Source organism: Anomaloglossus baeobatrachus, chromosome 9 (assembly GCF_048569485.1).
Source record: "Anomaloglossus baeobatrachus isolate aAnoBae1 chromosome 9, aAnoBae1.hap1, whole genome shotgun sequence".
Lineage (NCBI taxonomy): Eukaryota > Metazoa > Chordata > Amphibia > Anura > Aromobatidae > Anomaloglossus > Anomaloglossus baeobatrachus.
Window position 1 is genome coordinate 23,349,076 of NC_134361.1, and position 144,179 is coordinate 23,493,254.

General features: G+C 46.9%; 2 protein-coding genes and 1 long non-coding RNA gene across 3 annotated transcripts; all 3 read left to right on the forward strand.

Annotated features, from left to right (window-relative positions):
* Positions 1 to 4,997: 4,997 nt before the first annotated feature.
* Positions 4,998 to 6,706, forward strand: LOC142250318 (uncharacterized). The gene is made up of 3 exons (XR_012725171.1): positions 4,998 to 5,060; positions 5,320 to 5,509; positions 6,483 to 6,706. It is a non-coding gene; the product is annotated as an uncharacterized LOC142250318 (long non-coding RNA).
* Positions 6,707 to 12,169: 5,463 nt separating this feature from the next.
* Positions 12,170 to 66,054, forward strand: LOC142250319 (complement factor B-like). The gene is made up of 18 exons (XM_075322462.1): positions 12,170 to 12,203; positions 16,420 to 16,623; positions 17,645 to 17,830; positions 18,967 to 19,140; positions 28,436 to 28,531; positions 34,436 to 34,569; positions 36,893 to 37,031; positions 40,919 to 41,050; positions 41,908 to 42,003; positions 43,163 to 43,300; positions 45,909 to 46,012; positions 47,144 to 47,261; positions 47,406 to 47,550; positions 51,949 to 52,028; positions 53,767 to 53,870; positions 63,060 to 63,192; positions 64,353 to 64,402; positions 65,586 to 66,054. The coding sequence occupies exons 1-18, from the start codon at positions 12,170 to 12,172 to the stop codon at positions 65,742 to 65,744; spliced, it is 2,226 nt and encodes a 741-aa protein (XP_075178577.1). The 3' UTR covers positions 65,745 to 66,054.
* Positions 66,055 to 99,566: 33,512 nt separating this feature from the next.
* Positions 99,567 to 134,918, forward strand: LOC142250320 (complement factor B-like). Its single transcript, XM_075322463.1, has 18 exons — positions 99,567 to 99,625; positions 103,142 to 103,345; positions 104,046 to 104,231; positions 106,593 to 106,766; positions 113,146 to 113,241; positions 115,960 to 116,093; positions 118,005 to 118,143; positions 119,208 to 119,339; positions 121,327 to 121,422; positions 122,645 to 122,782; positions 123,839 to 123,942; positions 124,911 to 125,028; positions 125,162 to 125,306; positions 125,487 to 125,566; positions 128,216 to 128,319; positions 132,563 to 132,695; positions 134,257 to 134,306; positions 134,589 to 134,918. The coding sequence occupies exons 1-18, from the start codon at positions 99,592 to 99,594 to the stop codon at positions 134,745 to 134,747; spliced, it is 2,226 nt and encodes a 741-aa protein (XP_075178578.1). The 5' UTR covers positions 99,567 to 99,591; the 3' UTR covers positions 134,748 to 134,918.
* The last annotated feature ends 9,261 nt before the right edge of the window (positions 134,919 to 144,179 follow it).

The window sequence follows — 144,179 nt, forward strand, 5'->3', positions numbered from 1 at the left end:
ACATTTTTCAGCGGTTTTTCTTTCTTTTTTTTTTTGTACATCTTTATCTAATCTCTGCATCACACTATGCACTGGAGAATGGAAGATTACTGCACATGGGAGCCTGACTGCACTGCATGTGGGGGGCTCTGCATTACACTGTATATGGGGGGGTCTAGATTATACTGTATAAAGAGACCCCCCCTTTATGCAGTGTGATCTAGAGACTCCCCCATCATCACTAGTTAGGCTAGTTTCACACTTGCATTGGACGGGATCCGTAGCATTGCGTTGTGTGAAGGATGCTACGGATCGTACAAAATAACGCAATCCGTTATAGGTTTTTTCCTTGACTTTACACATCTGAGCATGCGCAGTTGTGTAAAGACGGATGCGTTAACGGAATCCGTCAAATGACGCATTCTAACAGAATCCGCCACCATAGGCGTCCATTATAAAAACAATGGACGTCAAACGGATTCCTGCAGGTTGCGTTTTTTTGACACTCCGCCAAGCGCAGAAAAACGCTACATGCAGCGTTCCATCCGCCCGACGCAGCGTCAAAATAACGACGCTGCGTCGTCCAGCGGATGCAACGCAGACCCTTGCGCTACAGTGCGTCGTCCATATAAGTCTATGGAGAATAGCGCAGTGCGTTAACGGACTGCGCTATTCTCCATAGTGACGGAATGCGCTGAACACAAGTGTGAAACTAGCCTTACCAGTACTGAGCACCCGAGCATGGTAGTGCCCACTCATCACTAGTTACCAGTACTGAGCACCCGAGCATGGTAGTGCCCGCTCATCACTAGTTACCAGTACTGAGCACCCGAGCATGGTAGTGCCCGCTCATCACTAGTTACCAGTACTGAGCACCCGAGCATGGTAGTGCCCACTCATCACTAGTTACCAGTACTGAGCACCCGAGCATGGTAGTGCCCACTCATCACTAGTTACCAGTACTGAGCACCTGAGCATGGTAGTGCCCGCTCATCACTAGTTACCAGTACTGAGCACCCGAGCATGGTAGTACCCGCTCATCACTAGTTACCAGTACTGAGCACCCGAGCATGGTAGTGCCCACTCATCACTAGTTACCAGTACTGAGCCCCTGAGCATGGTAGTGCCCGCTCATCACTAGTTACCAGTACTGAGCTCCCGAGCATGGTAGTGCCCGCTCATCACTAGTTACCAGTACAGAGCACCCGAGCATGGTAGTGCCCGCTCATCACTAGTTACCAGTACTGAGCACCCGAGCATGGTAGTGCCCGCTCATCACTAGTTACCAGTACTGAGCACCCGAGCATGGTAGTGCTCGCTCATCACTAGTTACCAGTACCGAGCACCCGAGCATGGTAGTGTCCGCTCATTACTAGTTACCAGTACCGAGCACCCGAGCATGGTAGTGCCCGCTCATCACTAGTTACCAGTACTGAGCACCTGAGCATGGTAGTGCTCGCTCATCACTAGTTACCAGTACTGAGCCCCTGAGCATGGTAGTGCCCGCTCATCACTAGTTACCAGTACTGAGCTCCCGAGCATGGTAGTGCCCGCTCATCACTAGTTACCAGTACTGAGCACCCGAGCATGGTAGTGCCCGCTCATCACTAGTTACCAGTACTGAGCTCCCGAGCATGGTAGTGCCCGCTCATCACTAGTTACCAGTACTGAGCACCTGAGCATGGTAGTGCCCGCTCATCACTAGTTACCAGTACTGAGCACCCGAGCATGGTAGTGCCCGCTCATCACTAGTTACTAGTACAGAGCACCCGAGCATGGTAGTGCCCACTCATCACTAGTTACGAGTACCGAGCACTCGAGCATGACCCCTTACCACTGAGCCCCTTGTACCAGCCCAGCCAAAAATATATGCATTGTTATAATATTCTTTTATTTTTTCTACATTTTTATTACTTTTTTTTCACTATCCCTAACCCTAGACCTATTTCTAACTTTAATCCTAACCTTGGGCCTATTTCTAACTTTAACCCTAACCCTAGGCCTATTTCTAACTTTAATCCTAACCCTGGGCCTATTTCTAACTTTAATCCTAACCTTGGGCCTATTTCTAACTTTAATCCTAACCCTGGGCCTAACCATACTTTGGGTTAAAAAAAGTGTTACGTATGAAGACAATATTAAGCCATGTTCACAGATGAATCAACATTGCCGGTAAACCTTTACTATGGACTGCAGCACACTGCGAGATGACAAAAGATTACTTCATTATATCTGGAATTTTGTCTTCTAGATTGCTGACTATGCAGAGCGCAGCAGCCGATGACAAATTCCTCTCCACTGCTGCGCTCTGCATATTCAGCTTCGGGGAGGAAATTCGCTGCAAATCTCTAGGACATGGTGCTTGCCAGAACCGCTCATTCCACAGTGAGGGGTGTAAGGGGGTGACACTTTGCCCCTCTCCATGCTTCGCCACTGAAAGCAATCACAGAACATTATCCGGCCAGTATCAGGCTGTAAGTCTCTGCAGATAAAAGCGCTGTCTGGTTTAGTAACCCCTTTCCACATGTAGTTCTTATAAAAAAAGACAATTCACAGAGAATCTCACTGGAAATATTTTGTTTTTCATCATCCCCATTATAAAAATATCCAAAAACACTTCACATCATTTCTGTCCTTATCTCTTGTATATATTTTTTTTTTTTACAGAACACAGAGATGAGCAGGGAGCGAATATTCGGGGCGCTCTTCATGAAGGTTACAAAATTTTGCAGGAGGAATCTGTGAAAGATCCTCAAAAGTTCAAGGAAAATAGAAATGTCGTCCTACTGATGACGGAAGGCAAGTGGTGGCTCAGCCAGTCCTATGATGGCTTTTTGGAAAATTACCCCATGCTCTATCCTTGTACCATCTCAGTTGTACCCCGTGCTCTATCCTTGTACCATCTCAGCCTACCCCATGCTCTATCCTTGTACCATCTCAGCCTTACCCCGTGCTCCATCCTTGTACCACCTCAGCCTACCCCATGCTCTATCCTTGTACCATCTCAGCCTTACCCCATGCTCCATCCTTGTACCATCTCAGTTGTACCCCGTGCTCCATCCTTGTACCATCTCAGTTGTACCCCGTGCTCCATCCTTGTACCATCTCAGTTGTACCCCATGCTCCATCCTTGTACCATCTCAGTTGTACCCTGTGCTCCATCCTTGTACCACCTCAGTTGTACCCCATGCTCTATCCTTGTACCATCTCAGTTGTACCCCATGTTCTATCCTTGTACCATCTCAGTTGTACCCCGTGCTTCATCCTTGTACCATCTCAGTTGTACCCTGTGCTCCATCCTTGTACCATCTCAGTTGTACCCCGTGCTCCATCCTTGTACCATCTCAGTTGTACCCCATGCTCCATCCTTGTACCATCTCAGTTGTACCCTGTGCTCCATCCTTGTACCATCTCAGTTGTACCCCGTGCTCCATCCTTGTACCACCTCAGTTATACCCCATGCTCTATCCTTGTACCATCTCAGTTGTACCCCGTGCTTCATCCTTGTACCATCTCAGTTGTACCCCGTGCTCCATCCTTGTACCATCTCAGTTGTACCCCGTGCTCCATCCTTGTACCATCTCAGTTGTACCCCATGCTCCATCCTTGTACCATCTCAGCCTTACCCCGTGCTCCATCCTTGTACCATCTCAGCCTTACCCCGTGCTCCATCCTTGTACCATCTCAGCCTTACCCCATGCTCTATCCTTGTACCATCTCAGTTGTACCCCGTGCTCCATCCTTGTACCATCTCAGTTGTACCCCGTGCTCCATCCTTGTACCATCTCAGTTGTACCCCGTGCTCCATCCTTGTACCATCTCAGCCTTACCCCGTGCTCCATCCTTGTACCATCTCAGTTGTACCCCGTGCTCCATCCTTGTACCATCTCAGTTGTACCCCGTGCTCCATCCTTGTACCATCTCAGTTGTACCCCGTGCTCCATCCTTGTACCATCTCAGTTGTACCCCGTGCTTCATCCTTGTACCATCTCAGCCTTACCCCGTGCTCCATCCTTGTACCATCTCAGCCTTACCCCGTGCTCCATCCTTGTACCATCTCAGTTGTACCCCGTGCTCCATCCTTGTACCATCTCAGTTGTACCCCGTGCTCCATCCTTGTACCATCTCAGTTGTACCCCGTGCTCCATCCTTGTACCATCTCAGCCTTACCCCATGCTCCATCCTTGTACCATCTCAGTTGTACCCCGTGCTCCATCCTTGTACCATCTCAGTTGTACCCCGTGCTCCATCCTTGTACCATCTCAGTTGTACCCCGTGCTCCATCCTTGTACCATCTCAGTTGTACCCCGTGCTTCATCCTTGTACCATCTCAGTTGTACCCCGTGCTTCATCCTTGTACCATCTCAGCCTTACCCCGTGCTCCATCCTTGTATCATCTCAGTTGTACCCCGTGCTCCATCCTTGTACCATCTCAGTTGTACCCTGTGCTTCATCCTTGTACCATCTCAGTTGTACCCCGTGCTCCATCCTTGTATCATCTCAGTTGTACCCCTTGCTCTATCCTTGTACCATTTCTAGTCGCACCCCAATCTTTATTTTTTTTTTAACTTTCTCAGTTGTACCCAGTACTCCATCCTTGTACCATCCTGGTCAAAATCAGTACTCTATCTCCCTCCATATCTTCTGTGCTAGGGCTGAACTGGTCTTAAAGGGGCTGCTCATTAGTTCATTATTGATGATCTATCCAGAGCATGGTTCATCAATATCAGATTGGGGGGGGGGGGGTCTGAAACCTGTTACCCCCACCAACTCTGGCAAAAGTTGAATGTAAGCATTGTACATAATGTGAGATGAGCCGTGGTACTGTGGAAGGGCCACTACATGGACTATGGAGCTGGCTGTTCTGGCCACTGATTGCATCCGGTGGCTACAGCTGGTAACAGCCGATCATGGAAAGTCCATGTAAATCCACGCCTGGGCTCTGGGACTATAGTTATTAATCCATTTCACAAGAATTGTCTTTTATCATTTAGGGAAACATAATATCGGGGAAGAAGATGCAATCCTGGAGCTGAAGAACATCCGAGAGACTCTGAACCAGCACTGGGACAATGTTCTGGGTATGGAGTATACATGGTGTATACCTGCTGCTCCCTGTCCTAGACTTATAATAAAAAAGCACTGAATGACTACCAAGGTTGTTACTGAGGTTGCCGCTGCCTTATTATTCTCTATGTATAGTGGAAGATTTCTTTGTAACCTTGGGAAAAAGCAGCTGTATTTCCCACTGCCCTGAGATATTTCTCTCTCTCTTTATCTATCTATCTATCTCCCCTTGTCGTCCTCTCCATCTCCATCTCTGGACCTGGCTTCCTGAAGGGCCGTCGATTTGATTCACGTTCCTCCTAAGGAACCAGAGGTGGAAGGTTGCAAGATGCTACAGCCACGATCAGTAGAGCGTGCAACGAGAGACTGGGAACCAAAGTGAGGAAACACAAAATATGTGCACAAGTGGAAACAGGCTATGTGCAAACAAGGGTAGCCTCCTACAAACAGAAGATGGGTGCAGGTTAGTGCAAGAAAAAAAAAAACATTGTGCAAACACGAACTCAGCGCTGTCAACAAGTTAATCCCTGGAGGCAGAGCTGGTACTCCTGAAGTGTAATCCACTTAGTAATAAATATAACCAGCAGCGAACGGCTTGAATAGGAGAGCATAAATAGCCCCACCCGGGATGTGATTGGACAGATAAAAAGAGCAATAGTAGCCCCACCCGACATGTGATTGGACAGAGAAACTGAGCAATAGTAGCCCCACCCGGAATGTGATTGGACAGAAACTGAGCAATAGTAGCCCCACCTGGAATGTGATTGGACAGAGAAACTGATCAATAGTAGCGCCACCCAGTATGTGATTGGACAAATAAAAAAAGAGCAATAGTAGCCCCAACTGAGATGTGATTGGACAGATAAAAAGAGCAATAGTAGCAACCCAGGATGTGATTGGACAGATAAAATAAACATTCGTATCCCCACCCGGGGAGAGAAAATGATCAATAGTAGCCCCACCCAGGATGTTATTGGACTGAGAAAATGAGCAAGAGTAGCCCCACCCAGGATGTTATTGGACTGAGAAAATGAGCAAGAGTAGCCCCACCTAGGATGTGATTGGACAGATAAAATGAGCATTAGTAGCCCCACCGGGATGTGACTGGACAGAGAAAATGAGCAAGAGTAGCCCCACCATGAATGTGATTGGACAGAGATAATGAGTAAAAGAAAACAGGTAATGACCACAATCCATGGGAAGAGAAACTATAGTAAAGATAAAAGTAAATAGACCATCAGCACTTTGACAGGGTCTGATCTGTCTGTGGTTCAGCAAGGAAGGAAACCGACCACTACAGCCCCCTGCTGCTCTGATGTTCTCCATTAGGGCAAGAAGAGATGATGTCCCAAACACCTGACCCTGCAACCAATCAGTAGTCTTGTGACTGGTTTTCTTTACGATTTGTACTGACTTTCCTTCTTGTTCACTTTTAGGTGGGCGTTATAAGCTGGGGGACGGTCAGCAGCTGTACTGGACCTAGAAGAAATCCTGGGCCGGTGCCGGAGCTGTCTCGTGACTTTCATACTAATCTCTTTAAGATGATGGATTGACTAAAGGAAGAGTTAAAGGATGATTTGGAATTCCTAAACTAGAGTCTTGTTATGAAGACGCTACACATATAATTATTGGGGTCACCTAATGACCCAATCAATAGTTTCAGGCAGCAATAAAAATAAAGTAAAATAAAGAATATTGGAAAAGTTATCCTCATTTGTAATAACGGGTGCACACTGTAGGGGGCGATGTTATCTGCTTTTGTCATTTTCCAGCGTAGAGGTGAAAGCTATAATCCCATTTGTTCCTATGGGTAACCCCCCGCTTAGTGTTTGCGCCCTTTTTTTATATGAGTTTCTGATGAGAATTTGTTTTACTCGATTTATCAAGTGTTTATTGCATTTTTTACTTTTTTAAAAGGATGTTTCCTATTAATCTGTAGAAAACTGAACTTTTTTTTTTAATTTGCTGTACCAAACAATACAAGGCTTTGTTCATACTGATGTTAACAGATTTCATTACTGTACCCATTACACATGAAAGGCGCTATCAATGCTGAGCATTATATAGAGGTGTTATAACCAGAGATAGGAGGACTCACAGATATCTGGGGGCGCTGGGTCAAATTGGGTTAAAAAAACCAAACGGTTCTGACCAATAATTGATCCCAGGTATCTGGCAAGATAAAAATAGTAGAAGGCGGGGCCGGCTCCAGGTTTTTGAAGGCCCCGGACGAAAGTCTCAGTGGGCCCCATCCACAAGCAGACACGCACATACACAGATACATACACATACAGGCATACATACACATACATAAATAAAGAGAAATTCGCAAACATACATCTAAGACATAAATCCACACACAGTCATATACACGGACATACATAGATATACATCATGCTTGCATACAGACACATTAGAGATAATTTTAATATGGGGAAGCCGGCAGCAGCCTCACTCACCTCCCCCGCTTATCGCCCATCCAGCTCCTCACAAGAATGTGGCTGTGCCGCACTTATTGATGGCCATGACTAACAGACATGGCCGTGCACAGTGCACACTGACACTGCTGTATATACATCACAGGAGAGGCTGGGGATGTACAGCAATAGAGAGACATACAGCTCTGGGGGTATACAGCACTGGGGTGGGTGACATACAGCTCAGGGGGTATACACTATACAGCACTGGGGTGGAGTGTAAATACAGCTCTGGGGTATACAGCACTGGGGTGGAGGCTAAATACAGCTCTGGGGGTATACAGCACTGGGGTGGAGGGTAAATACAGCTCTGGGGGTATACAGCACTGCAGTGGGGGGAAAAACAGCTCTGAGGGGTATACAGCACTGGGGTGGGGGAGACATACAGTTGAGGGTATAAAGCATTGTGGTAGGGGCACATAATTCTGATTGTACACAGCACTGTGGATGGGGGACAGACCGTTCTGGGGGGTACACAGCACTGTGGTGGGGGCGCACAGTTCTGGGGGTATACAGCACTGGGGTCAGGGGACAGACAGTTGTGGGGGTATACAGCATTGTGGTGGGGAGCAGACAGTTCTGGGGGTTATACAGCACTCGGGTAAGGGGACAGACAGTTCTGGTTCTTATACAGCACTGCGGGGGGGAAAGACAGTTTTGGAAGGGTATACAGCATTGGGGGTCAGGAGACACACAGGTCTGGAGGGTATACAACACTGTGGTGGTGGTGGCGGCACACAGTTCTGGGAGTATACTGCACTGGGGTCAGAGGACACAGGTCTGGAGGGGGAGCATGGTGTGCAGAGGCAGAGGGAAGGGAAAAGAAACTCTGTGTCTAGGGAAAGGGGAGATGGTGACCCCTGACCAAACCTACCGCTGGTACATGGGGTCCCTCACCACCCTAGATAGGTTTCGCACTTATGTGCCCAGCCGGATACCTGACCCTAGGTATCCCTAGTGCTGGAACAGATGGCATAAGCTCTTCGTAAACCCCACTGAACGCTAAAGGAAGAAACAAGGGGGACACACGGGGAAAATGCATGAACTACTTATACCACAAAGGAGTACAAGCCACCTGCTTGCACCCAGGGCATGAATAAACTGAATAATATCACCAGCACCAGTCCAAGGAAGGAAAGGGTATATAAGCACCAAAATAATGCTGATGATTTGAAGCTGGGTGGAAGGCAATCTCATGCTGGGTCCTAAAGGTGAGAGATGAATCCAGCAGTAAAGCTACCTATACCAATGAATACTGACAGCAGGAACAATGTAAAGTCAGGGAGCATGCTGTGCAGCCAAACGCTGTGACCTTCTATGGCCAGAAACCACATGACTGTCTGTCACTCATGACAGTAACTCCACTAATTCTGGAACAGTTTTTCTTTTTTCCTCTGTGACACCCATTCTAAATCTGTGCGTGCCCCCCCCTGACTCTTCCTGCCACCATTGGAGGTAAACTATGAGACCACTGGAGGATCTAACGGTACTTAGGGGGGCCAGTGCTGCCCTATGCATAGTGGTCATGTGACTATATCCTCCAATCACCTGTCAGGCCTACCATTTGCAGTGGTCACATGAGGCCTGTACAGAGCAGAATAGGCCAAGTACTGAGACAGACTGGTTGCTAGGGACAAGCTGCCTAACAACCACATAGATAAGACTATGGCTGCCGGGCAGATTATTCATAGTAAGTAAAATATCAGATATTAGACACCATTGTTGGCTTTTTAAGACCTCCCAGCTGTTCTCATATCTAGAGCCAGGCAAATACTCCACCATGGTACACACTGCCGGGGTTTCACAAGGTCATTTCTGCAGTAAAACCTTTCTGTGGAAATTCTGTAGAAATTCTCCTTTTTTTTGGCTGAGGCGACATCACAAAGGCCAGCGAGACAGCGATGTGGGCCTCACATTAAGGGTGGGGGGACATCACTGGGGAATATAGTGAAATAACACGACATCCATGTGCCAGAATGAAGCATACAAAATGGTGGCTGACCCCTGTAATCATTACCATGACAGATTTTGAGCTCTCCCATCACAGTGACGCCATTTTACCACACACGTTTGTAAGCGTTACATTTATATGAAATATTACTATAGATTACATACAGATAAAATACACTATATGCTCTGTACTGATCGTCATACAGTGACAAGCAAAAGGGTAACAATGATTTGAGCTTTTAACTTTTAGGCTTCATATCCCCTCATCCACTACAGCTCTGAGCAGGAGACGACCTTCATTTTATAGACAATCATTTCTATTGCATACATAAATGTGACTTGCAGCTATTTAGCATATGATCACTTATACAGATCCTTCTTATATCACTGCATTGTTACTGTTTTACTCCTTTTTCTTCCTGTATACTAGAAATACTAAATTGATTCACAAGTGAAAGGTCACTGGTTCGAGTCGAGGAGCCGCCATGAAGAAGATTTCCCAAGAATGAGAAACCGCATCATCCAGCTCATTGATAGTGGACTCTCGGCCAAGAAAATTGTCAAACTGCATTATGTGCGGCCATGACAGTTGTAAGAATATGAAATTAAGCACATCCATCAATGATAAGTGCACCTGCTCGCCACTGCTCAATACTTGATCGGGGTATTCGGGCATGCTTATTACTCGATCGAGTATCCCGAGTACTCAAGGACCATGCTCGAGTACCCACCTCACATGTTTTGCGGCTATTAGACAACCAATCAACATAAAGGGATTGCTAGCCATACACGGTAATGCCGTAGCCGTTGGCTACTGGCATTATTGTGGTTGGCCAGCCGGATCACATCATCAGGTCTTATAAGACCCAGAGGGTGCGATGCTCTGCACATTCTCCTCTAGAAGCAGTTTGGGGAGAGTTGATGTAGGAGGGAAAGCTTAGAATACAGCAGGGGTGTACACTTGCACCCTTTAGTGGCTTTCATGTGGCACTAAAAGGGGTTTAAAAATGCATGGGGATCTCCCCTATTTTTGATAACCAGCCCAGTTAAAGCAGACAGCTGGGGGCTGGTATTATCAGGCTTGGAAGGTCCATGGTTATTTTATCCTTCCCAGTCTAAAAATAGCAGCTCGCAGTCACCCCAAAAGTGGTGCATCACATTAGATGCTCCAATTCTGGCACTTCACCCCCGGCTTTTCCCAATTGCCCTGGTGTAGTGGCAATTAGGGTAATTTTTTTGGGGGGGTTGATGTCAGCTGTGTAAGGTTAGCTGGCATCAACCCAGGGGTTAGTAATGGAGGGGTGTATATTCATTATTTTGAAAAATCCACGAAGCTTCGACATAATCCAATGGTGAATAAAGACTTCCCCACATTATGCCTAGTTCACCTATTTATTATTTTTAAGAAATCCCCAAAGCTCTGAGATACTCCATGCAGTACTGGTCCTACGACGTAACCAAAATCGGTATTCCAACCTATGGAACCTTGTTCAGAAAACAAGGCTCAATAGGTCACTGCCGGTCAGCACCAAACCCGTAATTTCTCACACGCGGTGACGTCATTGAGTAACTGATGTCCCCGCGTGTGAGAAATTACGGGTCTGGTGCTGACTTGGAGTGACTTATGAAGACTCATTCTCTGAACGAGGCTCCATAGGTTGGCGTACCGATTTGGGGGATGTCGTGGGACCAGTGCACTATGGATTGCGTCTGAACTTTGTGGATTTGTTTAAAATAATAAATTGATGAATGATTTATAGTGTGGGAAAAAACAATCATAACATAAAATAAATCTGTCATGGGGAAAAAAAAATGCTATTACCCTGCAGCTATGAAGTTAATCTGCAGGTTAATAGCGTTTTGAACCTGCCTGGTGTCTGCACTTAGAGCCCTGCTCCTGGGAGGATATGAACATGACTCCTCCTGGCAGCGCTCCGCTTCCTTTCCTAGGGGTGGCTCCGGCGCTGGCTCAGTCACCGCTCAACGGCAGCTGTAACTACACCTCTGGCAATGAATGACAGCCGGCTCTAATATAATACTATGTAGACCTTAAAACGATAAGTCAGTCAATCACTTTCAATCACATAGTGCTTCCTTACCAGTAAGAAATCACGTTCTGAAAGTCTAGAAGTGCACTGGGGTGTGGCGATGCACTTACAGCTTCTTAGCCTATTGTATTCTTGCGCTAGCATCACCCTCCCCTGGCTGATTTACAGGTCAGTGGCCAGTCTACTAGAGGATATGACTTGTCAATCAGCCAGGGGAGGGTGATACTAGCGCAGGAATACAGCAAAGGCTAAGAAGCTGTAAGTGCGTCCTCACGCCCAATTGCACTTCTAGAAAACGCGGTTTCACACTGCTAAAGAAGTACTTTGGGGGTCATAATGGGATTAAATGACTTATCTCTTAAAGTGCTATAGTCATATTAATGGTTTGAGAGTATAACATATACAGACAGGTTCTCTTTAAATATCTCTAAACCTCTAAGTTAATGCCCCCATTTTCCTGAGTCTTGTGAACTGGGTAATATCCCTCTGTTCTTCTGATCTGCAATCACCTATTGTGAAACCAAACTGTTTATTTTATCATTTAGCAGAGTTCACAGGTCCTCACCCCCTGCTATATACATAGCACCAAACCCTCAGCGAGGCTCAGATCCCAGTAGGAGACAGGCGCAGAGAGACGACTGGGACAAGATGTTACCGCTATTGCTCCTCATCCAAATAGCACGTAAGTACCTGAGATCCCGGGACATTTAATGAGATTAACAGATGGAGCAGGTTTTATTGTAGCGAGTGATATTGCAGAGATGGAGCAGAGTTTCTGGGTCACAATTCATCCTGTATCCAGAAGTGTCAGTCTGTATTCAGGTGTGGACATATAACTAAAGCTCTCCTATAGGAACGCTCCACCTGCAGATCTACAGACTGTCACATATTAGAACAGTGCACAAAATCCAGCAGATACTTTATAGCAACACTAGCTGTACTCCCCGGCTTCGCCCGGGTTAATAACTGCTGTTAACAAAATAGAATGTATTAACAAAAATGTATTCTGCACACAAACACCACAAAACAAATAGATAGAAATGTAATTATTAAACTGTTGCCTATATTAACCAATCAGAGCTCAGATTAATTAACTGTAGCAAAATAGAAGCTAAGCTGTGATTGGTTGCTATTGGCAGCCTGATAAATCTCCAGGCAACAGAAAGCCCTCCCCCTGACAGTATATATTAGCTCACACATACACATATAGACAGGTCATGTGACTGACAGCTGCCGTATTTCCTATGTGGTGCATTTGTTGTTCTTGTAGTTTGGCTGCTTATTAATCAGATTTTTATTTGTGAAGGATAATCCCAGACTTGTGTGTGTTTAGGGCGATTATGTGGTGAGGTTGGTGTATGTGTGGTGAGATGTGTGCTGAGGGTGGTATATGTGCTCAAGTACGTGGTAGTGTGTGGCGCATTGTGTGTGTGTTCATATCCCCGAGTGTGGTGAGTATCCCATGTCGGGGCCCCACCTTAGCAGCTGTACGGTATATACTCTTTGGCGCCATCGCCTCATTCTTTAAGTGCCCCTTGTTCACATCTGGCAGCTGTCAATTTGCCCCCAACACTTTTCGTTTCACTTTGTCCCCATTATGTAGATAGGGGCAAAATTGATTGGTAAATTGGAACGCGCAGGGTTAAAATTTCGCCTCACAACATAGCACCCGGCGCTGCCCGGGACAGTAACAGTCTCTCTGTTTCTCTCCCATTCTCTGTCTGTCTCCCCCTCTGTATATATCTCTCTGTCTCTCTCTCTCTTTGTCTTTCTGTCTCTTTCCCTGTCTATCTCTATCTCTTTCTTCGTCTGTCTCAATCTCTTTCCCTGCCTGTCACTCTCCCTCACTTTCCCTGTCTGTCACTTTCCCTGTCTGTCACTTTCCCTGTCTGTCACTTTCCCTCTCTTTCCCTGTCTGTCTCTTTCCCTGTCAGTCTGTCTCTTTGTCTGTGTCTGTCTCTTACCCTGTCTATGTCTGTTTCTTACTCTGTCTGTGTCTGTCTCTTTCCCTGTCAGTCTGTCTCTTTGTCTGTGTCTGTCTCTTTGTGTCTGTCTCTTACCCTGTGTATGTCTATTTCTTTCCCTGTCTGTGTCTGCCTCTTTCCCTGTCTGTGTCTGCCTCTTTCCCTGGCTGCATTGTGACACTCCAACATTCCATATAAGGGCGTGGCTGCACATTCTTCTGAAGTTCTGGCTGCACTGTGGCTCCCAGCTCCATTCGCTTTAATGGAGGCAGTTTTTTTGCCGAATAACTGTAAAGTGCGGGGTTAAACTTTCCCCTCGAAACATAGCCTATGACGCTCTCGGGGTCCATATGTGCGAGTGTGCAAAATTGTGTGCCTGTAGCTGCGACGGTGCGGATGCCAATCCCGGACATACACACACACATTCAGCTTTATATATTAGATTTTACTATGAGGTTGTTTTTCTTTGCAAAGGATTTTCTGCATGATGATGATATTTTGCAAAATGCCATCATATGGAATACACATGTGTATGACCCTTGTGAACATACCCTAAACTAAAAGTATAGCCTGTAGGGGAGATCGTCACTATAAAAATTGTGTGTGATTTGTATCTTGTGTTACTTCTTATAATAACTGTCAGAGTTGCACTCACTATTCTGTGCAGTCAATTTCTAGAAACATTACTTATCCTGAACCTATGCTGAGCTACACCTAGCATTATACTCCAGAGCTGCACTCACTATTCTGCTGGTTCAGTCACTATCTATAAACATTACTTATCCTGTACCCATACTGAGTTACATTACTTATCCTGTACTGATCCTGAGTTACTTCATGTATTATACTCCAGAGCTGCACTCACTATTCTGCTGGTGCAGTCACTGTGTACATACATTACATTACTTATCCTGTACTGATCTTGAGTTACATCCTGTACTATGCTGCAGAGCTAAACTCACTATTCTGCTGGTGCAGTCACTGTGTACATACATTACATTACTGATCCTGAGTTACCTCCTGTATTATACTCCAGAGCTGTCCTCACTATTCTGCTGGTGCAGTCACTGTACACATACATTACTTATCTTGTACTGATCCTGAGTTACATCCTGTATTATACTGCAGAGCTGTCCTCACTATTCTGCTGGTGCAGTCACTGTACATATACATTACTTATCCTGTACTGATCCTGAGTTACCTCCTGTATTATACTGCAGAGCTGCACTCACTATTCTGCTGGTGCAATCATGGTATACATACAGTACATTACTTATCCTGTACTGATCCTGAGTTACATCCTGTAAACGGAAGAGTAAGGAGTGTGGCCTTAGTCGTCGGTGAAAAGGTGGCCAAGTCCAAAGGCACCTGGGTGTGAGATTGGCCGTTGTGTGAAGGTGACCCGAAACAGTCTTCAAACTGCCCCTTGTTGTTCTTGTTGCACCAACACATACAGGACTGTTCAGCGTTCCATGGTGCGCGGATCAGGAGACTCAGCTCCCCGAAATTGGCCCAGAGTGGCCAAAGTTTTTGTTCTTCCATCTCCCAGTTCTTATGTGCAAGTTGTGCCCCCCTCTGAGGACATTGCATACTACCCTGTCGCCCGATTTACATTGTCTCTTTCCCCGTGGACTCCACTGTTATCTGATGCTCCTGGGCAATGTAGCATAACAATGGACTGGCAACCGCAGACAGAGGAGGGAGAGGAAGGAAACGGCGGACCATGTAGAGTGGGTCCAGGACTGTTGTGCGCCCTGCCAGGAGGGTAGGCGCATTGACAATGCTGCCTACGGCAGGAAAAGACTGTTGCCTATGGGTGATGGCTTTTTTTTAAAGATGAACCCTCATCGGTGTCTGGACGAAAACTCTGGCCTGTGGCCGTAACTCATGTGAACTCTAAAGGAAATGTTTTTATTAGTTCAGGATTCTATGTATGTGGAAATTAAAGTTTTTTGGCCGGTGACGACCATGTTTAAATGGGGAGGTGTGTAGGAGGTGAACTTGACCCTGTACTGGTTATGCTATGTATTCTACAGTATGTGTTACACCAATTATATTGTATATTGTATATTAATATATAAAACTGCTAGCAAGATGCAGGTTCCAGATGTAATAGAGCGGGACTTTTGCCAACAAGTGCCACCTAGTCGTTGGGCTAAGATAACAGCTGAATGGAAAAGATAGGATCAAGGGGGAAGTGACAGATGCGGAAAGGAGGACAGTCGAGAGTTATTGAGAAGGGACAGTAGAAAATAGGGTTCAAGTGAGAGAACACGTGCCCTCAGTGCTAGGGCTGGTCAGTCACCCCTGAGGTAACCCCAAGAGCTCTGGTGCCTACAGCTCACCTTGGTGGGCTTTAAGAGCCATCAGGGCCTAGCATCGAAGGCAGGCGAAGAAAAGGGAGAACGAAGACACTGATTCCTGGGCATGAGAATGAGGTCAAAGATATCAGGGAGACAGGTTGAGGAACAGTACCGCTCACTGAACGAAAGAAAAAGAAAGAAGGTCATGACTGTTATAACGATGTGCAGAATAAAAGTGAGCGATTCTGGTTGGCCAAGTGAACTCCAGTGTTCCATGTTTTACTGTCTACGACGATGACTGCCAGCAAGGTGGGGTGTCACAACCATTTATGGGGTCTCCTTGGCAAAGGAGTGCGGCACTCGAGTGGCCCGGATCCCCCCTCCTTCAACCCAGTAGTGACCTGTGTAAAGACAACACTTCTGGGAACACAATCAAGCTCTACACAGACACTGAGACATGATAAGTGCAGAATGGTGAGTGCAGCTCTGAAGTGTAACACTGGCTGTGAGATTGGAATATGTGTTATTGTTATCAGGTAAATTGTGAAAAATATGTCTGCCCCATGATATAATTATTTGGTTCTCTGCCCATTGTTTCTTCTTCATTCACACTGTCGCATTTTGGTTTTAGTGGCCATTGCTGCCTCTGTCCCTGGATGTGATCTTGGTAAAATACCCATTGATGGTGGTAATTACACTGTGAGTGATGGAGGAAATGTTGGCAGTACGGTGGAGTACAGCTGCCCTCCAGGAATGTACCCGCACCCATCCTTCTCCCGGGATTGTCTCTACACCGGTCACTGGACGGATGAGGACGTGAAGGCGCAATGTAGAGGTAACTGACCACACATCTGCTATAGACATAGACAAAAGAAAACTAATCCCGCACTGCACCATGGACATATGGATTTCTGCCTTGGATTTTCATCAGATCTGCCTTTCATTTCTTTTTAATCAATCACCATTTATGTTTGGCTAAAAAACACATCCACAACTGGGATCTACTAACATTTTGGGCATCATTTAGCTTCTACAATCTCTGTACATAGCAGACTGCAGAATGAGTCTACAGAGAATCGGTCAGTGAGCTGCTCCTGACAGCAGAGTGTACCACTTTATCATTCTGAACTCTTCTAAACCGATTTAATCCCTCTGCTTCCTGGAGAGGTTGCTGGTTATTCTATTCAGTTAGGAGCTAGCCAGGGAGCACTGAGTTTACAGTGAATTGGTCCGTAAGTTGCTTCTGACAGCAGAGTGTACCACATTATCATTCTGAACTCTTCTAAACCGATTTAATCCCTCTGCTTCCTGGAGAGGTTGCTGGTTATTCTATTCAGTTAGGAGCTAGCCAGGGAGCACTGAGTTTACAGTGAATTGGTCCGTAAGTTGCTTCTGACAGCAGAGTGTACCACTTTATCATTCTGAACTCTTCTAAACCGATTTAATCCCTCTGCTTCCTGGAGAGGTTGCTGGTTATTCTATTCAGTTAGAAGCTAGCCAGGGAGCAGAGAGGACGTGTTTTTACTGCTGCTGCTATCTGTGGTGATTGTTGTAATTTATTTATTCTACCCCCTTTCGTTTGTACCCTTACCCGTACACCTTTGGTTATCCCCTAGTACAGGTTTTAGACATAGATCAACTCAGGAAACTCCAAGAAAGCTGCCACAACAACCTGCATAAGCCACTGTTAACTCATTCTGCAACCGGCTATGTCCAGAGATACATAGAGGCTATAGAAGCCAAAAATGTGAATGAGACCCAATAGTAAAAATTATATTTTCACTTAAGGACGATCCACTATTGCCCATATGCATTATATTATTTTTACGCGCTGTTTGGTCCCGTTCCCCTCGCAGCTGTGCGGTGCCCAAGACCGGAAATGTTTGAAAATGGAGATTTTTATCCGCGGAAAGGGAAATACTTTGTGGGAGACGTCCTTAGTTTCAAGTGTTGGGGAGAATTTCAAGCCTTTGCACACGGAAACCGCACCTGTCAGGCAAATGGAAAATGGAGCGGAGAAGAAGCGAAGTGTGATGATCAAGGTACAAATATGTCATAAAAATAAAAATAAAATTGTATATAAAAATTAATATTGGGCGACTCGTTATCAAAATTTCAGATGGTCCTTGTCAAGAACTCCGATGGGTCGCTTCATCCCAGAAACCTATTTGGTCCCAATTAGCGAACATTGCATAGAAACGTTGTCCCCCCCGATCCCCCAAAAAAGAACAAAAAAGAACCCCCCAAAAACCAGAAATGTTTAAGTTTTTTAATGTTTATATACTTCAGTTTCAGGTTTGACATTCTGAGATCCAAAACACATTTTTATTCTGTCAATGTTTCTGTATTAAAGGGGAATCTGTCAACGTTTTTTTGTTTTCTCAGCATGATGTAAAGACAAGGATTCCGATTCCAGCGATGTGTCACTTACTGAGCTGCCTGCTGTCATTTCAATAAAATCCCTGTTTTCACTGTTCTCTGAGTGCTAAGCTTTGTATAACCCCACCCACACCACTGATTGGCAGCTTTCTGCCTATGCACAGAAATCTACCAATCAGTGGTGGGGGCGGGATTATGCTGCATATCTATCTGTTCTCTGAGTGCTGAGCTCTGTGTAACTCCACCCACACCACTGATTGGCAGCTTTCTCCCTATGCACAGAAAGCTACCAATCAGTGGTGGGGGTGGGGTTATGCTGCAGAGCTCTCTGTTCTCTGAGAGCTGAGCTCTGTATAACCCCACCCACACCACTGATTGGCAGCTTTCTGCCTATGCACAGAAAGCTACCAATCAGTGGGGGGGTGGGGTTATGCTGCAGAGCTATCTGTTCTCTGAGTGCTGAGCTCTGTGTAACTCCACCCACACCACTGATTGGCAGCTTTCTCCCTATGCACAGAAAGCTACCAATCAGTGGTGGAGGTGGGGTTACACAGAGCTCAGCACTCAGAGAACAGATAGATAGAGCTGAGGAATCTATGACATCAGGTCCTCTATTGCTAACCTCCTGCTGATAAAACAATGATTTTACCAAAACTACATCAGGCAGCCCAGTACAGCATGCATCACAGGAAGCCGGGTCTCTGCCCCTACATCATGTTGCTGTCAGATTAGGTGGAAGATTCCCTGACAGATTTTACCTTTTTCTGTTTACATCTTTTCTCATACATTCACCCCATAGAGGGCGACTGTCCAAATCCAGGAGTTCCTATCGGGGCTACAAAACTAGGTTCTTCCTACAAGTTTGGAGACAAAGTGACGTATGGATGCCAGATGGGGCTGCAGATGTTTGGCTCTAAGGAGAGAGAATGTATGGAGAGCAGGCTCTGGTCCGGAGCAGAACCGTCCTGCAGATGTAAGGCCATTAGTCTTTATGGCATAAGCTTCCATACTCACCATTGTGTAAACTTTCATTATTCCCCTTTTTTCATTGTCTGATCCTACAGCTACCGGGTTGTAATTTGATATAGTTGTCTGAGATTAAATGTATGGTTAATCCACGTATTAATATATTTGGCACCAAACATACAGTATTTAGGGGTAATTTATTGCTTAAAAAATAATAGTTTTCATTTGATTCCTGATCAGCCTTTGCAACATTATTAAGCTTCGTAACATACTCCATTACCCTATTTCACTTCCATCTCGTCCAAACAGAATGCTGTTTTAACTGCCTATTTCATACCCTTTTAGAAGCTGCTTTGAACTGCTGCTCGAACAAGAATTTATACTCTGCCTTTTTTACAAACACTCTCTGTGTGAGCCTCTCTGCTCCCCTCCATGACGAGACAGTGAGAAAGTTTGTAAATAGTGTTTTAGGCCTCTGCCACACTCACGTGAAATTCACGCACGTGCCGAGAGACACCTATTTCCCCTGCGTGTTGCGTGCAGGTAAGTACGTGTCTCCGGTACGTGCGGGACACGTGTGTTCTACGTGTGCTATCCGCGATAGCACACGTAGAACCGGTAATTAACATACTCACCTGGTCCTTCCTGCTGTCCGCGCTGCTGTCCGTGGTGCTGATCTTCGGCTCCAGCCCTCCCGTCTCCCCGCTGCTGCTGTTGCCAGGCAATGAAGTGAATATTCTATGAGATTAATGAGCGGCGGTCAGCAGCAAGAGGCAGCAGCGGCAGAGACATGAGGGCTGGAGAAGGTAAGTAAATGTTTTGTTTTTTTTTTCTCTGACACGTGTGTTTTCTCCGGCGCGTGTCACACGGGACCGCATCCACACTACACCCGTGTGGTACAGGTGCGGGCCGTGTGACACCCGTGCTGCCGGAGAAAAAATGGACATGTCAGCGCTTTGAAAAACGCACACACGTACAAACGCACACGGACACACGTTCCGTGTGGTTTTACGTGTGTGTGCCTGCTACAATAGGGTAGCATTGCTGAACGTGTCTCCGTGCTGCCGGTACGTGTAAAAAATGACAAACACGTGCCGGCGGCACGGATGTGTGTCCCAGGCCTTAAAGTAGATTCTTACTAAAACAGCAGTTCAAAGCAGCTTTAAAAGAGCATGAGCTAGACTGCTAAAACAACAGTGTGGATTTTAAGAGAGATAGAAGCAAAATAAGGACATAGAGCATGTTACAAAGATTTATAACTTTGCAAAGGCTAATACATAATTGCATTTAGATAAAAAAATACGGTAGTTACTAAAAAAACAACATTTTTTTCTATGTGTCTAAATGGTTACAGACTTTACAGAAACCCTGAGTAATGTCATCCTATAGTCACATATTACTTCACTACCTATTCCTTCTCACCTACTGCCTGTAGAGGGGGGTAACACATGACTACACAAGGTGTGTTTGTAGTCTGTGATCATGGAGACACATAGGTCAGCATAGGAGCTGTATACACACAATGGTAGGATCTAATTATTTCATGCACACTGAAGACTTTCAATATAGAATATTGTAGATGTGTGCTTGTTTGCAAATTTTAATATTGCAGGTTGTTATCGCTGTATGTAGTGTGACAGGGTGACGCACTCATTGTGCTGTTTCGGGTAGCACACAGGAACACTTTCATGTAAAAAGTCCAACAGGTTTATTCACAGCACAAATAAACACATAGGAACATAACAAACACAGTTTTCAGTCCACAGAAGTATCAAAGTAGAGCAATCTCAGCCTCCACGCACTGACTCCGGTCAGTATACACACCCCTCTCAGGAGGTACCATGCGGAGGTTTCACAAACCTCCATACACTGATCCCGGGTCAGAAGAAGTGAACCCTCTCTTTTCCTTCAAAGGATTCCTCCCAGAGACAACACAACCTCTATACACGGTCCCGGTCAGGACAAGCGAATCCTCCCTTCTCTCAGAGGATTCCTCCCAGAGGTGTCACAACCTTTATACACGGTCCCTGTCAGGAGAAGCGAATCCTTCTTTCTCTCAGAGGATTCCTCCCAGAGGGGTCACAGCCTCTATACATGGTCCCGGTCAGGATAAGTGAATCCTTCCTTCTCTCAGAGGATTCCTCCCAGAGGGGTCACAGCCTCTATACATGAATATAGGAGGATGAGGGCAAAATGTGACCAATAGTTAAGGCATCAACAAAGACTACACCCTTTTGTTTAATATAGAGACAAGAGGACTGTGGGAATAGTAGTCAGGAAGTCATAAAATGACCAATTCAAAATGACAACAATTACTGCTTTTTTGCAAAAATATAACAAGTGTTTTATTAATATAATAAATAGCAAAAAAGTGACATGACATAATGACAACAACATTAAACAGAGATCAGGCTAGAGCAAGGAGGTGTCACTGACACAAAAGAACCAGGAGTCCACCCTTCATTGGTACGAAGAGAGTTCAAATCTTCAACATCCTTTGCCGCCACAATGTCTCTGACATGTTCGCGTGTACGCACCCGAAACTGCCGAGTTGTTAAACCGACATACAACAAATTGCATCCACATTTTGCCACATAGATTACATGGTCGGTACTACACGAGATGTAATGCCTAATTATGAACTCTTTCGTACCATCCGCCGACAAAAAAGAGGAGGCCCTATCAATGTTTTTACAGGCCATACACGCACCACAGGGGAAACAACCCCATCTTGGTTTCCCGATGTTAAATGGAAGGACATCATGATGCACATAATGACTATGCACCAGGATGTCACGCAGATTCCTACCCCTCCTTGCCGTCATGAGGGGACGGTCAGAGAGAGCCTTCGCCAACGAAGGTTCCGTTTTCAAAACAGACCAGTGCTTATCAAGAATGCGTCTTATCTCACCCCACTGGTTATTAAAGGTGGATATGAACCGTATTGGTCCAATGCTAGGCTCCGTTTTCTTGGATATAGATAAAAGTTGGTGTCTAGAAGTGGCTCTGGCCCTGGAGTGAGCTCGTTTCACATTCCGAGCACTGTATCCCCTGTCCCTGAACCGCTGGGACAGATCTCCGGACTGTATAGCAAAGGACTCATTAGAAGAGCATATCCTCCTAATCCTCAAAAACTGTCCCACAGGAATAGCCCTGATGGTTGAGGACAAATGGGAGGATGATGCATGTAGTAGACTGTTCACCGACGTCTCCTTCCGGAAGACATCAGTCTGAACAGACCTATCAGTTTGAATCGAGATGTTAATATCCAAAAAGTCCATGGACTCCGAATTACTCCTGAAGGTCATCCTGACATTGCGATCGTTAGAATTCAAAACGGAAATAAAAGAAGATAATTCAAGGTCGGTTCCCCCCCAGATGATGAACACGTCATCGATGTATCTTAGCCAGCACTGCAAATGGGAAGCGGCGCAGGCGCCGTCGCCGAAAATCTCCCTCTCCCAATAGCCGAGAAAGAGATTTGCGTACGACGGCGCGCACGCCGCGCCCATCGCAGTGCCACGCTTCTGGAGGAAGAACCGATCCTTGAAAAGAAAAAAATTCCGTGTCAAGATGAACTCCAGGAGTTCGAGGACCAAATCCTGCATAGATGTCTCCCAGCGGCTCATTCGCAGGAAAAACTTAGCTGCCAACAGCCCATCCTTGTGCTGGATACAGGAATAAAGGGACTCCACATCAGCTGCCACCAAGATAGAACCAGGATCAAGATACAATCCGTCAATCCGCCTCAGGACGTCCGACGTGTCTCTGACATAGGAGGGGAGCGTTTCAACCAATGGATGGAGATAATATTCAATAAATTTACAAATTGGGTCGCATAGCCCTCCTATGCCAGAGACAATAGGACGTCCAGGGGGACAACGGGGGTTCTTATGTATCTTGGGCAGCAGATAAAAAGTTGGAGTTACTGGAAATTTGATGTGGAGCCCCTCATACACTCTTTTGGTAATAATTCCCCGGGATAAAGCCATATCCAGCACACCAACCAATTCAGCCATGAATTCACCAGTGGGGTTGTAAGACAGTGAGACATATGCATCCTGATTTCTCAATTGTTTAAAGGCTTCACGCTCATACATCTGGACTGGCCAGATGACCACGTTCCCGCCTTTGTCCGCAGGTTTGATTACAATCCCCTCCATGGACTTCAATTCGCTTAAAGCGTTTCTCTGTTTCATGGAGAGGTTGTGATGGTACCCCGATCGATCAAGTTTTTTCAGATCTTCCATCACAAGTTTGTTAAAAATCTCCACCTGCGGGCAGAGGGCAATAGGGGGGAACGTGGTTGATTTAGAATACACCTTAGGTGGAAATTTACCTGTTAAGGTGCTCATAGACTCCTCCTCCAATTCCTCCAACGTGGCAATTGCCTCCAATTCTCTAGATGTTAACTGTTGGGAGTCACCATTGCCTCGTGAATGCAGCTTGTGGAGGACTAGCTTTCTTGAAAATAAGTGAAGATCTTTAATCACTGTAAAGAGATCAACATTAGAGTCGGGGGAGAAAGTAAGCCCCAACTTAAGAACCTCCACCTGCTCTTTACTCAGAGAAATATTAGATAAATTTATCACCTGGAGATCGTTTTTACTCTTCTTGTCAAGTGATTGTGGAGGGGTCAACTTCCGTTTCTGGTTGGGGCCTTTTCCCCCCCGACTCTCCGTTCTCAGTGGTAAATGAAATCTTTCAAGAAATTTGTTAGCCTTGTTCCCCACCGGCTGCATCTCTTCAGTTGAGGAGATTGAAGAGAAGGAGCCAGAGCGAGAGCGTGTGCCTTGTTTCTTTAATGGACGATTATGTCTCCATCTGTATACATAGCCACTGCTATAGTCGGATGCATCTCTCTGATATTTTTTGGTCTTAACTCCAATTATCTCCTTCTCCCATTTGGCGAATTCTCTCTCTAAGTCCTCATTCAAAGAGGAGAGCCCCTCATTAGATAGCACCAGAGTGAGTTTCTCATAGATTGAGTTAATCTCCAACTCCAATTTGCTAAGAGTACTCATGTTATGCTCAATCAGCAATTTCATGTATGTTACAGAGCATATATTGGAGGCTGCTTCCCATTTTTCCTTAAAGGTTGCCTCCTCAATCTCAAAAGAGGGGCACAATTGGATCCGCAATCCACGGGGAATCAAGCCCTTCTCCACATACCGCTCCATAAAAGTCTTATTCCACCAGACTCTCGTTTTCTGATTCAATAGTGATTTTAATTTATTCGTCAGTGGAATAGTTGCCTCAGTGTCTGGATTAAAACCAGCGACAGGACCCTCCTTGAAGACCTGATCAATTTTTTGGAGCCATGCAAGTTCACGTGCCCCTGAGTCCATCTGCCCTCTAGAAACTGCTGTGAAAAACACAGAAAAGAGACATGAATATAGGAGGATGAGGGCAAAATGTGACCAATAGTTAAGGCATCAACAAAGACTACACCCTTTTGTTTAAGCAGACTCTTTGATGTTGCCCGGTTATGTATGTAGGTTTGGGGTAATGTAGGAGGAGATTGTCTCCTGCTCTATATTCAGCCCCCAAATATCGGGATTTATGGTCTTAGACGCGCATATGTATATCGCCAGCCCCTTTTGCCCTTTTCCTTGCCCTCTCCTCTAATGGCCGCGGCTGTGGAGCGCGTGCGCGCTGTGAATCCGGGCATGTTCGCGTTGGCCGGCTTCCGTACGGAGTGACGCGTGCGCTCTGTGTGACGACACAGGAAGCGCCCGCGTCAGTTCCGGGAATGCCCGATGACGCGGCCCACTGCCGGATCCCCACCCCGCACGCGACCAATCGCTGCCCGGCTGGACATGGGAGCGGTATATTTAAACGCAGTTTTGTTATGTGACAGCACACCACGGCCCCCCGAAGAAGACATCGAAACGTGCGCGTCGGGGCACGTTTTACTCGGGACCCACCTTCCTTATTATGGGTGAGTGCAGCACAGGGACTTTGTGTATGATAATGTGATGTATTTTGATTAATGCCTGTCTCTGCTATTATTGTGGTGTGGTAAATGGTCTGACTCTTTGGATATTGGGCCCCCTATGTATGTTGATCCCTTTTGGTGCACACTATAATAGGTGTGCACACTCTGGATCATGGATGTTTATTCGGGCCCAGTGTCCAATGTATTTTCTGGCCATGTCCCACCTATCACTTTGGTGATCCTGCTTCCCCAATGAAGGGTGGACTCCTGGTTCTTTTGTGTCAGTGACACCTCCTTGCTCTAGCCTGATCTCTGTTTAATGTTGTTGTCATTATGTCATGTCACTTTTTTGCTATTTATTATATTAATAAAACACTTGTTATATTTTTGCAAAAAAGCAGTAATTGTTGTCATTTTGAATTGGTCATTTTATGACTTCCTGACTACTATTCCCACAGTCCTCTTGTCTCTATAGCCTCTATACATGGTCCCGGTCAGGATAAGTGAATCCTTCCTTCTCTCAGAGGATTCCTCCCAGAGGGGTCACAGCCTCTATACACGGTCCCGGTCAGGACAAGTGAACCCTTCCTTCTCTCAGAGGATTCCTCCCAGAGGTGTCACAACCTCTATACACGGTCCCGGTCAGCACAAGCGAATCCTTCTTTCTCTCAGAGGATTCCTCCCAGAGGGGTCACAGCCTCTATACATGGTCCCGGTCAGGATAAGTGAATCCTTCCTTCTCTCAGAGGATTCCTCCCAGAGGGGTCACAGCCTCTATACACGGTCCCGGTCAGGATAAGTGAATCCTTCCTTCTCTCAGAGGATTCCTCCCAGAGGGGTCACAGCCTCTATACACGGTCCCGGTCAGCACAAGCGAATCCTTCTTTCTCTCAGAGGATTCCTCCCAGAGGGGTCACAGCCTCTATACACGGTCCCGGTCAGGATAAGTGAATCCTTCCTTCTCTCAGAGGATTCCTCCCAGAGGTGTCACAACCTTTATACACGGTCCCTGTCAGGAGAAGCAAATCCTTCCTTCTCTCAGAGGATTCCTCCCAGAGGTGTCACAGCCTCTATACACGGTCCCTGTCAGGAGAAGCGAATCCTTCCCTCTCTCAGAGGATTCCTCCCAGAGGGGTCACAGCCTCTATACATGGACCCGGTCAGGACAAGCGAATCCTTCCTTCTCTCAGAGGATTCCTCCCAGAGCTGTCACAGCCTCTATACACGGTCCCGGTCAGGACAAGCAAATCCTTCCTTCTCTCAGAGGATTCCTCCCAGAGGGGTCACAGCCTCTATACACGGTCCCGGTCAGGACAAGTAAATCCTTCCTTCTCTCAGAGGATTCCTCCCAGAGGTGTCACAACCTCTATACACGGTCCCGGTCAGGACAAGCGAATCCTTCTTTCTCTCAGATGATTCCTCCCAGAGGGGTCACAGCCTCTATACACGGTCCCGGTCAGGACAAGCAAATCCTTCCTTCTCTCAGAGGATTCCTCCCAGAGGGGTCACAGCCTCTATACACGGTCCCGGTCAGCACAAGCGAATCCTTCTTTCTCTCAGAGGATTCCTCCCAGAGGGGTCACAGCCTCTATACATGGTCCCGGTCAGGATAAGTAAATCCTTCCTTCTCTCAGAGGATTCCTCCCAGAGGGGTCACAGCCTCTATACACGGTCCCGGTCAGGATAAGTGAATCCTTCCTTCTCTCAGAGGATTCCTCCCAGAGGGGTCACAGCCTCTATACACGGTCCCGGTCAGCACAAGCGAATCCTTCTTTCTCTCAGAGGATTCCTCCCAGAGGGGTCACAGCCTCTATACACGGTCCCGGTCAGGATAAGTGAATCCTTCCTTCTCTCAGAGGATTCCTCCCAGAGGTGTCACAACCTTTATACACGGTCCCTGTCAGGAGAAGCAAATCCTTCCTTCTCTCAGAGGATTCCTCCCAGAGGTGTCACAGCCTCTATACACGGTCCCTGTCAGGAGAAGCGAATCCTTCCCTCTCTCAGAGGATTCCTCCCAGAGGGGTCACAGCCTCTATACATGGACCCGGTCAGGACAAGCGAATCCTTCCTTCTCTCAGAGGATTCCTCCCAGAGCTGTCACAGCCTCTATACACGGTCCCGGTCAGGACAAGCAAATCCTTCCTTCTCTCAGAGGATTCCTCCCAGAGGGGTCACAGCCTCTATACACGGTCCCGGTCAGGACAAGTAAATCCTTCCTTCTCTCAGAGGATTCCTCCCAGAGGTGTCACAACCTCTATACACGGTCCCGGTCAGGACAAGCGAATCCTTCTTTCTCTCAGATGATTCCTCCCAGAGGGGTCACAGCCTCTATACACGGTCCCGGTCAGGACAAGCAAATCCTTCCTTCTCTCAGAGGATTCCTCCCAGAGGTGTCACAACCTCTATACATGGTTCCAATCTCTTCTCTCAAAGGATTCCTTCCTGGATCCATCACAGTCTCCCCACACTGACCATGTGTCAAATAATCAGTCTCCATTTTGACACATGAGACACACGCATGGGCAGAGGTGTGTGAATAGCCAGACCCACCTGTCTATCCAGCTATTCGTAAAACTTGTCCCTGGAACACCCTAATAAGTCTTGTGGTACCAGAGTGAACATCCAGGTTTACACCATCTTCTCGATACATACCCTCCTCCATGTTACAGTAGGTTAAGTAACAAAAATGGGTAACAGCGCCACACTTATCTAAAGGGGATGTGTGGTATTGCAGCTGATGCTCCACTCACCTGAAATGTGCACAGCTACAGTACCAGATATAGGTTATAGAAATAAGTGGTGCTGTCTATTTTCTGCTTATTAATTAACGCTAACCATTCATGTCCCCACATGCCATTAACCTGGTACATATGGTTAATCTGCAAGTAAATAAAAAATACAATGCAGCCCGACCGCCCAGCGTGGCTACCGAAAGCTGCCAGCTTTCAGTCATAGGTAGAGCACGGGGCGGCTCAATCACTAATTAGTACAGAGTGAGTGGCAGCAGTAAGCACATCCCGGCACTTTGACTGACAGCTCGCTCTGCAGATTATCTATGCAGAGCCAACTGTCATTCAAAGTAAATATAAATATATATATATATATATATATATATATATATATTACTGTAATATAATTATAAAGTGCTGGGGCGTGCCTACGACTCACTGTGTACTGCACAGTGACTGAAGCCACCTGTATGACTGAAAGCCGGAGGCTCCTGGGAGGAATAAGGTTCATTTTCTCCCAGTAGCCGCAGCTGGACAGCTTGTAATGTTATGATTTACCCTTTATCAGCTGGTTAATAGCATTTGGGGACATGGATGGCTCCCTTTAAGGTGACTGATGTCTCTTTCCTCCACAGACTGGTACACGTTTGATACACCGGAGGAGGTGGCGGAGACTTTCTCTGCTTCGCTTTCTGAAACCATTGAATCATCAGACAAAAATAAAGTAGAAGGTAGGAGGACTATACGTGGCATGACCTCCACAATGGAGAATACCTATGTTATAGCGGGGGTTGAGATCATTAATTTGGCCTCCACTCAACGACTATAAATGACAGTCAGATAGGCAATGCAAACAGGCCGGATCTAGGGTCCACGATTACTCTGGAGTTCGGCTTCTTAGGAAGAGACTGTTAATGTTTGGTTTTCGGGCGTTACGATGGGAGTAGATGAATTTTCCTGACAAGCGCCCATGATACAGAATGAAGGTGTTATGATTCAGGGACCGAGGAGGATCAAAAAATGTGGAATTCCAAAAAGATAACAGAGTGGCTGGAAACTTAACGGATTGCAGACCTAATCCTGACACACAATTAACAGTAGCTGTGGGTCGAGCCTCCGATGACCTGGACGCCTCGACAAAGCCGGAGAACTAAATAATCTCACAGATAGAGATATAAGAAAGCTAATCTGCCTCGGAGCAGTCCCCAAAAATAGATAGATATCCCCCCCACATGTAAAGGCTACGGTGATATAGAAAAATACAATACAAAGCCAGGAAAGACAGATTCAGCAAAGGTGAGGCCCAAACTATCTTTATAGGATAGGATAGGAAAGGGCAACTGTCTGCAGCCGTAAAAACCCTAATATATACCATCATTTCTGAAATGGAAAAATCCTGAGGTCACACAACCTCTCCCCCACTGTATCAGCACTCAGATATTACTGGGATCCAAAAACACTAATACAGATGAGGGACTGAATTAATACCAAGCATGACAAACACAAACCTTGCAAACTCATGGCGCTAAGTATTCAGACACTCCCAGCAGGGAATGATCCCATTCCACCACAAACTCCACACAGACAAAATAGGAATCATGCATAGTATCAAAGCAACAAGAAAGTAGAAAACAAACTGCATAGGTAGAAAGACCACTTATCTGAGAGTAGTTCTGGAAGACACCAGGGCTGGTTACAGAAGGTCCTTAACACACAGGAGCAATTGACCACCGGCAAGTAACAAGAGAAAGCTACTGAGTTAAATAGCCCAATCTGACCCTGATTGTCAGTCCTTTGCAGGTGTGTCGCTTTCATTCCACACATCAACTGCACCACCAGCACTGACCACACGAGGGAGCCCCAAACTGGAAAACGTATTCACAACAGAAGGTTACTGACGGAAATCATCAACACCATTTTTTCCAGCACTTTGTTATTCTGACTTTTAGAATTCGTTGCCCTTTTTTGCTCCAAATTTTCCAAAATCGGGCGCGTGTTGATGAATTTTGTGCAGAATTAAAGATGTTCCTTCTTTATCTTTTGACCTTTTTTGAATATATATACAGTGCCTACAAGTAGTATTCAACCCCCTGCAGATTTAGCAGGTTTACACATTTGGAATTACCTTGGCATTGTGACATTTGGACTGTAGATCAGCCTGGAAGTGTGAAATGCAGCAAAAAAGAATGTTATTTCTTTTTTATTTATTTTTTTAAATTGAGAAAACTTTATTCAGAGGGTCATTTATTATTCAACCCCTCAAACCACCAGAATTCTGTTTGGTTCCCCTAAAGTATTAAGAAGTATTTCAGGCACAAAGAACAATGAGCTTCACATGTTTGTATTAATTATCTCTTTTTCCAGCCTTTTCTGACTAATTAAGACCCTCCCCAAACTTGTGAACAGCACTCATACATGGTCAACATGGGAAAGACAAAGGAGCATTCCAAGGCCATCAGAGACAAGATCGTGGAGGGTCACAAGGCTGGCAAGGGGTACAAAACCCTTTCCAAGGAGTTGGGCCTACCTGTCTCCACTGTTGGGAGCATCATCCGGAAGTGGAAGGCTTATGGAACTACTGTTAGCCTTCCACGGCATGGACAGCCTTTGAAAGTTTCCTCCCGTGCCGAGGCCAGGCTTGTCCGAAGAGTCAAGGCTAACCCAAGGACAACAAGGAAGGAGCTCCGGGAAGATCTCATGGCAGTGGGGACATTGGTTTCAGTCAATACCATAAGTAACGTACTCCACCGCAATGGTCTCCGTTCCAGACGAACCCGTAAGGTACCTTTACTTTCAAAGCGTCATGTCAAGGCTCGTCTACAGTTTGCTCATGATCACTTGGAGGACTCTGAGACAGACTGGTTCAAGGTTCTCTGGTCTGATGAGACCAAGATCGAGATCTTTGGTGCCAACCACACACGTGACATTTGGAGACTGGATGGCACTGCATACGACCCCAAGAATACCATCCCTACAGTCAAGCATGGTGGTGGCAGCATCATGCTGTGGGGCTGTTTCTCAGCAAAGGGGCCTGGCCATCTGGTACGCATCCATGGGAAGATGGATAGCACAGCCTACCTGGAGATTTTGGCCAAGAACCTCCGCTCCTCCATCAAGGATCTTAACATGGGTCGTCATTTCATCTTCCAACAAGACAACGACCCAAAGCACACAGCTAAGAAAACCAAGGCCTGGTTCAAGAGGGAAAAAATCAAGGTGTTGCAGTGGCCTAGTCAGTTTCCTGACCTTAACCCAATTGAAAACTTGTGGAAGGAGCTCAAGATTAAAGTCCACATGAGACACCCAAAGAACCTAGATAACTTGGAGAAGATCTGCATGGAGGAGTGGGCCAAGATAACTCCAGAGACCTGTGCCGGCCTGATCAGGTCTTCTAAAAGACGATTATTAGCTGTAATTGCAAACAAGGGTTATTCCACAAAATATTAAACCTAGGGGTTGAATAATAATTGACCCACACTTTTATGTTGAAAATTTATTAAAAATTAACTGAGCAACATAACTTGTTGGTTTGTAAGATTTATGCATCTGTTAATAAATCCTGCTCTTGTTTGAAGTTTGCAGGCTCTAACTTATTTGCATCTTATCAAACCTGCTAAATCTGCAGGGGGTTGAATACTACTTGTAGGCACTGCATATAATTTTTAGAATAAAAGTCCTTTTAGTCTTGAACAGCGCAAAATTAAAGCTAGACCGGTTTTGTACTCCTCTATAGCACTAAGGAACAATAGTGACATTTTGAGACATTTCAAATAATGAATTAGGCTAAAGCATTAGGAGAATTACGCCCATAGTGCCAAAAAACAGAAGAAACCAAATAAAGTGAACTTAAAAAACGGACAAACTAAATAATAAAAGCCACCATTCGGGTTTGCTCACACTTGCGAATAAAGAATTTGTTCTTTTTTCTCCATTGCAAATAACAAGATGCCTTTTTTCACCATGTTATATAGCTTGCAAAAAGCCCCCGGTCCATCTAGTTCCCCCTTCCTCCACCAGTTCTACATTTTGTCATTGTCATTTATAACCAATAATGTTGTGTGTACTGAGGAAATCATCCAGCCCTGATATAAAGCTGTTATAGTGTCTGCCATCACTACCTCTTGTGGTCGGCATTCCACAGTCTGACCGCTCTAACTGTAAAGAACCCTTTCCTATTTAGCTGTCGGAATCGCTTTTCTTCCACTCGCAGTGAGTGCCCCCTGGTCCTTAGTATTGTCTTTAGAAGGAATAAGTCATGAGCCAGTCCTTTATATTGACCACACATGTATTTATCCATATAAATGAGATCTCCTCTGAGACGTCTTTTCTCCCCCTCATTATGCGGGCGGCCTCCATTCCTCATCATACGGGCGGCCTCCATTCCTGATCATACGGGCGGCCTCCATTCCTGATCATACGGGCGGCCTCCATTCCTCATCATACGGGCGGCCTCCATTCCTCATCATACGGGCGGCCTCCATTCCTTGTAATAATCTAGTTGTCGCCTTTGAACTGACTCTAACTTCTGAATATCCTTTTTAAAATGTGGAGCCCAAAACTAGATCCCATATTCCAGATGTGGCCTTACAAGTGATTTATAGAGGGGTAACAATATGTTGGGATCACGGGATCTAATTTCTATTTTTATACACCCCAATATCTTGTTTGCTTTTGCAGCTGCTGCCTGACATTGAGTGCTGTTGCTCAGCTTACTTTATTATTATTATAATTATTATAGCGCCATTTATTCCATGGTGCCTTACTTGCAACCAGAATCCCCAAGTCCTTCTCCTGTTCTGTAGTCCCGAGTTTACTTCCATTTATTGTATACGCAGTTATATGATTACTCCGTCCTAGGTGCATTACTTTACATTTATCAACATTAAATCTTATTTGCCAAGTGTCTGCCCATTCTGACATCTTATCCAGATCTTTTTGTAATATTGTACTATCAAGGTCAGTTTTTAAAATCCTACATAGTTTGGTGTCGTCAGCAAAGACTGACGCTTTACTATCATTCCCCTCCACAAGATCATTAATAAAGAGATTAAAAAGAATCGGTCCTAGTATAGATCCCTGCGGTATCCGGCGCTTGTTGGAAAAAGCGTTGATTCCTAGTCACTGGTCTGTGCAAGAGCAGGCGTCACTCTGCTGCCGCTGGATTGGGGTGGACTGGTCTACTGAGTGTGTGACCACCAGTACTGGGCGCATTTATGGGAATAAAAATACAGTAGGAGGTGACGACAAGTATGTACTAGTAGAGGAAGGAAATTTAAAAAAAATGTTTTTAATTAAACACTAGATGAGGAAGTGTACCGCCCCCGTGTCAGCGGACGAGCCGCTTGGATCCGGAACCGTGGTGGCTCAAGGGGTCTTCGGACCCGGGAAAGGTTCGTGCGGGCACTCGAATTTAAAAAGGGGGGATATGTACAGGGGGGTTAGACGTTCGTGACGCCACCCACGGTGCGTGGTAAGATGGAGTACCACCGCTGCTGTTGGGGGCGCCTGGTGGCGGTGATATGGCAGCAAGGTGTTTAACCCCTCCTTGGGTAGGGGGTTTTGCCCCGGGGCCCGGTGATGGTAGTGAAGGGGTGCCGTTGGGGAAGAAAGGTTTTTCTGCGTACTCGCTCAGTCCAAGAATACTGACACCGACAACTTGTAAACCAGAAGTCTGAGCACCGCTGCGGCAGGGAGGGAGCACGCGTGGATCCATGCCCCTTGGTGTTGCTTGTTAGCCTGTGACCTTTTCCGTGGCACTTTCTTCACTATTTGAACCCTGTAGTGTGGAACTAATCGGGTCCCGCTCACCTGTATGGCTAACGGAGTGAGCTTGCTCTCAGGGTTCACGCTTGGGATTTTCTGGACTATGTATTGGGAAAGTCCTATCCCATCGGTGCGCTAGTACCCCGATTTTGGAGCGGGTGGAGGATGAATCTTGAAGACTTCACCCTCGTCGGGTAAATTACCAGGATGCATGAAGCTACTTCCCGGCCTAGGGTCCACGTACCCCGTCGTAACCTGGCCCCTGCCCGGAGATGGCTCAAGGCCGCCGGCTGTTCTCCTCGGCAGATCCGTGCCCCTTGACACGATCCCCTGTGACCGGGGTTCCAGCTCCTACCAGGCCCAGACCAACGTCTGCCACCTAGTATTTACAGGGAAACTTGCTCCTGACCTCCTCTCTCCTTCCCCTCCAACACTCCACTTTGCGACCTCTACTCTCGAGACTCGCCGCTCACTCTCCTGTTCCTAACACCTCTGACTCTCCCCTACCAACCCCCCAAGTGGGTGGCCCTATTCCCTTCAGGCCCCCCAATGGTGTGTCTGGTGGGTGCGGTGCAGAGTGTTCCTAGGGTTTTGACAGGCTCTGCTCTTAGCAACACCGAAGGCCAAGAATCCGTAACCAAGGAGGACTGGATACTGTGCTGAAGGGCAGATTGCACAATACCCTGTGACGACCTGATAGGCCAGGGCGTCACAGAAGCAATAATAATGATAAAGACTTGACAAATTAGGAGCCATAAACTATTATATACTGTTCTGGCTCAGGGGGCCCCGTTCGTCGCTCACATTAGGACAGATATACAGATCCTGATACCTTTTTTTTTTTGGTAAATTTTCTCTCATTCTCCCTGCAGGGCATTTTGATCGGGTCACAAGAGTAAACAAAGAAAGTTTCATGAACATCTTCATTATCTTAGATGCCTCTAGAAGTATCGGACCCAAAAACTTTCAAATCGTGAAGGAGAGCACTGAAGTGTTCATAGAGAAGGTATGGAGGATATAAGCAGAGGAGTGATGGTGTCTGCCCTCTCCAGGGCCGCCCGATGTCACACTTTGTTTTCTGTCTGGGACAGGCTATGGATTCTTAAAACATATAAGGAACAATTAGTGACAGGTTATGTAGATATCAGGAGTAAGGGGAACTTTGCACGTTGCGACATCGCTACTGCGATATCGTTGAGGTCAAATTGACAGTGACGCACATCCGGCGCCGGTAACGATGTCGCAACGTGTAAAGCCTAAATGCGCCGATTTACAATCGCAAAAGCGTCGTAAATCGGCGATCTGTGTAGCGTCGGTCATTTCCATAATTTCGGGACAACCACTGTTACGATGTTGTTCCTCGTTCCTGCGAGCACACATCGCTATGTGTGAAGCCGCAGGAGTGAGGAACATCTCCTTACCTGCCTCCACCGGCTATGCGGAAGGAAGGAGGTGGGCGGGATGTTTACGTCCCGCTCATCTCCGCCCCTCCGCTTCTATTGGCCGCCTGCCGTGTGACGTCGCTATGACGCTGCACGACCCGCCCCTTAGGAAGGAGGCGGGTCGCCGGCCAGAGCGCGACATCGCAGGGCAGGTAAGTGCGTGTGAAGCTGCCGTAGCGATAATGTTCGCTAAGGCAGCTATCACCAGATATCGCATGTGCGACGGGGGCGGGTACTATCGCGCTCGGCATCGCTAGCATCGGCTTGCAATGTCGCAGCGTGCAAAGTACCCCTAAGTCTATGGACCAGGCCTGCTGCGTGCAAGGAAGGTATCAGAATAAGAGGTGAATCCAATTCTAGCTATGTGCGCCCCAGCAGCGGATCGAACCGCTCGGATCCGTGGGTTGGTGATTGCTCGTGGCTCGAGGGTCTCCGGACCCGGGGGCTTAGGGGCCACACTTAAATGAATAAGGCGATTATTTACAGGGGATTTGGTATAGTTTGTGACGCTACCCGTGGTGTACAGTAATTGGGAGTACCGCCATTGCCGTTGGGAGCACCCGGAGTGATGGAGTGGGGCAGCAAGATGACGTTGCCCTCCACGGGTAGGGACAGGCCCCGGGACTCTGGATGGTGATGCGGGGACGCAGTGCAGGGGTCAGACGGGTACTCACTCAGCAATGAAGCAGACGCTGACAACAGGGTAAACCAAGTCTCTGACTGCCACTGCTTCTCAAGGGGAGCTCGTCCAGGTCCCATCCCCTATAGTGCTGCTGCTGGTCCGTAACCTGCCTCCTGGCACAAAAGTTGTAGATTGTCCATTGTGGCCCGGTAGCTTGGAGCTTTCCGGGCCCCACTCCCCACTGTGGCTAAGTGAGGGAGCCTGCTCTCAAGAGCTCACGCTTGGGATTTCAGTGGGCTGCTTGCTAGGAACGCCCTATACCCCTCGTTGCGCTAGTGCCCCCGATCTCTGAGCTGGGTGGGAACAGTCACTAAAGGCCCTGTCCTGCGCAGGTTAATTGCCGGGTTGCCTGAAGCTTCTCCCCGACGTGCCTTCGGTCCCGGACCGGTGATAGGACCAGGCTGCTGGCCGTCCACCTCGACGGGTTCCAGGCACCTATCCTCAATCCCTTGCGATTGGGGGTCCGACTCCTCTAGGTCCAGACCACCGTCTGAGACCTAGTTTACTTCTCCCCTGGGAGCTACAACTCCCAGCTTCCTCAGAGCTCCTCACAGCTCGAGGGTTACCACTGAACTCACCTTGACACCTCCCACCTCCATGCCTGACCCCTAGGTGGGTGGCTCTATTCCTGCTTAAGCAGCTCACTGGTGTGCCTGACAGGGTGTGGTGCGAAATGTATCTAGGATTTGTGAATGCTGGTGGAGGCAGTACTGCATGATGGAGACCCAGAACCATGGGGGGTTGAATCCTGCACGGGGAGGGTAATTTGTGCGGTACCCTGTGACGACCTGAATAGTCCAGGGCGTCACAGCTACTTAACGCCTTGCATTCCGCAGTTAACAGTTACAACGGCATCTAAGCAGTTAGAAAGAGCAGTTGGAAACTGAATGAGTTGTTGCATCAGTTTTTCAAAATCACATCTAAGTCCAGACAATTCCATATTGTTACAGTCTCCGTTCTTGGTCTCTAGAATTACCCAATAGATCAATAAACAGATAAATTGGCTAGTGATGTGATACAGGGATGATTGTTGGTGTACGCTGCCCTCACTCCGTACATCCATCAGGTCAGAAATCACGGTTGTAATCTTACAGGACATTATTGGTAAGATTACTCTTTCCGTTTGTTCTTGTAAATTGTATTTGACCTGTTATCGTTCTCATCTGATGACCGGGGTAGGATATGTATATCATTGTCTGTTACAGATCTCCAGCTTTGATTTTACCCCTCGCTACGCTGTCATCTCGTACGCGTCATTTGCAAATCCCATTGTGCTGCTGTCTGATGATGATAGCGCGGACCCTGACGCCGTCATTGATAAGATTAAAGCCTTTAAGTACTCAGGTAATGGAGCTCACGTCACTTTCCCAATAACTTTACTAACTATATAACATAACACACCATCAGTCCCAGACTAATAGACTACAGTATTGTGCACTATAAAGGGGTTGATAAGTTTAGAAAACTCATCTCCAAACACCCTAATCGGGAATTCTGAATTAGTAAGGGATATACCCATGATGGTGTACTCCTCTCTCCATCCAGAGTGAAGAGGGAGCGTCTATCGCTTTGGAGGACCTGTCCCGTCCTGCATTTCACACATGCCATTATATGAATGAATACTGTGTAATACTTATGCATGTAGAGCAGAAAAATATGCTGCACTCACCACTGCTTCTTTTAAAAAATAGCACTTTAATGGGATATCATGCGCAGGATGTGGAAAAAAGGCGCAACAGCTGTTTCGCCAGTCACCATGCCTTTTCAGGCTTTGGTGAGCTGGAAGAAGCGTGGTGATACGCAAAACAGCTGTTGCTCCTTTTTTTCTTTTTTTCCCACACATGCACATGATGTCCCAACACCTGTTTCGTGTATCAACATGCTTCTTCCGACTCATTAAAGTCTGAAGAAGCATGGTGAGTGGTGAAACTGCTGTTGCTCCTTTTTCACACATCCTGCACATGATGTCCCAACAGCTGTTTCGCACGTCACCACGCTTCATCCGGCTCACCAAAGTCTGAAGAAGCATGGTGAGTGGTGAAACAGCTGTTGCTCCTTTTTCACACATCCTGCACATGATGTCCCAACAGCTGTTTCGCACGTCACCATTCTTCATTCAGCTCACCAAAGTCTGAAGAAGCATGGTGACTGGCGAAACAGCTGATGCTCTTTTTTTCCACAGGCTACACATGATGTTGCATTAAAATGCTATTTTTAAACAGAACAAGTGGTGAGTACCGCATATTTTTCTGCTTTATATGCATGAAATCTTACATGTTTTTCAGCTGAGCACCACATATGCTGGTCAATACCTGAAAAATATCAGACTCCTTGTGTGCTATATACTAGTTTTATTTGCTTGCCATATATTCTGGGTTGACTATGTAGCAGTGCCGACAAACATTATTTTTAATCATGATCTGTGTAATACTTACTTTCCCCTTGTCACACTCGGAGATGGAAAAGTCCGAAAACACCAAATGACTACGGGCATCTGACCCACTACAAAAAACACCACAAACAAAGGGAATTACTGGGGACACTTTAACAAAGGTGGGCCCTAGCGCTAGTGAGGGGGAGATACACTCACCTCAAGCTGTTACCTGAGCTCCTTAGCGTCTCTATATGGGGTGTTTCAACCCATCACCGAGCCAGATACCTAATCCCTCACTAGCCCTGCAAACACCCTGACTAGTGAGATGGCCGGCGAGACACAATAGTCCCACTACTGCACTACTAAACATGGAAGGGAAGGAAAGACAGTCAGGGGGATCAATAGAAGGATATGAACACCAAAATCCATGGCTACAGATAGATTCCAAAGTGGCAGAGGGATTAGCACAGGACAGTATCCCAGCAGCTCCTTCCACCAAGATGGCCAAAATAGGAGTTCTATCAACAACAAGGATTGCTGGGAAGCCCCAATACTTAAACCTAAAAGGGTGTGGGCTGAAAGCAGCTACAGCTGACCTGCACTGCAATGAGCTGTTGGCAACAAAGCTACAGTCATATGAAAAAGTTTGGGCACCCCTATTAATGTTAACCTTTTTTCTTTATAACAATTTGGGTTTTTGCTATTTCAGTTTCATATATCTAATGACTGATGGACTGAGTAATATTTCTGGATTGAAATGAGGTTTATTGTACTAACAGAAAATGTGCAATCCGCATTTAAACAAAATTTGACAGGTGCAAAAGTATGGGCACCTCAACATAAAAGTGACGTTAATATTTTGTAGATCCTCCTTTTGCAAAAATAACAGCGTCTAGTCACTTCCTGTAGCTTTTAATGAGTTCCTGGATCCTGGATGAAGGTATATTTGACCATTCCTGTTTACCAAACAATTCCAGTTCAGTTAAGTTTGATGGTCGCCGAGCATGGACAGCCGCTTCACATCATCCCACAGATTTTCAATGATATTCAGGTCTGGGGATTGGGATGGCCATTCCAGAACATTGTAATTGTTCCTCTGCATGAATGCAGATTTGGAGCGGTGTTTTGGATCATTGTCTTGCTGAAATATCCTTCCCCTGCGTAACTTCAACTTCGTCACTGATTCTTGCACATTATTGTCAAGAATCTGCTGATACTGAGTTGAATCCATGCGACCCTCAACTTTAACAAGATTCCCGGTGCCGGCATTGGCCACACAGCCCCAAAGCATGATGGAACCTCCACCAAATTTTACTGTGGGTAGCAAGTGCTTTTCTTGGAATGCCGTGTTTTTTTGCCTCCATGCATAATGCCTTTTTGTATGACCAAACAACTCAATCTTTGTCTCATCAGTCCACAGGACCTTCTTCCAAAATGTAACTGGCTTGTCCAAATGTGCTTTTGCACACCTCAGGCGACTGTTTGTGGCGTGCTTGCAGAAACCGCTTCTTTCGCATCACTCTCTCATACAGCTTCTCCTTGTGCAGCGTGCGCTGTATTGTTGACCGATGCACATTGACACCATCTGCAGCAAGATGATGCTGCAGGTCTTTGGAGGTGGTCTGTGGATTGTCCTTGACTGTTCTCACCATTCTTCTTCTCTGCCTTTCTGATATTTTTCTTGGCCTGCCACTTCTGGGCTTAACAAGAACTGTACCTGTGTTCTTCCATTTCCTTACTATGTTCCTCACAGTGGAAACGGACAGCTTAAATCTCTGAGACAACTTTTTGTACCTTCCACTGAACAACTATGTTGAATAATCTTTGTTTTCAGATCATTTGAGAGTTGTTTTGAGGAGCCCATGATGCCACTCTTCATAGGAGATTCAAATAGGAGAACAACTTGCAAGTGGCCACCTTAAATACCTTTTCTCATGATTGGATACACCTGCCTATGAAGTTCAAAGCTCAATGAGGTTACAAAACCAATTTAGTGCTTTAGTAAGTCAGTAAAAAGTAGTTAGGAGTGTTCAAATCAAGAAATTGATATGGGTGTCCATACTTATGCACCGGTCAAATTTTGTTTGTTTAAATGTGGATTGCACATTTTCTGTTAGTACAATAAACCTCATTTCAATCCAGAAATATTACTCAGTCCATCGGTTATTAGATATATGAAACTGGAATAGCTGCTGCAAAAACCCAAATTGTTATAAAGAAAAAAGGATAACATTAATAGGGGTGCCCAAACTTTATCATATGACTGTAACATTAACTCATAAAGTACCAAAAGAAAGGAAACTTCATTTAAATGTAGCGTCACAGATGGAAATGAGAATTGTATAAGGCTTTGGATTTTCACAGCACTCAAGGACCAAACCTGTTAGGCTCATAGTGACCTGTGACATCCATGTACCTCATGTGTCAGGATGAAGTATATAGAGTAGCACCACACACGACAGGTGCTTGGCTCTGCGGTGAATCCATTTCCAGCTGATTAACGCCTCAGGTTCCATGGTCCACACTGACAGTTGCATTTAAGCGGTCTGAAAAAAGAGGTAAAAACTGCATTGGGTTTTTGCATCAATTTTCCAAAATCATGTCTAAACGCAGCGGTTTTGGGAAATCCTCAGTAAAAAAACTATCTTTTAAAAGCCTGACTTGTATTTCCATTCTATCAGTTTTCCCACCGGTAATCTGCTTCATCCGCTCCATAAAGTGTCACAAAAACAATTCCTGTTCTATTTTTAAGGGCATTTTTCCCTTATAGATTAGTCCAGGTTTGTGGCTAATGACATAGAGACAACTGTGACGTATTACTTTTTCTTTCTGTCCATCCAACTTATTTTTTTTCTAGCTCATGGAGATAAAACTGGAACGAATACTCGGGATGGTCTGAACGAAGCTTTCAAAATGTTGTCTCTGGATTATATGAGAGATCCCAAAAGGTTCCAGGAAACAAGAAATGTAATCCTGCTGATGACAGATGGCAAGTGTCAGGTCACATATTAATATGCTGATTATTTGTCACAACCTTAGCCAGTACCTCATCCTTGTCCTCTTCAGATACATCTTTTTCCTCAGCCAGTGCTTCATTCTCACCCCTCAGCCAGTGTTTCCTACACATTCCCACAGTGGGTGCTTCATCCTCATCCCCAAAGCTAGTGCTTCATCCTCACCAACACAGCTAGTAAATCATCCTGATTGCCACTGCTGGTGCTTCATCCTCACCCCACAGCTGGTGGTTCATCCTCACCCCACAGCTGGTGCTTCATCCTCACCCCACAGCCGGTGCTTCATCCTCACCCCACAGCTGGTGGTTCATCCTCACCCCACAGCTGGTGCTTCATCCTCACCCCACAGCTGGTGCTTCATACTCACCCCACAGCTGGTGCTTCATCCTCAACCCACAGCTGGTGGTTCATCCTTGCCTTGACAGCCAGTGGTTCGTACTCACCCCCACAGCCGGTGGTTCATCTACAGCCAGTGCTTCATCCTCATCCCTCAAACAGTGTTTCCTACACATTCACACAGCCGGTGCTTTATTCTCATCCCCAAAGCAAGTTCTTCATCCTGACCCCCATAGCCAGTGATTCATCCTCACCCCCATAGCCAGTGATTCATCCTGACCCCCACAGCCGGTGGTTCATCCTGACCCCCACAGCCAGTGGTTCATCCTGACCCCCACAGCCAATGGTTCATCCACAATCAGTGCTTCATCCTCATCCCACAGACTGTGTTTTCTACACTTTCCCACAGATGGTGCTTCATTCTCACACTATTATGTCACCACAACCACATTCGTTCTCGTGTCCTCTTGACAACATTTGTCTTTCTTCCCCTTAGGAAAGCACAATATTGGTGGCGACCCTAATGTGGTGATTAAGAAAATTAGAGAAATTCTGGACATCAGGAAGGACAATAATCGGGAAGCTTTTCTGGGTATGATTTATATATTTGTGATAAAATACTGCCTCGTTACACTTGAATCTTGTTTTCAGATACAGATTGGATCATCGTCATTTTGTACTCAGTGGCAGCTATTCTACTGTAGTTTCTCTAATTTAGCAGGAAGGTTGGATGATCGGTTGTCAGAGGCAGCCAGAAGTCCAAGGAAAGCTCAGTTTACTCTATGAAGATAATCTCATTACATGTAGGCTGGTAGTAGGAGTCAATACAAAATCTCATACAGGGCCTCCATTGAGTAGTAATGTCCCTTTTATGTCCCAATACAACTCGGACATCCCCCTATTGTGGCACCCATACAATAACAATGTCCCCCATTGTGGCCCACATACCCTAATCTTGCCTTTTATGTAATCCCAACACCCTCACTGTGCCTCCAAAGTGGTTCTTTTCAACTACACCGCTACATCAATGTGATGGGACGCCTGACGTCAGATGGTGTTGCTGGTCTTTGATAGGCCTGGAACGGCCTGAAACGTCCATATCTATTACAAGGAAGGGAGCCAGCGGCTCTCTGTTCTGCAATGGTTTTCAACTGGAAGTGTGTCTGAGGACATACATCTAGCTGGAAAGAGCTCTTGTGTTGTCAGCAGTTGGTCTCCTCTGTTCTGGACCTTCTGCAACCACATTTTTTATGCCCCAGTATTGACATAGTTTATTTTGTGAGCTTTATCTTAGACATTGGAAGAACTGGTACCACTATCAAAGGCCTTTACAGTAGTTTAAGTTAAAACTCAATCCCCCTCCAAGTAAATGAGATAGAATTTGGTCAAAGGTACTGATTGGCCGGCTATCCAACGTCCACGGGGGTTTATGACTTTTTCCCAAAAGCGAATAAGACGGAGAAGAAGGATCTGGCATCTTTAAATTTTAAAGGGGTATGACAGTGACTTATTACCCTTATAATTGTTGGTGAAACGACTGGTGAATAGTAGTTTTTGTGTAAGAGCAGCTTTAGAGATGGTAAGACAACCAAATACAAGCCACTTCACAGGGAATGCCCACCATTTGTTCCTGTAGATCTTCTCCACGTTCATGGAGGACATGATGACAATATATTAATATAATTTAACTTCTCAAAGTTCCTCTACATTTTACATTATTCCATATCTAATTACTTATCTCCTGTTTATAGATGTTTATGTCTTCGGCCTGGGTAATGACATGAACGTAGATGAAGTCAATGACCTTTCATCCAAGAAAAATGCCGAGAGGCATGTCTTCAGAATGTCAACTGTAGCTGATATGAAGAAGGCCTTTGACATAATGTTAGGTGAGAACATTTCTATTTCTTTCTTCAGGATTGTTCTAACGTCATTGTTCCTGCCTGTATTGAACGCCAGGAGGATGAGACCTCAGGCTGGAACAGGAACAGGTAGGTATACTAGAGCTGAGCAAATAGCTTGGCGGTCCAGTCTGGTCCTCTATGGCAGCTGGGCTTTACATCTGTGCCTGGCATTCTTCGCACCTCATGCACTTACTAGGCCTCGTGACGTCTGTAGGTCATACTTAGAAAGCGCAAGAGGCATCCAAGATGCAAGTTGCCAGGAACAGAAGTGAAGAATGTAGAGTTGATCAAAAAGATTCACAGGACTATGGTTCAGTGGGTATGTTGGTAATCTCTGATTTCTGGTCAAGAGCCCTGTGAACCCCTTCCACCTGCTGGCTTCCTTGGACCCTCTTCTGATTACTAGGTGGTTTTGCACGTCAACAATGATGTTGTACTGGGCCTACTAATCAGAACAGGCACCAGGGGATGTCAGGTTTTGTGGCGTGGTCAACTCTAGAAGACTACCCTAGTCCGACTGGTTGCCAGACAAGGGTAGCATGAATCTTTCTGCTCAACTCGAATAATTAAAGCAACCCTCCACCCTGTCACTGAGAAGTGTATATATACAGTTGTCATGTACACTGGAGATCAAAATTAGAGAACAACACACAATTTCCTAAATGTTGCGGTCATTGGGTCGTCCTATGTGACGCAGGATTTTCCGCTTATTTCATAATTTGAATTTATTTCAAAGCGCGTAATAACAATGTAAATGAGATAAATTAAAAGACACAGATCACAATTAGAGAACACTTTCAGATACCTGCAAATTATTGGTGTTAATCTGGCACTTAGTGCTAATTTCCTTAATTACCTTTCAAACCCTATATACATGGCAGCCAAATTTTCCAGTTTGGACTGACTCTGCAAAGATAGTGTGCTGTTCCAAAGTGACTGAAACCCACCGGCAGCAGGTTGTCCAGATGTAAGCCAAAGGGGTGACCCTATCAACCATAGCAAAAGAAGTTGGTCCTTCCAAGTCTGTGATTTCAAAAATATTGTATCTTTGCAATATCACAAACTCTTTCAAGTCCTCAAAGAAGGCTGGTCACCCTCGAAAGACAAATGCAAGAGAGGACAGGGTAATGCGGAGAATCTCCATGGGTAATCGTTTCAACACTGCAGCTGGAATTGCTCACCAGTTCAGCACTGAACAGGGTAAGGACCTGTCTCATCACACAGTGTCACAATGTTTAAAAGCATTTGGACTGAAAAGCTCTCATTAGCAGAAATAATAAAAAGGTTAGACTCACCTTTGGTGAGGAGCATGTTGTGTGGATAGATGTGAAGTGTCCACAGTTCATTTTAGTGATGAAAGCAAGTTTAATTTATTAGGGTCTGATGGGAAACATTATGTTTGTTGACAAACTGGGGAAAGACTGAACTCAAAGTGTGTTAAGAAGTCAGTGACAGGTGGTGGAGGAAGGGTCATGGTTTGGGGAATGTTTTCTGCAGCAGGAGTTGGACCTCTCAAACAGCTACATGGCAGAGTGAATGCAAGTGTGGATCAGAACCTTCTTCACAACACGCGGTTCCTTACTTGTGTTCATCACTCAATCAGCAGCAATTTTCATGCAGAACAATGCCCCCTGTCACACAGCAAAATGGGTAAAGCAGTTAATTGAAACAATGAAATAGCCACAGCCCAGAGTCCTGATCTAAACCCAATAGAAAACCTCTGGAAAATCCTTGGTGACAAAGTTATGGCCAAAAAAACCCCAACAGTCAAAGAACTAGAAGAAGTGTGGGCCAAAATCCCACCAGAGCAGTGTGAAAGACTAGTGATGTCCTGTGGCCACAGATGTGCTGACGTTATTCCCAGCGACGGCAGGTGCACGTCCTACTGATTGTGACTGTTGCTACCTTCAGAGAATTTACTGATCATCTCTCTCTGTGCTACAGTCATTGCTGTTCTCTAATTATGATCATCACGTTTTGGGCAAAATAAAGGTTTTATGGTGATAAACTTTGGATCTTTTGTAAAACCCTGTTCTAGTGGCATGGTGCACCCCTTACACAAAACCTTCAAATGTTGATCAATGTAGATTATATTATTTCTGAAAAAAGTAAGTGATCAGACATTGTTCTGTAATTTTGATCTTCAGAGTACAGTGGCCCTACCGAGTGTCTTTCGTTTGCCTGCCGTTCTAGTCCAGCTGCATCTGAGATGTAGGCCTCCATAGGGAGCAGTGATATGTAACAGCCATGACAGGAAGGCATGGGACTCATGGTTCAGACTTACCACCATGCTCGCCATGGCACTATAGTGGCCATCTTGGATGCAGGAGGACAGGAACTCCGGTCTCAATGAAGGAGACAGCATGAGACAAACAGAAGACACCTTGCAGAGTGACGGTACACTGTTAGCACAGTCGCTGTTTAGTGTCAAGGTGGAGAGTCACATTATCGATTGTTTTTGGGAGTACAGAGCTGTGTAGATGTGTGCTTGCGATGGGGATCAGGTAATGACCACATCTCATCAGTTACATAGTCACACCAACATTGTTTTTTACCCCATGGACAAAAATCTTGTCCTACATATTACCTTCAGATGGCAGCGAAGTTCTTCAGATGTGTGGACTTTCCAAAGAACGACTTGCCGATCATCAAAGCCTAGAAGAAGTGTTTCCCTGGATTGCTAAAATCACCATCACAGTAAGTCCATAATTAGTGTCACAAAACCAAAGATAGTGTAAGAAAGCCCTAGACCTGCTACAAGAAGAGATCTAGTGTCAAAAAGTCATAGGTGAGAATACTATAAATGAACAATGGCCGTATCATACAGATCCAGAGTTACAGATTAATTAAATTGAAAATCTAAGAAGAAAACTTCTGTCTGGTGCCAGTAAGCTGCCAGAAAGCAACAACTTTTTAGTTACAGTACGTCTTTCTCCAACTGGTTTTAAGTGAGAACTTTTGAGTAAAACATGGCAAATTCCTGAAAATCCAAATGAATATCTTCGGATACACCTTGCATTCATCCTAAAGACAGAAATTTCAATGAAATTCTGCCTGCCACGAGACGGTGTCGATTGGCATCAAAATTTGCTCCACCAGATCTATAGTTACCATAAGGTCTGTCTTAGGCCTCTCTCACACATCCGTGCATTCACGGATGCTGTTCATGTGTTATCCGTGTGACATCCGGATAGCACACGGACATCATGAACTTGTATACTTACCTGTCTCCAGCGCTGCTGTCTCTGGACCTGCTGTTACTTCCGGGTCCGTGGTCAGTGCAGTGAATATGCATGAGCATGATGAGTGGGCCCAGAAGCAACAGCAGAGGCAAAGGCATCAGATAGGCAAGTATACAAATTCTTTTTTCTCCAGTACATGTCACACTGATGTCACATGGATCACATCAGTGTGCGGTCCGTGTGACACCCGTGCTGCCGGCAGAAAACGGACACATGGTCTGTGTGAAAATACGGATGTGTGCGCAAACCCATTGAATTTAATGGGTCTATGTTTGTCCTTATCTCCATTACGTGTGGAAACGTACGTCATGCGTACCGCAGACACGAAATGCCTTAAGAATACTGCCTGCATTATTTTCCACTCTTCAAGTGGAGTGAAAAGTCGCCAATTTTATTATAAATGCGTCATTCCCTATAATTTGCGACTTTTCTATGCTACAATACTGGTACTGATACATTTTTTCTATAATGTACTAGTGACATAGGACTGTAAAAATGAAGTGCCAGCAACATGTTCTGCTTATTATATGTTCACCGAAGCCGGTACGCACCGCACGTTGTGACACTTTCTTTTTGTTACTTTAAGCGTCCATATTCTGAAGAGAAATGTAAAGGATCCATTGTGAGCAAATCTTTTGTCCTAACGGCTGCTCACTGCTTCCATCTCGATGAATTACTCCATACGATCAATGTCGTAGTTGGAGGTAAGTTCTCCCATCAATGTTTCGGAAGCTCCAGCTTTCATCCTACCACAACCTCCAACATGGCCTCTAGCGGAGACATGAGGACCTTGGAGCCGATTCTACAAATGTGAGGACTACGGATTTTTCTGCTTTCATCTGTTGTAGATAAGGTATTCAAAGTGAAGAACCTCTACCGTCATAGTGACTATAACCCACTTGGCAAAAAGGACAAAGGTGTGGAGAGATCCTATGATTACGATATGGCTCTCATTGAACTGGATAAGACACTTGAGTTTTCCAGTAAAATCAGGTAAAAAAAAAAAGAGATTTATTTTGACAACTTGGTTGAGTTGAACAAACTGAGACTTTTAGACCTGTACTATGGGGCACGGTGGCTTCCATGCTTATATTGGGGAATTTTGGGGACTGGCTCTGTATGTGGTAAGGCAGCGAACGTTTTCATGGTTCAGAATCCTATAAAATTGTCCCTTCTCAACCACATATCACACTTCGTATAAAAAACACCAAGGTCCAAATTAATCATTGATTGTGGTTTCTCCCTTCTGCCATGGCAGCACCACTAGTGAGAGTGAGGTCCGCCCATCTAGAACAGGAAACCACTAAATAAAAAAGTTGCACCTCTTATCTGCATCAGTTTTTGGTTTCCTGTTCCAGATGGGAGACCTCAAACTGGCGGTTTGGATCCCAGGGCTGACCCGGTGCTGGAAGAGTGGCCTACCTACCGTGGTCTCGGACCTCAGCCCTGGAAACACCTCTCTAGGTCTCTGTGCCTCTGCGGTGGTGGTCGCAGGCATGGCAGGGTTGGACAGATCCTCTGTCTGATGTCACCCCAGGTCTGTGTGTGCGTATGGTTTCCACTGTGTGTGGGTTGCCCGGTTGCAAAGTGCGCTGGGTGAAGATCCTAGAAGTGGCGTTGCGCTCGGATAACGCGGTGAGGCGCCGGATATGGCCCACTGCGCATAAGCGGGGCGGCCAAGATGGTGCGCCCCACCGCTGAACCCCGATGATGGAGTACTGGCTATTATTTAAAGGGACCCTGCTGTGGTAACGGTGTTCATGCTTCCTCCTATTATGGAGGACCAGCAGAGCCAGGAAGAGCAGCAGTGAAAGCAGCAGCAGCCGACTCGACTGGGAGGCAGCATGGACAACTGATCCAGCATGAATGCCAGCAGGACCAGTCAGAAATCCAGGGAGTCCCGGAAGGGTGAATCCTGTGGATCTGTCCAGCATCCAGATCCGGTATCTCCAGATTCCTTCGGGGGTCTCATCTTTCTGTTTTCGGTGGTGGATTTTGAGCTAACGTCATCAAAATGGTGCACAAGGTTTGCCAAATTTTGCTCTTTGGCAACTTATTAAAAGAAAATGATGCACAATCCTTTTAATTAGCCAATGTTGCACGTAAAAAAAACAAAAACTTTCTCCCCAATGAAAAATAGATAGATTTTGCCCTCCATTAGGAAAAAGGAGTACCACTGCTCAAAAATTTTGTGAGGTTTTGAAAAGTTGCAAATCATGAATAAACTGAAAACTTGTGGAACTGGATAATGAAAACCGTGTCCACGTTGCTGAATGAGCCCCCCCAAATGATGATGGGAACTGACAAAACTAAGATAACAATGGCTCAAAAGCCATAATGAGTTTAACCCAAAAATTTAAAAGACAAAAATCCAAACTTCTACTAAGGTAAAATAAGTATGATAAACCGGTGCCCAAGGCATGTGATGTAGTTTAAATGCTGCAGAGGACATCCGAGGGGGAGTAATATAATAAAGGGATTTTTTTGTACCCGTCACTTTCTAAAGGAGGTTGTGACCCTAGTAGAATAATTGCATTAGGCTACTGATCCCAAAAGGGACCTGTGAACTTCCATGAAGTCAGGTTCATTACCTTAAAGCTTTGTGGAGATGGAGTTTTTGGATGTGGTCAAAAGCAATGAGCTTTTTAAGCAAAAATTGCATCAGATAATGCTTCTTTTCTGGGGAGTTTTTGGAAGGAAGAGTTTTTGTTTTCTTGAAGCAGTTTTGAAGCTTTTTTTGTGTTTATGACTCTTCTTTGGCACTGTTTAGATAGGACAGTTCCTAGTTTGAAGCTGATTCAATTAGGACCCAATTTAAAGAAATTATGTCCACGTTCATTTGTTCCTCATGGCGTTTTTTAAAACTTGACGTGGATTTTTGTTTTCCAAAATAGCTCAACGTATGAATGGGAAAAGTCTTTCAAGTGTTTTCCTTTTAGAAGTTGAGTTGAGTTCCTCACTATAATTTACCAATTTTGTTATCTGGTAAGACCCTATTGCACTTCTTCTTCACAATTCTATCCTCTAAGTGTTTTCCTTGAGAAGATTTTTTTTAGCGCATCTGCCCCCAAAAACTCCTCATAAGACTATCTGCCCATAGCTTAAAGTTTTGTGATAGAAGTCTCTACTGAAGCTCGGGTACCGTCATGGTAAGAGCCTCTGGAAGGTGTCAGGATTGTGGCGACAATTTTTCTTGACCTTTGCTAGAGTCCAGAGACCATGGGCAAGAGTAAAAATACATTGTTACATGAGGCAGACCCACGCGGTAGCGAAGGATCCACTAAGCGCACAGGTCCAGCCGGGTGAACATACAGGCGCTGGGTCATACGGAATACAGGGGTAAAAAAAACAGTTTACTAAAGAGTCCAGCAAATAATAAACAGATAAAGGACAGGAACTGACTTACAAAACAAAACGGACAGAAATCTGAGATGAAGCGGCTAGGATACAGGCAACCATGAACGGATTGCTGAGAGCTGCTGACTGAATGGTAGCAGAGATGCTGGCCGGTGGAGTCAGGCACCAAGATGACAGATTACAACTGGCAGACAGGAGGCAAGATAACTGCAGGCTGAGAGGCAGCAGAGTTACTGACAGGCGGACACAGGATAGCTGAAGACCACTGGCAGATAGTTATCCGGCAGAAGACTCAATGGAGTGACACAGAAGTCAGATAACCACAGATCAGAAGGTCTTAGACCTGGGGCAGGTGGCAGAGAGGATTCCAGAGTCAACCAGAAGCCACCAAGCTGTCTCGGGCTGAGCGTGGGCCGTCTCGGGGCTTAGCATGGCCCGTCTCGGGGCCTAGCGTGGGCCATCTTGGGACCTAGCTTTGGCCATCTCGGGGCTGAGCGAGACTCGGCTCTGGGTTGAGTCTGTAGGTAGGCTTAGGGCTGAGTGTGGGCCAGCTTAGGGCTAAGTGTCGCAGGCGGAGGGGACGCGCTCGCTACGCTCGGGTCCGGGGCTTCTGCTGCTGCTGCTCGGTGGCTCGAGCGGTAGGCCGGACCCGGGGACTCGATCAGTGCTCTTCGCCCGCGAGTGAAAAGGGATGGTTTGTTTGGTGAGATAGTTTGTGACGCCACCCACGGGGCGTGGTGATGATGGCACCACCGCTGCTGGTGACGGGGATCCCGGGAGCGATGGTAGGGAGCAGCTAGGATGTTGTCACCCCCGTGGGTAGGGGTTTTTGTTCCCGGGGCCTGGTGGTGATGCGGGGAGGCTGGATAGCTGGGGTGCAGGGTTGCAGGGGCAGTGCGGCGCGGTGCCGGATGGCACTGTTGTACTCACTCAGACAGAAAGTCACAAAGTCTCTGGTAAACCAAACAGCCGGATGGACGGGTCCCGCAGCCGGCTGCAGTGTTGTTGTGCTCTCCCCGGACGGCTGATGGTGGCTGTCTTTCCCTGCACCTGTGTAGAATGTGTTGACTCCGATGGTTTCCAAACGGTAGTCCGCTCCCCAGCGTATAGGTACCGTAGGAGCCCTTTTGCCCGCAGGCGCTGGCCCTTGGATCTCTAGCCTGTGGCGGTAGCTGTATATCCTCACAGTGTGGACTGTTGCCTTCAAGCGGGACTTGGGTGTTAGGAAACCCCTAGGGTTCCGGTCACTCTCAGATTTGACCTTTGTCGGTGGCTCCAAGCCTAGTCGGGGTCCGATGACCCTGCCTGTGTGCTTAACTTCACTCCGCTCCCCGGTTCGGTACCGGTGGGCCACCGCCCAACCCCGGTCCTACGGTTCTGCTAACTCCTGCAGACAGCCACCACCGTCTGCCAACCTTGCTGTCAGTGCCTGGGCTCCAACCCAGGCACACGCAGTCACTTTCACCTCCAAAACTAATCTGACTCCTTTTCCCGCCTCCAGGCCTGTGAACTCCTTGGTGGGCGTGGCCAACTGCCTGGCTCCACCCCACCTGGTGTGGACATCAGCCCCTGGAGGCAGGCAACAAGGGTTTTTGGTTGGCTGGTGTAGCTGTCCATGGAATGGGGTGTGTGTGATGTTATGTCTGTGACTACCTGGCTAGTCCAGGGCGTCACATAAGCATGGGTTGCCAAAGTGCTGCGCATTAAGCCCATCAGAAAGACATCCCACTCGTCTATTGAAGTGTAACATGTAAGATCAATTATTATGACCCTCATCGTGCCAAGATTCTGCCACACTTCAGTCAGCGATATCCATAGGACTGGAGAGAGAGGATCTGCTAGTATAGCACGATGATGATGCAGGGACAGGTATGTTCACTGCAATCTGGTGAATGGGTTGCACATAGTGCTAAACTAACAGGGACTAGAAAGTCCCTAAGGATTCAGATTTTTCTTGTTGGAGCTTACTTGGATAAAGTGTGACTCTATGGAATTATTTGGATAGCAGAGATAACCCGCTCCCCCTTCCCGCAGACCGATCTGCCTTCCATGTACAACCGGGGCCTCCTGGGCTTTAAAGCAACGTGGGAAATCTCTAACATGCAGCGACCATGGTGAGTGTCGGAGGACTGAGTATGGCGGCTTGTGTACTCTCTACTGTAAACATGTTTTTGTATTTTTTCGATATCTTGATGCTTTGCTGACTAATTTCAGAATGTAACTGTATAAGCATCAAAGATTACAGATCTCCAAACCCTCGGCTGTCCCTCACTGACCCATAAAGTATATCAATGCGTCTGACTACACCGCGTCCCAAATCATGCAAATGCTATTATTCTCTGATTATCCTAAATGGTCGATGGAAGCGAGTCAGTATAATGCTAAAATCATCAACTGTTAGGAGTAAATCACACTTTATTGGACAAACCTCCCAATGATAACAGTATTTTTTTTCACAACTAAAAAACCCTCAAAATGCACCAAATTATTATACACATCAAAGTTTCCAAACATTTTATACGTTGTAAAGAACTAAAAATGGTCATTTGTTGAATTTGCAGCAATAAGAGGTGACAAGTTCTGAAATTAAGCACAAAGGAATAAAGGCCACGATACTAGAAATAAACACCGGGGTACCACTACGCAGTGGCCCCCAGGTGGGTATGTTCTTCAATGTACATTATAAGGAGGAGAACAAAAACCAAGGGTATAGTAAAATATACGTCAGAAACCCGTTTTGCGGGGGGTTCGGATGGAAACCCCAATGGAACCATTGAATGGTAATCAGGATGCAATGTGAAGGGGGCCATAGGCCGGAGTCACACTTGCCCGAGACTAGCGCCAGTATCGCCGGATTGGCAGTGGCTCTCCTGACAGGAGCAGCTCAGCTGCATAGAAATACATGAAGCTGAGCAGCTCCTGTCAGGAGAGCCGCGGCCGTTCTGGGCAGTGCGATCCACTACTCGCACGAGTCACAAGCAAGTGTGACTCCAGCCTTAGATAGGTCTTCAGTGAATTGATAAGTCATTTATATTTGATCAATGAGGGTGTGGGACCTGTCACCCCTGACGATAAGCTGTTTCCAGTGTTGTACGGAGCCGAAATTGCTCAATTCGACAGAACATTGGCCGCGGCTGGGTCCTGCACTTTTGCCCCCTATTGATTTTAACAGGGAGTGTATGTGCAGAACTCGACCGCAGCCACTATAGAGTGCGCTGTGACGCTCCGTAAATGAGCAGTTCCAGCCACCGATGGCACCGACAACAGCTGAAATATGGTAGTGCCGAGTGGCGCAACCCCACAAATCAGACATTCATGACCTATCCTAAGGATTGACCGTGAATGTTAAAGTAGTGGACAAACCCCTTTTAAGTCTTCAAGAAACATCTAATCTTTTCGTACCTTGTCCAAGGCATTTGACGCTTTTCGGCAGCAGAGAGATCCTTTTTCTTTCCAATATTGCTTGAAACCTGTGGCTGCTTAACAATGTGGAACTTCCATACTAAGTAGTTCTCCTTTAATTGAACTCACCTGGCAAACTAATTATCACAGGTGTTTGAGAAAGACCCTGAGACACAAAACCATCCATAAGTTCATTTTAAGAAAAAAAAAAAATAATAATAAATTACATATTTATGACACTTAAATCCAATTTGCATAATAATTTGGACCGCAGTGTATAGCGAGCACTGGGGGGGGGGATTAGAGAAGACACGTACAGTATATGGGAGCTGTATACATCTGTCTTCAGTAAGCTCCCCCTGGTGGTGGATGGCTGGAGATGAAATCACACTTGTAGTAATGTGGAAAATGTACAAGATTTTGTTCTTATATCATTTTATGTGTCCTTAGAGAAGACACTGCTCTCGTCAGAATTGGTGAAGGCCATGTTTGTGGCCGAGGAAACTAATAAGGCGTTTGAGAGGAAGGATGTGATCATAAAGCGAGGGAGTAAGGTAAGGAGAATGAACAATGGAAGATAAAACATTTTCTTTGTCGCTCTATTGGGAGACCCAGACAATTGGGTGTATAGCTACTGCCTCCGGAGGCCACACAAAGTATTACACTTAAAAGTGTAAGGCCCCTCCCCTACTGCCTATACACCCCCCGTGGGATCATGGGCTCCTCAGTTTTCATGCTTTGTGCGAAGGAGGCTAACATCCACGCATAGCTCCACTGTTTAGTCAGCAGCAGCTGCTGACTTTGTCGGATGGAAGAAAAGAGGGCCCATACTAGGGCCCCCAGCATGCTCCCTTCTCACCCCACTTTTGTTGGCGGTGTTTGTTAAGGTTGAGGTACCCATTGCGGGTACGGAGGCTGGAGCCCACATGCTGTTTTCCTTCCCCATCCCCTTAGGGCTCTGGGTGAAGTGGGATCCCATCGGTCTCCAGGCACAGGAGACCGTGCTCCGTCCACAGCCCCTGGGAATCTGCTGGACATGGAGCTGAGTATCGTCAGGGACAGGACCCTGCTACATTAAGGTACTCTGTGTCCCCGTACAAATCGCGCACACACACTGCAGCATTGCTGGGTGTGTTAGTGCGCCGGGGACAGCAGCGCGACACGCTTGTGCTTTACTCACTGCAGCTTTGCTGAGTGAGTTTATGTATTAGGGACTGCCGCGCCAGCCGCTGCTGGCGGTTTTTTACACTGCGGCGCGGCTGGGACTTGTGGTGCGCCGGGGACTTCCGCGCTGGCCGTGCTTATACGACGGCCGCGCTTATAAATCGAGTCCCCGGCTTTTGCGGCCTAGTTCCGTTTCGTTCCCGCCCCCAGGCCTGCCAGTCAGGGGAAGGGCGGGACGCTGGTCAGAACGTCAGCGCCGAGGGCTGGAGTCTGCTTAGCATACTCCAACCCCCCTCACTGGGCACAGTGGGACGCCAGTTTCCCGCACTTTGTCTGGGGCACGCCCACGGCCCGCCCCTCTCCACAGGACGCCGGCAGCCATTCCTGTTTGCAGTCTGACTGGAGAGGGGAGACAAGCTCTGGGAGACCCAGACACGGGATTCTGGCGACCACACACCCGCTTTCAGCGGGCGGTAAGCGGCACCTCGGGTGCTGACCCCACTAGTGCCGAAGTGTTCATTTGTACTTTATGCTTGTATGCTATACAGTGCACTGTACGGTCGCTATTCTTGGCTATATACCCTCCTAGATTGCTAGACAACAGCATGTCGTCCGCAAAAAGCAAGGGGGCCAAGACACAGGCTTTCTATGCTACTTGTACCGCATGTGGGGCTGTTCTACCGGCAGGTGCCACTGACCCCCATTGTGTGCAATGTTCGGCCCCTGTAGCACTTGCTCAGCCGGGGTCTCTGCTAGAAGTGGCCCAAGGAGAACCACCTGTTAACACTGTCCAGGTGACAGGGACGGAGTTTGCAGTTTTTGCTGATAAATTGTCGGTGACTATGACTAAAATCCTTGAGACTTTGCAGTCCAGACCGGTAACTCAGACCATGGGCACTGTTGATTCAATGCTCCCTGGCCCCCCCCATTTGGAACAAATCCGTGCTCCGGGGGGGTCCCATGCATCCCGGTGTGATGGCTCTGACACGGACGACAGTCCCAGACAGCCTAAGCGAGCTCGCTATGAGCGACCCTCGACTTCATCACACTGGTCAGGGTCCCAGCAGGAGGACTCTCTGTATGATGAGGCAGAGGTAGCTGATCAGGATTCTGATCCTGAGACCGCTCTCAATCTGGATACACCTGATGGGGACGCAATAGTGAATGATCTCATAGCGTCCATTAATAAAATGTTGGATATTTCTTCCCCAGCTCCTCCAGTGGAGGAGTCAGCTTCACAGCAGGAGAAATTCCATTTCAGGTATCCCAAGCGTAAATTGAGTACTTTTCTGGACCACTCTGACTTTAGAGAGTCAGTCCAGAAACACCACGCTTATCCAGATAAGCGTTTCTCCAAACGTCTTAAGGATACACGTTATCCCTTTCCCCCGGACGTGGTCAAGAGCTGGACCCAGTGTCCAAAGGTGGATCCCCCAATCTCCAGGCTTGCGGCTAGATCCATAGTTGCAGTGGAAGATGGGGCTTCACTTAAAGATGCCACTGACAGACAGATGGAACTCTGGTTGAAATCCATCTATGAAGCTATCGGCGCGTCGTTTGCTCCAGCATTCGCAGCTGTATGGGCACTCCAAGCTATTTCAGCTGGTCTGGCACAGATTGACACTGTCACACGTACATCTGTTCCGCAAGTAGCGTCCTTAACTTCTCAAATGTCTGCATTTGCGTCTTACGCTATTAATGCTGTCCTGGACTCTACGAGCCGTACGGCAGTGGCGTCCGCCAACTCCGTAGTTTTACGCAGGGCCTTGTGGTTAAGGGAATGGAAGGCAGACTCTGCTTCCAAAAAGTGCTTAACCAGTTTACCATTTTCTGGTGACAGACTGTTTGGTGAGAGATTGGATGAAATCATTAAACAGTCCAAGGGTAAGGATTCTTCCTTACCTCAGCCCAGACCAAATAAACCCCAACAGAGGAGGGGACAGTCCAGGTTTCGGTCCTTTCGAGGCTCGGGCAGGTCCCAATTCTCCTCGTCCAAAAGGACTCAAAAGGATCAGAGGAGCTCAGATTCTTGGCGGGCTCAGTCACGCCCAAAGAAAGCAGCCGGAGGAACCGCTACCAAGGCGGCTTCCTCATGACTCTCGGCCTCCTCTCTCCGCATCCTCGGTCGGTAGCAGGCTCTCCCGCTTTGGCGACATTTGGCTGCCACATGTCAAAGACCGTTGGGTGAGAGACATTCTGTCTCACGGGTACAGGATAGAGTTCAGTTCTCGTCCTCCAACTCGATTCTTCAGAACTTCTCCGCCTCCCAGCCGAGCCGAGGCTTTTCTGCAGGCGGTGTGCTCTTTAAAGGCAGAAGGAGTGGTGATCCCTGTTCCTCTTCAGGAGCAAGGTCACGGTTTTTACTCCAATTTGTTTGTGGTGCCAAAAAAGGACGGGTCTTTCCGTCCTGTTCTGGACCTAAAACTGCTCAACAAGCACGTGAAAACCAGGCGGTTCCGGATGGAATCCCTCCGCTCCGTCATCGCCTCAATGTCTCAAGGAGATTTCCTAGCATCAATAGACATCAAGGATGCTTATCTCCACGTGCCGATTGCTCCAGAGCACCAGCGTTTTCTACGCTTCGTTATAGGAGACGAACACCTTCAGTTCGTAGCCCTGCCTTTCGGTCTGGCGACAGCCCCAAGGGTCTTCACCAAGGTCATGGCAGCAGTAGTAGCAGTCCTGCACTCTCAGGGTCACTCTGTGATCCCTTACTTGGACGATCTACTTGTCAAGGCACCCTCTCAAGAGGCATGCCAACACAGTCTGAACGTTGCGCTGGAGACTCTCCAGAGTTTCGGGTGGATCATCAACTTTTCAAAGTCAAATCTGACCCCAACCCAATCGATAACATACCTTGGCATGGAGTTTCATACTCTCTCAGCGATAGTGATGCTTCCGCTGGACAAACAGCGTTCACTACAGACAGGGGTGCAATCTCTCCTTCAGGGCCAGTCGCACCCCTTGAGACGCCTCATGCACTTCTTGGGGAAGATGGTAGCAGCAATGGAGGCAGTCCCTTTTGCGCAGTTTCATCTGCGTCCACTACAATGGGACATTCTCCGCCAATGGGACGGGAAGTCGACGTCCCTAGACAGGAACGTCTCCCTTTCTCAGGCGGCCAAGGATTCTCTTCAGTGGTGGCTTCTTCCCTCCTCACTGTCAACAGGAAAGTCTTTCCTACCCCCATCCTGGGCGGTGGTCACAACGGACGCGAGTCTATCAGGGTGGGGAGCAGTTTTTCTCCACCACCGGGCTCAAGGTATGTGGACTCAGCAAGAGTCCACCCTTCAGATCAATGTTCTGGAAATCAGAGCAGTGTATCTTGCCCTACAAGCCTTCCAGCAGTGGCTAGAAGGCAAGCAGATCCGAATTCAGTCGGACAACTCCACAGCGGTGGCATACATCAACCACCAAGGAGGGACACGCAGTCGGCAAGCCTTCCAGGAAGTCCGGCGGATTCTGACGTGGGTGGAAGACACGGCATCCACCATATCCGCAGTTCACATCCCGGGCGTAGAAAACTGGGAAGCAGACTTCCTCAGTCGCCAGGGTATGGACGCAGGAGAATGGTCTCTTCACCCGGACGTGTTTCAGGAAATTTGTCGCCGCTGGGGGAGGCCGGACGTCGACCTAATGGCGTCCCGGCACAACAACAAGGTCCCGGCCTTCATGGCACGGTCTCACGATCTCAGAGCTCTGGCGGCGGACGCCTTAGTCCAAGATTGGTCGCAGTTCCGGCTGCCTTATGTGTTCCCACCTCTGGCGCTGTTGCCCAGAGTGCTACGCAAGATCAGGTCCGACTGCCGCCGCGCCATCCTCGTCGCTCCAGACTGGCCAAGGAGGTCGTGGTACCCGGATCTGTGGCATCTCACGGTAGGACAACCGTGGGCAATACCAGACCGGCCAGACTTGCTGTCTCAAGGGCCGTTTTTCCATCAGACTTCTGCGGCCCTGAGCCTGACTGTGTGGCCATTGAGTCCTGGATCCTAGCGTCTTCAGGATTATCTCAAGAGGTCATTGCCACCATGAGACAGGCTAGGAAACTAACCTCTGCTAAGATCTACCACAGGACGTGGAAGATATTCTTAGCTTGGTGCTCTGCTCAGGAAGTTTCTCCCTGGCCATTTGCCTTGCCTACTTTTCTTTCCTTCCTGCAATCCGGGTTGGAAAAAGGTCTGTCGCTCGGCTCCCTTAAGGGACAAGTCTCTGCGCTATCTGTATTTTTTCAGAAGCGCCTAGCTCGACTCCCTCAGGTACGCACGTTCCTGCAAGGGGTTTGTCATATCGTCCCTCCTTACAAGCGGCCGTTAGAGCCCTGGGATCTGAACAGGGTTCTAATTGCTCTCCAGAAGCCGCCTTTCGAGCCTTTGAGGGATGTTTCCCTGTCTCGCCTTTCACAGAAAGTGGCTTTTCTAGTAGCGGTCACATCTCTTCGGAGAGTGTCCGAGCTAGCAGCACTGTCATGCAAATCCCCCTTCCTGGTGTTTCACCAGGACAAGGTGGTTCTGCGCCCGATTCCGGAGTTTCTTCCTAAGGTGGTATCCCCCTTTCATCTCAATCAGGATATCTCCTTACCTTCTTTGTGTCCTCGTCCAGTTCATCAATGTGAAAAGGATTTGCATTTGTTGGATCTGGTGAGAGCACTCAGAATCTACATTTCCCGCACGGCTCCTCTGCGCCGTTCGGATGCACTCTTTGTCCTTGTCGCCGGCCAGCGTAAAGGATCGCAAGCTTCCAAATCCACCCTGGCTCGGTGGATCAAGGAACCAATTCTTGAAGCCTACCGTTCTGCGGGGCTTCCGGTTCCCTCAGGGCTGAAGGCCCATTCTACCAGAGCCGTGGGTGCGTCCTGGGCATTACGGCACCAGGCTACGGCTCAGCAAGTGTGCCAGGCGGCTACTTGGTCGAGTCTGCACACTTTTTCCAAGCATTATCAGGTGCATACCTATGCTTCGGCGGACGCCAGCCTAGGTAGACAAGTCCTTCAGGCGGCAATTGCCCACCTGTAAAAAAGGGCCGTTTTTATGGCCCTATCACGAGGTATTATTTTACCCACCCAGGGATTGCTTTTGGACATCCCAATTGTCTGGGTCTCCCAATAGAGCGACAAAGAAGAAGGGAATTTTGTTTACTTACCGTAAATTCCTTTTCTTCTAGCTCTAATTGGGAGACCCAGCACCCGCCCCTGTTTTTTTGTATACACATGTTGTTCATGTTGAATGGTTTCAGTTCTCCGATATTCCTTCGGATTGAATTTGCTTAAACTAGTTTATTGGCTTTCCTCCTTCTTGCTTTTGCACTAAAACTGAGGAGCCCGTGATCCCACGGGGGGTGTATAGGCAGTAGGGGAGGGGCCTTACACTTTTAAGTGTAATACTTTGTGTGGCCTCCGGAGGCAGTAGCTATACACCCAATTGTCTGGGTCTCCCAATTAGAGCTAGAAGAAAAGGAATTTACGGTAAGTAAACAAAATTCCCTTCTTTAGGGTATGTGCACACGATGCAGATTTGGTGCAGAAATTCTCTACATGAAATCTGCACCTTCTGGCGGAAAAACGCACCAAAAACCGCACTGAATAACACTTGTGTTTTTGGTGCATTTTTTTAAATGAAGTCAATGGCTGGAAGGGCTAAACAAGCAGGAAAAAACGCTCCAACAATTGACATGCTGCACCAAAATCTGCAAGGAAAAAAAAGCTTCAGGATAGGCATGCAGATTTTGGTGCAGATTTCTCAAAAAATGCATAAAAAAATATGCACCATGTGCACATAGCCTTAAACAGATGAACCATAGGCATAATACTGCAACACAGTAATGTACTTATTACAGCCGAACCACGCGGACCGCTATGTGGGTGGTCTGAGTTTTGTTCAGTGGGACATCGGGACATCTTGTAGTTTTTGAATGACACCATTCACCTTACAATACAATGTAGTGAACAGTAAAAAAAATTCCATGTGCCGTGAGATGGTGGAAAAAAAGCTCAATTCCGCCATTATATTTTGGGTTTTGTTTTTACACTGTTCAGTGCGTGATAAAAATGACCCAAATTTACGATTCTCCAGGTCAGTATGATTAAGATGATACCAAACGTAAAAAAAAAATTCTTTTTTTAATTGGTAAAAAAATCTGAACTTTGTAAAAAAATAAACAAAAAAACACGAAAAGAAATATTAAAAATAAAGGACCCAATTCATCATTTGCATTTTTTTCATTGATGTTTTTGAGCCAAAGTTCATGAAAACGGCGCATTTGATTCATGAACTTTGTGAAAAATGAGAAAAATGCTCTTTATTTCTGTCTTTAGCCATTTTTGCATCTTTTTTTAAAGTAAATAAAAAAATCACAAGTTCCGCTGAAATGTTGCAACAAATCTGCCAATAAATTCCAGCTGTACAGAAAATCACAGGAGGACTTTTGCGCAAGAATTTAGTGACTTTTTAAAAAGTCACAATTGATGAATGAGCAGAAAATGTCTGGAAATCCTAAACTTCGCCCACATGGCAAAAATAAAAAAAATAATAAAAGACAACAACAACTGGTCAACACATATAAAATACAAAACCCTTTTTTAAGTGTTCCCTTTATTTTTTTGAGCAGTATATAATAGACTTTACACCAAAAACTACACACAAAAGGCCCAAATGCAATAATGTATATGGCCCTTAACTTCTGGCTGAATTTCATCATTAAAATCTATTGTAACACCTCTTTAAGCCGCCTCAATAGTTCTCTTAACAAAAAAGTGCCTACGTTCATCATACAACACGCTTGTGATCATCTTCCAAAAGGGAGTGGGAGTCATCAACTGGCCGAGAACTTCCCCCATTTTGATGCTTGACCTCTCGTTATAGTACTCTATTTGTCACAACTAGGGAGCAAAATAAGCAAAGCAGATTCTTCTGTTTTCAAAGCTTTATTCTTGGACCTCCGGCCCCTTTTAATGGACCGTCAAACTACTCCTACTCATGGATCTTCCAGTTGAGCCTCATTGACCTGGGTTTGCATCAGTGGTGGTAGAGTGTGACGCCCTGGACTATTCAGGTCATCACAGGGTTCTGCACAATCTGCCCTTCCTGTGCAGGACTCAAACCCCCATGGTTCTGGGTCTCCATCCTGCAGTAGTGCCTCCACCAGCATTCACAAATCCTAGATACACCTTGCACCACACCTGTCAGGCACACCAGTGGGCTGCTTAAGCAGGAATAGGGCCGCCCACCTAGGGGTCAGACAGGAAGGTGGAAGGTGTCAAGTTAGTCGAGTAGTAACCCTCGAGCTGTGAGGAGCTCTGAGGAAGCTGGGAGTTGGTGCTCCCAGGAGAGAAGCAGACTAGGTCGCAGACGGTGGTCTGGACCTAGAGGAGTCGGACCACCGGTCGCAGGGGATTGAGGCTAGGTGCCTGGAACCCGTCAAGGAGGACGGCCAGCAGCCTGGTCCTATCACCGGTCCGGGACCAAAGGCACGTCGGGGTACTCGGATCCTAGGTCGGGGAGTAGCTTCAGGTGACCCGGCAATTAACCGCGGAGGACAGGGTCTTTATGGACTGTTCCCACGAAGCTCAGAGATCGGCGGCACTAGTGCAACAAGGGGGATAGGGCTTTCCTAGCAAGTGGCCCACTGATATCCCAAGCGTGAGCCCTGAGAGCAGGCTCCTTCACTTAGCCACAGTGGGGAGGGGGGCCCGGAAAGCTCCAAGCTACCGGGCCACAACGGGCAATCTAAATTTGTGCCAGGAGGCAAGTCATGGACCACCAGGCAGTGCTGCAGGGGACAGGACCCGGACGATCTCCCCTCAGGAGAAAGCGTCAGTCAGAGACTTGGTTTACTCTGTTGTCAGCGTCTGCTTCATTGCTGAGTGAGTACCCGACTGACCCCTGCAACCAGCAAGCCTGCGCTCCCCCATAGCACCATCCAGAGTCCCGGGGCCTTCCCCTACCCGTGGAGGATAACGTCATCTTGCTGCTCCACTCCATCACCTCGGGTACTCCCAACAACAGCGGCGGTACTCCCAATTACCGTACACCACGGGTGGCGTCACGAACTATACCTCTCCCCTGTAAATACCCCCCTCTTCATTTGAGTGTGGCCCCTAGCCCCCGGGTCCGGAGACTGTCGAGCCACGAGTGATCACCACCCCCGCAACCGAGCGGTTCGATCCGCTGCAGGGGCGGCACAAGAGCAGATAGTCAACTTAACAATTCAGTTGAGCACTGTCCCATGATGGAATGATCTTGCCTCGGAGTCAGTGACACATGACTTCAAAGTCCGGTCTCGTCATCTGCAGGCAACATGTTTTTGTAGAATAAGATAGATTCCAGCTCACCATTGATGTAATCCCTCTGTTCGGAGCTCAGACATTGGCTCTGCCACAGCTTGGATATTCCCAGCAGCAGTAGTCTCTGTATACAAAACTCCCACTGCAGGTGTTACACTCTACACCGGATTTGGTTCTGTATCAGAAAAATTAATCTCTGACAGGAAAAAAGCTCAAAAATTTATCAGCACAGAAATTTTTTACCTAAAAATAACGAGATGGAAATAAGATTTGCATTGACAACCTCCCTTCTCCTCCTCAGAGACTCGCCTGTCTGGAGGATACCAAAAAGATAGACAGATTCAAGGATATTCCAGACATTAAAGACCTCGTGACCGACAATTTCTTATGTACAGGGGGAATAAGTCCTCAGTTTGATCCACAAACCTGCAAAGGTAAATTTTCTTATGTTTATAATTGTCACTGAGAGCAATACCTGTAATCCATACATATATACAGGAAGATTAGCTAAGAGATGTATGGAGGGGACATGGAGGGGCTGGAGAAGACATGTGAGGAGGTATCGGGAGATTAGCTAAGAGATGTATGGAGGGGACATGGAGGGGCTGGGGATGACATGTGAGAAGGTATTGGGAGAATAGCTAAGAGATGTATGGAGGGGACATGGAGGGGCTGGGGATGACATGTGAGAAGGTATCGGGAGATTAGCTAAGAGATGTATGGAGGGGACATGGAGGGGATGGGGATGACATGTGAGAAGGTATCGGGAGATTAGCTAAGAGATGTATGGAGGGGACATGGAGGGGCTGGAGATGACATGTGAGAAGGTATCGGGAGATTAGCTAAGAGATGTATAGAGGGGACATGTAGGGGCTGGAGATGACATGTGAAGAGGTATCGGGAGATTAGCTAAGAGCTGTATGGAGGGGACATGGAGTGGCTGGAGATGACATGTAAGGAGGTATCGGGAGATTAGCTAAGAGATGTATGGAGGGGACATGGAGGGGCTGGAGATGACATGTGGGGAGGTATCGGGAGATAAGGTCAGAGATGTATGTAGGGGACCGGACATTACGTGTGCAGAGGTATTGGGATAAAAGTTGGAGATGTATGTAGTGGACTGGAGATTACATGTGTGGGGTATAGGGAGAATAGATCAGAGACGCATGGAGGGGACAGGTTGTGGATTGGAGATTATATAGGAGGACATAGTGAGAGATTAGTTCAGTTGAGTATGGAGTGGACAGGTTATGGACAGTCTCTGAAGTTATTATTAGCATTTTAACGTGAATTCTTTGTTTAATACTTAGGCAGTAAAGGGATTAGCAGAGGAGTATAGAGGGACTTGGTGTACTATTCAAGCAGCATCGTTAAGGATGGATTAGAGGGGCACAAGAGTGCAAACCCAATACAGATCAGATACCTAGGATTCTGAATATCAGTGACCGATGTCAGCTAGGGGTAGGGCAGAGCCTCTTGACTCCAGTTGGACTTATAGAGGAATACTGAGTCTTTATTTGCATGGGGTCTGGTATAACTGTACAGTATGACCAGCTGTGACGTGCATCTGAATCTCCTCCACTTATTATTTCAGGTGATGGTGGAGGTCCTCTAATTGTGCCCTATAAACAACGTTATTTTCAGGTAAGTGGTGTAATGTTGGGTCAGTTGTCCACACTACTACAAAAAGATATCATGTTGTTATTATGGAAAACCCACCATTCCATCTACCTATGATCGGTGGTCTATGGAGAGGAAGTCCTTAGCTCAGGATGGATGCATATTTCAAGGCTCCTCTCTTTAACAAACAAGTGAGGGAAATCCATCTCAAGGTTCCTACCTACCTTGTGCCTACAAGTGATAGTGACTATGTCATGAGTGTATATGTTGTCCTTAAACCTCCCAGGTTGTGTGCAATTACAAGGCTACTACTTTTATCTGAAATTTTACCTTAAACACCCCTAGCTTGCATACGCCCATTGTGTAAACCACCACCACTTGCCTTGGCACTAGAGAGTGGACCTTGACAGGTCAAGTCCAAAGTCATTAATTAGGGTTACCACCACATTACTTTGGGGACCACTTTAACTTAAGCGGGCTTTACAGGCTGCAATATCGGTACCGATATCGCTAGCGTGGGTACCCGCCCCGATCTGTTGTGCGACACGGGCAAATCGCTGCCCGTGCCGCACAACATCGCCCAGACCTGTCACACATACTTACCTGTCCGGCGACGTCGCTGGGACAGGCGAACCACCTCCTTTCTAAGGGGGCGGTCCGTGCGGCGTCACAGCGACGTCACAGCAGCGTCACTGAACCGCCGCCCAATAGCAGCGGAGGGGCGGAGATGAGCGGCCAGAATATCCCGCCCACCTCCTTCCTTCCGCATTGTGGCCGGGAGGCAGGTAAGGAGAGCTTCCTCGTTCCTGCGGCGTCACACGCAGCGATGTGTGCTGCCGCAGGAACGAGGAACAACTTCGTTACTGCTGCAGTAACGATTTTTGAGAATGGACCCCCATGTCACCGATGAGCGATTTTGCACGTTTTTGCAACGATGCAAAATCGCTCATCGGTGTCACACACAACGGCATCGCTAATGCGACCGGATGTGCGTCACCAATTCCGTGACCCCAACGAGTTCGCATTAGCGATGTCGTAGCGTGTAAAGCCCCCTTAACTAACAACACACAAAAAAACCTTCAATACTGCAATTCTTACTCTTCACCCCCCCTCACCCCAGTTGACCTTACAGTGCATATTACGCATTCTTTATATATTTGGCTTTTTATAAAATTTGTACTAACTTCTCTTTTCCTTTACCATTTAGGTGGCCATTATTAGCTGGGGGACAATCAACAGCTGTAGAGGACCTAAAAGAAATCCTGGACCGGTGCCGGCGCTGTCTCGTGACTTCCATGTCGATTTGTTCCGCGCGATTGATTGGCTGAAGAATATATTACAGGAAGATTTGGAATTCCTGAAATAAAGTTTCCTGGCGATGGCGCCTTAACCATAAATGGTTGGACGCACTTAAGAAAGAACAAACATTTGGGGAGTGATAATAATGCACAGCACTATATTACATAACGATATGTCATCATCTCTACAAATACAGTAAATATAATGCTAGAAATATATATTCAGAAATAACTTCTAAAATGAACCCTACTGATCCTATTACCGTATTATGGCTGACGTTCCTCATTAGAAGCACAAAACAACACAAAGGTAAATATAGGAGCATGAAGAACACTGTAAGATAAAACCTCATACATAAATATTATAATGGAATATAAATATACCCTGAAATCTGATTGGCTCTGGAAATGATGTGCAGAAGGGCCAGGTTTTACCTGCTTTATGCAATGATATGTGTTAATTCAGATTTTACATTGATACACAAGATCAGTGGGGTCCTATCTCTCTTGTAGGGTATAAAATCTTATGGTCACAGGGGTACTCTCTCTATCTTGCCTGTAAATTGTAAGTTCTCATAGTCAGCGGGTTCGCTCTCTTTTTCTCTCTCCTGTAGAGTGTAAGCTCTTATGTTCAGCAGGCTCCTCTCTTTCTCCTGTAGAGTGTAAGATCTTATGGTCAGCAGCGTCCTCTCTTTCTCCTGTAGAGTGGAAGCTCTTATGGTCAGCAGCGTCCTCTCACTCTGTCTCTCTCTTTTTCTCTCCTGTAGAGTGTAAGATCTTATGGTCAGCGTGGTCCCCTCTCTCTCTCCTCTAGAGTGTAAGTTCTTATATTCAGCAGCATCCTCTCTCTCTCTCTCTCTCTCTCTGATCTAGAGTGTAAGATCTTATGGTCAGCAGCGTTCTCTCTTTCTCCTGTAGAGTGGAAGCTCTTATGGTCAGCAGCGTCCTCTCTTTCTCCTGTAGAGTGGAAGCTCTTATGGTCAGCAGCGTCTTCTCTTTCTCCTGTAGAGTGGAAGCTCTTATGGTCAGCAGCGTCCTCTCACTCTGTCTCTCTCTTTTTCTCTCCTGTAGAGTGTAAGATCTTATGGTCAGCGTGGTCCCCTCTCTCTCTCCTCTAGAGTGTAAGTTCTTATATTCAGCAGCATCCTCTCTCTCTCTCTCTCTCTCTGCTGTAGAGTGTAAGCTCTTATAGCCAGCGGGGTCCTCTCTCTCCTGTAGAGTGTCAGCTCTTATGGTCAGCGGGGTCCTCTTGCTTTCCTGTAGAGTGTAAGCTCTTATTTTCAGCAGGGTCATCTCTCTTCTGTAGAATGTAAGTTCTTATTGTCAGTGGTGTCCTCTCTATCCTTCCTGTAGAGTGTAAGCTCTTATGGTCAGCAGTGTCCACTCTCTCCTGTAGAGTGTAGGCAATTGTTCAGTGGGGTCCACCCTCTGTTTCCTGTACAGTGTAAGCGCTTGTGGTCAGCGGGGTCCTCTCTCTCCTGTAGAGTGTAATGTGGGCGTCACACGAGACGATCTATCGTGCGATGCATCGTCGGGGTCACGGTTTTCGTGAGGCACATCCGGCATCGTTCAAGACGTCGTCTCGTGTGACACCTCCGAGCGACGCAGAATCGGTCACAAATCGTAAGTCGTGTACACGTCGCTTATTGTTAAAAAATTGTTTATTTTTCATGGCGCCGGTTGTTCATCGTACCCGGGGTAGCACACATCGCTCCGTGTGACACCCCAGGAACGATGAACACAGCTTACCTGCGTCCCGCCGGCAATGCGGAAGGAAGGAGATGGGCGGGATGTTTACGTCTTGCTCATCTCTGCCCCTCCACTTCTATTGGCCGACGGCTGTGTGATGTCGATGTGACGCCGAACGTCCCTCCCCCTTCAGGAAGAGGATGTTCGCCGCCCACAGCGAGGTCGCTCTCCAGGTAAGTACGTGTGACGGCGGTTTAACGACTTTGTGCAACACGGGCAGCGATTTGCCCGTGACGCACAAACGACGGGGGCGGGTATGATCGCTCGTGCGATCGCACGATAGATCGTACCGTGTGATGCCCTCATAAGCTCTTGTGCTCAGTGGGGTCCTCTTTCTCCTGTAGAGTGTAAGCTCTTGTGATCAGCGGGGTCCTCTCTCACCTGTAGATGTGAGCTCTTATGGTCTTTAAGGTTCTCTCTCCTTCATTGGTATTTTACGAGCAATTAAAAGCTTTCCAGTATTGATATTCGTGCCAATTTATTTGCCGTAAATCAAATTTTTGGGGAAAAACTTGGCACATTCAAATTTCAAAAGTTTTGCTCATTTTTACTTGCCACAAACCTTTAGCGCACCATTAATTGATAATCAGTCACAGAACCAACATGGTGGATGTGGGTGCCGCTGTCGTCAGACTTCCCAGACAATGGGGTGAGCCGGAGAAAGCACCTTATTAGCAGATGACCAAATATCAATTATCTACAATGTAAAACAGTTTTATCCACAATGGAAATAAAGTCTGAGACATGAGCGCGACATGACACAAAGATTTTCTATTAGTAAATTAACATTCTTAGGATTATGGATAGTAGCCTAATGGCTGGTAGGGAGGGTATAGGAAATGCATAAAGAATGTAAATATTGTGTTTTCCTGAAAATAAGCCCTACTCCAACAATAAGCCCTAGCCTGAAAACAAGCCCTAGCCTGAAAACAAGCCCTACCCTGAAAACAAGCCCTACCCTGCAAACAAGCTCTACCCTGCAAACAAGCTCTACCCTGCAAACAAGCCCTACCCTGCAAACAAGCTCTACCCTGCAAACAAGCTCTACCCTGCAAACAAGCCCTACCCTGCAAACAAGCTCTACCCTGCAAACAAGCTCTACCCTGCAAACAAGCCCTACCCTGAAAATAAGCTCTACCCTGAAAATAAGCCCTAACCTGAAAACAAGCCCTACCCTGAAAATATGCCCTACCCTGAAAATAAGCCCTACCCTGAAAATAAGCCCTACCCTGAAAATAAGCCCTACCCTGAAAATAAGCCCTATCCTGAAAATAAGCCCTATCCTGAAAATAAGCCCTACTCTGAAAATAAGCCCTATCCTGAAAATAAGCCCTATCCTGAAAATAAGCCCTACTCTGAAAATAAGCCCTACCCTGAAAATAAGCCCTACCCTGAAAATAAGCCCTATCCTGAAAATAAGCCCTACTCTGAAAATAAGCCTTAGCAGGAATGTTTGGCCTTTTTGGATGCACTTAATCAGGATAGTTCCCACTTTAATAACTTAACTTGCTATGTGCCAGCAGACCCCAGAATAGACGGCTGCAGAGCAGGATCTGTACTTCATTGTGTTTTACACCATTTTTAACGTGTTACTATTTACTTTCTATAGCGTTTCTATGCTCTGGTGTTATTCTAGGGCCGGTATATGGGCTGATGAATACCAGATAACTGTAGGATGTGCTGACTTCAGGAATGGAGCTCTTCTTATCTCGTCTCCTGGTATCTGAGAAATGCTGGAATGATTGATTTCAGGGCTTATTTATACTTCTAACAACTTCTGCCATCCTGAAAAATCCTAACACATATCTATGTGAAGGGTCGGCCAGGGGATATGCCGAGGCAGGGGGTTGTAGTAGTCGTGTCCCCGACTAACACTCTCCATGAAACAGGAGTGGTGTGAATGTTGGGTCTGGTGTGGGCCATGCTCTCAGAGGCTGTGTTTCGGTTACCTTCGTGGCAGCTTCTCATCCCACTAAATCAGAGACAGACTCCAGGTTTTCATCCAACATTTGAGCTTTACTAACTTTATAAACACCATCTTTTCCAGAGGAAAGGCACAACATCTTCACTGGATGAGACATACATTTCCATACGATTCCCACTACCACGGCTGTCAGAGTCCCACCGGCTTCCTGGATTACCGGCCCTTCTCCCTGCAAGTTTGGTCATTCTGGCCATGCTGATCCCCACTTCAGGAGTCCCTCAGCAATAACTACATGGTGGCGGTCCCTAGGACTTGGCCCCACGCTTTCTGCATCCGTATCTTTCCACGCCAGTCCACAAGCCACAGGAGCAGCCTTCTATTCATCAGGATCCAATGTCTCTCCCACTCCGTCTCCTCAGCCTCTCTCTACCTTGTCTTCTTCACTACTCCATTCTAAACTATGTCCCCTCCTATCTCTTACCCCAGGGGCAAAAGCCTATCCCTTTCTCTGAACTGAACCATGGGGACACTGTGCCCTGTGGTGGTGAACTGCAGAACTTCACCCCAACCCACCGTTCTACAAGAACATGAGGTCGTCAGGGAGATTATGGGGCCCCTGCCACCCCCTTACATATGCTTGAGATTTGTATGATATATGTGTAAGACTTGGGCCAGATATGCAACACGCAGCAAGAACTTAAGCTTTCCTAAATCTACTTACAATATCGTCTCAATAAACGTGGTGCAGTTATGTTACAATACACTACACCAACAGTAAACTTTAGTAATGTTCTATTTTCTCTCTCTTAATACCGTACGTCAAGTTGGGATATAACAGCTTGGCTCACTTGGATGCTGCCCGGGAACAAATATATGTTTCTCAGTCTCTGGTTCTCAATGTCCAATTTTTGGTGTTTGACCACATAACGGTATTCGGTGTTTGGTCTTCAGGTTTTTCTAGCGATGGTATTTGGGTTTCTTTGGCAACGGTATTCGTTTTTCGGGTTCCGCTGGCAATGGTATTTGTTCTTCGGGTTCCTCTGGCGATGGTATTTGGTCTTTGGGTTCTTCTGGAAACTGTATTTGTTCTTCGGGTTCCTCTGGTGATGATATTTGGTCTTTGAGTTCCTCTGGAGATGGTATTCATTATTGGGCTTGCTCTGGCAACGATATTTGGTCTTTAGGTTTCCCTGGAGACAGTATACGGTCTTCGGGTTCCTTTGGTGACAGTATTTGGGTTACCCTGGAGATGGTATTCAGTCTTCAGGTTCCTCTGCTGACATAATGTGGTCTTTGGGTTCATCTTACAATGGTATTCGATCTTTGGGATCCTCTGACAACAGTGTTCAGTTTCTGGGTTCCTCTGAGATGGTATTCGTTCTTTGGGTTCCTCTGGTGATAGTATTTGGTCTTCAGGTACCTCTGCCGACAGAATGTGGTCTTCAGGTTCTGTTGGCGACGGTATTTGTTCTTCGGGTTACTCTGGTGATGGTATTGGTCTTCGGGTTTCCTGGAAACTGTATTTGTTCTTCGAGTGTCTCTGGTGATGATATTTGGTCTTCGGGTTCCCCTGGAGACAGTATACAGTCTTTGGGTTCCTTTGGCGACAGCATTTGGTGTTTGGGTTCATCTTACAATGGTATTCGGTCTTTGGGTTCCCCTGGAGATGGTATTTGGTCTTCGGGTTCCTCTGCCGACAGAATGTGGTCTTCGGGTTCATCTTACAATGGTATTTGGTCTTTGGGTTCCTCTGACAATGGTATTCAATTTCAGGTTCTTCTGGGGATGGTATTCATTCTTTGGGTTCCTCTGGTGATGGTAATTGGTCTTCGGGTTCCTCTAGAGATGGTATTTGGTCTTTGGGTTCCTCTTAAAAATGGTATTCGGTCTCTGGGTTCCTCTAACAATGTTATTGGGTCTTTGTGTTCCTCTGACAATTCTTTAATAAATAAATAAGGAGACAAGCGCAATATGAGAAGCATCCGTGGATGAATTTAGGTATTTAAATATTTAGAATTGCTCACCTTTGCAGGTTGTGCGCCCCCGCACAACTCCAGTGAAAGCTTATCAGTCTGGAGAAACCCTCCGTTCTGATTCCAGTGTCCAGGCTTATTGAATCCAGACTTGTGGTATCGTTGTCGGCTCCTGAGCTCCACCGGCACCTTGGAATTCAGGTTTAACTCCACGATCCTCCAGTTCCCAGCTGGATTCTATAATGGGTTAGCAGGTCCTTTGCAGCTACTACCGAATCCCATTTGGGGAGTGGGTATATGGAAAAGAGTTCTTTCGGTCTAATGTAGCGCAAAAAGGACACTTGCTGGTATTATTTGTTGTACTTTAATGAGTATATGCTCCTATTAATACAACGCGTTTCAGCAGATATGCTTTCATGATGAAAGCACATCTGAAACGCGTTGTATTCATAGGAGCATATACTCATTAAAGTACAACAAATAATACCAGCAAGTGTCCTTTTTGCGCTACATTAGACCGAAAGAACTCTTCTCTGACAATTCTTTGGATTTCTCTGGTCTCAGTACACATCCAGGTGATTCCCCTGCAGACAACACATGTTTTCCCTGCTGCGCACACCTCTCCTTCCCCGGTAATCTTGGCGCCAACTCCGCTTTCTTGCTGCCGACCCAGCCTTTTCTTTTTGTAACTGCGCCACAGTTATCACCTGACTAGGCTTCCCCTTCTAACCCTTCCCTCAAAGAAACACACTTCCTACACATCAGTTCCTTGTGACCCTGGTCCTCCAGCAGATGGCGATGTTGGTGCACAAATGCCATTGGGCAAAGCATACTAGAACCTACTGGCCACCCCCTTTATATGTATACAGGAATTTCTTAACCTAAATGTTATTTTCATTGTTGTATACACACGTTTAATTTTGATTTTACAATTAATATTAGTCTCAAAAAATAGAAGTTAAATTTCAAAATTATTATATTAAAATAATACATTTACATAAAAAAACCCCAATCACAACATTGTTTATGCCCTTTACTGATCACCATAAATAATTTGCTTACTGTATCGAATGGGTTATTATGATTACAGGAAAACCAGATATGTCACTTTTTTTTACTAGTTTGTTACATTTAATTTTAGAAAGTGTATAAATAAAAGGGGATTGTTGAAATAGTTTATTTTCAATTATTTTATAGTCATTTTATAGAAAAAAAAAATCTCTGGCTTTTACTTTATCCCTAACATACATTTATATACAGTGGGTACGGAAAGTATTCAGACCCCTTTACATTTTTCACTCTTTGTTTCATTGCAGCCATTTGGTAAATTTAAAAAAGTTCATTTTTTTCATTAATATACACTCTGCGCCCCATCCCCCATCTTGACAAACCCCCCCCCTAGAAATGTAGAAATGTTTGCACATTTTTTAAACAAGAAAAACTGAAATATCACATGGCCATAAGTATTCAGCCCCTTTGCTCAGACACTCATATTTAAGTCACATGCTGTCCATTTCCTTGTGATCCTCCTTGAGATGGTTCTCCTCCTTCATTGGAGTCCAGCTGTGTGTAATCAAACTGATAGGACGTGATTTGGAAAGGCGCACACCTGTCTACATAAGACCTCACTGCTCACACTGCATGTCACACCAAATGGGGATCATGAGGTCAAAGGAACTGCCCAAGGAGCTCAGAGACAGAATTATGGCAAGGCACAGATCTGGCCAAGGTTACAAAAGAATTTCTGAAAATTTTATAAAAAAGAAAAACAAATATCACATGGTCATAAGTATTCAGATCCTTTGCTCAGTATTGAGCAGAAGTACCCTCCTTTTGAGCTAGTACAGCCCTTCTGTCTTCTTGGAAATGATGCATCAAGTTTTTCACCCCTGGATTTGGGGATCCTCTGCCATTCTTCTTTGCAGATCCTCTCCAGTTCCGTCAGGTTGGATGGTGAACGTTGGTGGATGCCATTTTCAGGTCTCTCCAGAGATGCTCAATTGAGTTTAGGTCAGGGATCTGGCTGGGTCAGTCAAGAATGGTCACAGAGTTGTTCTGAAGCTACTCCTTTGTTATTTTAGCTATGTGCTTAGGGTCATTGTGTGACGCCCTGGGCAAGCCAGGAGTCACAGGTCAGTACACCACCACACCCTACACCCCAGTTAGGAACATCGAAGCTAGACCTGAAATCCTTACATTCCAGGGGGGTGAGTGTCCTGGTACACAGGACAGTGCCGTTTGAGTGTCTTAAATCTTCTGTGGATCAGGAGGGTAGATTTGTATGTCTTTACTGTGTCCTTCATAATGTGCGCTGTGTTCTAGTTGCAATTTATATTCCGCCGCCATACACAGGGGAACCATTGAAACGTATCCTCAATTTTGTTGCTTCCCTCCCTGAGGTCCCCACCCTATTAGTAGGAGACTATAATAATTACTTGCACCTGTATTGGGATAAGTTACATACAGGGAATATCTCAGTGGGGGCGGCAGCTACATCCCTTGCCAGACTGATGGAGGAGGTGGGATATGTAGATATTTGGCGTATTAGAAACCCGCAGGTCCGGCAGTACTCATGCTATTCTAGTTCTCATCATTCACTGTCCCGGATTGACCTGGCCATTGGAAATGCTCAGCTGCTGCCTTGTGTAGCTTCAGTCACGTACCTGGCCAGGGGGCTGTCTGACCACTCCCCACTACAGGTCCGTCTAAGGCTTGGGGACCCAGACCGGCTGGCGGGGATACCGTGGCGGCTCAACCCTTTTTGGATACAACTGATAGGGGGCACTCTGACTGACACTATACGGGAATATTTTGTGACAAATGACGGTACTACATCTAAACATATAGTGTGGGACGCAATGAAGGCGTATGTTCGTGGGACATATATTAGGGAAATTTGCACCCGAAAGGCGAAAACAAGAGAGCGCACTAAGTATCTGACGGACACTTTAGGTGATGCAGAACGACTTCTTATATCTAACCCTACAGATGATGCCAAGCGGGACTTAGAGAGGGCACAGAGAGCTCTGAGAGACCATATGACTTCCTTGGCCACTAACAAACGCTTTTTCCTTAAGCAGCGGTACTTTACGGAGGGGGAGAGTGTGGGACATCTCTTGGCTACAATTGCTAGGGCGCAGGAGGGATTGACCTATATCACCAAATTGAAACTTGACACTGGAGAGGAGGTGAGGGACAGCGGGAGGATTGTGGAGGTCATGCAACAGTATTACACCCAATTATACTCCTCTAAATCGCATTATGGGGATGAGGAACTGCGGGACTTTGTGGAGGAGATCACTCTCCCCAGTCTGTCAGATAGTGAGAGAGAATCCCTGAATAGAGATATAGACCTGGAGGAGCTGGAGGAGGCGCTCGGTCAAATCCAAAATGAAAAGGCCCCAGGTGCGGACGGACTCCCGGGTGAATTCTACAAATTATATACCCATCTGCTGCTGCCAAGACTCTTGGATGTGTTCAGAGATGCTGAGGAGAAGGGATCCCTCCCTGCATCCATGAGGGAGGCTATTATTGTTCTGATTTTAAAACCCGGGAAAGATCCGACCGCGCCTGACTCCTATCGCCCAATCTCGCTGCTTACATTAGATATTAAATTAATCGCTAAAATTCTAGCTAACAGATTGTCCCGGGTGATCACGTCAGTGATCCACGAGGATCAGACTGGATTCATCCCCAATAAATCTACTTCCATTAATTTGCGACGTTTATTCCTGGGGATACAGCTAAGTTCTGAGGGGAGAAACAAGGAGAGAGCAGTCCTGTCATTAGATGCAGCCAAAGCCTTTGACAGTATTGAATGGAATTTCCTATGGGTAGTTTTGGAGAAATTGGGTCTTGGCTCCAGATTTATTGGCTGGGTCAAATTGTTATATGCCTCTCCGAGGCCAGGATTCGAGTTAATCGTTGTACCTCCTCGTCTTTTAATTTGGCCAGGGGCACGAGACAGGGCTGTCCTCTCTCTCCATTACTATTTGCAGCGGCAATCGAACCATTGGCGGCTATGCTTCGTGCATCCGCTGGCGTAAAGGGGTTTGAGATAGGCGGTCTGGAGCATAAGGTTTCCCTCTATGCGGACGATTTGTTGCTGTATCTCAGGGAGGTGGGGACATCGGTGGGCCCAGCAATAAATATTATTATAGAATTTGGTAGGCGCTCGGGACTCCTAATAAACTGGAAGAAATCGGCCCTGCTCCCTATAGATCCACTCCCATCTAATTTTAGTACTCTGGGGCTGCCAATTCCGACGGTGGATAAATTTAAATACCTGGGGATTGTGGTTAGTGCCCGACCGCGTGATTACTACTCTCAAAATCTGGAACCAGTGTTGGCTCAGTTTAGGAACAAGATAGATGCCTGGTGTCGACTCCCACTGTCCCTTATTGGCCGTGCTAATCTACTAAAAATGGTACTGATGCCCAAACTTCTGTATCTTCTCCACAACGCCCCAATATGGATCCACTGGAAATTTTCCCGTAAAATCAGCACTTTGTTTCGGGAACTCTTGTGGAAAAAGCAGCAGGCTAGAATCCGCCTTGAGACCCTGCAGAGAGGGAAGGAGGATGGGGGTCTGGCAGTCCCCAACCCGTGGGTTTATTATGTTGTGGCACAGATGCAGCACTTCAGGGGGTGGGGAAAGGATGAGGCATATGACGCTGGGGGCAAATTGGTGAGGGGCCTTGCAGAATGGGGATACCCAGTGGCTTTTTTGGACGCAGGATACTCACCCAGAGGAGGAACATTATATCCAACATTATCATTGATGTACAAGGTGTGGGATAGAGGGAAGCAGTTGCTGGGAATATCAGGAATGACTGAGTACTGGCCCTTATGGCATAATCGTGGACTGGCGGAGCTGCAGAGACTCCCGGGTTGGAGAATGTGGGTGAGCAGGGGGGTGCATCAGGTGTCTCAGATTCTTCAGAATAATATACTTAAAAGATTTGACCAGCTTCAAGCTGAGTTTGGGATACCGCACAGTTCCTTTTACCAATACCTGCAGCTCCATCATGCCTATGAGACACAGACACGTCGTATGGACATTAGAATAGAGCGGAATCACACTCTTACTCATTTGTTGACATCTGATCGCTCCTATGGTATTATTTCTAGGTTGTATACAGTGATGTTATCTAGACACCTCGACAAATTCCCTTTGCAGGCTAGAGAAAAGTGGGAGAGGGACCTAGGCCCTATGACAGAGGAACAGTGGGGTGAGGTCCTGTCTCAGACTCCAAGCCTTGCTGTATCTGAAGGCCAACGACTGTCGCAGCTATTCCTGTTACATAGAGTACATAGGACACCTAGTCTATTGCATAAGATGGGAGTTAGGATGGATGATCTGTGTCCTAGGTGCGGACAGGAGGGTGCTAATCTGATGCATTTGATGTGGTCCTGTGGGAACATTGAAGATTACTGGAGGGCAGTACTAGAATTGGTTAGACAAGTTTTCAATATCCGTCTACAGCCAAGACCTATTATATGTATCCTGGGTCTACTGGAAGGGGGGGTGGACTTGAGTTCGCCGGTAATGGTCGGTATTACACGTCTCTTGTACCAGGCTAGGAAACTGTTGGCCTACCACTGGTTGGACCCAGCGCCTCCGGTCATCGGGGATTTTAGGGAAAGAGTAAACGCTATACTTCGACTGGAGAGAGGAGTATACCTTAAAAGAAATGCATTGAAAAAGTTCTATAAGATCTGGGGGGCATGGTTGGATACCCCAGGCCTTCCCTCCTCGGCGTTACTGCAGGACAGTGCGAGCGACCAGGTCCTTCTCCTTCTGACCGGTTAACAAATTTCCTCAAATAGGGTGATATGCGTACTGCTGGAATGTGTGTGTATGTATATGTGTGTGTATGTATATGTGTGTGTATGTATATGTGTGTGCATGTATATGTGTGTGCATGTATATGTGTGTGCGTGCGTGCGTGTATGTATATGTGTATATATATATAATGTCATAATGATGCTGGGTAAGCTATACTATGGAGAATATATTGGGAAATAATATGCACTTTGAGACCCATATTGAAATGAGACGTGGACTGCGGGTGCATTGTTTATTATGTTATTTGTGTGGTTTTTCTTAGTGACTAAAGGTTTTTTCCCATTCTGTGATATTTCTATGGAGGGAATTATTTTATGTGTTGTATAATTTTGCTGTTAAATAAAAATGAACCTGATTTAAAAAAAAAGACCTGAAATCCTTGTTGCCTTCCTCCAGGGGCTGATGTCCACACCAGGGGGTGGAGCCAGGCGGTTGGTCTCCGCCCGCCGAGGAGAGCACAGTCCTGGAGGCGGGAAAACTGACAGTTAGTTAGAGAGTGAGGAAGTGAGAGGAGGTGTAGTGGAGAGTCGGAGTCAGGAGGAGGAAGGAGAGGAGGAGAAGTTAGTGGAAAGTTGAGTAAAGGAAGTAAGAAGTTGAAGTAACAGTCTGAAGTTGGTCCGGGTGCGTGGCCCGGACAGTACAGCAAGGTTAGCAGACGGTGGTGACCGTCTGCAGGAGCGGCTAATCGGAGGTTGCCGAAAGGACCATGGACGGGTGGTGGCCCGACGGTGCCGGAGCGGTATACGAAGAGAAGCCAGCACCATTGGCAGGGGCCTTTCGGATCCCGGCAAGGCTTGGAGTCGCCGTGAATTTGCCAAATCCGTTAGTGAAGGGGACCTCCGGGTTTCCAAACAAACAAGTCCCGATTGAAGGCAACAGTCCAACCACATTAGAGAGACACCGCCACCGCCAAGGCACCAGTTTCTAAGGGCCAGCGCCTGCGGGCAAAGAGAGGGGCTCCTACGGCCCAGATTGTAGCCGAGGAGTGGGTAACCGGTGGGAATCCATCGCTACCAACCGTGAACTTAGGTGCAGGAAAAGTGACAGTCACCATCAACAACTGGGGAAAAGCAATGCAGCCGTCCGTGGGAACCGTCTTTCCAGCCGTGTGTTTTACCGAGAACTGTGTGATCATCTCAGGCTGAGTGAGTACCACCGTGCCGTGCGGCACAGCGCTGTCCCAGCGGCCCTGCACCTCACCAGGCCCCCGCACCGGGTCTGCCAAGCCCCTCATCCCTCATCACATCACTGGGCCCCGGGACAACCAACCCACTACCCACGGAGGGGAGAACCAACAACTCTGCTGCTCCCTGTCACCGCTCCCGGGATCCCCATATAGAGCAGCGGTGGTGTTACCAAAAATCACCACAACCGTGGGTGGCGTCACGAACAATCAATTCCCCAAACAAAACCACCCCTTTTCCCTCGCCGGGCGAGGAGCGCCGCTCGAGTCCCCCGGGATCCGGCCCATCGCTCGAGCCACCGAGCAGCACCGGCAGCCGGACCCGCGCAGTAAGGGAGAGTGCGTTGTCACCCTCCTCCCCGCCCGCGACAACTTGGCGTCACGAACAGGATCTTACCGCTCTGCCGTCTGGTAGAGGTGCGCCTTGTTACCGCCGGAGGTATCCGGACAGAAAATTTCAGAAGCCGCCATCTTTGGCGCGAAAAATTCCCGCTCGAGCGTCTTCTCGAGTAGTGGAGGCGCGAAGGCCAAAACCCCGCCCCTGTAGAGGAGGAGCCGGAAAGAGGCTAAGGGGGACAGAAACAAGATGTCTGCGCCCGACGGAGCTGCTGGAGGAGCGGCGGTCGCAGCCGCGGTAGTACCCGTGGATGGGAAGGGGCCTGCCCAGGTCCCGGCCGCACTGGCGGGGGACGCCGCGGCCCCAGCTCTCGCTCAGGTGATGCCATTCTCCTTGCCCTATGCGCCCGGAGCTACCTGGCTACCGCAGTACGATGGGAAACCTGATGCGTTACAGGTCTTCCGGAAAAAGCTTAACCCACTCCTAGAACTGTACCCCCTGACTGATAAGCAACGTGCAGCGGTAGTGCTGGGCCAGCTAACCGGCGCGGCTGAGCAGGAAGCGGAGACCTGGGCTGAGGGGGACCGGTTCTCTGTAGCCACCATCTTTGAGAAACTACAGACTGCTTTTGAGACCCGTACCGAAGCTGAACTGAGGATGCAGTTTTATCAATGCCGGCAACGGTCGGTGGACAGCATTCGGGACTACGCTCTACGTCTGCAAACCACCCTCCGCACGCTGAAGCGAGTGGGCACCATCAATGAGGCGGACAGCATCAAAATGCTAGTGGAGCAATTTGTGCAGGGGATGAGGTCCTCTGAAGATCGCAAACAACTCCGGCTGTGGGCCCTAGAACACCCTGATGTGGACTTTGCTGTGTTAAAAGAATGGGCCATCAAAGCTCTGCAACCCCCAGCTTCGGAAGTCTTGGAACCAGCCCCGTGGCCAGTTGAAACGGCCCCGGTTGTGGTGGCCCCTGCCCTACCAGCCTCCCCAGCATCCATAGCTCCAAGCAGCACGATGGAAGAACTGGCGGCCCAGGTCCGCCGTATGGATGGAGATCTCGCCAAGATTCTCGCCGCACTCCAGCCACTGACCAGGGCCCCGCCTCCAACTAAGATCCAGCTGGCCGATAGCCCTGAGGATGTTCCCTGGATGCAGCGAAGGAGTACTAACAACTCGAGGAACAGACCTCCAACCTGCTACAGGTGCAGCAAGCTTGGCCATGGTTTCCGACAGTGCCCGTTAAACGAGCAACTCCTGGGGCTACGGGTCAATCCTCAGGAGTAGAACCCCGTGGCCCCCCAGACTGGCGGGACCGGTATATCGGGGCCCGGCCCATCATCCCTGTGGCTGTGGAAGGCATACCGGTGATGGCTCTCTTGGACACTGGATCACAGGTAACTACCATACCATACTCATTGTACCAACGGTATTGGGGAACAGACGGGCTGGCTCCCCCAGATACGAGTATAACATTGATTGCCGCTAATGGACTCCCATTGACCCAAGTGGGGTACAAACAAGTGGCGATGACTGTGGGGCGAGCTGAATTGCAACACCAGGGTATGATTGTGGTCATGAATGAACCCAGTGACTGTCACCAGAAAATAAAACCGGTGTTGGACGGGCAGCCCGCGGACGGTCTGCATTTTGCTAAGGGGGAATGTGACGCCCTGGGCAAGCCAGGAGTCACAGGTCAGTACACCACCACACCCTACACCCCAGTTAGGAACATCGAAGCTAGACCTGAAATCCTTGTTGCCTTCCTCCAGGGGCTGATGTCCACACCAGGGGGTGGAGCCAGGCGGTTGGTCTCCGCCCGCCGAGGAGAGCACAGTCCTGGAGGCGGGAAAACTGACAGTTAGTTAGAGAGTGAGGAAGTGAAAGGAGGTGTAGTGGAGAGTCGGAGTCAGGAGGAGGAAGGAGAGGAGGAGAAGTTAGTGGAAAGTTGAGTAAAGGAAGTAAGAAGTTGAAGTAACAGTCTGAAGTTGGTCCGGGTGCGTGGCCCGGACAGTACAGCAAGGTTAGCAGACGGTGGTGACCGTCTGCAGGAGCGGCTAATCGGAGGTTGCCGAAAGGACCGTGGACGGGTGGTGGCCCGACGGTGCCGGAGCGGTATACGAAGAGAAGCCAGCACCATTGGCAGGGGCCTTTCGGATCCCGGCAAGGCTTGAAGTCGCCGTGAATTTGCCAAATCCGTTAGTGAAGGGGACCTCCGGATTTCCAAACAAACAAGTCCCGATTGAAGGCAACAGTCCAACCACATTAGAGAGACACCGCCAAGGCACCAGTTTCTCAGGGCCAGCGCCTGCGGGCAAAGAGAGGGGCTCCTACGGCCCAGATTGTAGCCGAGGAGTGGGTAACCGGTGGGAATCCATCGCTACCAACCGTGAACTTAGGTGCAGGAAAAGTGACAGTCACCATCAACAACTGGGGAAAAGCAATGCAGCCGTCCGTGGGAACCGTCTTTCCAGCCGTGTGTTTTACCGAGAACCGTGTGATCGTCTCAGGCTGAGTGAGTACCACCGTGCCGTGCGGCACAGCGCTGCCCCAGCGACCCTGCACCTCACCAGGCCCCCGCACCGGGTCTGCCAAGCCCCTCATCCCTCATCACATCACTGGGCCCCGGGACAACCAACCCCCTACCCACGGAGGGGAGAACCAACAACTCTGCTGCTCCCTGTCACCGCTCCCGGGATCCCCATATAGAGCAGCGGTGGTGTTACCAAAAATCACCACAACCATGGGTGGCGTCACGAACAATCAATTCCCCAAACAAAACAACCCCTTTTCACTCGCCGGGCGAGGAGCGCCGCTCGAGTCCCCCGGGATCCGGCGCATCGCTCGAGCCACCGAGCAGCACCGGCAGCCGGACCCGCGCAGTAAGGGAGAGCGCGTTGTCACCCTCCTCCCCGCCCGCGACAATTGTCTTGTTGGAAGGTGAACCTTCAGCCAAGTCTGAGGTCCAGAGCACTCTGGAAGAGGTTTTCTACCAGGATATCTTTGTACTTGGCCGTATTCATCTTTGCTTCAATTGCAGCCAATCGTCCTGTCCCTGTCCCCATAGCAAGATGCTGCCACCACCACGTTTCACTGTGGGGATTGTATTGGGGAGGTGATGAGCAGTGCCTGGTTTTCTCCAAACATACCACTTAGAATTATCACTAAAAAGTTCTATCTTCATCTCATCAGACCAGAGAATCTTATTTCTCATAGTCTGGGAGTCCTTCATGTGTTTTTTTTGTAAACTCTATGTGGGCTTTCATGTGTCTTGCACTGAGGAGAGGCTTCCGTCGGGCCACTCTGTTATAAAGGCCCGACTGGTGGAAGCTGCAGTGATAGTTGACTTTGTGGAACTTTCTCCCATCTCCCTACTGAATCTCTGGAGCTCAGCCACAGTGATCTTGGGGTTCTTTTTTATCTCTCTCACCAAGGCTCTTCTCCCACGATTGCTCAGTTTGGCTGGACGGCCGGGTCTAGGAAGAGTTCTGGTGGTCACAAACTTCTTCCATTTAAGGATTATGGAGGCCACTGTGCTCTTAGGAACCTTGAGTACTGCAGAAATTCTTTTGTAACCTTTGTAACCAGATCTTTGCCTTGCCACAATTCTGTCTCTGAGCTCCTTGGGCAGTTCCTTTGATCTCATGATTTTCATTTGGTCTGACATGCAGTGTGAGCTGTGGTCTTATATAGACAGGTGTGCGCCTTTCCAAATCAAGTTCTATCATTTTAATTAAACACGGCTGGACTCCAATGAAGGAGTAGAACCATCTCAAAGAGGATCATAAGGAAATGGACAGCATGTGACTTACATATGAGTGTCTGAGCAAAGGGGCTGAATACTTATGACCATGTGATATTTCGTTTTTTCTTATTTAAAAAATGTGCAAAAATGTCTACATTTCTGTTATTCTTCTGTCAAGATGGGGGATGGGGTGCAGAGTGTACATTAATGAGAAAAAAAATGAACTTTTCTGAATTTACCAAATGTCTGCAATGAAACAAAGAGTGAAAAATTTAAAGGGGTCTGAATACTTTCCGCACCCACTGTAAGGTGTACAATTCTACAGGAGATGCATCTGTATGTATCAGTACAATATGCCTGTAAAGAAGATGAAGACTATTTAGATTTTTAGGGTACAGTTCCACTTGCGTATAACTTGTGATGTGAGAGTATCGGAAGCGATATGCTAATGACCCTCTGCTGCGGTGTCAGCCGAGGGTCCTGTGACTGTGATGTGATCTTGTGTCACGGACGGGTGTCGCCTCCGCTGCGGCAAAGGGGCTGCTCGGGGGCGCTCGGATCCGGGATCGTGTCTGGGGCTCGTGCAACCGCCCGTTCTCGCAACAGTGAAAAAGGGGGGTATTTACAGGGGAGATAGTTTCTGTCTGTGACGCCACCCGTGGGTTGCGGTGATGGGATGGGGGCACCGCCGCTGCCTCTTAGGCGGGCTTTGCACACTACGACATCGCAGGCCGATGCTGCGATGCCGAGTGCGATAGTGCCCGCCCCCGTCGCACGTTCGATATATAGTGAAAGCTGCCGTAGCGATTATTATCGCTACGGCAGCTTTACACGCACATACCTGCCGTGCGACGTCCCTCTGGCCGGCGACCCGCCTCCTTCCTTAGGGGGCGGGTCGTGCGGCGTCACAGTGACGTCACACGGCAGGCGGCCAATTGAAGTGGAGGGGCGGAGATGAGCAGGATGTAAACATCCCGCCCACCTCCGTCCTTCTCATTGCAGCCGGGAGGCAGGTAAGGTGAAGTTCCTCGCTCCTGCGGCTTCATACACAGCGATGTGTGCGGCCGCAGGAACGAGGAACTACATCGTACCTGTCGCTCCCCCGGCATTATGGAAATGTCGGAGGCTGCAGCGATAATACGATGACGACGATTTTGCGCTCGGTCATCGTATCATCTAGGATTTACACACTACGACATCGCAAGTGATGCCGGATGTGCGTCACTTTCGATTTGACCCCACCGACATCGCACCTGCGATGTCGTAGTGTGCAAAGCCCGCCTAAAGCCGATGTCTGGGACCGATGGTGTTGGGCAGCAAGGTGGTATCCTCTCCACAGGTAGGGGAGGTGTAGTCCCGGGGACCCAGGTGTAGGTAGGGAGCAGTGCAGGGGCGCTGTCGGCAGGTTGGACCAGATGACACTGGTGTACTCACGATTAGGAATAATCCACACAGAGTCTGTAATGTAAACTAAGGCCGGATGCCGGTCACCGTTGGAGGGGTGTGCTGGTCTCGCACACGGGTTAGCAAGGTAGGGACCCTTCCTCCTGCACTTGTGTCTTGCTGTGTGTTGATTAAACCCGCTTGGAACGGGAGAAATCCGCTCCCCTGCAGCTTTGTACGTAGAGGGAGCCGTTGCTCGCAAACTCTGACCCGTGGGATTTTATGTTCAAACTGTGCTTATTAGCATAACATATTGACACAAACTCAATTACAATGAGTGTTTCCAGAAGTAATTATACCTATGGTGTGCAGGACAAAATTGCAAAGAACATCCTACTCTATAACATCTTAATTGCCCTACATGGCCACCTAGACTGAAAGCATAGGTACATAAAAGAAGAGATAGAGCAGATAGGGATAAACTTTTAAGAACAAGAATTAAGAAGAAAATATGTTAGAATAAATACTTAGGTAAGAATACAGAAAAGAATAGTAGGAGAGAGGGAAAAAAGAGAAAAAGAGATTAAGGATTAAGAATTAAGAAGGAGCTAGGGGGAAGAGGAAGGAAAGGGAGGGGGGGGGGGGGGTAATCACCTCTCCCGCTCATACTCGTTCAAGTATCACTCTGAACTCAGGGGAGTCCAAGAACATAATCCACGGACCCCATATTCGAGTATATTTGTCACTTGTCCCATCTTTTTCTGCAGTGAGATCCTCCATCCTCTGGAGGTTGGCCATCTCCCTTACCCAGTCTCCCACGGCAGGACACTCCGCCGACCTCCACAGTCTTGGGATGACCATCCGCGCTGCGGATAAGCAGAATCTCAATAAGTCACATCTCTGGGATTTAACGGAGCCCGGGAGGACAGAGAGAAGAGCTATCTGTGGAGAACCAACCAACTGATTCCCACTCATCTTACAATAGATTGAAAATACCGACTTCCAAAAGGGTTGAATCCTGGGGCAACTCCACCAGATGTGTAGCATGGAACCTCTGTCCACTCCACATCTCCAACATCTATCCGATATCGTGGGGAAGATCTTATGTAAGGTCGCTGGGCAGCGGTACCAGCGAGTAAGAACTTTATAATTTTTTTCTTGTGCTGAGCAAGCCATCGATAATTTGTGCGTCCAGAAAAACGCCCGCTGCCATTCCTCCTCCCCCATATCCACTCCAAGCTCCTCCCTCCATCCCATAACGAACTTGGGACTATCCACTTCATTTCTTCGGTTCATATACTTATATAAAAGTGAGATAGAGTGAGCGGGTGCCGCCCCCTTAAGGAACAACTTTTCAAACTGAGTTGGACATGCCCCAAATACCCTCTCTCTGTCTCCTTTGGAAAGAAAAGACCTCATCTGTGAGTATTCCAACCAAGACACCTCTCCCCTTGTAGCTGCAAGGATCTCCCGAGGAGGCAACACCTGGCCCCCGAGGATATGATGGAAACGAGGTTCCTCCTCTCGACTCCACCCCAAGAAACGTCCTGAAGAGAGACCAGGGGGAAACTCTGGGTTACCAAAAAGAGGAGTCAGTGGTCCCCTCCCCGAGGATAATCCCCCAGCCTTAACCTCCAAGTCCCAAGCCTTCAATGCCACCTTTATCAGCATCGTCTCCTTTCCCATTCTACCCCTACTCACCACTCCCAACCAAGGGAGATACCGTAAAGGAAGCTCTACTGTAGATTGCTCTAAGTTCACCCATTGTTTAGACCCTCCATGGAACTGCCAGTCAAACAGTCTCGTGAGGATGGCCGCCCTATGGTACACTCTGAAATTTGGAAGCCCTGCTCCCCCCCTGTCCTTGTGCCTTGATAGGGTCTTAAAACCAATTCGAGGTCTCCTGTTTCCCCACACAAATCTCGACAGAGCAGACTGGAGTTTGGCAAAGAAACTAGCTGGCAGTCCCATAGGGATAGTCTGGAACAAAAATAAAAATCGAGGGAGGATATCCATTTTAATTGCGTTAATGCGCCCAAACCAGGAAAGGCCACGTTTATCATACTTATTCAAGTCTCTAATTGTTCTTTCCAATAGGGGCAAGAAATTTAAAGAAAAGATTTGCGTAGGGTCCTTTGGAACCATTATCCCCAGGTATTTTAAAGCCGAATTCTGCCATTTAAAAGGAAAATTGTCCCTAAGAAACTCCAAGTCCTCGTCCGGCAAGGTCACATCCAATGCCTCGCTCTTGGAGAAGTTCACTTTGAAGTTGCTTAGATTCCCGAACACCTCAAACTCTCTAATGAGGGAAGGAAACGTGATCCGCGGCTGAGTAATAAACAGAAGGAGATCATCCGCAAAGAGGGCCAATTTACACTGTCTCCCCCCCATCTCGACTCCCTGAATGTGATTATTGCTTCGGATGGCTACTGCCAGATGTTCCATTGTGATAACGTATAGCAGTGGAGACAATGGGCATCCCTGCCTGGTTCCGTTATGAATATGGAATGGGGAGGACAAAAATCCATTTGCCCGCACTCTTGCCGTGGGTCCATTATACAAGGATGCCACCCGCTCTATAAATTTTGAACCCAACCCCAACTGCCGCAAAGACGCCAGCATAAACCTCCAACTGACACGATCGAAGGCCTTCTCTGCATCTACCGAAAGCATGCACATGGGTAATGACCGAGCCCTCGACCGTGCCATAAGGAGGAACAACTTATTGGTGTTGTCTCTGGCCTCTCGACCCCTAACAAACCCCACCTGGTCTGTGTGTACTACTCCCGGGAGCAACGGAGCCAATCTATTAGCCAAGGCCTTTGAATATAATTTGATATCGATATTAATTAGGGAAATAGGTCTGTAATTGGCTACTCCCGTATGATCCTTTCCTGGCTTGGGGATAACGCTTATATGTGCCTCCAGTGACTGGGCTACCCAAGGGGCACTGACAGAGACAGCATTGAATACTCTTGTTAGGAATGGGGCTATCTGGTCTTTGAATAATTTGTAGAACCTGGGTGTGAATCCGTCCGGGCCCGGGCTCTTCCCAGCCGGAGATTCCCCAATGATGTCAGTGACCTCTGCCTCCGAGAAATCCTCTTCCAGTGCCTCCATCGATTCCGTGGGGACAGACGGGAGAGATGTCTTTTGTATGTACTCCTCAATTTTTTGCTCCAAGTCCTCTGGTGCCATATCTCCAAACTGCCCCTTAATATGGTACAGGTCCCTATAAAATTCTTGAAAACGTTCCGCAATTTGAATCGGATTCTGAGTAGCAGTACCATCCCTGCGCTTAATCGTTGGAATATAGGAAGGGTCCCCCCGCGGGTGAAGGAGTCTGGCCAATGGTCTCCCGCATTTATCACTATGTTCATATATAAAACGTTTGAATCTAATTTTTTGGCGCTCATACTGCTGATTGACCATAATTTTGAGGTCCTCTCTTGCTTTGGTGAGATCGCTCATTACAGATGGCAAAAGTGATTTCTTATGGGCCCGCTCCAGAACTGATACCCTCTCTACCAATGATGAGATCGCCTGCGCTCTTTCCCTTTTAAGCCTAGCCCCGTTCTTTATCAAGATCCCTCTCACAACGCATTTAAACGCTTCCCACTGTGTTGGAAGAGCCGTGGGGTCTCCCTCATGCACCTCCAAAAACTCCGAGATAGTGCGCCGTATCTCGTCTACGCACCCCTTGTCTCTCAGCAGTGTGTCATTGAGCCTCCAATTCCATGGTTTCACCACCCCATCAGGTATAGTGACACACAGGAATATTGGGGCATGATCGGACCAGGAGATACTTCCGATAGAGGACTGTATCTGCCAGGTCAGAGCACGCTGGCTAATTAAGAATAAATCTATGCGACTATATGAGGAATGCGCCGGAGAAAAGTATGAATAGTCGCGATCCGTGGGATGTTGCGCCCTCCACACATCTACCAGGCGGAGATGTTGAATGGCTCTTTTCACCGCATTGATTTTCCTTCGAGACAGGGGATGGCAGCCTGACGAGGAATCCAACTTAGGATCCAATGTGAAGTTGAAATCCCCCCCCACCACCAAAATACCCTCCGCAAACTCTGCCAGTGTGGACAGGAGAGAGGAGCACATAGATGTTGGGTCTCTATTAGGGAGGTACCAGTTTGCTATGGTGAAAATGGTGGAGTTAATTTCAATCTTTAAGAAGATATATCTACCCTTGGCGTCTATTACTTGATCCTTAACCGAATGAACCAGGGACTTATGCAAGCCTATAGAGACCCCCCCTGATTTAGATTCCGGATTTGTACCATGTATCCATGATGTATAGTATCTGTCTTTAAAGGAGGGGAGATGGCCAGTCTTAAAATGCGTCTCTTGTATCAACAGAATATGTACCTTTTTTTTATGCATATCATAGAACACTTGGGTTCGCTTCTGCGGGACATTCAGCCCCCTTGCGTTAATGGATCCCCATTTAATTTGTGTCATTTTGAGAGGGAGAAGTGATTCCAGATAAGGGAACAAGACGTCAGAAGCTGATAGGAAAGGATATTAATACGGGGGAAACTAAGTCCAGAGAGGACCCAACTGAAATATGGACCAGGGGTGAGCCCGATGGGGATTAGGCAGGAGGAATTTATAGCTGAAGCAGGGGAAAGGTAAAATGGAAGAAAGAGGGAGAGAAAAAAAAGAAACCCCTAGCAAGACCAAGAGAGAGAAGGTAGAAAGGTAAGAGAGAAAAGAGAAAGGAAACTAAAAAAAAGAAGAAGGAAAACAAGATAATACAATACAAACAATACAAACTATTGGGTACTATCGCACCCTAAATCACTTTAAGTATTTAAGCTGAACAACAGACTCTTAGAATACGTTTCTGTGGGATAGAACAAAACCGTCACTAACGCGTGACGTTAATCCCAATCGGGGAGTGCTTTCCAATGCAGGACTACCTGCCCCGGATCGAAAACCAAAGTTACTTTATTGAACCATGTATCTATTAAAGAGAGGGACTGTGGGAGAGAACAAGGAAAGAAAAAAAAAAAACAAAAAAAACCAAAAAAAAACACCCATCACCCCTTAACCCCACACCTCTTACACATTACTATGTATAAGCATATGCACATATATAGACTTATTTGCCTACCCTGAAATATGTAAACACCCCCCTACCCAGCTTCTCTAAATAGAGAAAGACTACTCACAATAGTTTGGAAAAGTCCCATCTCAAAAACATATATCTCCATCTCAGATAACTGACCTAAACATTCCTTTTTCGTGGCTCTTGACACCTACGCTTCCGAGTTTAGAGCGTGAGACCTATGGTAAGGCTGCCTGCCCATTAACATATAAAGAACTGCATCCTCTTACAACAATAAACATAACGAAGGTCCAGATGGTGCCACATCATATTCTCACGTAAACGTCCAGAAGGGAGATAAGAGAAAAACAATACCTCTTTGTCAAATAACCGTTCTTTCCCTCAAGGGGGATGTGGATCCACCCGTTCCCTCCCTCCCTTACGGGCCACACCCTTCCGCCCCTCCCGGGACTCACCACCCACCGGACCCAGCGGAAAAGCAGGCCAGTCCTCAATATCGACCATCTGACCCGTGGGATTTTAATGGGTTCTTGGCGGACACCCTAACCCCCGCGTTGGGCTGCTGGTCTGCTTTATCTGGGCTTCTCTCTCCGGGAACAAGGCCTTGTACCTTGTCCCACTGGTCATTTAACAAGGGGCTTGAAGCTTGCCTCGTCCTAGGGTCCATATACCCCGCCCGTGCACGGCCTCCGGACCGTATTCCCGTTGTCGGTACCGGCGGGCTACAACCCTGCCCCGGTCCACTTCAGGTCTCCCGCGACCGGATCTCCGTCTCCTGTGGCCCTACACTGCCGTCTGCCACCTAGTCGGTTCTCCCGTGGTCCAAGGGCTCCAACCCTGACCACGCTGCACTTCAGCTCCTCACTGACTTTTCACTGACTGACTACTGTGTTCCCTCCCCTTGTCACCTCAAGACCCCTAGGTGGACGTTCTCATCCGCCTGGTCCCGCCCTCTGGTGTGTCCTGGCTGTCATGGGGGGGGGGGGGGCGACTAGGATTTGTGGCTGGTGTTCCTATGTGAGGGATGTGTGGTCTTAATTCCAAGGAGGAGGCGATTCCTGTACCCTTGATGGGGGTACAGTCCTCTGTGACTACCTGGTTTTTCCAGGGTGTCACACTTGCAATGGTACCACAGCTGCGGAGAAGAGGGAGGGAGCACTTTCTCCCCATGTCCTCCCCGGCCTGCTTCTTTGTATATCACACTGCACTTGCATTACATGCGAGTGCAGTGCGATGTTTCACACGCTCCCATAGACTTGTATGGGGGTGTATGAGCCGAGACTCACTGAGAAACGCAGCATGCTTCGATTCATTGCGCATGCTGCTGTGGCATGAGAAATCAATCGCAGATGGACACTGCCCCATAATTTTGCACTGGTGCAAGTGCAATCTGATGTTTTATCAGATTGCACTCGTCCGTGCAAAACACAAGTGGAACCGAGGCCTTAGGCAGAAAAAATCCTCTTATACTTCACAGTGCAGTTTCTGGCCAAATGCTCAACTTTCTGCCTGTTATGTTACAGGTTGTGAGTTTGAGTCCCGGGGAGACTACATTTTAAGAAAAGCAAATAGTTAATTGCCACATATAAAGGCATCTACTATGTACAGATATATGGCAGGAGGCACTCTCCCGCAACATGCACAGTCAGAGGAGGAGAAAACAGAAGGAGCACAGCAACAAGACAAATATTGCTGACTGCTTCTAAGAACAGCGCCACTTCTGCCCACAGGTTATATGGTGTATTACAGCTCACTCCAATAAAGGTATGCTGAAATACCAGACACAACCCATGGAGACATGTGATCCTGTAACTAGAAGAAAGCAGCCTTTTTTTTTTTTTACTCTTATACAACCCATTTAAGGTAAGTTTTAATCATGAATTGAACAAACAAAATGGATATTCTGAAGAGCTCATCTCTTATAGACTTTCATGGAGAGGGTGCACATTCTTGGCCATTGCTCTATACCTTTTATCACCGTGTTTATGGCCATGGTCCAAAGGAGGAGAATTGCAAAATGGGGTCCCATGTTCTAGCAATCATTCGGAGTAAACAATAGGATCATCCCTTTAATGTTAAGGATTTAATGTGTAGTAGGGTGACCAGTGCCCTACTGCCCCTGCCTTTTGTCTGGTGACTTATGGAACTACAGTGTATTTGTGTAAACGTCATTGTACTAATGTGTATTCCCCCCCGTGTAATACGGCCAGCTGCCACTAGGTGTCATGGGTCCCTGGTCACTTAGAAAAGATGGACTGGGAGATGACAGGGCAGCAGGAGTTAATCAGCAAGTGACGGTCCCCAGGACAGAGGTGATATAAGCCAGGAGTTGTGCAGGTGTGGCGCCCCTGACCTGGTCAGGCACCACTAAGTACTGCACCAATGCTGGGGCAGTGCTTCCAGTAAGTTCTAAAGGCCGGGAAAGAGGTGTGTACCCACAGACACATAGCAACCAGGTCTGCCACACCATTAGATGGGACCCTTGGGCAGTCCCTAGAGGGGTATGGCCTACAATTCTTATCGAGGGGTGTAGTGAAGGGGCTGGAGGTTAAAGTGCAGAGGCTGTCAGGAAACGAGTGGAGCGAGCCACTGGTAGTAGTGCGTGGTGGTTGCTAGGAGACAGAGACGCGCTCACACACTAGTCAGACCCTGTGCGCGTGGAGTAGCCGTTAGCTGGGGAGAACAGTTACCGATCAGTCAGAAAGTCGAGGAGGAGAGAGTCGGTCGAGTATGGGGACCGCCGGTGACTAGGCACGTACGGGGAACAGGTCCCTAGAGTAGCCTCAAGTTTAACTAGCTGCTAAACCTGCCGGTGAGGGTAACTACAAGTCCCTCACCAACCAACTAGAGTCCGAGCCTCAGCAGCAACGAAGGGGCCCATAAGGGGATCGAGCCTGGAGCCATCTCACTTGGTCCATGCTGCCAAAAAAGGAGAAAAGGCAGTAGAGACTCTCTGGATGAACCCCACAGTACTTCAAGTCAGGGGTTATCCGAACATAGAAGTGCTAGGAAGACAAGTTAATGGGTACCCTCAGACCGGCCTGAAGGAACACCTGGTTTCACCTGGTTTATTGAAGCATCGCCCGGGTCCACTCAAGCAACATCTGAAGGAGTGAGTAAAAACCAATTAAAGACTATTGGACTCTGCCTGTTTTATTCCTGGACCGACTACCCTGCTCACCTGAGCCCCTGGGCCTGCCTCACTCACGGGAGGCCACACCATCTGGCTGCAGATCCCATCAGCCCCAGAAGCTCACAAAATCTGCAGTGGCAGTCATCCATATCCCTGACCGCAAGCCGTGAGTGGCGTCACAACACATTTAATTTAAAAACTGACCTTACCTGTTACCCCCATTTGAGAAGACCTGTGTCGTCCCTGAAGGTGGATCGATGTCCCTGGGACGATCGGGCTTCACACAGGCCAGGGCATATAGGGAGATGCTGATGTTGTGTGAGGAACAAGAAAGAGAGGATCAGGAGGGTCAGAAGAAGCGGAGTGGAGTGCATAGGGTGGAGGTGACAGAAGCAGGACAGAGACAAGAAAGAACGAGAAAGAAGAGAGGGAAGCAAAGATACCTCAAATGGGCTCGACTGCAGAGGAGTGTAAGTGCAGTGTGTCATGGAGACGTAAAGGAGACGTTGGGGCGCTCCTAGCTTATGCTGGCACCTGCTAGTACGTCAGGGAATGCAGTCACAGCGGGAGGGCATCAGGAGAGCCTATCCATCCAGCACGCTAGGCCGCACAATCCGCCACCATGTTGAAGGATTGGGTTTGAAATGGCAGCATAAGTCACCCCATTACGGCTGTCCCTGCAGAGCTGAGCTGGTTACAGAGGTTGATGTGCATGAGAGATGATGATGATAATGATGATGATGATGACAAGTCTGCTGTAAAGAAATGGAAATTGTCTGCCGGTAAGTTGCTAAGTAAAGTTATGCAAGTCTTACCGGGTGTCTGTCTCATTCCTGACCAAGGCCCATAGAAGTGAACAGGACCCAGATGAACGGCAGCTAAAAGATATCACCTCCACACCACTTACCACCCACACCACTGCCGCCCGTGTCTGTACTGTGCCGGGGTGGGTTGAGGACTGCCATGACCCTCGCACTCTAGTGCCCCCATCCGGCACTTTACAAATGGACCACGCAGTGAAAGTGGCATATATAAAACAGGGAAGCATAGCAAGAATCAAGAACAGCTTGTTGACAGTTTCCAGGCTCCCGGCTTCATATATCAAAACTGTCTAACAGCATAGCAACCAATCAGACGTTATCTTTCATTTTTCAAGGGCAGTTTAAGAAATGAAAGTTGAGCTGTGATTGGTGGCTATGTGTAATAAGGACAGTCTTATTATTAGGCCCAATTCTGTAAATCAATGAATAATCAAAAAATCCCCTGGTAAGGTGTCTGAAAATTCCAATTGTAATTTTAAAAAACTCCTATGAACAGATGTAAGGCATGGAACTGTTCAGAAAAGTCAAGACCACTGAAAAAATAAATTCATGAACAATATACACCATGTGCAGAATTATTAGGCAAGTTGTATTTTGGAGGATTTTTTTTTATTATTGATCAACAACTATGTTCTCAATCAACCCAAAAGCCTCATAAATATTAAAGCTTGATATTTTTGGCAGTTGGAGTGTTTTGGTTTTTTTTTAGATTTGGCTATCTTAGGAGGATATCTGTTTGTGCAGGTAACTATTACTGTGCAGAATTATTAGGCAACTTAATAAAAACCAAATCTATTCCCATCTCACTTGTTTATTTTCACCAGGTAAACCAATATAACTGCACAAAATTTAAAAATAAACATTTCTGACATGCAAAAACAAACCCCAAAAAATGAGTGACCAATATCGCCCCCTTTCTTTCTGATGACACTCAGCAGCCGACCATCCTTAGATTCTGTCATTGCTTGATCTGTTTACGATCCACATTGCATGCAGCAGCCACCACAGCCTCCAGACACTGCTCCCAGAGGTGTACTGTTTTCCCTCCCTGTAGATCTCACATTTTATGAGGGACCACAGGTTCTCTATGGGGTTCAGATCAGGTGAACAAGGGGGCCATGTCATTATTTTTTCATCCTTTAGACCAGGGGTGAGGAACCTTTTTACTGCCGGGGGCCATTTGGAATTTCCTACTAACCTTTGGGGGCCGCACAACATTATCAACCTGAAAAATAACCCTGCTATATTTGGTCAAACGATTAATTAACTCACCCCTATTGTGGTGGCCGGAGCTGCTTCTCTTTGGTGCGATTGTGATGTTCGGTGATATTGATCATCTTGTTTCTCACAGCTGCTTTTCCAGATTTGTCTCTGTCTGGAGATGCTGGGGGCATACACATCACAGGAGGGGCCAGGGCGCATAAATTACAGGAGACACTGGGAGTACACATCACAGGAGGGGCTGGGGCATATACATCACAGGAGGGGCTGGGGCATATACATCACAGGAGGGGCTGGGAGATATACATCACAGGAGGGGCTGGGGCATATACATCACAGGAGGGGCTGGGGCATATACATCACAGGAGGGGCTGGGGCATATACATCAGTAGGGGGCATGGACAGCCCTGGCGGTGGCACAGACATGACTGGGGACACGCACAGCACTGGGTGGCAGCACGCACTGCACTGGGTGGCAGCACGGACTGCACTGGGTGGCAGCACGGACTGCACTGGGTGGCAGCACTAGGGAGACAGACAGGTCTGGGGGAACATAGACATCAACAGGAGAGCACGGACTGGGGAGCATAGAAAGCAGTGGGAGGGTACAGACAGCAGTAGCGAGTTAAGAGCACTTAGGGGTGGCACACAGCACTGGGGAGCATGGACAGCATAAGGGGGGCACAGGCAGCACTCACCGTGGCATGGACAGCACTGGTGGCAGCATGGACAGCATTAGATGGTGCGGACAGCACTGGTGGGGGGGCATAGACATCACCCAGGGGGTACAGACAGCACTAGGGGGCACGGACAGCAGTGAGGGGTTACACCGCGCTGAGGGGGTGCACAGCACTGGGGTGTACACAGCATTAGGGGGTACACACAGCACTAGGGGGTACACACAGCACCTGGAGGTACACAGCACTGGGGGGTACACACTGTACTAGGAGGTACACAGCATGAGGGGGTACACACAGCACGAGGGGGTACACACAGCACGAGGGGGTACACACAGCACGAGGGGGTACACAGCACTAGGGGGTACACAGCACTAGGGGGTACACAGCACGAGGGGGTACACACAGCATTAAGGGGTACACACAGCATTAGGGGGTACACAGCATTAGGGGGTACGCACTGTACTAGGGGGTACTCACTGCACTAGGGGGTACACACTGCACTAGGGGGTACATACAGCACGAGGGGGTACACACAGCATTGGGGGGTACATACAGCACGAGGGGGTACACAGCACGAGGGGGTACACACAGCATTGGGGGGTACATACAGCACTGGAGGGTACACACTGTACTAGGAGGTACACAGCATGAGGGGGTACACACAGCATGAGGGGGTACACACAGCATGAGGGGGTACACAGCACTAGGGGGTACACAGCACGAGGGGGTACACACAGCATTAAGGGGTACACACAGCATTAAGGGGTACACACAGCATTAGGGGGTACTCACTGTACTAGGGGGTACTCACTGTACTAGGGGGTACACACTGCACTAGGGGGTACACACTGCACTAGGGGGTACACACTGCACTAGGGGGTACATACAGCACAAGGGGGTACATACTGCACAAGGGGGTACACACAGCATTGGGGGGTACATACAGCACGAGGGGGTACACAGCACGAGGGGGTACACACAGCATTGGGGGGTACATACAGCATTGGGGGGTACACACAGTACGAGGGGGTACACAGCACTGAGCGGGGGGGGCAGCGATGGGTTGAGTACTCGCAGTGAGGGGGAGGGAGAGTCACACACACAGCACAGTTTCGGGAGGCTGGTAAACCTGCCGCAGCTCTTCTGTGTGACTTTATCGCAGCGTGCTGCTTACCCGCCCACCAGAGCACACAGGCCGGGGATAAGCCTAGAATGTATGGGCTGCAGTCAGGTCCTGGAAGTCAGGCTCTGGAGAGAGCCCGTACATTCTAGCATCTACCCACAGGGCATCAGGCAGTGGGATTTAAAGGGCCGGCAGCCGGGAAAAGCGCGGCTGCCACCAAAGCACAATGGTCCCCGGGAATGTGCCCGGGGGCCGCATAAAAAGTCGTCACGGGCCGTATACGGCCCGCGGGCCGGAGGTTCCCCACCCCTGTTTTAGACCTTTACTGGCCAGCCACGCTGTGGAGTAGTTGGATGCATGTGATGGAGCATTGTCCTGCATGAAAATCATGTTTTTCTTGAACGATACCGACTTCTTCCTGTACCACTGCTTGAAGAAGTTGTCTTCCAGAAACTGGCAGTAGGTCTGGGAGTTGAGCTTCACTCCATCCTCAACCCGAAAAGGTCCCACAAGTTCATCTTTGATGATCCCAGCCCATACCAGTTCCCACCTCCACCTTGCTGGCGTCTGAGTCGGAGTGGAGCTTTCTGCCCTTTACTGATCCAGCCTCGGGCCCATCCATCTGCCCATCAACAGTCACTCTCATTTCATCAGTCCATAAAACCTTTGAAAAATCAGTATTAACTTATATATATATATATATATATATATATATATATATATATATATATATATAAAAGATATTTCTTGGCCCAGTCTTGAGGTTTTATGTTATGTGTCTTGGTCAGAGGTGGTGGTTTTCAGCCTTCCTTACCTTGGCCATGTCCCTGAGTATGGCACACCTTGTGCTTTTTCATACTCCAATAACATTGCAGCTCTGAAATATGGCCAAACTGGTGGCAAATGGCATCTTGGCAGCTTCACGCTTGATTTTCCTCAATTAATGGGTAGTTATTTTGCGCCTTTTTGCCCAACTCGCTTCTTGCGACCCTGTTGGCTATTTGCCATGAAACGCTTGATTGTTCGGTGATCACGCTTCAAAAGTTTGGCAATTTCAAGACTGCTGCTTCCCTCTGCAAGACATCTCACAATATGGACTTTTCGGAGCCCATCAAATCTCTCTTCTGACCCATTTTGCCAAAGGAAAGGAAGTTGCCTAATAATTAAGCCCCCCTTATATAGGGTGTTGATGTCATTACACCGCACCCCTCCTCATTACAGAGAGGCACATCACCTGATTTACTTAATTGGTAGTTGGCTCTCAGCCTATACAGCTTGGAGTAGGACAACATGTATAACAAGTATCATGTGATCAAATACTCATTTGCCTAATAATTCTGCACACGGTCTATATCCTCCAATCACCTGTCAGGCCTACCATTTGCAGTGGTCACGTGAGGCCTGTACAGAGCAGAAAGAGCCAAGTACTGAGACAGACTGGTTGCTAGGGACAAGCTGCCTAACAACCACATAGATAAGACTATGGCTGCCGGGCAGATTATCCATAGTAAGTAAAATATCAGATATTAGACACCATTGTTGGCTTTTTAAGACCTCCCAGGTGTTCTGATATCTAGAGCCAGGCAAATACTCCACCATGGTACACACTGCCGGGGTTTCACAAGGTCATTTCTGCAGTAAAACCTTTCTGTGGAAATTCAGTAGAAATTCTCTTTTGGCTGAGGCAATATCACAAAGGCCAGCGAGACAGCGATATGGGCCTCACATTAAGGGTGGAGGGACATCACTGGGGAATATAGTGAAATAACACGACATACATGTGCCATAATGGAGGCATACAACATGGTGGCTGACTCCTGTAATCATTACCATGACAGATTTTCAGCTCTCCAATCACAGTGACCTCATTTTACCACACACATTTGTAAGCATTACATTTATATGAAATATTACTATAGATTACATACAGATAAAATACATTACATGCTCTGTACTGATCGCCATGCAGTGACAAGCAAAAGGGTAACAATGGTTTGAGCTTTTGACTTCCAGGCTCCATATCTCACCATCCACTACAGCTCTGAGTGTGAGACGACCTTCATTTTATAGGCAGTCATCTTGGCTATCTCATACATAAATGTGACTTGCAGATATTCAGCATATAATTAGTTATGCAGATTCTTGTCCTGTCACTGCATTGTTACTGTTTTGCTCCTAGTGGTGGAGAAATCTTTTTTTTCCTGTATACTACAAATCACAACCTGTTCTCACATTTCCTAATAGCTCAGTGTGTTATTAGGTTGATTCACAAGTGAAAGGTCACTGGTTTGAATCGAGGAGCAGCCATGAAGATTTCCCAAGAAAAGAGGAACAGCCTCATCCAGCTCATTGATAGTCGTCTCTCGGTCAAGAAAAGTGCCAAACTGCATCACGTGAGGCCATGACAGTTGTAAGAATATGAAATTAAACACATCTGCTCGCCACTGCTCGATACTTGATCAAGTGTTGGGGTATTCGGACATGCTCATTACTCGATCAAGGATTGCGGGTACTCAAGGGCCATGCTAGAGTCCCCGCCTCACATGGTTTTTTTTGGCTGTTAGACAACCAATCAATATACAGGGATTGCCTGCCATGCACGGTAATGTCGTAGCCGTTGGCTACTGGCTTTACTGTGGTTGCCCAGTTGGATCACGTCATCAGATCTTATAAGACCCAGAGGGCGCGATACTCAGCATATGCTCCTCTAGAAGTAGTTTTGGGAGAGTTGATGTAGCAGGGAAAGCTTAGATTACAGCAGGGGTGTACACTTGCACCCTTTAGTGCCTTTCATGTGGCACTAAAGGGTGTTTTTAGCCTTGTTTAACTTAATAAATAATTTAAAAAATTGCATGGGGTCTCCCTTATTTTTGATAACCAGCCAAGGTAAAGCAGACAGCTTGGGGCTGGCATTATCAGACAGGGAAAGTCCATGGTTATTTTGTCCTTCCCAGCCTAAAAATAGCAGCTCGCAGTCATCCCAAGAAGTGGTGCATTACATTAGAGGCTCCAAATCTGGCACTTCGCCCCAGCTCTTCCCGATTGCCCTGGTGCGGTGGCAATTGGGGTAATATTTACTGGGGGTAGAAGTCAGTCAATCACATTGTGCTGCTTTACCAGCAAGATATCATCTTTTAAAATTAAGTCTGGAAGTGCATTAGGGAGTGGTGATGCACTTACAGCTTCTTAGCCTACTGTATTTCTGCGCTAGCATCACCCTCCCCTGGCTGATTTACAGGTCAGTGGCCAGTCTACTAGAGGATATGACTTGTCAATCAGCCAGAGGAGGGTGATACTAGCGCAGGAATACAGCTAAGGCTAAGAAGCTGTAAGTGCATCCTCATGCCCAATTGCACTTCAAGAAAACATGATTTTAAATAGCACTTTGGGGTAATAAAGGGATTGAATGGCTTATTGTTTAAAGTGCTATAGTCATATTAATGGTTTGGGATATAACATTTTCAGACAGGTTCTCTTTAAATATCTCTAAACCTCTAAGTTAATGCCCCCATTTTCCTGAGTCTTGTGAATTGGGTAATATCCTCTGTTCTTCTGATCTGCAATCACCTATTGTGAAACCAAACTATTTATTTTATCATGTAGCAGAGTTCACAGGTCCTCACCCCCTGCTATATACACAGCACCAAACCCTCAGCGAGGCTCAGATCCCAGTAGGAGACAGGCGCAGAGAGACGACTGGGACAAGATGTTACCGCTATTGCTCCTCATCCACATAGCACGTAAGTACCTGAGATCCCGGGACATTTAATGAGATTAACAGAAGGAGCAGGTTTTATTGTAGCGAGAGATACGGTGGAGATGGAGCAGAGTTTCTGGGTCACAATTCATCCTGTATCCAGAAGTGTCAGTCTGTATTCAGGTGTGGACATATAACTAAAGCTCTCCTATAGGAACGCTCCACCTGCAGATCTACAGACTGTCACATATTAGAACAGTGCACAAAATCCAGCAGATACTTTATAGTAACATTTTACTATGAGGTTGTTTTTCTTTGCAAAAGGATTTTCTTCACAGCATGATGATGATATTTTGCAAAATGCCATCATATGAAATACACATGTATATGACCCTTGTGAACATACCCTAAACTAAAGGTATAGCCTGTAGGGGAGATCGTCCACCACTAGAAAAATTGTGTGTGATTTTTATCTTGTACTGATCTTGAGTTATTTCCTATAATATTTGCCAGAGCTGCACTCACTATTCTGTGCAGTCAATTTCTAGAAACATTACTTATCCTAAACCTATGCTGAGCTACACCTAGCATTATACTCCAGAGCTGCACTCACTATTCTGCTGGTTCAGTCACTTTCTATAAACATTACTTATCCTGTACTGATCCTGAGTTACATCCTGTATTATACTCCAGAGCTACACTCACTATTCTGCTGGTGCAGTCACTGTGTACATACATTACATTACTGATCCTGAGTTACATCCTGTATTATACTCCAGAGCTGCACTCACTATTCTGCTGGTGCAGTCACTGTGTACATACATTACATTACTGATCCTGAGTTACATCCTGTATTATACTCCAGAGCTACACTCACTATTCTGCTGGTGCAGTCACTGTGTACATACATTACATTACTTATCCTGTACTGATCCTGAGTTACATCCTGTATTATACTGCAGAGCTGCACTCACTATTCTGCTGGTGCAATCACGGTATACATACAGTACATTACTTTTCCTGTACTGATCCTGAGTTACCTCCTGTATTATACTGCAGAGCTGCACTCACTATTCTGCTGGTGCAATCACGGTATACATACAGTACATTACTTTTCCTGTACTGATCCTGAGTTACATCTTGTAAACGCAAGAGTAAGGAGTGTGGCCTTGGTTGTCGGTGAAAAGGTGGCCAAGTCCAAAGCCACCTGGATGTGAGATTGGCCATTGTGTGGTGACCCAAAACAGTCTTCAAACTGCCCCTTTTTGTGCTTGTTGCACCAATATGTCGCGGACGGAGGAGGGGACGCTGCGCTCTCCCACTGCTCGGGTCCGGCTGCTGCTGCTGCTGCTCGGTGGTGGCTCGAGCGGTGGGCCGGATCCCGGGGACTCGAGCGGCGCTCCTCGCCCGTGAGTGAAAAGGGGGGTTTGATTGTGGGGATTTGATATTGTCCGTGACGCCACCCACGGTTGTGGTGAGGTTGGTGACACCACCGCTGCTCTGGACGGGGATCCCAGGAGCGATGGCAGGGAGCAGCCTGGATGTTAGTTCTCCCCTCCGTGGGTAGGGGGTTGGTTGTCCCGGGGCCCGGTGATGGGGTAGGGATGGATGGCAGGCGGGTTACGGGGCCTGGTGAGGTGCAGGGTCGCGGGGGCAGCGCTGTGCCGCACGGCACGGTGGTACTCACTCAGCCAATGATAAACACAGAGTCTCCGGTAAAACAAACGGCTGGATGGATGGGTCCCACAGACGGCTGCGGTGTTTCTCCTCCCGGCAGGTTGATGGTGACTGCCTTTCCCTGCACCTTTGTAGTGTAGACGGTTCCAATGGGTTCCCACCGGTAACCCGCTCCTCCAGCTTGAAGGTTGCTGAAGGAGCCCCTTTTGCCCGCAGGCTCTGGCCCTGGGAACTTTAGCCTTGGCGGTGACTGTGCTTCCCTCTCTCGGTTGGACGGTTGCCTTCTGTCGGGACTTGGCTGCTGGGAAACCCAGGAGGTTCCCTTCGCTAACAGATTTGACAAATTGCATGGCGACTCCTAGCCTTGTTGGGGTCTGTAAGCCCCTGCCGGATGGTGCTGGCTTCTCTTTGCGTACCGGTCCGGTACCGCCGGGCCACCGCCCGTCCACGGTCCTTACGGCTAACTCCAATCGGCCTCTCCTGCAGACGGTCACCACCGTCTGCCAACCTTGCTGTTCCGTCCGGGCCACACACCCGGACCACTTTCTGTCTGCTCCTCTACCACTTCACTCCTTCCACTTCAAACTCTAAAACTCAACTCTACCCCTTCCTTTTCCCGCCTCCAGGACTTTGCACTCCTCGGTGGGCGGGACCAACCGCCTGGCCCACCCCCTGGTGTGAGCATCAGCCCCTGGAGGGAGGCAACAAGGGTTTTTGTCTGACCTTGGTGTGCATTACCGGGAGTGTGGGGTGTGTTGGTGTAGTGCTTGTGACGTCCTGGCTTGCCCAGGGCGCCACAAATACATACAGGACTGTTCCGCGTTCCGTGGAGCATGGATTAGGAGACTCAGCTACCCCGAAAGTGGCCAAAGTTTTTATTCCCCCCTCCCCCAGTTCTTTTGCACAAGTTGTGCCCTCCTCTAAGGACATTACATACTACCCTGTCACCCCATGTACATTGTCCCTTTCCCCATGGACTCCACCCTTACCCGATGCTCCTGGGCAATGTAGTACAACAATGGACTGACAACCGCAGAGAGAAAAGGGAGAGGAAGGAAACGTCGGACCATGTAGAGTGGGTCTAGCGTTGTCGTGCAACCTGACAGGAAAGGGCCGGTGCATAAACACTGCTGCCCATGGCAGGAAAAGACTGATGCCTACGAGTGATGGCTTGTTTTAAAGGTGTACTCTCATCGGTACCTGGATGAAAACTCTGGCCTGTGGCTGTAATTCATGTGAACTCTAAAGTAACAGTTTTTATTAGCTCAGGATTCTATGTATGTGGAAATTAAAGTTTTATGGTCGGTGACGAGCATATTTAAGTGGGGAGGTGTGTAGGAGGTGGACTTGACCCTGTACTGGTTATGCTATGCATTCTAAAGTATGTGTTATACTAATTATATTGTATATTAATATATAAAGATGCAGGTTCCAGATGTAGTAGAGCAGGACTATTGCCAAAATTTGCAAGCTAGTGGTTGGGCTAAGATAACAGCTGAATGGAGAAGATTGGATTAAAGGGGCAGTGACAGATGTGGGAAGGAGGACAGTAGGGAGGCCTCCAGAAGGGGCAGTAGAAAATAGGGTTCAAGTGAGAGAAAACCTGACCTCGGTGCTAGGGCTGGTTAGGGACACCTGAGGTAACCTCAAGAGCTCCAAAGTCTACAGGTCACCCTGGTGGGCTTCGAGGATCTTTCGGCTAGATAAGCTGATGTGTAGAATGGTGAATGCAGCTCTGAAGTGTAACACTGGCTGTGAGATTGGAATATGTGGTATCATTATCGTGTAAATTGGGAAAAATATGTCTGCCCCATGGTATAATTATTTGGTTCTCTTCCCAGGTTATTTTGTCTTCACTCACACTGTCGCATTTTGGTTTTAGTGTCCATTGCTGCCTCTGTCCCTGGATGTGATCTTGGTAAAATACCCATTACTGGTGGGATTTACACTGTGAGTGATGGAGGAAATGTTGGCAGTACGGTGGAGTACAGCTGCCCTCCAGGAATGTACCCGCACCCGTCCTTTTCCCGGGATTGTCTCTACACCGGTCACTGGACGGATGAGGACGTGAAGGCGCAATGTAGAGGTAACTGACTATAGACATCTTCTATAGACAAAGACAAAAAAAAAACTAATCCCGCATTGCACCATGGACTCATGGATTTCTGCCTTGGATTTTCTTTTGATGTGCATCAGATCTGACCATTAATTTCTTTTTAATAAATTACCATGCATGTTTGGCTAAAATCCATATTCACAACTGGGATCTACTAACATTTTTGGCATCATTTAGGTTCTACAGCCCCTGTACACAGCGAACTGGAGAATGACTCTACAGTAAATCGGTCAGTAGGCTGCTTCTGACAGCAGAGTGTACCACTTTATCATTCTGAACTCTTCTAAACCGATTTAATCCCTCTGCTTCCTGGAGAGGTTGCTGGTTATTCTATTCAGTTTGGAGCTAGCCAGGGAGCAGAGAGGACGTGTTCTTACTGCTGCTGCTATCTGTGGTGATTGTTGGAAGTTATTCCTTCTACCCCCTTTCGTTTGTACCCTTACCCGTACACCTTTGGTTATCCCTTAGTACAGGTTTTAGACATAGATCAACTCAGGAAGCTCCAAGAAAGCTGCCACAAGAACCAGAATGAGTCATTGGAGCCGGCTATGTGCAGTGATACATAGAGGCTATAGAAGCCAAAACTCTGAATGAATAAAAATTATATTTTCACTCATGGACGATCCAGTATATTAATTTTACGTGCTGTTTGGTCCCTTTACCCTTGCAGCTGTGCAGTGCCCCACACCCTTCATTTTTGAAAATGGAGATTTTTATCCTCGGAAAGGGAAATACTTTGTGGGAGACGTCCTGTATTTCGAGTGCTGGGGAGGATTTCACGCATTTGGACACGGAAACCGCACCTGTCAGGCAAATGGAAAATGGAGCGGAGAAGAAGCGAAGTGTGATGATCAAGGTACAAATCTGATATATAAAGCTCAGTGTATGTGTGTGTGTGTGTGTGTGTGTGTGTGTCCGCTAAAGGAATCCGCACCGTCGCATTTACAATCACGAAATTTTGCACAGACGCCTCATGTTACTCAGGGAACATCATAGAGTATGTTTGGGCGGGAAAATTTAACCCCGTATTTTCAAGTTACGCTACAAAATCCTACAGCCATTAAACTGAATGGAGCTGGGAGCTATAGGCTATAAATAACAGTCAGTGGTTGCTATAGGAACAAAATAAACTGTTAGTATAAGATAGGATAGACGGATAGAGAGAGAGACAGAAAAAGACAGACAGAGAGACAGCCGGAGAAAGAGACAGCCCTGGAAAGAGACAGCCGGGCAAAGAGACAGATGCCCAAAGAGACAGCCGGGCAAAGAGACACCCCTGGAAAAGAGACAGCCCTGGAAAGAGACAGAGAGAGAGAGAGACACATACAGATACAGAGATTGAGACAGATAGACTGATGCAAGCAGAGAGATAGCAACAGACAGTCAAGGAAAGAGACAGACAGACAGCGACACACACAGACTGGGAGAGAGACAGAGAGACTGTTACTATCCGGGCAACGCCCGGGTACTACAGCTAGTCTAATATATAAAGCTGAGTGTATGCATGTAGGTGTGTATTTATGTATGTATGTGTGTGTATGTATGTATGTATGTATGTATGTATGTCCACTAAAGGAATCTGCACCGTCGCATTTACAATCACAAAATGTTACACAGACGCCTCATGTGACTCAGGGAACGTCATAGACTATGTTTTGACAGGAAAATTTAACCCCGCGCTTTACAGTTACTCTCCAAAAAACCTGCCTCCTTTAAAGTGAATGGAGATAGGAGCTACAGCGTATTAATAGCAGCTGTGAGTGGTTGCTATAGGTACAAAATAAAATGATAGTATAAGAAGCTTATGTGTGAGGTAATAAGATGTCGGTGGAGACACGTATAGAGAGAGACAGAGACAGACATAAGCACAGACAGAGTAAGAGGCAGACAGGGAAAGAGACAGAGACAGTCAAAGAGACAGACACACAGGGAAAGAGACAGAGAGAGAGAGACAGTCAAAGTGACAGACAGAGGCAGGCAGACAGGGAAAGAGACAGAGGGGTAAAGAGACAGAGGGGGAAGAGACAGACGGGGAAAGAGACAGACGGAAAGAGACAGATGGGGAGAGCTAGACGGGAAAAAAACAGACGGGACAGAGACATAGATAGACACAGAGAGAGAGACAGACAGTCACAGAGAGAGACAAACAGACAGAGAGATATAGAGAGACAGATAGAGACTGATACAGACACAGACAGAGAGATAGACACGAACAGACAGACATGGATAGAGACATAGCCACACATGGATAGAGACAGACACACAGACAGACAAGGAAAGAGACAGACAGAGAGACAGACACACAGAGACAGACAGACAGGGAAAGAGACAGACAGACTGACAGAGCCACACACTCAGAGACACACAGAGACAGACACACAGACAGAAAGAGATAGACAGACAGACTGGGAGAGAGACAAAGAGACAATTACTATCCCGGGCAACGCCGGGTACTACAGTTAGTATGTCATAAAAATGAAAAAATAAATTGTATATAAAAATTAATATTGGGCGACTCCTTATCAAAATTTCAGATGGTCATTATTAAGAACTCTGATGAGTCGCTTTATCCCAGAAACATATTGGGCACCAATCACCGACTATTGTATAGAAATGTACCCCCCCTGCCCCCCCAAAAAAAACAACCCCCAAAACCCAGAAATGTCTACTTTTTTTAATGTTTATATACTAAATGTTTGACATTCTGAGATCCAAAAGCGTTTTTATTCTATCGATGTATTTGTATTGAAGGGGAATCTGTCAGTTGTTTTTTTTTTGCATGGATTCTGATTCCTGAGATGTATCACTTACTGGTCAGCTTGCTGTCGTTTCGATAAAATCCCTGTTTTCTCTGCTGCAGATCTATCTGTTCTCTAAGTGCTGAGCTCTGTATAACCCTACCCACACCACTGATTGGTAGCTTTCTGTGCATATTCAGAAAGCTGCCAATTAGTGGTAGGGGTGGGGTTATACCGAGCTCAAGAATATGGAGGAATGTATGGCAGTCCTCTAGTGATAATCTCCTGCTGATAAAACAATGATTTTATGATTTTTCCAAAACTAAAGCAAGCAGCCCAGTAAGTGATGTATCGCAGGAATCCGGATCTCTCTCCATATATCATTCTGCTGTCAGATTAGGTGTCAAAAACCTGTGACAGATTTAATCTTTTCTCTTTACATCTCCCCTACTTTTGTTTCTCATACATTTATCCCATAGAGGGCGACTGTCCAAATCCAGGAGTTCCTATTGGGGCTACAAAACTAGGTTCTTCCTACAAGTTTGGAGACAAAGTGACATATGACTGCGAGATGGGGCTGCAGATGTTCGGCTCTAAGGAGAGAGAATGTATGGAGAGCGGGCGCTGGTCCGGAGCAGAACCGTCCTGCAGATGTAAGGCCATTAGTCTTTATGGCATAAGCTTCCATACTCACCATATTCACCATTGTGTAGACTTCCATTATTCCCCTTCTTTCATTGTCTGATCCTACAGCTACCGCATTGTAACTTGATATAGTTGTCTGAGATTAGATTTATAGTTAATCCACATATTAATATATTTTGCAGCAAGCATATTTAGCTGTAATTCAATGCTTAAAGAATAACTATTTTTTTAAATTTGATTCTTGATCAGCCTTTGCAACGTTATTAAGCTTTGTCATATACTCCATTACCCTATTTCACTTCCGTCTCTTTCAAACAAAATGCTCTTTTGCCTATTTCATACCCTTTTAGAAGCTCCTTTGAACTGCTGCTCTAAGAAGAATTCATACTGTGCAATGGTTTACAAGCACTCTCTGTGTAAGCCTCTCTGCTCCCCTCCATGTCGAGACAGTGAGAAAGTTTGTAAATAGTGTTTTGGAGTAGATTCTTACTGAAACAGCAGTTCAAAGCAGCTTCAAAAGAGCATGATCTAAACTATTAAAACAGCACTTACATTGTGGATTTTGCAAGAAAAAGAAGCAAAATAAGGACAGAGAATTTTACAAAAATGTATAACTTTGCAAAGGCTAATACATAATTAGATTTAGCAAAAATTAGTTACTGTAAAAAAAAACATTTTTTTTAATGTATTTTAATGGTTACAGACGTCACAGAAACCCTGAGTAATGTCATCCTGTAGTTACATATTACTTGACTACCTATTCCTTCTCTCCTACTGCCTGTAGGGGAGTAACACATGACTACACAAGGTGTGTTTGTAGTCTGTGACCATGGAGACACATAGGTCAGCATAGGAGCTGTATACACACAATGGTAGGATCTAATTATTTCATATCCATTGAAGACTTTCAGTATAGAATATTGTAGATGTGTGCTTAATTGTAAAAAGTAAATATTGCAGGTTGTTATCTCTGTATGTAGTGTGACAGGGTGATGCACTCATTGTGCTGTTTGAGGTAGCACACAGGAACACTTTCATGTAAAAAGTCCAACGGGTTTATTCACAGCACAAATAAACCGCTCTTCAGGAACATAACATAAACATGGTTTCCAGCTCGCAGAAGTATCACACTGGAGCAATCTCAGCCTCCACGCACTGACTCCAGTCAGTATACACACTCCTCTCCAGAGGTACCATGTGGAGGTTTCACAAACCTCCATACACTGATCCCGGGTCAGAAGAAGCAAATCATCTGTTTTCCTTCAGAGGATTCCTTCCAGAGACAACACAACCTCTATACATGGCGAATCCTCCCTTCTCTCAGAGGATTCCTCCCAGAGGTGTCACAACCTCTATACATGGTCTAGGTCCCTTCTCTCAGAGGATTCCTTCCTGGATCCATCACAGTCTCCCCACACTGACCATGTGTCAAACAATCAGTCTCATTTTGACACGTGAGACACATGCATGGGCAGATGTATGTGTATAGCCAGACCCACCTGTCTATCCAGCTATCCGTAAATCCTGTCCCTGGAACACCCTAATAAACCTCGTGATACCAGAGTGAACATCCAGGTTTACACCATCTTCTCGATACATACCCTCCTCCATGTTACAGTAGGTTAAGTAACAAAAAAAAACAAAAACAGGTTATTTTTTCCCAGAAACAGCGCTACACTTGTCAAAAGGGGATGTGTGGTATTACAGCTGATGCTCCACTTACCTAAAACAGTCATAGCTACAATACCAGATATAGGTTATAGAAATAAGTATTGCTGTTTATAGGGAAAAAAAAGGATCAGTTTTGTAATATGATACAACCCCTTTTAGTAAGATTTTTGATTATTAATTAAACCAGTCATGTCCCTAAATACTATTAACCTGCTACATGTGGTTAATATGCAGGTAAGTAATTATATAATCCAGCTTGACCAACCAGCATGGCTACTGAAAGCTGCCGGCTTTCAGTCATAGAGATGTGCCCGGAGCAGCTTCAATCGCTGCTCAGTACAGAGTGATTTAGAAAACATAGGGCAGTATATATGGACTTCATCAAAGATGAAAAGCAACAACTTCAAAAAGCATACAGTTAGGTCCAGAAATATTTGGACAGTGACACAATTTTCGCGCGTTGGGCTCTGCATGCCACCACATTGGATTTGAAATGAAACCTCTACAACAGAATTCAAGTGCAGATTGTAACGTTTAATTTGAAGGTTTGAACAAAAATATCTGATAGAAATTGTAGGAATTGTCACATTTCTTTACAAACACTCCACATTTTAGGAGGTCAAAAGTAATTGGACAAATAAACCAAACCCAAACAAAATATTTTTATTTTCAATATTTTGTTGCGAATCCTTTGGAGGCAATCACTGCCTTAAGTCTGGAACCCATGGACATCACCAAACGCTGGGTTTCCTCCTTCTTAATGCTTTGCCAGGCCTTTACAGCCGCAGCCTTCAGGTCTTGCTTGTTTGTGGGTCTTTCCGTCTTAAGTCTGGATTTGAGCAAGTGAAATGCATGCTCAATTGGGTTAAGATCTGGTGATTGACTTGGCCATTGCAGAATGTTCCACTTTTTTGCACTCATGAACTCCTGGGTAGCTTTGGCTGTGTGCTTGGGGTCATTGTCCATCTGTACTATGAAGCGCCGTCCGATCAACTTTGCGGCATTTGGCTGAATCTGGGCTGAAAGTATATCCCGGTACACTTCAGAATTCATCCAGCTACTCTTGTCTGCTGTTATGTCATCAATAAACACAAGTGACCCAGTGCCCTTGAAAGCCATGCATGCCCATGCCATCACGTTGCCTCCACCATGTTTTACAGAGGATGTGGTGTGCCTTGGATCATGTGCCGTTCCCTTTCTTCTCCAAACTTTCTTCTTCCCATCATTCTGGTACAGGTTGATCTTTGTCTCATCTGGCCATAGAATACTTTTCCAGAACTGAGCTGGCTTCATGAGGTGTTTTTCAGCAAATGTAACTCTGGCCTGTCTATTTTTGGAATTGATGAATGGTTTGCATCTAGATGTGAACCCTTTGTATTTACTTTCATGGAGTCTTCTCTTTACTGTTGACTTAGAGACAGATACACCTACTTCACTGAGAGTGTTCTGGACTTCAGTTGATGTTGTGAACGGGTTCTTCTTCACCAAAGAAAGTATGCGGCGATCATCCACCACTGTTGTCATCCGTGGACGCCCAGGCCTTTTTGAGTTCCCAAGCTCACCAGTCAATTCCTTTTTTCTCAGTATGTACCCGACTGTTGATTTTGCTACTCCAAGCATGTCTGCTATCTCTCTGATGGATTTTTTCTTTTTTTTCAGCCTCAGGATGTTCTGCTTCACCTCAATTGAGAGTTCCTTAGACCTCATGTTGTCTGGTCACAGCAACAGCTTCCAAATGCAAAACCACACACCTGTAATCAACCCCAGACCTTTAACTACTTCATTGATTACAGGTTAACGAGGGAGACGCCATTAGAGTTAATTGCAGCCCTTAGAGTCCCTTGTCCAATTACTTTTGGTCCCTTGAAAAAGAGGAGGCTATGCATTACAGAGCTATGATTCCTAAACCCTTTCTCCGATTTGGATGTGAAAACTCTCATATTGCAGCTGGGAGTGTGCACTTTCAGCCCATATTATATATATAATTGTATTTCTGAACATGTTTTTGTAAACAGCTAAAATAACAAAACTTGTGTCACTGTCCAAATATTTCTGGACCTAACTGTATATATGAAAATGGAGACAGAAGTCTTTAAATTTGCCTGATGAACACTATACCCCATAATCACATAGTCACCAATCAACAGCGCTAGTGCACATAAATTTTTTTTTTTTATTTTTAATTGGTCAGACACAAAGTATAACAGGGGTATAGACAATAACAATGTTTTAAGAGCAGGTCCCCCGAGGAAGTCATTTGCACGAAACACGTGTTGGGACTGCTCCCCATGTGTCCCCGCATGTGCCCTTACTCTGGTAAGCCCCACTCTGGTTTCTGCGCTGTGGTGATGTTACATGTAATTGCTGGCTTAATATGTATTGACATTTACTTTTGTGATCCTGTCCTGTATATTATCCTTCTGGAAGTCAGCTGGCTATCCTGAATGTTTTCACTTGATGACCCAGCGCTCACCACTGTGGGGAACTAAGTGCACCACCTACAGTTAGGTCCAGAAATATTTGGACAGTGACACAAGTTTTGTTATTTTAGCTGTTTACAAAAACATGTTCAGAAATACAATTATATATATAATATGGGCTGAAAGTGCACACTCCCAGCTGCAATATGAGAGTTTTCACATCCAAATCGGAGAAAGGGTTTAGGAATCATAGCTCTGTAATGCATAGCCTCCTCTTTTTCAAGGGACCAAAAGTAATTGGACAAGGGACTCTAAGGGCTGCAATTAACTCTGAAGGCGTCTCCCTCGTTAACCTGTAATCAATGAAGTAGTTAAAAGGTCTGGGGTTGATTACAGGTGTGTGGTTTTGCATTTGGAAGCTGTTGCTGTGACCAGACAACATGTGGTCTAAGGAACTCTCAATTGAGGTGAAGCAGAACATCCTGAGGCTGAAAAAAAAGAAAAAATCCATCAGAGAGATAGCAGACATGCTTGGAGTAGCAAAATCAACAGTCGGGTACATTCTGAGAAAAAAGGAATTGACTGGTGAGCTTGGGAACTCAAAAAGGCGTGGGATCCACGGATGACAACAGTGGTGGATGATCGCCGCATAATTTCTTTGGTGAAGAAGAACCCGTTCACAACATCAACTGAAGTCCAGAACACTCTCAGTGAAGTAGGTGTATCTGTCTCTAAGTCAACAGTAAAGAGAAGACTCCATGAAAGTAAATACAAAGGGTTCACATCTAGATGCAAACCATTCATCAATTCCAAAAATAGACAGGCCAGAGTTAAATTTGCTGAAAAACACCTCATGAAGCCAGCTCAGTTCTGGAAAAGTATTCTATGGACAGATGAGACAAAGATCAACCTGTACCAGAATGATGGGAAGAAGAAAGTTTGGAGAAGAAAGGGAACGGCACATGATCCAAGGCACACCACATCCTCTGTAAAACATGGTGGAGGCAACGTGATGGCATGGGCATGCATGGCTTTCAATGGCACTGGGTCACTTGTGTTTATTGATGACATAACAGCAGACAAGAGTAGCCGGATGAATTCTGAAGTGTACCGGGATATACTTTCAGCCCAGATTCAGCCAAATGCCGCAAAGTTGATCGGACGGCGCTTCAAAGTACAGATGGGCAATGACCCCAAGCATACAGCCAAAGCTACCCAGGAGTTCATGAGTGCAAAAAAGTGGAACATTCTGCAATGGCCAAGTCAATCACCAGATCTTAACCCAATTGAGCATGCATTTCACTTGCTCAAATCCAGACTTAAGACGGAAAGACCCACAAACAAGCAAGACCTGAAGGCTGCGGCTGTAAAGGCCTGGCAAAGCATTAAGAAGGAGGAAACCCAGCGTTTGGTGATGTCCATGGGTTCCAGACTTAAGGCAGTGATTGCCTCCAAAGGATTCGCAACAAAATATTGAAAATAAAAATATTTTGTTTGGGTTTGGTTTATTTGTCCAATTACTTTTGACCTCCTAAAATGTGGAGTGTTTTTAAAGAAATGTGACAATTCCTACAATTTCTATTGGATATTTTTGTTCAAACCTTCAAATTAAACGTTACAATCTGCACTTGAATTCTGTTGTAGAGGTTTCATTTCAAATCCAATGTGGTGGCATGCAGAGCCCAACTCGCGAAAAGTGTGTCACTGTCCAAAGATTTCTGGACCTAACTGTATATCATTGTATGTACCCTTGCAACATGCGGCTTCACATGGGGATTTAATCGCCTCTCTCTGTCTTAACCTGCTCTTAAAACATTGTTATTGTCTATACCCTTGTTATACTTCGTGTCTGACCAATTAAAAATATATATTTTTTTTATGTGCACTAGCGCTGTTGATTGGTGACTATGTAATTATGGGGTATAGTGGTCATCAGGCAAATTTAAAGACTTCTGTCTCCGTTTTCATATCAGCACAGAGTGAGTGGCAGCTGTGAGCTCATCCCGGCACTTTCACTGACAGCTCGCTCTGCAGATTATCTAAGCAGAGCCAACTGTCAATCCAAGTGGCGGGGCGTGCTTAGCACTCACTGTGTGCTGCGCACTGACTAAAGCCACCTCTATGACTGAAAGCCGGAGGCTCCTGGTAAAAATAAAGTTCATTTTCTCCCAACAGCTGCAGCTGCACAGCTTGAAAGAATTATCAACCCGCAGATTAACCCTTTATCCGCAGGTTAATAGGATTTGGGGACAAGGATGGTTCACTTTAAGGTGACTGATATCTCTTTCCTCCACAGACTGGTACACGTTTGACACCCCCGAGGAGGTGGCGGAGACTTTCTCTGCTTCGCTTTCTGAAACCATTGAATCATCCAACCCAAATAAAGTAGAAGGTAGGAGAACAGTACGCGGCATGACCTCCAGAGTGGAAAATACCTATGCTATAGCGGGGAGGGAGGGGGACAAAATAGGACACTATGGCTTTATGGTGGGGAAGAGCTGATGCTGCCTTAATTCCGCTTTCCATGGTGCATTAATACAAGGACTGGCACTAAACAAAAAAAAAATTGTGATAAAGCTGAGATCATTAATATGTCCTCCACTCAAGGATTATAATTGACAGCCAGATAAGGAAAGCAAACAGGGCCAGGTCCAGGGTCCACCATTACTCTGGAGCTCGGCTTCTTGGGAAGAGCCTGTTGATGTTTGGTTTGGAGGCGGTATGATAGGAGTAGCTGATTTCCAGACAAGCGCCCATCATACAGAATGAGGGTTAGTGACGGAAATCATCAACGCTGTTTTTTTCAGACACTTTTCTATTTTAACTTTCAGTATTCTATGTAATTTTTTTGCTCCAAATTTTTCAAAATTTTCCGTTTCTTCGTCCCCTTCTTCCATCACCCATAACTTTTTAATTTTCCATTAATATTGCCATATGAGAGCTTGTTTATTGCGGGATGAGTGACACCATTCATTCTGCCACATAAGGAGAAAAAATTCCGAATGCGATGAAATTGCAAAGAAAGTGCATTTGCACGATTTTTTGGGGGTTTTTTTGTTACCATGTTCACTATAGAGTAAAACAGACCTGGCAGTAAGATTTCCCAGGTCAGTACGAGTCCACTGATACCAAACCTGTAGATGTGCATTTTCTTTTGTTTTATTATTGTTTTATTTTCAGGGGGCAAAAGGGGGGTGATTTCAACTTTTAGTTTTAGGGGTTTTTTTATTATACTTTTTAAAACTTTTTTTTTTTTTTTTACATTTTTTATTCATTTTACTAGCCTCCTTAGGGGACTGTATGACTGTACTGTCCGATCGCTTCTCCTGATCAGAGCGATGCTGCAGGATTGCTCTGATCAGGAAAGATGATGATTTCCTGTGAGTGAAAGTGCTCTGCCAGCATCCACAGGAAGTGAGTCATCACAGTGACAGGAGTCATCATCTGATCCCACGCTGCCATGCCAACCCATTGGCGCCCCGTGATTGTGTCACAGGGCCACCGATGGTGGCAGAGATCTGCGCAATCCCCGCCGGAGTGCTTTAAATTGTGCTGTCAGAATTTGACAGGGCAATCTAAGGGGTTATGTAGAGCTGCTGTCCTGGTACCTGAACTTCTTTGAATGCTGCAGGTCCCCTCAAACTCTTGTTTGACGTCATACTTCACTGGCAGATTCAAAAAGTACTTTCATCCCACTCCGTCCCACCCACAGGGATTTAGCTTGCACTATTGAAAGGGCTTATTCGGACAACACTCCACCGCCAGTGCTTCTGGCCACGACCTACTCTTCTACTTTAAGACCCCACTGACCTTCGGTCTTGCAGGATAATTCGTTGGGTATTCTATCCAGGAAAACAGACGCCACCCCGACCGCCTGGATTTAACCCTGCTTCTGGGGACGCAGTTACAACCAGTCCTCTAGTGAGTAGGACCCCGCGTGTCCGATGTCAAAGGTCGACCCTTAGGATCCTTTTTTAATTAACGTTTGGGCTTCTTGTCTCTTTCTCCTCACTGGGGACTCTCCTGTCCTCCCTCTACATCCTGTCTTATTTATACGCTATACTCCTCCTGGCATTAAACCCCTTCTTACTTAACGAGGTGTCAGGAAAGCAGTGAATGGGCCACGTTGCCACCTGGTGGCCACTCACCAAAACACACTGTTGGGATTTAAGAAACGTTCATGCGTGCCAGCCACTTCTACAGGGGTGACAGAGCCTTGACCCTCCCCCCCTTACAGTTAACAGGTGCGAGTGGATCAAAAATCCACTTACGCATGTTAGTCACACATGTCTGCTGATCAGATTAGCAGACATGTGCGGAGATGACCTCGGGCTCGCAGAGCGATCCTGTGGTAACTGGACAGACACTGCCAAGGATGTACAGGTATGTCCTTGATTATGAAGGGGTTAAAATGTTATGCATTAATCTTGAGTTAAGCAAAAATAAAGCTGGACAGATTTTATACTCTTCCAGAAAACTAAGGTACAACAGTGACATTTTCAGAAATTTGAAATAATAAATTAGGCTAAAACATCCGGATAAGGAAACTTACGCCCTTAGTGCCGACCAGGAAAAAAAATAAGAAAAAAACCAGAAGTGAACGTTAAAAAAGGCACAAACTAAATAATAAAAGCCACTAATAGGCTCACATTTGCGAATAAAAAAATGAATATGACTTTCCCTGTTTCAAAGACAAGAGGCCTTTTATCACCGTGTGTCCGGGGCCTGTGGGAAAAAGCCACGTCCAATGCATTGATTCTTATTTACTGGTCTGCGCAAGAGCAGGAGTTACTCTGCCGCCAGTGGATTGGGGTGGTCTGGTCTACTGAGCATGTGTGACCACCAGTACTGGACACATTTATGGGAATAAAAAAAACAGTAGGGGGCGCCATGACTAGTGTAATCCACTAATGCCTAGATAAAGGTAATATATTTAAAAAATGTTTTTAATTAAACACTAGATGAGGAAGCGATAATAATGATAAAGACTTGACAGCTCAGGAGCCATATACTGTTCTGGCTCAGGGGGTGTCATCCGTCGCTCACATTGGGACAAATTTACAGATTCTGATACCTTTTTTTGGTAACTTTTCTCTCATTCTTCCTGCAGGGGAGACTCGTCGGAAAATAGGAGTAACAAAAGGAGGTCTCATGAACATCTTCATTATCTTAGATACCTCTAGAAGTGTTGGACCAAAAAACTTTCAAACAGCCAAGGCGATCAGTGAAGTGTTCATAGAAAAGGTACGAGTGATGGTGTCTGCCCTCTCCAGGTCCGCCTGATGTCGGACTTAGTTTACAGTCTGGGAAAGGCTATAGATTCTTAAAACATACGAGGGGGGCTGCTGAAAAGTTTTTGGCTTTACCCAGAAAAAAACTAAATAGAATGATGACTTTCCATTTATTCCACATACTCTGCACTGATGTCAACACACTTCTTCCACCGGTATTCCAAGTTCTGTAAGCCTAGCAAAAAGAAGGATTTTGGTTGTGCCTCAAACCGGGCATCTGTAGCAGCCATGGCATCAGAAATGGTGTGAATTTTGGCACCCTTGAGGTGTTTCTTCAGGTTTGGAAACAGATGATAGTCGGAGGGAGCTAGATCCGGTGAATAAGGTGGGTGGTCACCAGCTGGAAGCCCAGCTCTGCCAGTTTTGCCGTGGTCACTTGTGCAGTATGAGCGGAAGTGTTGTCTTGCAGGAACAAGATTCCTTTGGACAGCTTGCCGTGCCTTTTGGCCTTCAATTGGTACAAAAGTTCAATGTAATACCTTGCATTGATGGTGGAACCCTTTTCAAGGTAATCCACTAGCAGCACGCCCTCCTTATCCCAGAACACAGACGCCATCACTTTAGTGGCTGATTTTTGCACCCTGAACTTCTTTGGATGAGGAGAACCACTGTGCCTCCACACTTTTGACTGCTCCTTGTTTTCAGGGTCATACAAATAAATCCAGGTCTCATCTATAGTGACCAGTCACTCCAGGAAGTTCTTATCAGTCCGGAAACACTGACAAATGGACCGGGAAGTTTTCACTCGCATGCTTCTCTGATCTGTTGTCAAATGTTTGGGGACCCACTGTGCAGATCGCATCCTCATGTCCAAATGTTCATGGATAATGACACAAACGCGTTCACGAGAAATCCCCATGATGTCTGCTATTGCTTTACCTGAAATTCGTGGATTCTCCAGTATGAAGTTGTGCGCATCATTGACGATCTCCGAACAACAACCACTCTCGTGTGTCCAGGACGTTCTTCATTATTGGTACTGAAGTGGCCCATTTCAAATTTGGCAACCCAGTTCTTACGTGTGGAATATGAAGGGCATTGATCCCCCAATCACCATGAATATCCTCCGCGGACTTTCCTTGTAGAAACAAGAATTTTATCCCTCCTCTGCTCTCAGCTGCTGTGAATATCGCATTAGACTCCGACATTTTGTTTTCCTGCGTGCGTAGAACACTGTTGCCATAAGCAACAAACACAAAATGTTGAAAATACATATTAGACACGCAAGGCTTTCATGTGATGTAACATTCATTACCATAGAAACAAAAAAAGATCACAAAGCCAAAGACTTATCAGCAGCCCTTCCTATAGGGAACAATTAGTGACAGGTTACGTAGATATCAGAAGTAAGTCTATGGACCAGGCCTGCTGCATGCACGGCAGGTATCAGAATAAGAGATGAATCCAATTCCAGCTACTTAACGCCTTACATTCCGCAGTCAACAGTAACAACGGCATCTAAGCAGTTAGAAAGAGCAGTTTGAAAGGGAATGAGCTTTTGCCACAGTTTTTCAAAATCATCATAAAAACCACTTCAATTTTTGGAAACAAAAAAAAGAAAAACACCACAATTAACTATCTAAGTCCAGACAATCGCATATGTTTAGATTCGAAGTTCTTGGACTCTAGAATTGCCCAATAGATCACTAGGCAGATAAATTGGCTAGTGATGTGATACAGGGATGGTTGTTGGTGTACGCTGCCCTCACTCCGTATATCCATCAGGTCAGGAATCATGGTTGTAATCATACAGGACATTATTGGTAAGATTACTCTTTGCGTTTCTTCTTGTAAATTGTATTTGACCTGTTATCGTTCTCATCTGATGACCGGGGTAGGATATGTATATCATTGTCTGTTACAGATCTCCAGCTTTGATTTTACCCCTCGCTACGCTGTCATCTCATACGCATCATTTGTAAAACCCATTTCGCTGCTGTCTGATGATGATAGTACGGACCCTGACGCCGTCATTGATAAGATTAAAGCCTTTAAGTACTCAGGTAATGGAGCTCACGTCACTTTCCCAATAACTTTACTAACTATATAACATCACACACCATCAGTCCCAGACTAATAGTCTACAGTATTGAGAACTATAAAGGGGTTGATAAGTTTAGAAAACCCATCTCCAAACACCCTAAATGGGAATTCTGAATTAGTAAGGGATATACCCATAATGGTGTACTCCTCTCTCCATCCCAGAGTGAAGAGGAAGCATCTCTCGCTTTGGAGAACCTATCCCGTCCTGCATTACATACATGCCATTATATGAATGAGTACTGTGTAATACTCATGCATGTGGAGCTTAGAAATATGTGGCGCTCACCACTGCTTGTTTTTTAAGATAGCCCTTTATTGGGACATTATGTTCAGAATGTGGAAAAAAAGGAGCAACAGCTGTTTCGCCAGTCACCATGCTTCTTCAGGTTCGCCAAAGCCTGAAGAAGCATGGTGACAGGCGAAACAGATGTTTCTACTTTTTTTCCACATTTTGCACATGATGTCCCAATAAAGGGCTATTCTTAAACAGAAGCGGTGGTGAGTGCAGCATATTTTTTTTTTGGTCTACATGCATGAAATCTTACATTTCTTTTGGTTGAGCACCATATATACTGGTCAATACCTGAAAAATATCAGACTCCTTGTGTCCTATTTATTAGCTGTATTTGCTTGACATATATTCTGTGTTGACGGGAATTGTGTAATACTTTCCCCTGTGGTGGAACTGCTGAGAAGTCGATATATTCCATTACCCACAGTGACAATTGCATCTAAATGGTTAGAAAGAAGAGGTAAAAACTGCATTGGATTCTTGGCACAATTTTCGAAAATCGTGCCTAAAACGCTGCAGTTTTCGGAAATCCTCAGTAAAAAATGAACTATCGTTTTACTTAAAGCCTAGTTTGGATTTTCATACTCTCGGTCTCCTAATCTCTCTGCGTCATCCTATCCATAAAGTATGCAATGAAAACAATTCCTGTTCTATTTTTAAGGGCATTTTGCGTTTACGTATTATTCCAAATCTGATTTTTCTTTCTGACCATACAACTTATTTCTTTTCTAGCTCATGGAGACAAAACTGGAACGAATACTCGGGATGGTCTGAAGGAAGCTTTCAGCATGTTGTCTCTGGATTATATGACAGATCCCAAAAGGTTCCAGGAAACAAGAAATGTAATCCTGCTGATGACAGATGGCAAGTGTCAGGTCACATATTAATATGCTGATTATTTGTCACAACCTTAGCCAGTACCTCATCCTTGTCCTCTTCAGATACATATTTTCCTCAGTCAATGTTTCATCCTCACATCTCACAGCTGGTGCTTCACCCTCACATCCCACAGCTGGTGCTTCACCCTCACACCCCACAGCTGGTGCTTCACCCTCACATCCCACAGCTGATGTTGCACCCTCACATCTCACAGCTGGTGCTTCACCCTCACATCTCACAGCTTGTGCTTCACCCTCACAGCTGGTGCTTGACCCTCACATCTCACAGCTGGTGCTTCACCCTCACTTCCTACAGCTGGTGCTTGACCCTCACATCTCACAGCTGGTGCTTCACCCTCACATCTCACAGCTGGTGCTTCACCCTCACATCCCACAGCTGATGTTGCACCCTCACATCTCACAGCTGGTGCTTCATTCTCACATCTCACAGCTGGTGCTTCACCCTCACATCTCACAGCTGGTGCTTCACCCTCACATCTCACAGCTGGTGCTTCACCCTCACATCTCACAGCTGGTGCTTCACCCTCACATCCCACAGCTGGTGTTTGACCCTCACATCCCAGAGCTGGTGCTTCATTCTCACATCTCACAGCTGATGTTTCACCCTCACATCCCACAGCTGATGTTGCACCCTCACATCTCACAGCTGGTGCTTCATTCTCACATCTCACAGCTGGTGCTTCACCCTCACATCCCACAACTGGTGCTTCACCCTCACATCTCACAGCTGGTGCTTCACCCTCACATCCCACAGCTGGTGCTTCACCCTCATATCCCAGAGCTGGAGCTTCACCCTCACAGCTGGTGCTTCACCCTCACATCCCAGAGCTGAAGCTTCACCCTCACATCTCACAGCTGGTGCTTCACCCTCACATCCCAGAGCTGGTGCTTCACTCTCACATCCCACAGCTGGTGCTTCACCCTCACATCCCAGAGCTGGAGCTTCACCCTCACATCTCACAGCTGGTGCTTCACCCTCACATCCCAGAGCTGAAGCTTCACCCTCACATCCCACAGCTGGTGCTTCACCCTCACATCTCACAGCTTGTGCTTCACCCTCACATCCCACAGCTGGTGCTTCACCCTCACATCTCACAGCCGGTGCTTCACCCTCATATCCAAGAGCTGGTGCTTCACCGTCATATCTCACAGCTGGTGCTTCACCCTCACACCCCACAGCTGGTGCTTCACCCTCACATCCTACAGCTGGTGCTTCACCCTCACATCCTACAGCTGGTGCTTCACCCTCATATCCAAAAGCTGGTGCTTCACCGTCACATCCTAGAGCTGGTGCTTCACCCTCACAGCCTACAACTGGTGTTTATGCACACTCCCACAGCTGGTGCTTCACCCTCACATCCCACAGCTGGTGCTTCACCCTCACATCCCACAGCTGGTGCTTCACCCTCACAGCTGGTGCTTCACCCTCACATCTCACAGCTGGTGCTTCACCCTCACATCCCACAGCTGGTGCTTCACCCTCACATCCAAAAGCTGGTGCTCCACTGTCACATCCCAGAGCTGGTGCTTCACCCTCACAGCCTACAACTGGTGTTTATGCACACTCCCACAGCTGATGCTTCATCCTCATCCCCAAAGCTAGTGCTTCATTCTCACCCCTCACAGCCAGTGTTTCATTTTCACCCCCACAGTAGGTGGTTTAAACTCACCCCCACAGCCGGTGGTTCATTCACAGCCAGTACGTCATCCTCATCCCACAGACTGTGTTTCCTACACTCTCCCACAGCAGGTGCTTCATCCTCACCCCCACAGCCAATGGTTCATCCGGACCCCCACAGCCGGTGCTTCATCCTCATTCCACAGCCGGTGTGTCCTACACTCTCCCACAACCGGTGATTTTTTTTTCTCACGCCTATAGCCAATGCTTTGTGTCACCACTATCACATTCATTCTCGTGTCCTCTTGACAACAATTTTCTTTCTCTTCCTTAGGAAAGCACAATATGGGTGGTGACCCTGCTGTGGAGATTAAGAAAATCAGAGAAATTCTGGACATCAGGAAGGACAATAATCGGGAAGATTTTCTGGGTATGGTTTATATATTTGTGATAAAACACTGCCTCATTACACTTGAATCTTGTATTGAGATAAATATTGTATTCTCTTCATTTTTTTTACAGCTAGTATACTGTAGTTTCTCCAATTTAGCAGGAAGGTTGGGTGATCGGTTGTCAGAGGCAGCCAGGAGCCCAAGGAAAGCTCAGTTTACTCTGTGAAGATAATCTCATTACATGTAGGTTGGTAGTAGGAGTCAATACGAAATCTCCAACAGGGCCTCCATAGAGTAGTATTGTCCCTTTTTGTGCCTAAGTACATTAGCAATGTACCCTTTCCCACATGGCACCTGTAAAGTAGTAACTTACACTTTTTATGTCCCAATACAAATGGGACATCCTCTATCGTATCACCTATACACTAACAATGTCCCCCATTGTGGCCCACATACCCTAACAATGTCTTTCATGTAGTCCCAATACCCTCACTATGCCTCCAAAGTGGTCCTTTTCAACTACACCGCTTCCTCATGCATTACCCTATGTAGGCAGAGACCTTATTGTGATGGGACGCAAATCAGATGGTGTTGCTGGCCTTTGATAGACCTGGAACGTCCAAAGGTATTACAAAGAATGGAGCCAGCGGCTCTCTGCTCCGCAATGGTTTTCAGCTGGAAGTGCGTCTGAGGACAAACATCCAGCTGGAAAGAGCTCTTGTCTTGTCAGCAGTTGGCCTCCTCTGTTCTGCACTCTCTGCTACCACATTTTTATGCCCCAGTATTGACATATATTTTGTTTTATTTTGTGAGCTTTATGTTACACTTTGGAAGAGCTGGTACCACTATCGAAGACCTTTAGTAGAAGTTAAAACTCAATCTCCCTCCAAGTAAATGAGGTAGAATTTCGTCAAAGGTACTGATTGGCCGGCTATCTAACATCCATGGGGGTCTATGACTTTTTCCCAATAGCGATTAAGAGTGAGAAGAAAGATATGGCATGTTTACATTTCAAAGGTCTGAGAGTGACTTATTAGCCTTATAATTGTTGGTGAAGCAACAAGTAAGACCAGCTTTAAAGATGGTAAGTAAGACCACCTAATACAAGCCTTTTCACAGTGAATGCCCACCATTTCTTCCTGTAGATCTTGTCCACGTTCATGAAGGACATGATGAAAATATATTCATGTAATTTAACTTCTCAAAGTTTCTCTACATATTACATTATTCCATATCTAATTACTTTTCTTCCATTTATAGACGTTTATGTCTTTGGGCTGGGTGATGACATAAGTGAAGAAGCAATCAATGACCTTTCATCCAAAAAAGATCCCGAGAGGCATGTCTTCAGGATGGAAAGTGTAGATGGTATGAAGAAGGCCTTTGACATAATGTTAGGTGAGAGCATTTCTATTTCTTTCTTCGGGACTGTTCTAACGTCATTGTTCCTGCCTGTATGGAACGTCAAGACGATGAGACCTCAGGCTGGAACAGGAACAGGTAAGTATATCAGAGCAAATAGCTTGGTGGTCCATTCTGGTCCTCTACTGTAGCTGGGCTTTACTTCTGTGCCTGGCATTCTTGGCACCTCATGCACTTACTAGGTCCCGTGACGTCTGTAGGTCATACTTAGAAAGTGCAAGAGGCATTGAGGATGCAAGTTGCCAGGAACAGAAGTTAAGACTGTAGAGTTGATCAAACATATTCACAGGACCATGGTTCAGTGGCCATGTTGGTAGTCCGTGATTTCTGGTCCAGAGCCCTGTGAACACTTTCCACCTACTGGCATCTTTGGCAACACTTCTGATTACTAGGTGGTTTGCACTTCAACATTGATGTTGTACTGGGCCTACTAATCAGAAGAGGCACCGGGGATGTCAGGTTTTGTGGCATGGTCAGCTCTAGAAAACTGCCTTGGTCAGGCTGCGACAGAGAACAGAACTGACAAGGGTAGCATGAATCTTTCTGTTCAACTCGAATAATAAAGCAACCCTCCACCCTGGCACTGAGAAGTGTATATATACAGTTGTCATGTATAGTGACCCTACCTAATGTCTTTTTTTGCCTGTTGTTCCAGTTCAGTTAGATCTTAGATGTAGGCTTCCATAGGGAGCAGTGATATGTAACAGCTACAACAGGAAGGCAGGAGACAGACGTACCACTATGCTTGCCACGGAGCTACAGTGGCCATCTTTGATGCCGGAGGACAGGAATGCCGGTCTCAATGAGACAAACTGAAGACACCTTACAGAGTGATGGTACACTGTTAGTATAGTCACCGTTTAGTGACAAGGTGGAGAGTCACATTATTGATTGTTTTTGTGAGTTCAGGGATGTATAGATGTGTGCCTGTGATGGGGATCAGGTAAAGTCCAGATCACATCGGTTACATGGTGACACCAACATTGTTTTTTACCCCATGAACTTTAATCTTGTCCTACACATTACTTTCAGATGAGACAGAAGTTCTTCCAATGTGTGGACTTTCCAAAGAACGACTTGACGATTATGAAGGCCTAGAAGAAGTGTTCCCCTGGATTGCTAAAATTACCATCACAGTAAGTCCATAACTACTCAGTGTCACAAGACCAAAGATAGTGTAAGAAAGCCCTAGACGTGCCACAAGAAGAGATCTAGTGTCAAAAAGTCATAGGTGAGAATACTATAAATGAACAATGGCCGTATCATACAGATCTAGAGTTACAGATGAATTGCATTGAAAATCTAAGAGAAAACTTCTGTCTGGTACCAGTGAGCTGCCAGAAAGCAACCATTTTCTAGTAAAGTCTTTCTCCAACTGGTTTTAAGTGAATACTTTTGAGTAAAACATGTCAAATTCATGGAAATCCAAATTACTAAGTTTCGATACACCTTGCATTCATCTTAAAGACAGAAAATTTCAATTAATCTCTTCCTGCCATGAGAAGGGGTCGATTGGCATCAAAATTTGCTCCACTAGATCTATAGTTACCAGAAGGTCTGTCTTAGGCCACTCTCACACATCCGTGCATTTAATGGTCTGTGGGGCAGGTCAGTATGTTTGTCGGTGTGTATGTTCTCCGTGTGCTGTTTGTGTGCTATCCGTGTGACATCCGGATAGCACACGGACAGTATGAACTTGTATACTTACCTGTCCCTGGAGCTGCTGTTACTTTCGGGTCCGTGAATATGCATGAGCATAATGAGTGGGCCCTGAAGGACGTTTGTCCTTATCTCCGGTACGTGTGGAAACGTACGTCATGCGTACCGGAGACACGGAAGGCCTTAAGGAAACTGCCTGCTTTATCTTCCAGTTTTTGGTGGAAGTGGAGTGAAAAGTCGTCATTTTATTATAAATACGGCATTTCTCATAATTTGCGACTTGTCTTTGCCACAATACTGGTACTGATAAATTTCCCTGATGATGTAATAGTGACATAGGGCTGTCAAAATAGAAGAACATGCCAGCAACACTTTCTGCTTATTATATGTTCACCGAAGCCGGTACGCACCGCACGTTGTGACACTTTCTTTTTGTTACTTTAAGCGTCCGGGTTCTGAAGAGAAATGTAAAGGATCCATTGTGAGCAAATCTTTTGTCCTGACGGCTGCTCACTGCTTCCATCTCGATGACTTACTCCATACGATCAATGTCAGAGTTGGAGGTAAGTTCTCCCATCCATGATACTGTTCGTCCTACCACAACCTCCAACATGGCCTCTAGCGGAGACATGAGGACCTCGGAGCCAATTCTACAAATGTGAGGACTACGGATGTTTCTGCTTTCATCTGTTGTAGATAAGTTATTCACAGTGAAGAACCTCTACCGTCATACTGACTATAACCCACTCGGCAAAAGGGACAAAGGCGTGGAGAAATCCTATGATTATGATATGGCTCTCGTTGAACTGCAAGGGAAACTTGAGTTTTCCAGTAAAATCAGGTAAAAAAAAAGATATTTACTTTGACAACTTGGTTAAGTTGAACAAACGGAGACTTTTAGACCTGTTCTATGGTGACATGGTAGCTTGCATGCTTATATTGGGGAATTTTGGGGACTGGTTCTGTATAGGGGCGAGGTGGCAAACATTTTCATGGCTCAGAATCCTAAATCTTCCCGCAGACCGATCTGCCTTCCATGTACTACGGGGGCGTCCTGGGCTTTAAAGCAACGAGGGAAATCTGTGACGTGCAGCGACCATGGTGAGTGTCGGAGGACTGAGTATGGCGGCTTGTGTACTCTCTACTGTAAACATGTTTTTGTATTTTTTCGAAATCTTGATGCTTTGCTGACTAATTTCAGAATGTAACTGTATAAGCATCAAAGATTACAGAGCTCCAAACCCTCGGCTGTCCCTCACTGACCCATAAAGTATATCAATGCGTCTGACTACACCGCGTTCCAAATGATGCAAATGCTATTTTTTTCCGATTATCCTAAAAGGTCGATGGAAGCGAGTCAGTATACAGTAATGCTAAAATCAGCAACCGTTAGCGGATAAATCACATTTTATTGGACAAACCTCCCAATGATAACAGTATTTTTTTCAAAACTAGAAAAACTCAAAATGCACCAAACTATTATACACAGCAGAGTTTCCAAACATTTTATAGGTTGTAAAGAACTGAAAATGGTCATTTGTTGAATTTGCAGCAATAAGAGGTCACAAGGTCTGAAATTAGAAGCTTTTCCAATCAAAACCATATTCACAGGCCAAGTCACTTGTACCATAAGACCCTTCTTTGAAGTCACCTTCCCAATTTTTGCATCCATCGAGCCTATGACTTTTTGGGGTTTCTGTTAAAATTTCTTATTCTTATATCAGCGTCGCCTCCCAGGGCTGTTGTTGTGATGTGATCGGCCTCCCACCCATTATATCTTTTTCTGGAGGATACTCCAAAGGTTCTCAATAGGGTTGAGGTCAGGGGAGGCTGGTGGCCGCACCATGTGTTTCTCTCCCTTTATGCCCATAGGAACCAAAGGTTTTCTTGGCTGTATGAGTTGGTGCATCATCAGCATGAAGATTATTTTCCTACAGGTGGTTTGGTTCTTCTTTTTGTACCATAAAAGAAAGTGGTCAGTCAGAAGCTCTATATACTTTGCCGAAGTCATTTTCACACTTCATTGACTCTAAAGTGGCCTACCAGCTCTTTCTACAAAGTTTTGGCCCAAAACGTGACTCAACCTCCTTGCTGACATTGCAGCCTGGTTGGTACATGGTGGCCATCCACCAACCATCCACTACTTCATTCATCTGGACCATCGAGGGTTGCACAACACTCAAGAAGATGGTTTTATAATCAGACTTAATGTATGTCTGGACCCACTGCAGCCATTTCTGCTTGTGAGCACTGTTTTGGGGTGGCCGAAAAGTAGGTTTATGCACAACTGCAGCCTCTGCAGGTTTTCGGTACACTAGATGCTCCAGCTGCTTCAGATATCTGTTTGCTTCTTTGTAATAGTATTTTAGCAAATACAATGAATTTGTCTGGCAGAATCCTTCCTCATTATGCCTTTATCTGCAGAAACCCCTCAGTGCTGTGTATCAGCCATATACTGTATGTCTTCACAGTAAGATGAATGATCATGTTTACAGAGGTTGTCCACTAGTCTAACATTGATGGCCTATCCTTAGTCATTGATAACTCACTGAATTGGATGGACTAAAACAACCCCATATCTGTTAAATTGGGTTAGTGTGTGGATAGACTTGTACAAAGCACAGTGGATTAGGTGTTAAATAATTGTAACATACTTAATAAAAATTATTTTATAATTCGTCCATCCAAGTCAGTGAGTTTTAAATGTGGTGGCCTCTCAGAGTTAGGCCGGAGTCACACTTGCTTATGACTCTTGCGAGTATTGGATCGCACTGCCCATACTGGCCGCGGCTCTCCTGACAGGAGGGGCTCAGCTGCATAGAAATACATGAAGCTGAGCAGCTCCTGCCAGGACAGCCGCGGACAGTACGGGCAGTGCGATCCAATACTCGCACAAGTCGCACACATGGGTGACTTTAGCCTTAGCTAAGTCCTCTGTCAGTGAATTGATAAGTCATTTATGTCTGATCAATGGGGATGCGATACCTGGCACCCCCAATAATCAGCTGTTCCTAGTGTCGTCTCCAGCCACGAAACTGCTCCATTCGACAAAGAATTGGCCACGGCCGGGTCCTGCACATTTGTCCCCTAATGATTTGAATAGGGGGTGGATGTGCAGTGCTGTGGCCACTATAGAGTTGATGGAGATCCGCTGTGAAGCTCCTTAACTGAGCAGTTCCGGCCACCGCCGGTACCGACAACAGCTGAACGACAAGTGGCGCATCCCCACTGATCGTTAGATAATGACCTATCTAACGATTGACCATGAATGTTAAAGTTGTGGACAACCCCTTTAAGTTTTTGAGAAACATCTAAAGTTTTCATACCTTGTCCAAGGCATTTGATACTTTTCAGCGGTAGAGAAATCCTTTTCCTTTCCCATATTGCTTGAAACCTGTGGCTGCTAAATAATGTGGACCTAATTGGACTCACCTGGAAAACTAATTATCACAGGCGTTTGAGATTGATTTTAGAGATCCAAAGAGCCCTGAGATACAAAACAAAAAAATAATAAAAAACTACATATTTATGACACTTAAATCCAATTTGCATAATATTTTGGACCGCAGTGTATAGCGAGCACTGGGGGGGGATTAGAGAAGACACGTACAGTATATGGGAGCTGTATACATCTGTCTTCAGTAAGCTCCCCCTAGTGGTGGATGGCTGGAGATGAAATCACACTTGTAGTAATGTGAAATATGGAAAATGTAATAAATTTTGGTCTTATATCATTTTATATGTCCTTAGAGAAGACACTGCTCTCGTCAGAATTGGTGAAGGCCATGTTTGTGGCAGAGGAAACTAATAAGGCATTGGAGAGAAAGGATGTGATCATAAAGCGAGGGAGTAAGGTAAGGAGAATGAACAATAAAAAAGACAAATGAACCATAGACATAACACTGAGCCATAGGAATGTACTTGTTACAGCCGAACCACGTGGACCGCAATGTGGGTGGTCTAATTTTTGTCCAATGGGACATCGGGATATCTTGTAGTTTTGAATGACACCATTCACCTTACAATACAATGTAGTGAAGATCAGTAAGAAAAAATTCCATGTGCCGTGAGATCGTGAAAAAAAACAAAACAATACCGCCATTATATTTTGGGTTTTGCTTTTACACTGTTCTGTGCGTGGTAAAAATGACCCAAATTTATTATTCGCCAGGTCAAAATCATTAAGCTGATACCAAACATATAGAATATTTTTAATTTAAGTAGTAAAAAAAACCTCAGAACGTTGCAAAAAGAAAACAACAGAAAAACAACCAAGAACTAAAGAAAGATTAAAAATAATGGGTCCAATTCATCATTTGCATTTTATTAATTGATGTTTTTCAGTCAAAGTGCATGAAAATGGCGCATGTGGTTCATGAGCAGCACGGTGGCTCAGTGGTTAGCACTGCAGTCTTGTAGTGGCTCAGTGGTTAGCACTGCAGTCTTGTAGTGGCTCAGTGGTTAGCACTGCAGTCTTGTGGTGGCTCAGTGGTTAGCACTGCGGTCTTGTGGTGGCTCAGTGGTTAGCACTGCAGTCTTGTAGTGGCTCAGTGGTTAGCACTGCGGTCTTGTGGTGGCTCAGTGGTTAGCACTGCAGTCTTGTGGTGGCTCAGTGGTTAGCACTGCGGTCTTGTGGTGGCTCAGTGGTTAGCACTGCAGTCTTCCAGCGCTGGGGTCCTGGGTTTGAATTCCACCAAGGACACCATCTGTAAGGAGTTTGTATGTCCTCCCCGTGTTTGCGTGGGTTTCCTCTGGGTTCTCCAGTTTCCTCCCACACTCCAAAGACATACAGATAGGGACTTTAGATTGTGAGCCCCAATGGGGACAGTGTTCCTGATGTATGTGAAGCGCTGTGGAATATGTTAGCGCTATATAAAAATAAAGATTTATTTTTTTTTATGAACTTTGTAAAAAATGCTCTTTATTTCTGTCTTTAGCCATTTTTGCATCTTTTTACAATAAAAAAAATCACAAGTTCCGCTAAAATGTTGCAACAGATTTGCACAAAAAAAATTGCAGTCGTACATAAAATCACTTCCTGGAAGGGACAGGAGGACATTTGCGCAAGAATTTAGTAACTTTTTAAAAAGTCACAATTGATGAATGAGCAGAAAATGTCTGGAAATCCCAAATTTCAGCCACATGGCAAACAAAAAAAAAAAAAATAGTAAAACACAACAACTGGGGAACACATAACATACACTTTAAAAAAAAAAAAAGCAAATTAAAGAAAAAATAACGCACAAATAAAAAAACTCTTGAAAACCACCAAAAACTACACAGAAAAGGCCCAAATGCAATAATGTATCAGGACCATACCTGCTGGCTGAATTTCATCATTAAATTCTATTGTAACACCCCTTTAAGCCGTGTCCGTGGGCAGGGTGTTCTCACTTTAATATGGTGCAGTGCCTCCACCCGAATCTGCATATATGTATTCCTTCACTGGTAAAGGGGGAATAAAGCCTATCTCACAGCTGCCGCACCTGCACCCTAACTGGTACCTGTACAGACTAGTATCCCTTGCTGCACAGCACCCTAATGGCTCATGCACATGTGACGCCCCTGGATTATTCAGGTCCTGCAGGATTCAACCCCCCATGGTTCTGGTTCTTCATCCTGCACTGTTGCCTCCACCAGCAAATAAAATCCTAGATACACTTTCACCACACCCTGTCAGGCACACCAGTGGTCGGCTTAAGCTGGAATAGGGCCGCCCACCTAGGGGTCAGGCAGGGAGGTGGGAGGTGTCAGTTCAGAACAGTGGTAGCCCTCGAGTTGTGAGGAGCTCTGAGGAAGCTGGGAGTTGTAGCTCTCAGGGGAAGCAGACTAGGTTGCAGACGGTGGTCTGGACCTAGAGGAGTCAAACCCCTGGTCGCAGGGGATTGAGGCTAGGTGCCAGGGACCTGTCTTGGAGGACGGTCAGCAGCCTAGGCCTAATAACTGGTCCGGGACCGAAGGCACGACGGGGTACACGGACCCTAGGTCGGGGAGAAGCTTCACGCGACCCGGCAAATAACCTGTGGAGGACAGGGCCTCTATGGACTGTTGCCAAGAAGCTCAGAGATCGGGGGCAATATCAAAACGAGGGGGATAGGGCTTTCCAAACAAGCAGCCCACTGAAATCCCAAGCGTGAGCTCCTGAGAGCAGGCTCCTTCACTTAGCCATAGTGGGGAGCGGGGCCTGGAAAGCTCCAATCTGACGGGCCACAATGGACACTGAAAACTAATGTGCCAGGAGGCAGGTTACGGAACACCAGGCAGTGCTGCAGGGGACGGGACCCGGACGAGCTCCCCCAAGAGGGCAGCGGCACCCAGAGACTTTACTGCTTTATTGCTGACTGAGTACCTGATTAACCCCTGCAGCTGTACTCCCCCTGCACCCCAGCATTTCATTCAGAGTCCCAGGGCCTTCCCCTACCCGTGGAGGGTAACAACATCCAGCTGCCCCACTCCATCACCCCGGGTACTCCCAACAGCAGCAGCGGTACTCCCAGTTACCGTACACCACACGTGGCGTCACAAACTATATCTTCCCTGTAAATACCCCCTTATACATTTGAGGGTGGCCCCTAGCCCCCGGGTCCGGAGACCCTCGAGCCACGAGTAAACAACCCCCACGGATCCGAGCAGTTCGACCGCTGCAGGGGCGGCACACACAGATCGGAATATTACTAACTGCACAGCTATAGGTCCACAACCCGCACCTGTCTGCCTAAAAGGCTGTCAGGTTGTATCACGAATTTCCTTAGGAACTAGAGGGGAGTTTGCAAAGAACAGTTGAGAACAGGTGATAACCACACATCATAGGAAGAAAAGCAAAGGTAAAAGAAATTAGACCATCGTCATTTGGATAGGGACTGACCAGGCGGTGGCTCAGCAAGAAAGGGAGCTGACCATGCAGTACAAGGTTACCAAACCAAGACCCAAGGCATGACACTTTCAGGCTTAGGTCCCATGATAGTAACTGTGTTACTTTGTAATTCTGTGTCCCCTGAACTCTCCCCTGACTGGGGACAGCATGGACTTGATGCTGGGCTACACTCTTCTTGAGGGTCGTCTTCAGTTAACTGATCAATATGGTCTTGGTCATCACTGGAATTACTCTCAGTACCCTTAGGAGTAACAAAAGAGCTGACCAATTTTTGATGCCAAAGACTCCGACATGAAGTGCTTTGTGGCTGAAGCAAACTGATATTCTGCCCTGCAGCAGTAGTTGCTGACGATGATAAGTCTTACTGGTCCTCCTCCCATTTTTGGGCTTCACAACTTGTTCTCAAAGTCTACAATCATGGTGGGTCTTCCTGGGGACAAACCATGTGTAGGAGTTACCACAGTCCTTAGTGTCAGTTCTCATTCTTGGCCATTAAACCAGCTGAATATAGTATCAATAGTCCTCTTAACAAAACGTTGCCTATGGTTATCGTACAGCACACTTGTGACCGTCTTCCGAAAGAAAGTGGGAAGCATCAACTGTCTGAGAACTTCCCCCATTTTGATGCTTGACCTCCCGTTATAGCACTCCATTTGTCACAACTGGGGAGCAAACTAAGGAAAGCAGATTCTTCTGTTTTCAAAGCGTTATTCTTGGACCTCCGGCCCCTTGTAACGAACCGTCAGACTACTCCTACTGATGGATCTTCCAGTTGAGCCTTCTCCACCTGGGTTTGCATCAGTGGTAGGAGAGCAGATAGGCAACTTAGCAATTCAGTTGAGCACTGTCCCATGATGGAATGATCTTGCCTCGGAGTCAGTGACACATGACTTCAATTCCAGGTCTCTTCATCTCCAGACAACATGTTTTTGTAGAATAAGATAGATTCCAGCTCACCATTGATGTAGCCCCTCCGTTCAGAGTTCAGACATTGTCTCTGCCACAGCTTGGATATTTCCAGCAGAAGTAGTCTCTGTATACAAAACTGCCACTGCAGGTCTGTGTTATACTATACATGGGATTTGGTTCTGTATGAGAAAAATTTAATTCTGACAGCAAAAAAGCTCAAAAATTTATGAGCACAGAATGTTTATACCGAAAAATAACACGATGGTAAAAGATGGAAATGAGATATCATTGACAACCACCCTTCTCCTCCTCAGAGGCTCGCCTGTCTAGATGATACCAAAAAGATAGACAAATTCAAGGATATTCCAGAAATTAAAGATGTCGTGACCGACAATTTCTTATGTACAGGGGGAGTAACTCCTCAGGTGGATCCACAAACCTGCAAAGGTAATTTTTCTTATGTTTATAATTTGTCACTGAGTGCAATACCTGTAATCCATGCATATATTGAAAGATTAGGTGTGAGATGTATGAAGGGAAAATGGAGACTCTGTAGATGACATGTGAGGAGGTATCGGGAGATTAGCTAAGCGATGTATGGAGGGGACATGGAGGGACTGGAGATGATGTGGGGAAGTATCAGGACTCAGGAGATTAGGTCAGAGATGTATGGAGGGGACATGAGGAGCTGGAGATGACATGTGGGGAGGTATCAGGAGATTAGGTCAGAGATGTATGAGGGGACATGGAGGGGCTGGAGATGATGTGGAGATGTATCAGGAGATGAGGTCAGAGATGTATTAAGGGGACATGAGGAGCTGGAGATGACATGTGGGGAGGTATCAGGAGAATAGGTCAGAGATGTATGAGGGGACATGGAGGGGATGGATATGACTTGTGGGGAGGTATCGGGAGATTAGGTCAGATGTATGGAGGGGACATGGAGGGTCTGGAGATGATATGGGGATGTATCAGGACTCAGGAGATTAGGTCAGAGATGTATGGAGGGGACATGAGGAGCTGGAGATGACATGTGGGAAGGTATTGGGAGATTAGGTCAGAGATGTATGGAGGGGACATGGAGGGGCTGGAGATGACATGTGGGGAGGTATCGGGAGATTAGGTCAGAGATGTATGGAGAGGCTGGAGATGACATGTGGGGAGATATTGGGAGATTAGGTCAGAGATGTATGGAGGGGACATGGAGGGGCTGGAGATGACATGTGGGGAGGTATCGGGAGATTAGGTCAGAGATGTATGGAGAGGCTGGAGATGACATGTGGGAAGGTATCGGGAGATTAGCTAAGAGATGTATGGAGGGGACCGGACATTACTTGTGCAGAGGTATTGGGAAAAAGGTTGGAGATATAGGGAGGGAAGAGGTTGTAGACTGAAAATTACATGTAGGACAGGTCGGAGGTGTATGTAGGAGACTGGAGATTAAATGTGGGGAGGTATCGGGACGAATAGGTAAGAGACGTATGAAGAGAACAAGTCATGGACTGGAGATTACATGTGGGGGGTATAGGGAGAATAGATCAGAGACGCATAAAGGTGACAGGTTGTGGACTGGAGATTATATAGGAGAACGAAGTGAGAGATTAGTTCAGTTGAGTATGGAGCGGACAGGTTATGGACAGTCTTCGCAGTTATTATTAGCATTTTAAGGTCAATTCTCTGTTTAATACTTAGGTAGTAGAGGGATTAACAGAGAAGAGAAGCAGATGAGTATAGAGGGACTTGGTAGATTATTAAAGAAGCATCGATAAGGATGGATTAGAGGGGCACAAGAGTACAAACCCAATACAGATGAGATACCTAGGATTCTGAATATCAGTGACCGGTCAGCTTGGGGTAGGGCAGAGCCTCTTGACTCCAGTTGGACTTATTGATCTCTGGAGCTTCGCGAGAAAAGAATCCTGAGGCTTTATTTCGATGGGGTCTGGTATAACTGTACAGTATGACTAGCTGTGACGTGCATCTGAATCTCCTCCACTTATTATTTCAGGTGATGGTGGAGGTCCTTTAATTGTCCCCTACAAACAACGTTATTTTCAGGTAAGTGGTGTAATGTTGGGTCAGTTGTCCACAATGCTCCAAAAAGATATCATGTTGTTATTATGGAAAATGCTCCATTCCCTCTACCTGTGCCCCGTCAGTCTATGGAGAGGAAGTCCTTAGCTCAGGTTGGAAGCATCTTTCTTGTCCTCAAGGCTCCTCTCTTTAGCAAACAAATGAGGGAACTCTATCTCAAGGTTCCTACGTCCCTTGTGCCTAAAAGTGATAGTGGGTCAGTGAATTGGACACCAGTAGTAACTTCTCTTTTCCGTCATCATTTAGGTGGGCATTAGTAGCTGGGGGACAATCGACAGCTGTAGAGGACCTAAAAGAAATCCTGGGCCGGTGCCGGCGCTGTCTCGTGACTTCCATGTCGATTTGTTCCGCACGATTGCTTGGCTGAAGAATATATTACAGGAAGATTTGGAATTCCTGAAATAAAGTTTCCTGGTGATGGAGCCGTAACCATAAATGGTTGGACGCGCTTAAGAAAGAACAAACATTCGGGAAGTGATAATAATGCACTGCACTATATTACAAAATTATATGTAATATCGTATACAGTAAATGTAATACTAGAAATATATAATCAGAAATAACTTCTAAAATGAACCCTACTGATCTAATTACCATATTATGGCCGACGTTCCTCATTACAAGCGCAAAACAACACAAAGGTACATATAGGAGCATGAAGAACACTGTAAGATAAAACCTCATACATAAATATTATAATGCAATATAAATGTACCCTGAAATCTGATTGGCTCTGGAAATGATGTGCAGAAGGGTCAGGTTTTACCTGCTTTATGCAATAATTTTTGTTAATTCAGATTTTACATTGATACACAAGATCAGCGGGGTCCTCTCTGTCTTGTAGGGTATGGAATCTTATAGTCACAGGGGTCCTCTCTCTGTCTTGCCTGTAAATTGTAAGTTCCCATAGTCAGTGGGTCCTCTCTCATTTTCTCTCTCCTGTAGAGTGTACGCTCTTATGGTTAGTGGCGTCCGCGCTCTCTACTGTAGTATGTAAGCTCTTGTGGTCAGCGGGGTCTCTCTGTCTCCTGTAGAGTGTAAGCTCTTATGGTTAGTGGGTCTGCTCTCTCTCTCTTGTAGAGTGTAAGCTCTTATGGTTAGTGGGTCTGCTCTCTCTCTCTCCTGTAGAGTGTAATCTCTTATGGCCAGTGGGAACTTCTCTCTTTCCTGTAGAATGTCAGCTCTTATGGTCAGTGGGGTCCTCTCTCTCTCCTGCAGAGTGTGAGCTCTCATGGTCAGCGGGGTTTTCTCTCTCTCTCCTGTACAGTGTAAGCTTTTACGTTCAGCAGGGTCCTCTCTCTCCTGTAGTGTGTAAGCTCTTATGGTCAGTGGGGTTTTCTCTCTCTCCTATAAAGTGTAAGCTCTTATAGTTAGTGGGTCCGTTCCCTCTCTTCTGTAGAGTGTAATCTCTTATGGTCAGTGGGAACCTCTCTCTTTCCTGTAGAATGTAAGTTCTTATGGTCAGTGGGGTCCTCTCTTTCCTGTAGAGTGTAAGCTCTTATGGTCATTGGGGTCCTCTCTCTCCTGCAGAGTGTGAGCTCTCATGGTCAGCGGGGTTTTCTCTCTTTCCTGTACAGTGTAAGCTTTTTACGTTCAGCAGGGTCCTCTCTCTCCTGTAGTGTGTAAGCTCTTATGGTCAGTGGGGTTTTCTCTCTCTCCTGTAGAGTGTAAGCTATCATGGTTAGTGGCGTTCTCTTTCTCTCTCCTGTAGAGTGCAAGCTCTTGTGGTCAGTGGGGTCCTCTCTCTTTCCTGTAGAGTGTTGGCTCTCCTGTATATTGTAAGTTCTCATACTTAGTGGGATGCTCTCTCTCCTGTACATTGTAAGCTCTTGTGGTCAGTGGGGTCCTCTCTCTTCTGTAGAATGTGAGCTCTTATGGTCAGCGGGGTCCTCTCTCTCTCCTGTGCAGTATAAGCTTTTATGTTAAGCAGGGTACTCCCTCTCCTGTAGAGTGTAAGCTCTCATGATCACTGGGGTCTTCTCACTTTCCTGTACAGTCTAAGCTCTTATGGTCAGCAGGGTCCTCTCTCTTTCCTGTAGAGTGTAAGCTCTTATGGTCAGTGGGGTCCTCTCTCTCCTGTAGTGTTGTGAGAATACAATATATTTTTCTATGTGCTTTTCTACTGTGGGAATCCAATATATTTTTCTATATACTTCTCTATAACTAAGCTTTCTTTTCTATATGAGTAAGAATATAGAGACTGTAAGCATGTGTACATCAAGGTCAGCCGCTGATATCATGAAACAAGGGAACAGAATGAAAATATTGATAACAATGGCTGGTTGCTTATGCACAAGTCCAAATTTATGATTGTGTGTTATGTGACAGTGACCTTGCAAGTTATGGAGTAGGAATACAGGAGGGGCTGGAGAGGAAATCCCAAAAAAATGGATAAACTTCACAGGCTTTCTGCATATGTTTTTAATATAACCAATCGTATACTTATGAATTTTGCTAAAAGATTAACCCATTATGGTTCTATAAAAAAGCATGTGATAACGCACGACACTCAAGTGCACCTTTTCACTGAAAAGGAATTTATACCAGCAATCTGTGTGGTCTGAATTTCTCTGCCGGCTCTCAGCGACCTTCAATTTGAGGTTCTCGCTCCTTCATGTGTATTTCACAAGCAATTAAAAGCTTTCCAGTATTAAAATTAACGCAAATGTATTTGCCACAAATCAAATTTTTGGGGAAAAACTTGACACATTCAAATTTCATAAGTTTTCCTAATTTTTACTTGGCACAAACCTTTAGCGCACCATTAATTGATCAGTGATAGAACCAACATGGTGGATGTGGGTGCTGCTGCCGTCAGACTTCCCAGACAATGGGGTGAGCCGGAGAAAGCACTTTATTAGCAGATGACCAAATATCAATTATCTACAATGTAAATAGTTTTATCCGTAATGGAAATAAAGTCTGCGACGTGAGCGTGACATGACACATAAAGAGCTTCTTCTAGTAAATTATCATTCTTAGGATTATGGATAGTAGCCTAATGGCTGGTAGGGATGGTATAGGAAAACCAAAATATATGGGCCAGCACAACTGTTAGTATAAGTGTAATATGAAGGTGCATGTACACATTCTGGCCATTAACGGACAAATATAACCTAAAATAACAATAATGCATAGAAACCCTAAAGTAAGTAAATACTGTGTTTCCCTGAAAATAAGCCCTACCAGGAATTTTTGGCCTTTAAATATAATCTCAACCCCTGAAAATAAGCCCTAGTTGTGGTTCAATAATGAAGAGTCCATGCAGCTAAAAAAGTTAAAGAAATCTGCAGGACACTTCATTTTACGTAGAAAGCAGACACCCCCAAAAAAAGAGAGGACAGTCCCCAGAATCACACGCACCAGACCCTAAACAGGAAGTCGTGTAACGCGAAAGCATTGGGGACCTGCAGTGGAACGCACACCCCCCCCCTCCGTAATACCGTACTGCTCCGGGGATAAACCTGGGATGCAGTAGAACATGATGAGGACCTGCAGTGGTATGCATCAAGGACCTGCAGTGGAATGCATCAATGCTTTCCACCGCAGGTCTTCCATGTGTTCCACCACAGGTCCTCGTGTTCCATAGTCCAGCCAGCGGAAGCAGTAAGGTATTACCGGATGTTTCTGTGTGTATGATATTCCTGCAATGTGAGTGCAGAAAGCAGGAGAGGACAGCTATGGAGCACAGAAGGACTTGCTAAAAGCGCGCGCTGTAGATCACAGGAGGGCCTGGGAGCAATGCAGATGTCCGGGGTCTGGTAAGAATGATTCTCCTAGGGTTGTCTGCCTTTTTTTTGGGGGGGGGGAGGTAAACTTTCCCCCAAACTGCGTTTCCTCAAAAATAAGCCCTACCCTGTATATAAGCCCTAGCAAATTTTTGGGGGCAAAAAATAATTTAAGACAGTGTCTTAATTTCAGGGAAACACGGTAGTAATGTGGCGCCCTGGACCAGCCAGGGGCCACAGAGAACAACACCAACACACCCCACACTCCCGGCAGGCACATCAAGGTCAGACACAAAACCCTTGTTGCCTTCCTCCAGGGGCTGATGTCCACACCAGGGGGTGGTGCCAGGCAGTTGGAGTGGCCTATCGGAGTTTACCGCAAGGACCGTGGACGGGCGGTGGCCCGGCGGTACCGGACCGGTACACAAAGAGAAGTCAGCACCATCTGGCAGGTGCTTACGGACCCCGGCAAGGCTAGGAGTCGCCGTGAATTTGCCAAATTCGTTAGCGAAGGGAACCTCCTGGGTTTCCCAGCAGCCAAGTCCCGACAGAAGGAAACAGTCCGACCAGGAGAGGGAGACACCGCAACCGCCAAGGCAACCGTTTCCCAGGGCCAGAGCCTGCGGGCAAAAGGGGCTCCTCCGGCCCATATCCAAGCCGGGGAGCGGGTTACCGGTGGGAACCCATTGGAACCGTTTAAAATACTTAGGTGCAGGGAAAGGCAGTCACCATCAACCTGCCGGGAGAAACAACCGCAGCCGTCTGTGGGACCCGTCCATCCAGCCGTGTGTTTTACCGAGAATGGTGTCCTCATCATTGGCTGAGTGAGTACCACCGTGCCATGCGGCACAGCGCTGCCCCTGCACCTCACCAGGCCCCGCAACCCGCCTGTCATCCCTACCTACCCCATCACCGGGCCCCGGGACAACCAACCCCCTACCCACGAAGGGGAGAACTAACATCAAAGCTGCTCCCTGTCACCGTTCCCGGGATCCCCGTCCAGAGCAGCGGTGGTGTCACCAATATCACCACAACCGTGGGTGGCGAAACGGACAATATCTAAAATCCCCACAATCAATCCCCCCTTTCACTCACGGGCGAAGAACGGCGCTCGAGTCCCCGGGATCCGGCCCACCGCTCGAGCCACCACCGAGCAGCCGCAGCAGCAGCGGCCGGACCCGAGCAGTGGGAAAGCGCAGCGTCACCCCCTCCGCCCGCGACAACTTGGCGTCACGAACAGGATCCTACCGTTCTACCAACTGGTGGAAGTGCGCCTTGTGTGACCGCCGGAGGTGTCCGGCCGAAAAATTGGAAAAGCCGCCATCTTGGGCACGAAAAATTCCCGCTCGAGCGTCTCCTCGAGTAGTGGAGGCGCGAAGGCCTAAACCCCGCCCCTGTAGAGGAGGAGCCGAAAAGAGGCTAAGGGGGATGAAATGGCGGCTGGTCGCATGTGAGCGTGGCTATAAAAGCGGGGACGCCAGGACCCTGCGGCCATTTTGCTGTTCCTGGAAGAGGCCGCCAGCAAGATGTACATGCCGTCCCGTAGCACCGTAGCCCCCGCGCCTGGAACCGCGGCGTGGGTGGAGATCCGGACCGCGCAGCTCCAACAGAGGCTGCAGGTCAAAATGCAGCTCCTCTTAGAGGAGTGGGAGACCGACATGATGGAGGTCATAGCGACCGTGCGGAGACGCGAGGAGGAAGTTGCGGAAGGGAGGGTGAGTGACCCACGCCCCGGTACCCCAAGTGGGTCAGTCATCGTGGCTGCGGGACCCAGTCTGAACCCGCTCGCCCTGCTACCTCCCTCGCTACCCGTCCCGGCCACTAGGCCCGCTACCCCCGCAACCGGTAGCGATACCCCGCATGTCCGCCCAGGCGGACCGACCTGTAGCCGGAGCCCGTAGCCAATCGGAAGTGCTACCGTGGAAAGCCCAGAAGCCTGCGCCGGAGGGCTCCCCCGAACGACTCCCCGAGCCGGAGCCGACAGACCGCTCCATGCCGAAGGCCCAGCGGAGGAAAGCCCCTGTGCCCATCCCCCACACCTCGGCTGAGGTTGCGCCGGGTTGTCGCTGCAAGGCGGCGTCCCAGGCCAAGTCACCGCGGGACCTTCCTCCCAGGTCACCAGCAGTGGGCAGTGTCCAAAAGGTCTCGTGAGGCCCGACCCGTGCGCCGGAGCTCGCAGCAGCACTGTACTGGGATAGGGAGCCGACACCGCTGGGCCCGGAGATCGCCGAACGGGAGAAGGCCCGTACAATCCGGGAGAAGGAGGGCCTGAGACAAGCGACCTTCCGCGTCCGGGGCCCCCTGTATGAAGGGCAGGTGAGGGGGTTTGATATCCGCCGGGACTATGGCTTTATATATGAACCGGGCCTGGAGGCCGAAATCTTCATAGCCCGGCGGGACGTTAACGCCCACCTGCCAGAAGAGCACCCAGGCCGCAACCTGATGCCAGGGGACCTGGTACAATACACCCGGCACTGTGGGGAGAGGGGGTGGTTTGCACTGGATGCCAAGCTGAGGGGCAGCCAAGAGGCCCGGGTGTCCACCGCGTCCCCTCCCCCAGCCGACACCGAAAAGTCAGAGTAAGGGCAGCGGAATGCCGTTGTCATCGTCCCCGTTGGGACCACCAGAGTGCTGTTTACCGTTTGAAAGTTTGAAAATGAGAATGATTAATGAGACTGTTACCTAATTTGCTACTTGATTTGGAACCGGTCGTTGCCGGCAACTAGTCCCCGTTGGGACCCCCTTTACAAGTTTTGCATAAGGAATTCCTTAAGGACAAGCATGAGAACTAGCAAGGCAACTACAAACTTGTGGCCTGTAAATAAAAATCTGTTTTTGGCTTTAACCGTGACCGCCTCCGGAGAGGCAGATTGGAGGAAGGGCCCGCAGTGGAGTAGGCTGGGGCCCAGCCACCACCGGAACCGGTGGCGATCCTGTGGAGGGGTTCAGGGGTCCCCATGGACGTGGGTCTCCTGAAAAGGACAGAACCCGCTCGGGCAACTTGTGCAGGACTGGGGTCAAGGGGTGCTGCCTGTTTGCTTAGGGGCAGCATCAGGGCCAGGTTGCTTGGGTGGGAGAGAGCGGAAGCCGTACCGTTTAGTAACGTTTAAGTGAATATACCTCCCGATGTGGGAAGATGTTATTATAATTGTATGTGTTACCGTTTTTCTGTTTTTCAGTTGTGAAAATAAAACCGGTGATGGACGGGCAGCCCGCGGACAGTCTGCATTTAACTAAGGGGGAATGTGGCGCCTTGGACCAGCCAGGGGCCACAGAGAACAACACCAACACACCCCACACTCCCGGCAGGCACATCAAGGTCAGACACAAAACCCTTGTTGCCTTCCTCCAGGGGCTGATGTCCACACCAGGGGGTGGAGCCAGGCGGTTGGTCTCCGCCCACCAAGGAGTTCACAGTCCTGGAGGAGGGAAAACAGTCAGTTTAGAGTTGTGAGGAGAAAGTGAGAGGAGGGAAGTAGCAAAAGAGCAGACTGAAGTTGGTCCAGGTGTGTGGCCCGGACGGAGCAGCAAGGTTGGCAGACGGTGGTGACCGTCTGCAGGAGTGGCCTATTGGAGTTTACCGCAAGGACCGTGGACGGGCGGTGGCCCGGCGGTACCGGACCGGTACACAAAGAGAAGTCAGCACCATCTGGCAGGGGCTTACGGACCCCGGCAAGGCTAGGAGTCGCCGTGAATTTGCCAAATTCGTTAGCGAAGGGAACCTCCTGGGTTTCCCAGCAGCCAAGTCCCGACAGAAGGCAACAGTCTGACCAGGAGAGGGAGACACCGCCACCGCCAAGGCAAATGTTTCCCAGGGCCAGAGCCTGCGGGCAAAAGGGGCTCCTCCGGCCCATATCCAAGCCGGGGAGCGGGTTACTAGTGGGAACCCATTGGAACCGTTTAAAATACTTAGGTGCAGGGAAAGGCAGTCACCATCAACCTGCCGAGAGAAACAACCGCAGCCGTCTGTGGGACCCGTCCATCCAGCCGTGTGTTTTACCGAGAACTGTGTCCTCATCATTGGCTGAGTGAGTACCACCGTGCCGTGCGGCACAGCGCTGCCCCTGCACCTCACCAGGCCCCGCAACCCGCCTGTCATCCCTACCTACCCCATCACCGGGCCCCGGGACAACCAACCCCCTACCCACGGAGGGGAGAACTAACATCAAAGCTGCTCCCTGTCACCGTTCCTGGGATCCCCGTCCAGAGCAGCGGTGGTGTCACCAATATCACCACAACCGTGGGTGGTGTCACGGACAATATCTAAAATCCCCACAATCAATCCCCCCTTTTCATTCACGGGCGAGGAACGCCGCTCGAGTCCCCTGGATCCGGCCCACCGCTCGAGCCACCACCGAGCAGCCGCAGCAGCAGCGGCCGGACCCGAGCAGTGGGAGAGCGCAGCGTCACCTCCTCCGCCCGCGACAGTAACACATGTAGGGTAGTGTGTTAACTTTTTCTGATCAAAAAAGCATAAAAGAAATCCTACGCAACTAGATGTACCTAATCAGGATAGTTCCCACTTTAATAACTTAACTTGCTATGTGCCAGCAGACCCAGAATAGACGGGTGCAGAGGAGGATCTGGGCCTGATTGTGTTTTACACCATTTTTTACGTGTTACTATTCACTTTCTGTAGAGTTTCTATGCTGTGTTTTTATTCTAGGGCTGATGAATACCAGATATCTGTAGGATGTGCTGACTTCAGGAATGGAGCTCTTCTTATCTCGTCTCCTGGTATCTGAGAAATGCTGGAATGATTGATTTCAGGGCTTATTTATACCTCTCAAAACTTCTGCCATCCTGGAAAATCCTAACACATATCTATTTTTGAGCTTTGTATGACATATGTGTAAGACTCGGGCTAGATATGCAACACGAAGCAAGGACTCAGTTGTGACAACAGATATTTGTTAAATGAGAACAGGGACATAGAAAAAGTGATGGATACGTAAGGGAAATACAGATCTTCAAAGCAAAGAGATCAAATTGCAGTTAGCACATTTCACAATTGCACTCGACTGATCGGGTACATGCATTCACTACAGGTTATTACAAACAGGTTCTCTTAACAATAACCTAACCACAGTCCTTCAGTCAGGGGAGTGTCTCTGTCGCCCTTAATTTTGGTCATAATATGCAAATAAATGGGAAAACCTTAAGCTTTCCTAAATCTATTTACGGTAGCAGTTCTCGAAATGTGGTGCAGTTATGTTACAATGCACTACACCAAGAGTAAACTTTAGTAATCATATATTCTCTCTCTCAGTACTGTATGTCAAGGTGGGAAATAACGGCTCAGTTGGATTCAACCCCGGAACAAATATTCGTTTCTCAGTCTGTAGTTCTTGATGTTCAATCTTCAGTGTTTGACCACGTAATCTGATCCTCTTCTGGTAATGTTATTCGGTCTTCAGGTGCCTCTTGCGATAGTATTTGGGTTCCTCTGGTGACGGTATTCGTTCTTTGTGTTCCTCTGGCTAAGGTATTTGGTCTTTGAGTTCTCCCGGAGACGGCATTCGTTCTTCGGTTTCCACTGCAGATAGTATTTGGTTTTTGGGTTCCCCTGGAGATGGTATTCAATCTTTGGGTTCTTCTAGTGACGATATTTGGTCTTCGGATTTCCCTGGAGATGGTATTCGGTCGTCGGGTTCCTCCGATGACAGTATTTGGTCTTAGGGTTCTTCTCGCGATGGTATTTGGTCTTTGGGTTCCTCTGGTGATGGTATTTGTTAGGGCCAGGTGGACGGGTAGACCCAGGAGGTGGAGCCACTGGGCCGAACACCTCACTGAAGGCAAGGGGTCCGGTAGCCGGAGCACTACAGGTAGCAGGACAGTCCGTTCGAAAGAGTGGAGTGTAGAAGTCCCTGGGACCACGGAGTCACCGAAGGTAGTCCGGGTGACGGAGCTCAGGTTCGGAGGCCGAGATGTTGTCAGGCAGAGTCCGGAACCGACGGAGCGAGAAGACGGGTCACCACAGGGATCAGAGATGGTATGGACTGACGGGATGGCAGACAGTCACCGTTCGGGGTTCGGGAATCGTCAGGACCGGATGGCGAGGCAGGAGCGGCTCTAGGAGAGGTAAGTATACCGCAAGACACAAGGAGAC

Bases quoted from the DNA above. Each gene is read 5' to 3' on its own strand.
- LOC142250319 (XM_075322462.1), top strand. From the start codon at position 12,170: ATGTTACCGCTATTGCTCCTCATCCAAATAGCAC. The intron at 12,204-16,419 runs GTAAGTACCTGA...TTTTGGTTTTAG, and splicing joins GCTCCTCATCCAAATAGCAC to TGGCCATTGCTGCCTCTGTC. The intron at 52,029-53,766 runs GTGAGTGTCGGA...ATGTGTCCTTAG, and splicing joins TCTAACATGCAGCGACCATG to AGAAGACACTGCTCTCGTCA.
- LOC142250320 (XM_075322463.1), top strand. From the start codon at position 99,592: ATGTTACCGCTATTGCTCCTCATCCACATAGCAC. The intron at 99,626-103,141 runs GTAAGTACCTGA...TTTTGGTTTTAG, and splicing joins GCTCCTCATCCACATAGCAC to TGTCCATTGCTGCCTCTGTC. The intron at 104,232-106,592 runs GTACAAATCTGA...TTTATCCCATAG, and splicing joins AGCGAAGTGTGATGATCAAG to AGGGCGACTGTCCAAATCCA.